Source organism: Neoarius graeffei, chromosome 9 (assembly GCF_027579695.1).
Source record: "Neoarius graeffei isolate fNeoGra1 chromosome 9, fNeoGra1.pri, whole genome shotgun sequence".
NCBI classification, from domain to species: domain Eukaryota; kingdom Metazoa; phylum Chordata; class Actinopteri; order Siluriformes; family Ariidae; genus Neoarius; species Neoarius graeffei.
In genome coordinates, this window is record NC_083577.1 from 16,769,019 (window position 1) to 16,886,763 (window position 117,745).

The 117,745-nt window shown below is 45.8% G+C and overlaps 2 protein-coding genes across 4 annotated transcripts; both read left to right on the forward strand.

Annotated features, from left to right (window-relative positions):
- The first annotated feature begins 6,343 nt into the window (after positions 1-6,343).
- LOC132891485 (ribonuclease inhibitor-like) lies at positions 6,344-52,705 on the forward strand. 3 transcript variants are annotated; one of them, XM_060929100.1, is made up of 12 exons: positions 6,344-6,428; positions 8,880-9,012; positions 9,325-9,387; positions 10,343-10,453; positions 10,671-10,793; positions 11,008-11,130; positions 11,348-11,470; positions 11,685-11,819; positions 41,577-41,750; positions 44,408-44,581; positions 44,723-44,899; positions 47,536-52,705. In XM_060929100.1, the coding sequence occupies exons 5-12, from the start codon at positions 10,687-10,689 to the stop codon at positions 47,546-47,548; spliced, it is 1,026 nt and encodes a 341-aa protein (XP_060785083.1). In that variant the 5' UTR covers positions 6,344-6,428; positions 8,880-9,012; positions 9,325-9,387; positions 10,343-10,453; positions 10,671-10,686; the 3' UTR covers positions 47,549-52,705. The 3 variants fall into 3 exon arrangements, with proteins under 3 accessions (XP_060785083.1, XP_060785085.1, XP_060785084.1); XM_060929102.1 differs by lacking the exon at positions 11,685-11,819; XM_060929101.1 differs by lacking the exon at positions 8,880-9,012 and having other exon boundaries at positions 6,356-6,428.
- A 21,227-nt stretch (positions 52,706-73,932) lies between these two features.
- On the forward strand, positions 73,933-90,008 carry LOC132892103 (zinc finger BED domain-containing protein 4-like). Its single transcript, XM_060930504.1, has 3 exons — positions 73,933-73,967; positions 79,457-81,120; positions 89,725-90,008. Exons 1-3 carry the CDS (start codon positions 73,933-73,935, stop codon positions 90,006-90,008), a joined length of 1,983 nt encoding a protein of 660 aa, XP_060786487.1.
- The last annotated feature ends 27,737 nt before the right edge of the window (positions 90,009-117,745 follow it).

Below are 117,745 nucleotides of genomic sequence, written 5' to 3' on the forward strand. Positions count from 1 at the left end.
AGAGACAGGAAATGAGTGGGAGAAAGAGACAGGGAGGGATCAGGAAATGACCTCAGGTCAGAATCAAACCTGGGTCCCCGGATTTATGGTATGGCGCCTTATCCACCTGAGTCACAAGTCTGGTTCCTCTCGAGGTTTCTTCCTCATGTCATCTGAGGGAGTTTTTCCTTGCCACTATCACCACAGGCTTGCTCACTGGGGATAGACTTGGAATAAAATTAGCTCATATTTAAAGTCACTAAAAGTCTGTAAAGCTGCTTTGCAAAAATGTCTATTGTTAAAAGCTCTATAAACTTGACTATACACTACAGCTATAACTGTACATGCAGTTGGTACTAAAAACTTGTAAATACAACTAGTTTTTACTAGTTTACTGTACAACTATAGTAAAATGGTTGGAGTGTATGGGCTGTCAAGGAGGGTTGGTGCCCTCTGTAGGGGGGCTTGCCATGACTTTTTCAAGACAGCTCATCCTGCATTGGTTCCCACTTGGCACTCAACTCCCACCTGTGGCTCCACAAAGCTGTAGCATTCGCAGCGGCCACACCCCAATAACCACTTTGGCAGGCAGGCTGAACCAGGTGAGGGGAGCCGGTCGGGTCTCAAACCCTCCAGTGAGTTTAACAGGGTATGCCTACCCAAGCATGTGAAGACTAGAGTTGGCGGAGTGAGCGGATGAGGTCACCTTTGTCCCAACGGTCATGAAGGCGTCGATAGCAAGCGCCATGGAGCACCAAGAGCACAGCAAGGTACTAGAGATTTCGTGTTCATCCACTGCAGCTGATGAAGTCCCTGGTCATGACGGTTTCTCCGTACCACCGGATCCTGGCTTCTGAGGCCAAGAGAGTGGGATCGCCCCTGTGCATCAACTTTCCCACTTTAAACTCCTCCTGCACAGGTGTTTCCTCTTAATTCCAACCCTCCCCCCCCCGCCATAAAGTCCTGCGGCAATGGGGAACGGGTGAAGCAACAGGTGGAGGTGACCACTGGCAGCTGTAGTTCGGACCCTGCACATAGGCGGCCTGGCGGCAAGGGTCGTTCTCCTTCTGACAACAGTGGAGTTTGGCGTTTCCCCAGGCAACTGAGCAGCCTCTTCAGGAAAGCTCTGCTCACCCTCATGTGAGGGAGGGGACTAGAAAAGGTGTCCCAACCAAATGCTTGTCCCATCCAACTGGCCAGCAAACCGTGGCTGGCAGTTCTACCCCTCAAGTGGTCGAAGCCAAAGAATGAAGAAACTGATTCTCGGTGCATGGAATGTACACACTCTCATGGATAGAAAGGTCTCTTCAAGGCTCAAGAGAAGAACAGCCCTCATTGAAAGGGAACTGGCCTGCTACCACATTGACATCGTGGCCCTCAGTGAAATCAGACTTGCCGAAGAAGGATCTGTTGCTGAACTAAAAGGTGGCTACACCTTCTTCTGGAAAGGCAAGGCCAAAGATGAAGAAAGAATTCATGGAGTAGAATTGGCCATCAAAACATCACTCCTCAAGCAATTACCTGACCTGCCAACATCAGTGAATGAATGTCTGATGAAACTTCATTTCCCCCTCAACCGTACCCGGCACGTTACCATCATCAGCGCATATACCCCCACTCTTACCAGCAGCAATGAAGTGAAGGAAGCCTTCTATGAAGACCTCAGTGCCCTTGTGAAGGACACCCCTTCCAGTGACAAACTCATTCTGTTAGGCGACTTCAATGCCAGAGTCGGAGCAGACTACAGAAATTGGAAAGGCATGCTCAGACCACATGGCACAGGAAAACTAAACTCCAACAGTCTGATGCTCCTTCGTCTTCATGCAGAGTACCACCTGACCATCACAAACACACTGTTCCGGCAAGCAGACAAACACAAGACAACATGGATGCACCCAACATCCAAGCAATGGCATCTGATAGACTTTGCCATCTGCTGCCAGAGAGACATCCGTGATGTCAGGATAACCAAGGCCATGTGCAGAGCTGAGTGCTGGATGGACCATCATCTAGTCAGGTCCATCCTGTCCCTACATATCGCCTCGACACACCGCAAGACGCCAAAAGTCATTAGGCCAGTGTTCAACGTCACCAAGCTCGAACAACCATGGCGACACAGCGAGTTTACGGATGACCTAGATGACCGACTGACTGCCCATGGACCTTTGACCGGCTGCCCAACACAAAAGTGGGAGCAGTTCAGATCACTGGTGACAGAGTCAGCAAAGACCACCATCGGCCCCAGGAAACGAGTGCACCAGGACTGGTTCGATAAGAACAATGAAGACATCAGAAAACTCTTAGCTGACAAGCAGAAGGCCTTCCTTGAGTGGCAGAACAACACCTCCTCCATCTCGAAGCATGATCGCTTCAAACACCTCCAGAAGCAGGCCCAAGCAGCACTGCGTAAAATGCAGGATGAGTGGTGGGAGAAGAAGGCAGATGAAGTCCAAAGCTACGCTGACATGCAGAACTCCAAATGTTCTTCAGCGCCATCAAGGAAGTCTACAGACCTGTACCACCCCACTCCTGTCGGCAGACAGCTCAACCTTGCTGAAGGAAAAGAGCAACATCAACTTGCGATGGAGAGAGCATTTCAGTAACCTGCTCAACAGGCCTTCCATTGTAGACCCCTCTGCCCTTGGCCTGATCCCACGAAAACCCACTGTCTATGACCTCCCCTCTACAATGGATGAAGTCTTGAAGGCAATCGGACAGACCAGCTCAGGGAAAGCACCCGGAATGGATGGAATCCCAGCAGAGATCTTCAAATTTGCTGGTCCCGTGGCCCTAGAAGCCTTCCACTCACTCCTCACCAGCATCTGGGAAGAAGAAGACCTGCCCAAAGACTTTAGGGATGCCACGGTCATCTCCCTGTTTAAGAATAAGGGCAGCAAGACTGATTGCGGCAACTACCAGGGAATCTCCCTCCTCTCCATTGCTGGGAAGGTCCTGGTTCAGGTCATCCTCAACCGCCTGATCACCAACATCTCAGAAAGAAACCTGCCTGAGACGCAGTGTGGATTCCGCCCAAACTGCAGCACCATAGACATGATATTCACCATCTGCCAGGTTCAGGAGAAATGCCTCAAGCAGAATATGGACCTGTATGCAGTCTTTATAGACCTGACAAAGGCCTTCGACACGGTGGTCAGGGAGGCTCTCTGGATCATTCTGTCCAACTCAGATGCCCGGATAAGTTTCTGAACTTCATACGCCAGTTCCATGATGACATGACCAAGCAGGTTCTCTCAGGCGGAGAGGTATCGGAGCTGTTCGACATTAGCAATGGTGTCAAGCAGGGGTGCGTGCTAGCCACAGTCCTCTTCAAGCGGTTTTTCACCTGCATACTCAGCCATGCCGTCAGGAACCTGGACCTCGGGGTGTACCTGCAATACAGGTTTGACAGATCCATGTTTGACCTCCACTGACTGAGCGTTAAGACCAAGACTGTAAAGAAGATTGTCCTGGAAGCTCTGTTTGCTGATGACTGTGCCCTCATGGCCCACAAGCAGTCTGACCTCCAGCTCATCGTAAACAAGTTCGCAGAAGCCTCCCGTCTCTTTGGTCTCACCATCAGCCTCGGCAAGATGGAGGTCCTGTTCCAACCAGTGCCTGCCTCCACCTCCCACCTCCCTTCCATCTCCATCGAAGGAACCCAACTGAAGACGGTGGATGAGTTCAAGTATCTCAGCAGCACCATCCTCAATGACGGCAGCCTGGATAAAGAGATCAGTGTCAGGATCTGCAAAGCCAGTCAAGCACTTGGTCGCCTCCATGCATGCATCCTGAACCAGCACAGCATCAAGCTCTCCACCAAGCTCAAGGTAGGGCCGTGGTCCTCACCAGCCTCCTCTACGGATGTGAGTCATGGACCCTGTACAGACGACACCTTAAGCAGCTAGAGCATTTCCACATGCACAGCCTCAGGTCCATTCTGAACATTCCCTGCCAGGACCGGATTACAAACCTTGACGTCCTTGACTGAGCCAAGTCCACCAGCATCAAAGCCATGATCTTGAAAAACCAACTCCGATGGGTAGGACATGTTGTTCAAATGGAAGATCATTGGCCACCCAAACAGCTGCTGTTCGGAGAACTGTGCTCAGGCAAGTGAAACCAAGGCAGGCCATGAAAATGCTACAAAGACTGTGTAAAGGCCAACCTTGCACATGCTGGAATCACCCCAAAACAGCTAGAACAACAAGCGCTAGACAGATCAAACTGGCACACACTAACATGGCAAGCCCAGCTCAACTTTGAAGAAAAAAGATGGGAAGACATCACCGACGCGAGAACAAGAAGAAAGATGGCCTTGATTGCGGAGCCAAACGACCCTGGACAGTTCCCCTGCCCTCACTATCCCCGCACCTGCCGCTTGAGGATTGGGCTGCTGAGCCACCTCCGAGCCCACAGCAGAAGTAGTCAACCATTAGAGGACAATGTCATCATCGAGACCGACGGACAACCAAGAAAAAGAAAGAAAGAAAGAAAGAAAGAAAGAAAGAAAGAAAGAAAGAAAGAAAGAAAGAAAGCACAACTTTATTCATCACACACTTGTGAAATTTACTCTCTGCATTTAACTCATCTGAAGCAGTGAACACACACGCGAGCAATGAGCACAAACACATACCCAGAGCAGTGGGCAGCCATGCTAACAGCACCTGGGGAGCAGTTGGGAGTTAGGTGCCTCACTCAAGGCCACCTCAGCCCAAGGCCATCCCATATTAACCTAACCGCATGTCTTTGAACTGTGGGGGAAACCGGAACACCAGGAGGAAACCCACACAGACACGGGGAGAACATGCAAACTCCACACAGAAAGGCCCCTGCCGGCCGCGAACCAAGAACCTTCTTGCTGTGAGGCGACTGTGCTAACCACTTACACCACCATGCCGCCCAGAAGAGATAGTAAAATGGTGTAAAGTATCAGATATGCACAAAAACAGGCTAAAATATCAAATATCCATGTTATTACTGATCATCATACACATGATATCTTAAGCATGTGTGGGGTGTTTTTTTTTTTCTCTTAACAATTGCTTTTCTACATGCCTCATGCCTCTGGGAAGGCAGCTAAAAGTTTGATGAGGAACAAAGTGTGAATTTACAAAAAAGGGTGAGTGCAAAACAAAAGAGGGAATTATTTTTTTTTTAAATGACAGTTGCTTGCAGCAGGCTATAATAGTTGCATGTACAATTAATGTAAATTATTTATTTAATATCCTATTTAATTATGCCACTAAAAATAACAGTAAATAACATTTTGGGGGAATTTGCACATTTTAAATAAAGCCATTAAGCTCTGCCCACTTTTTCCTTCCCCCTCCCCCACAATTTTTCTAAACTGTACATGCAATTGGATGGTTTCATAGTGAGCATAATCCACATAATTTGCAATCCCACCAACATAACGTTCATAATGTTTTGTTTGCCTAGCCTTGGGAGCTGCAATGCAACAACCTTTTGGAATACGAGATGCTTTATCTTTGTCCTAATTTACATAAAATCCTGTATTTGTAATATAGGGTTCCCTTTTTTCCCTTCAAAATCATAACCTGATTTTTAATGTTTTAAAGGCAAATCTTAACCCTAACAAATTCAAATAAAAAGAGACATTAAAAATTTAAATGCATTATGTTTACTACAAAAATATCTTCTGGGTAGTGCAACAGAAAAGCAATTGCCCTGTGGTTCGAAGATTAAGTTAAAATACAAGTTCAGATCTCTGGCTGAGGGCCAAGAGAGCAAAATTGTCTGTGCTTTTTAGGTGGGAGGGGCATTCCTCTCTCTCCCCCTGTCAATCACAGCAAACTTAGACAACTGGAGGCTTCAGTGAGCTCATGTATGTGGAGGATTGTAGATCGTATTTTGCACTTTTTGAAAAAAGTATTTTTCAAATTACTTTTTTCAAAAATCCAAAATAGCAAAAGGCACTAGTTCACATGTTGCTTGATATGTATACAAAGTTTCATGAAGATATCTTCAGTAGTTTTAAAGATGTGGCCTGGAAACAAAAATGTGACTGGGCGGATGGATGGAACCCATTTCTATATACCTGCCAAACTTTGTTTGGGCGGGGATAATATTTAAAAGTCAAAACAATGATGCCTTTTCTGTTATCAGTTAAAATTGTCATCTTATAAACATAATATTGTTGCACTTACACATGAATGAAATATTGAAGTGTTTTGAAACTAAATGACAAACGAGTCCAAGCCGCCAGTGTATTTCACTGTACAGAATTGGCTTATTAACAGGCAAAAAAAAATTTGAAAATAAGTGGCCAGAGTTTAGTGTGTGTGTGTGTGTGGGGGGGGGGGGGGGGGGGGGGTTTCACCAGTTAGTCCACATTTCTTTGTCAAGACGAGTCAAACTGGTCTGGTTTTGGTTTTTGTGTACCAAGTAAATGCAACGGCTTGTTTGTGAACAGATGAATGTAAATGACAGTGAGTATCTTAAAGCTTTAATATTGTGAATAATTTGAATCTAAAATCAGCATTATAACTATCATGTATGATTGTATGATTACTTAGTTACTGTACTGCAAGTCTGTGAATTAGTTGCATTTGACCTTTTACTCTCTACTTTTTGAAGGAATATTTTTTTCTTTTTAGACTCAGACAACTTCAATGAGTTGATCTAAATTCCTAACAAATCTAAACTATAGCAAATGTGACTGGGAATGATGCCTAATAATGATACCTTTCACTGTCATCTATTTTCTGCTATGTTCACTTTGCATTTATCAAGGCAGCTACTTACTAGCAGTTAATTATTTCTCATCATATAATCAAACGTTTGTGAGATGAGGAATAAAGCTGATGTTTGTTAGCTTTAGCGTGTGGTTTCTCACATTGCATGGTTCCTTGTTTATAGAGGCACAAATTTACCATCAGGAACTAAAATCAATGTGTGATTTATGGCAGACAACTTTTTCTTTTGTGGATCTTGTTTTGTACCTTAACTTTCATACTTGTAGTAGATTTAACAATTTATAATGTTTCTATATTCTACATTACCATTAGTGAAAAATTTGAAGCTATATTGTAAATTTTACCTGAGGAATTTTGGTACTTTTACAAACTCTGGTAATAATACATATTTAGACTTAACACATCATATGTACAACCCCGATTCCAAAAAAGTTGGGACAAAGTACAAATTGTAAATAAAAACGGAATGTAATGATGTGGAAGTTTCAAAATTCCATATTTTATTCAGAATAGAACATAGATGACATATCAAATGTTTAAACTGAGAAAATTTATCATTTAAAGAGAAAAATTAGGTGATTTTAAATTTCACGACAACAACACATCTCAAAAAAGTTGGGACAAGGCCATGTTTACCACTGTGAGACATCCCCTTTTCTCTTTACAACAGTCTGTAAACATCTGGGGACTGAGGAGACAAGTTGCTCAAGTTTAGGGATAGGAATGTTAACCCATTCTTGTCTAATGTAGGATTCTAGTTGCTCAACTGTCTTAGGTCTTTTTTGTCGTATCTTCCATTTTATGATGCACCAAATGTTTTCTATGGGTGAAAGATCTGGACTGCAGGCTGGCCAGTTCAGTACCGGGACCCTTCTTCTACGCAGCCATGATGCTGTAATTGATGCAGTATGTGGTTTGGCATTGTCATGTTGGAAAATGCAAGGTCTTCCCTGAAAGAGGCGTCGTCCGGATGGGAGCATATGTTGCTCTAGAACCTGGATATACCTTTCAGCATTGATGGTGTCTTTCCAGATGTGTAAGCTGCCCATGCCACACGCACTAATGCAACCCCATACCATCAGAGATGCAGGCTTCTGAACTGAGCACTGATAACTTGGGTCGTCCTTCTCCTCTTTAGTCTGAATGACACGGCGTCCCTGATTTCCATAAAGAACTTCAAATTTTGATTCGTCTGACCACAGAACAGTTTTCCATTTTGCCACAGTCCATTTTAAATGAGCTTTGGCCCAGAGAAGACGTCTGCGCTTCTGGATCATGTTTAGATACGGCTTCTTCTTTGAACTATACAGTTTTAGCTGGCAACGGCGGATGGCACGGTGAATTGTGTTCACAGATAATGTTCTCTGGAAATATTCCTGAGCCCATTTTGTGATTTCCAATACAGAAGCATGCCTGTATGTGATGCAGTGCCGTCTAAGGGCCCAAAGATCACGGGCACCCAGTATGGTTTTCCGGCCTTGACCCTTACGCACAGAGATTCTTCCAGATTCTCTGAATCTTTTGATGATATTATGCACTGTAGATGATGATATGTTCAAACTCTTTGCAATTTTACAGTGTCAAACTCCTTTCTGATATTGCTCCACTATTTGTTGGCACAGAATTAGGGGGATTGGTGATCCTCTTCCCATCTTTACTTCTGAGAGCCGCTGCCAGTTTAAGATGCTCTTTTTATACCCAGTCATGTTAATGACCTATTGCCAATTGACCTAATGAGTTGCAATTTGGTCCTCCAGCTGTTCCTTTTTTGTACCTTTAACTTTTCCAGCCTCTTATTGCCCCAGCCTTTTATTGCCCCAGCCTCTTATTGCCCCGTCCCAACTTTTTTGAGATGTGTTGCTGTCATGAAATTTCAAATGAGCCAATATTTGGCATGAAATTTCAAAATGTCTCACTTTCGACATTTGATATGTTGTCTATGTTCTATTATGAATACAATATCAGTTTTTGAGATTTGTAAATTATTGCATTCCATTTTTATTTACAATTTGTACTTTGTCCCAACTTTTTTGGAATCGGGGTTGTATATGCTGTTATGAATAGTGCGAGTATATGTGTATGTAAATGATTAGTATGTTATATATATTTGTGTAAGTCTGTGAAAATGTGTATGACACCATTATTTGTAACACTATTGAGCTTAGAATGCATTGCTCTTTTCAGACATTCAAAACATTTTTAGACATGAGTGCATCATATGGCTGCAGATCTGTCAGCTGCGCCTTCATACTGTGAATTTCCTGTTCTGCTACATGCCAAAGGTGCTCAGTTGAATTTAGAACCAGTGACTGGAAAGGTCAGTCCAAGAGACAAGTATCTGCACGATTTTATGCATTGTGCTACTGTCATGTGATTTTGCTGTCATGTGTCTTATTGCATAATTGCTTGGATGTACAGGTGTTCTTAATAAAGTGACCAGTGGGTATAACTATCCTTGTTAACAAAGGATTGTTGTGTGTTTATTTTCTGAATTAATGAGTAAGATTTTTTTTTTTCTAATTTTTCTTCTTCTTCTTCTCTCTCTCTCTCTCTCTCTCTCTCTGTGTGTGTGTGTGTGTGTGTGTGTGTGTGTGTGTGTGTGTGTGTGTGTGTACATGTGTGGCTATAGAGGAAAAGACATGGACTCCAAAATTAGTGTTTCTGGGGAACAGGACAAAGAGAGAGACAAAAGGTGAAAGAATAAGTTGGCTCTGTGAAGCATATTGTATGTACTCTCACATGAATCAACGCTAATTAGATTAGACTCATGTTAGCATACATGTATAGTTCAAGCACTTTGTCATTGTATAACACAACACATTTACTTTGTGACAACCCCAAAGGTGCATTTAAGAAATGAAAGTGACAATTTAAAAGCAAAGTTCAAATAGTTAATACAATAAATAATACAAATAAGAGCTAAAAACAGAATAATCATAAAAAATATACTCAAAATATTAGCAAATATGCCATATACAGTGTTAAGTGTTTAATAATCTGTCCTGGTTACTTATTGCACTGGTATACAGCAGCATAGATTATTGTTGCACATATTCATAAACAGTGTATTTCACATTATCAGCATAGCTTGTGCATGTTCAGTGAGAGATTATCTCAGACTAAGGAGATTCAGAGTTCAGCAGGTTTATGGCCGTTGGGGGGAAAAAAGCTATTTTTTTTAGTCTGTTTGTGTGAGTATGGATTGATCTGAAGTGCCTGCCTAATGGGAGGAGCTTAAAAAAAGTTATGTCCAGGATGAATGATCATTGACTTCTAAACGAAGTAGATCAGTGTCCTGAGAACTGGGTTTGGCTCAAGAGGTTTAATACTGGCTGATAAGTCATAAAACACTTGGGAGCATACTGTTAATTATTGATACTGGGGTGATGTGATATGGCATGAGGTGCAGCTATTGTTACCCAAAGTGGGTAATTATAACAACTTGTCCTGAAGGTTTTTTTTTATTCTTGTTATACTATAGTGATGTTAACTTTTACCATTTTAACTTGATTATAAAATTACACATTGTACTTTTTATTTTTTTAACAACCATTTCAATTGGAGAGTTTAGAGAAACGACTTGCTGAGAGGTGAAATTATAATATAATGGAAAATACTGACATTTGCAATGGTCATGTTTGCATTAGTCTGATCCAGGTTGAGAGATCAGACTCACCTGAACCTAGTCATGTGTCTATGAAGAGTAGCAGGTCAATGAACCCTCCATGAAACATCAGAGACAGTTCTACTGATCTGAGGTAAGGAAAGTGTGAAGGTGCTTTCAGAACAAGATCTTTATCCCACCCTTTTAATCTAACAATTTAGGTCTGTTTATAGTAAAATATATATTTTATATAAGTTAGAATTATGACACAACATACATTTATTTATTGAATATTTAAGATAGAATCTGCTTTTAATTAGGAAGCCCAATTTAAACTTCCCTCACTGTTTCCTAAATTTTGGCTCAAACAGTGCATTTCCTAGTCTGATGGAGGGTAAGAGATCAGACTCGCCTGAACCCAGCCATGTATCTATGAAGAGTAGCAGGTCAATGAACCCTCCATGGAACATCAGAGACAGTTCTACTGATCTGAGGTAAGGAAGGTGTGAAGGTGCTTTCAGAACAAGATGTTTATCCCACCCTTTTAATCTATAATTTAGGTCTGTTTATAGTAAAATATATTTTATATATGCTAGAATTATGACACAACATACATTTATTTATTGAATATTTAAGATAGAATCTGCTTTGAATTAGGAAGCCCAATTTAAACTTCCCTGACTGTTTCCTAAATTTTGGCTCGAACAGTGTGTTTCCTAGTCTGATGGAGGGTAAGAGATCAGACTCACCTGAACCTAGCCATGTATCTATGAAGAGTAGTGGGTCAATGAACCCTCCATGGAACATCGGAGACAGTTCTACTGATCTGAGGTAAGGAAGGTGTGAAGGTGCTTTCAGAACAAGATGTTTATCCCACCCTTTTAATCTAACAATTTAGGTCTGTTTATAGTAAAATATATATTTTATATATGTTAGAATTATGACACAACATACATTTATTTATTGAATATTTAAGATAGAATCTGCTTTTAATTAGGAAGCCCAATTTAAACTTCCCTCACTGTTTCCTAAATTTTGGCTCAAACAGTGCATTTCCTAGTCTGATGGAGGGTAAGAGATCAGACTCGCCTGAACCCAGCCATGTATCTATGAAGAGTAGCAGGTCAATGAACCCTCCATGGAACATCGGAGACAGTTCTACTGATCTGAGGTAAGGAAGGTGTGAAGGTGCTTTCAGAACAATATGTTTATCCCACCCTTTTAATCTATAATTTAGGTCTGTTTATAGTAAAATATATTTTATATATGCTAGAATTATGACACAACATACATTTATTTATTGAATATTTAAGATAGAATCTGCTTTGAATTAGGAAGCCCAATTTAAACTTCCCTGACTGTTTCCTAAATTTTGGCTCGAACAGTGTGTTTCCTAGTCTGATGGAGGGTAAGAGATCAGACTCACCTGAACCTAGCCATGTATCTATGAAGAGTAGTGGGTCAATGAACCCTCCATGGAACACCAGAGTTATAAACAGAGAAAGTTCTACTGAACTGAGGTAAGGATAATGTAGACAGTGTGCTCTCTAATCTCAGAACAATTAAAAAAATGTTTTACTCTGTCCCTTTCTTATTTCTAAATAAAGGTATTTTATGGTAAAAATAAATTCTCATTCATCTCATCTCATTATCTCTAGCCGCTTTATCCTTCTACAGGGTCGCAGGCAAGCTGGAGCCTATCCCAGCTGACTATGGGCGAAAGGCGGGGTACACCCTGGACAAGTCGCCAGGTCATCACAGGGCTGACACATAGACACAGACAACCATTCACACTCACATTCACACCTACGGTCAATTTAGATTCACCAGTTAACCTAACCTGCATGTCTTTGGACTGTTGGGGAAACCGGAGCACCCGGAGGAAACCCACGCAGACACGGGGAGAACATGCAAACTCTGCACAGAAAGGCCCTCGCCGGCCACGGGGCTCGAACCCGGACCTTCTTGCTGTGAGGCGACAGCGCTAACCACTACACCACCGTGCCGCCCTGTAAAAATAAATTTCACCAACTAAATCTTTCAGACAGAATTACCTTGCAGGTTTTCACAACTCCACTGATTGGTTTGCTCTCACAATGCATGTCTTATTTGAGCAGAGGGTAAGAGACCAGAGTCTGACAGAAATAACTATATCCATCATGAATGACTTCAGAATACACACATAGGCTCAACAGAAAGCTGTTAGAGGGAATTATTTTACTCTGTGTCACTATTTCTCTCTGCTCATCATTCAACATTCCTGCAGCAATCTGATGTGCTCATGTAGCGAGCAGTCATGTCACAGGGCACTAACACATGTAAGAGACCAGAGTATATGCCAGCCTGGTAATTTCACCCAGGGAAATAATTACCTCAACCCAATCTCAATAACTCAAAAGACATTCAGGTTCCTTATACCAAGAAGTAGGATTGTGGTTCCATTCATTAATAATCTCTTATTGACAACAATACCAAAGATATATGAAAAAGAATTAAAAAGAAAAAGAGCGTAGAAATGGCTAACTAAGAGAAGGGAGGTATACACACACATCCACACACAACAATAGAGGGTCAAGACCAGTCAGTACAGATGAAGATGGCACACAGGAAAGATGTTACGAACACCAGAAGGAATCAGCCCACCCACCCCCACCTCACTTTAGGCTCTCAGCCTAAAAAAAAAAACCAAGGAAAGAAATACAGAAAATTAGTGGGGCCACACACTCAACCAATAAACAAAGCACATTAACTACCATTGACTAATTGCTAAACATTGGTTATCAGTAGTGGTTCAAGGCACTGCAGCTGCTAGAAGAGGAGTGACACCCAGAGGAGATGTTTGTGACTCTGAAGGAGGTGATCATGACCACAGCAGAGGAGGTTCTCAGTAGAAAACCAAGGATGCCCAACCAGCAGTGGATCTCTGAGGAGACTTTGCAACTGATAGAGAGGAGGAGGAAGCTCAAGGATGGGCAGGCCACCAAAGACAGGGAGGAGAGGTACAGAGAGGCTGACAGAGCGGTGCAGAGAAAGGTCAGAAGGGACAAGGAGAGGTGGCTGGAGGAGCAGTGTGCTGCAGTGGAGGTAGGGCTTAAGCACCACAACATGAGGAAGGCCTATGACCTCATCAAGACCTTGAGGAAGGGCTTCCGGCCACGAAAGAGGAACATCAAAGACCCGGAGGGCCATGTCCTGACAGATCTCCAGGACATCCTGAGGAGATGAAAGGACTATGGCGAGAGTCTCTATCACAACAACGATAACCTTGACATGGATGACATCCAAGAACATGAACAAGGTCCTGTCATCTTGGAATCAGAAGTACAGGAGGCCATCAGGAGACTACCCAATAACAAAGCCATGGGTATCAACAACCTTCCAGCAGAGCTACTCAAGACCGATAACCCGGAGATGACCAAGGTGCTCTGCAAGCTGTGCAACAAGATTATGGAGATGGGTGAGTGGCTGACAGACTGGCTTAGATCAGTGTTCATCCTGATTCCGAAGACCACGGGGGCCACGGAGTGTGCAGACCACCGCACCATCACCCTGATCAGTCATGCCAGCAAGATCCTCCTGCGAGTCCTGCTCCAGAGGACCCAGAAGACCGCCAAGGAGCAGTTTGCAGAGGTGCAAATGGGCTTTCGGAAGAAGGTTGGCAATAGGGACCAGATCTTCAATATCAGGATCATTATGGAGAAGGCAAGGGAATTCAACACCCAGCTGTACATGGCCTTCATCAATTACAAAAAGGCATTCAACTCAGTGCATCACTCCAAACTGTGGGACGTGCTGAGGAAGATGGGAGTCAGCGGCACAGTAATTAAACTACTGAGGAACCTGTACAGCGGGCAGCAGGGGGTGGTCAGAGTGGAAGACAACTTCACAGAGTGTTTCACCATCGGGAAGGGAGTACAACAGGGCTGCCTTTTGTTGCCCATATGCTTCAACTTCTACTCTGAGGAGGTGATGCGGCAGACAGCAGATGAACTCAACTGAGTTGGAATCACCATCAGTGGCCAGGAGCTGAACAACCTACGCTTTGCCAATGACATGCTGATAGCGACATCACCAGCACGATTACAGGCTCTGCTAGATGAAGTTGACAGAGTCTCCAGGGAGTACCAGCTGGAGATCAACACCAAGAAAACAAAGGTGATGGCAGCCACCAGGGACCCAGAACAACTTAACATTCACTGCTGAGGTGTCACATTGGACCAGGTGGAGAAGTTCAAGTACCTGGGTTCCGTCATTGAGCAGACAGCAGATTGCAGCCACGAGATCAGGGCTCAGCTTGGAGCAGCAAGATCCGCCATCCAGTCGCTCACCACTCTGTGGAGGGACTGCACTATTCAGAAGAACACCAAGCTGAAATGCCTGAGGATGCTGGTATGGCCTGTGGCATTGTACGGCTGTGAGACATGGACCCTGAGAGCTGCAGACATTAAGAGACTGATGGCATTTGAGATGGACCGCTACAGGCAGGCACTGAGGATCAGCTGGATCAACCACAGAACCAACGAGTCAGTCCTGGAAGAGATGGGCACAGAGCAGCATTATGTGGCAACCATCAAAAGGTGGAAGCTACAGTACTTCGGCCACGTCATCAGGGCACAGAACCTCTGCACCCACATCCTCGAGGGCAGAATCGACGGGAAGCGGCCGAGGGGACACAAAGACGCCGCTGGACGGACAACATCAGAGACTGGATGGGGAGACCAGTGGGGGGATGTACGACCGTCACCAGAGAGAGGAGACGGCGGAGAGCGGTGGTGCATGCTGTGTCCATGGTCCCCAACCCTCAACAATGAGGATGGGACTAGACAGACAGACAGGTTATCAGTAGCTGTAAAAAAAAAAAAAGCGCCTCCTCCCAGTGGTGTAACACAAAAAGAGAAAGGGAAAAAAAAGAAAAACAAATGACAAATACAAGGAAAACATTACAGAATAGCAATTGTGTGTGATGGCCACACATGTAATTTGCAAATTAAGAACTAAATAAACAAACTAAACCTTCCTCATAACACATATTCACATACACGACTAACAATAGTTGAAAAAAAGAACCAACAACAGTTATGCTAGTGGTGGCCACTAACCACTACCAATGGCAGTTGTCACAGCCCAAAGGTTGCAGGTGCAGATTAGGACCCAATAAGCAGCTATGGAAATCACAGGGAAAAAGACAGAGATGTACCTTGTCGAAGTGAAGCAAAGACTCAGCAAGGAAGAGCACTGGCTGAAAATAATAAGGAAACAGTGAATATCCTCCAGGGTGCGAATCTAAGAATGACAGGCAAAAATAGAGTCCAATATCCAAAGTGAGTAATCCAAGGTATAATCCAAAAATTACAGGCTCATAATTTAAAAACAGAGTTCAAGAGTCAAAAAGCCAGAGAAGTGCAACAAAGAAAAAACATGAACTAGAATAGATGTGATAAGGATTATATTTCCACGATGTGTTATTTTCCACACCATGTTGGAAGATCCAGGCTGGATCATGACAGTATCCCCTTATGAACACCTCTGGTTGTCCCAAATAGGGCTTCTGAATTCTTACAGCGGAAGTAAGACAAAGAGGCACATAGAGACACTTGGGTGGACCGTTACCTGGTCACAGATCACTGGATAGAGCATTCTGGACAGCAGTTTCTATATCAAGCTGGTTAGCAGGCACTAGACAGTGAGCAGGGAGAATGGATTCAACAGTGCCTTGCTGAGAGTCCAGAGAATCCTACCTGGACATCTGGCTTGGCATTCTTGGAGCCTGGTCTAAAAGAGAGCACAAAGTTAAAGCAGGAGAAGAACAATGACCATCTGGCTTGGTGTGAGTTAAGCTGTTTAGTAGACTTAATGTACTCAAGATTCTGATCTGTCCATATGATAAACAAGTCTCAGTCCCTTCCAACTAATGCTTCCACTCTTCCAGAGCTAGCTTGATTGCTAACAGTTCTCAATGTCCTATGCCACAGTTGCGCTTTGCATGAGTCAAGTGACAAGAACACACAGGGGTGCACCTTACTGTCTTTCGCTGATCTCTGAGACCCCCATGGCCCCAATGCCAATGTCCGAAGCATTGACTTCAAGGACAAACTGAGTGGCTGGTTCAAGAATAATGAGATCGGGTGCAGTGATGAACCTATTCTTTCGTGAAGTGAAGGCACTCTTGACACCATTAGTTCAAGAGAAGGGGTGCTTGGAGGACAGGAGCTCAGTCAAAGCAGTGGCAGTGGCACTATAGTTTCTAATAAGCCTCTGATAGAAGTTAGCAAACCCAAAGAAGTACTGCAATTCCTTACAGGAAGAGAGAATGGAGGGACACTCAGAGACCTTGTCAGGATCCATTTGGACCACCTCTGGTGATATCATTAAGCCCAAAAAAGAAATGGTGCATTTATGGAATTCCCATTTCTCTGCCTTGGCAAAAAAAAAAAAATTGGTTCTTCAGGAGCCATTGCAGGACCTATCTGATGTGGAATCAGTGAGTCTTGAACGTGGGAGAAAAGATCAGGATGTCGTCGAGATATATGAAGGCAAACTGGTTAATGAAATCTTGTAGGACATCATTGATCAGAGTTTGGAAGACTGAAGGGGTGTTAGTAAGCCCAAACAGAAGAACTAAATATTCATAGTCACCTATTGGGATATTAAATATGGTCTTCAACTCATCCCCTTCCTTTATTCACACCAGATGGTAGGAATTGTGGTGGTCCAATTTGAAGAAAAACTGAACCCCCTGTGGCAATTCAAAGGTTGTGGATGTAAGTGGTAAAGGGTACCAGTTCTTGACCATGATTTTGTTTAATCCCTGATAGTCAATGCAGGGCCTGAGAGACTTGTCTTTCTTTTTCAAAAAAAAAACCTTGCTCCTGCTGGGGACAATAACAGACAGATAATGCCAGGCACTAATGACTGAGAGATGTATTTGTCCATAGCGCCTCTCTCTCATGAGGGGAAAAGGAACAGATACGTTGCTTGGGAGGTGTGGTCCTAGGTAACAGTTCTATAGCACAATTGTACATCCACTGGGGAGGAAGAGAGGTGGCATGAGCCTTACTGAACATCAAACAAAGGTCCAGACATTCGGGAGGAACATTAGAATAATCCATGGTTTCATCAGGACTGGCAACTAGAGAGGCCAGAGGAGTCTGAGCTATTGACAAGCAAGTAGCCAGGCAGTGAGTACTCCAGAAGAGCATGGTCCCATCACTCCAGTTGATGTGGGGGTTGTGTAAGCATAACCATGGGAGGCCAAGCACAATAGGCTGATGAGAATCATTCATGGCGAAGAAAGAAATGTATTTGATGTGGTTCCCTGAAATCTTCAAATTTACTGGGTCAGTGTCATGAGAGATGGGACTAAATTCAGCCCTGTAAGAGACCCTACGTGTGGGTGGAGCACAGAGGACGGCAGGACAGAGATCAGGTTTTATAAATTGGCTTTATTGCCACACTTTTCAGTCTAACAATAATTTGCACAGACACACACAACCAGCGTCTGGTTCAGGGTTGAGCTCCTTCTGCTCTCGCTCTCCCTCCTGATATAGGGCGCAGTCACTGGGAAGACACACAAACAGGTTAATTGCTCTCAGGTGACGTGATTCTGCCACTTACCTTCCCTGACTCCGCCCTCCTGTCACAGACCGGCGCTTGACCACGCCCCCGCTGCCACATACCCCCACCGCCCGACTCAGGCTGGGCGGCCGTCCGGCCTGCAGCCGACTCCTCCCCCCCTTGACGGGAGAGGAAGTCCGCCACGACCATCTGCGCCCCCGGCCTGTGGACCACCTTGAAATTAAAGGGTTGGAGCGCCAGATACCAACGGGTGATCCGCGCGTTGGCATCTTTCATGCGGTGGAGCCACTGGAGGGGCGCGTGGTCCGAACAGAGGGTGAAAGGGCACCCCAGCAGGTAGTACCGGAGGGTGAGAACCGCCCACTTGATGGCCAGACACTCTTTCTCTATGGTGCTGTAGCGCCCCTCACGCACTGACAGCTTCCTGCTGATATACAGGACAGGGCGGTCCTCCCCCTCCACCTCCTGGGACAAAACCGCCCCCAGCCCTCTGTCTGACGCATCGGTCTGCAACATAAAAGGGAGAGAAAAGTCAGGGGAGTGTAGAAGTGGCCCCCCACACAGTGCAGCCTTTACCTCTGAGAAAGCCCGCTGGCACTGCTCCGTCCACTGGACCGGATCTGGTGCCCCCTTTTTAGTGAGATCAGTCAGCGGGCTGGTGACGTCCGAATAATTAGGTATAAACCTGCGATAATAGCCAGCCAGCCCCAGGAACTGTCTCACCCCCTTTTTGGTCTTGGGCCTCGGGCAGGCCGCAATTGCCGCCGTCTTATTAATTTGGGGACGCACCTGCCCGTTGCCCAAGTGGAAGCCCAGATACCGTACTTCCACCCGCCCAATCGCACACTTCTTTGGGTTGGCTGTGAGCCCCGCTCGCCTCAGTGACCTAAGGACGGCCCTCAGATGTTCGAGGTGCCGCTGCCAGTCATTGCTATAGATGATTATGTCATCTAAATATGCTGCCGCATACGTGGCGTGAGGGCGGAGGACTCTGTCCATCAGCCGCTGAAACGTCACGGGCGCCCCAAACAGCCCAAACGGAAGGGTGACGAATTGGTGTAAACCAAACGGTGTGGAAAAGGCCGTTTTTTCTCGGGATAGTGGAGTCAAGGGGATCTGCCAATATCCCTTCGTCAAATCCAGTGTCGAATAAAAGCGAGCAGTGCCGAGTCGATCGAGCAACTCATCAATACGAGGCATTGGGTATGCGTCGAATTTAGACACCGCGTTGACTTTTCTATAGTCCACACAGAACCGGACCGACCCGTCGGCCTTGGGTACCAAGACCACCGGGCTGCTCCAGTCACTGTAGGACTCCTCGACGATGCCCATTTTGAGCATGGTCTGAAGTTCTTCCCGAACCACCTTTTTTTTGTGTTCGGGTAGCCTGTAAGGGCGGCTACGCACTACCACCCCCGGGGGCGTCTCTATGTGGTGCTCTATGAGGTTAGTGCGACTGGGCAGGGGCGAGAACACATCCGAAAACTCGGTCTGCAACTGGGCGACCTCCGTGAGTTGGGTCGGGGAGAGGTGGTCTCCACAGGGGACCAGAGAGGTACATGATGCCAATGTCCCTTTTTGAACCTCCGGCCCCAGCTCCGCCTTCTCTGGAACTACCAACACCAACGCCACAGGGACCTCCTCGTTCCAGAGTTTACGCAGGTTGAGGTGATAAATCTGTAGTGCCCCACCCCTGTCCGTTCGCCTCACCTCATAGTCGACGTCCCCGACTCGCCGTGTGATGTCAAAGGGTCCTTGCCACTTGGCGATCAATTTGGAGCTCGACGTGGGCAACAGTACGAGTACCTTATCTCCCGGAATGAACTCTCTAAGGCGCGTACCCTTGTTGTACAGGCGGGCTTGCCGTTCCTGGGCCTGCCGCAAATTCTCCTGAGTTAGGTGGGTGAGCGTGTGGAGTTTTGCACGCAGGTCCATAACGTACTGAATTTCGTTCTTACTTTGTGAAGGTCCCTCCTCCCAATTTTCCCGCAGCACGTCCAGGATGCCGCGCGGCTTACGCCCATATAATAATTCAAACGGGGAGAACCCCGTGGAGGCTTGGGGGACCTCTCGCACTGAGAACAGCAAGGGCTCGAGCCACTTATCCCAGTTACATGCGTCCTCACTTACGAATTTTTTAATAATATTTTTGAGGGTGCGGTTGAATCGTTCCACTAAACCGTCCGTTTGTGGGTGATACACGCTGGTGCGGATCGGCTTAATCCCCAGTAACCCATACAGTTCGTGCAGTGTTCGTGACATAAACGTAGTGCCTTGATCAGTCAGAATCTCTTTCGGGATTCCAACTCGGGAGATGACGCAGAAGAGTGCCTCGGCAATACTGCGTGCTGAGATATTGCGCAGAGGCACTGCTTCCGGGTATCGCGTTGCATAGTCCACCAGAACTAATATAAAGCGGTACCCTCGTGCTGACCGATCTAATGGCCCGACGAGATCCATCCCAATTCTCTCAAACGGGGTCTCGATTAACGGTAGAGGGCGCAAAGGCGCTTTTGGAATGGCCGCTGGGTTTACTAACTGGCATTCGCGGCATGCCGTACACCACCTAAGGACATCGCCGCGAATCCCCGGCCAATAGAAACGGGCCATTATTCGGGCTAGTGTTTTATCCTGCCCCAAGTGTCCGGCCATGGGATTAAAGTGAGCCGCCTGGAATACCAATTCCCGGCGGCTCTTCGGAATTAAAAGCTGCGTGACGCGCTCTTTAGTTTGAGTGTCCTGCGTCACTCGGTATAATCTATCCTTCATAATCACGAAGTAGGGGAAGGACGCAGTGGCGTTCGGCTGGAGCGTTTGACCATCGATTACTCTCACTTGGTCAAACGCATGCCGCAGAGTCTCGTCTCGCGACTGCTCTAATGGGAAATCCGCGAGGGATTCCCCAATAGAGAGAGGAGGACCCGGCGGCTCCTCACTCTGACGCGGAGATGACGTAGACGGCTCTGTGACAGCTGCTCCCGCCAAAGTGACACCGGGACCTCCCCCTGTCAAATGGCAGGACCCACTCTTGACTAGGCGTGTCATTAAACCCCGAAATCCCGGCCAATCAGTCCCCAAAATTAGAGAGTGGGTAAGGCGAGGATTAACCGCCGCCTTCACTATAAATTTTTCCCCTCTGAAAATAATGTGGACCGACACCAAAGGGTAGCTGTGAACATCCCCGTGCACACATAACACCTTCACCCCTTGTGCTCCCCCCAATGCCTCGTTTTGAACCAGGCTTTGGCGAATTGAGGTCTGATTACAACCAGAATCCACCAACGCCTGATATGTAGCCCCTTGGATACTCACCGGTATGCGATACGCTCCGGCCCGATCGAGGGCGGCCTCTGGCGCGTCGGGGATCCGAACCACCGCGCCCACTTCCATTGCCGTGCACTGCTGTTGAAGGTGGCCCGGCTCCCCGCAGCGCCAGCAAACCGGCCCGGGCTTTCCCTCTGCACCAGTGATCTGGGGCTCACTCACCTGAGGTGGGGGAGAGACAGACACAGAAGGGAGAAACGGGAGGGCACCGCGGGTGCGGCGGGCCGGCTGGGGGGGTGCCGGCCCCCGCCTCCGCGGAGGGGGAATGGGGCGAGGACAGGACACAGGAGGAGGGGGAGAGAGAGAGAGAGAAGAGGAGAGAAGAGAAGATGCCATCTGCTGTCCTGCCGCCGGGACAGCCGCCAGATGATCCTCCGCCAGCTCGACTGCCTGATCCAGCGACGCCGGGCGGTGGCACTGGACCCACTCCGCGGTTCCGGCTGGTAAGCGGGCGATGAACTGTTCCAGTACCACCTGGTCGACGATTCCCTCGGCGTCGCAATCGTTGGCCCTCAGCCACCGCCAGCAGGCGTCCCGGAGCTGCTGGCCGAACGTGAACGGCCAGCCGACTTCCTCCAGTCGCAGCGTGCGGAAGCGCTGGCGCTGTTGCTCCGGTGTGCACCCCACGCGCTGGAGGACGGCCCGGCGGAGGTCCGCGTAGGCCAGCCGGCGGTCGGCGGGGAGCTGTAGCGCGGCCAGCTGTGCCTCTCCCGTGAGCAGGGGGAGGAGGCGCGCCGCGCGCTGCTCCATCGGCCACCCCGAGGCTTCGGCGACCTGTTCAAACAACATGATGAACGCCTCGGGGTCGTCCTGAGGGCCCATCTTGGTGACAATGAGGGGAGACGGGCCCGCGGCCGGAGCGCTGGTGGACCCCGCCGACGCGAGGAGATGCCGGAACGCCTCGCGATCTTCCTGCTGGGCCAGCACCAGGGCTTCGAAGCGCTGCTCCTGCTCCTTTCGGAGCGTGACGAGTGCCTGGTGCTGGCTTTGCTGAGCCGTGGCGAGGGCGTGGACCAGATCGGCGAACGGGGAAGATTCCATGGGGCTGCTGGTTTGGTGCTCCACTGTCCCGGGTTTCGGCACCACTGTAAGAGACCCTACGTGTGGGTGGAGCACAGAGGACGGCAGGACAGAGATCAGGTTTTATAAATTGGCTTTATTGCCACACTTTTCAGTCTAACAATAATTTGCACAGACACACACAACCGGCATCTGGTTCAGGGTTGAGCTCCTTCTGCTCTCGCTCTCCCTCCTGATATAGGGCGCAGTCACTGGGAAGACACACAAACAGGTTAATTGCTCTCAGGTGACGTGATTCTGCCACTTACCTTCCCTGACTCCGCCCTCCTGTCACAGACCGGCGCTTGACCACGCCCCCACTGCCACAAGCCCCATTCAGGGCTCTGGTCACAAGGGGGCAATCTAATTCCAGCAAGGAGATGCCCAACTCCTCTGCCAGGGAAGCCTTAATAAAACTCTGGTCTGCCCTAGAGTCAATGAAGGCCTTGACAGATTGAATCTTATTCTGAAAAATGATATTGACAGGAAATGCTGATCTCTCAGCAGGGGAAGAACATGTAGAAACACCTACCTTTGTCCCTGCAGCTACTGATGGGCAGACCCTTTTAACAGGCAGTGGGAGATGAAATGCCCAGACTGTCCACAGTAAAAGCAGGAAATGGTCTCATGGTAGCACCTTCTTTCCTCTGGAGTTTCCTGTGTCCTGCCTAATTGCATGGGCTCTGGTTCAGCAGAGGTGGCACTATTCAGCGGAGGGGCGATGGGCCTAGGCTCAAACCTATGATGACTTCTCTGATTCTGCAGCTGTCAGCAAGCATCCACCCAACTGGCAAGGTCCACCAGGCCATCCAAAATTTCAGGAAGTTCATGAGGTACAATCTGGTCCAAAATAGCATGATTCAGTCCATGAAAGATGGTGTCGTATAAGGCACTGGCATTCCAATCCACTGCTGTGGCCAGAGTTCAAAACTCGATGGCATAGTTATGAACTGAGAAACCTCCTTGCTTTAGCCCCATTAGCTCTCTAGCCATTTCCCTGCCCTTGAGAGATCAGTCAAAAACCTTCTGCATTTCTTCTGAAAACTCCTTAAAACTCGAACAGCAGAGAGCCCTGGCATCCCAAACCGCTGTCTCCTACTCACTGGCCTTTCCCATTAAAAGTGTGACGATGTGTGTTACACAGGAGCTCTTTGAAGGGAAGGCAGATGCTTGAAGTTCCATAGCTAAGGAGCAATAAGAGATGAATGAATGACCGGTCCCGGGCACACCATCATATGGCTGTGGGACAGACAGACAAGGCTCTCAGAGAGGGGGCAATATAGTAGACACAGGTCAGCAAATAGGTGCTGACTCTGGTCGGCCAGCAATCAAAGCTTGAAGGCTCTCCATCTGGGAGGAGAGTGTGGCAGTTCGTAGGAGGATGAGGAGCACAGAAAGACGGCAGGCCAGAATAAAGTTCAATAATTTGTTTATTTTGCTCTTTTCAGATGCAAAATTCACTCTCTTCCATGTGCACGCACACACACAAGTCGTCTGGTTCAGGAGAGAGCTCTCTTCCTCTGCTCTCTCTCTATATATAGGGCGCGGTCACTGGGAAGACACACAAACACAGGTTAATTGACATCAGGTGTAGTGATTCTGCCACTTACCTTCCCTGACTCTGCCCTCCGGTCACAGACCGACGCTTGACCACGCCCCCGCTGCCACACACCCCCACCGCCCGACTCAGGCCGGGCAGCCGTCCGGCCTGCAGCCGACTCCCCCCCCCCCCCCCCCCCCCCCCTTGACGGGAGAGAAAGTCCGCCACAACCATCTGCGCCCCTGGCCTGTGGATCACCTTGAAGTCACGGGTGATTGCTCTAAGACAACGAGGGAGGAAAAGCCTCCTCTAAAAATGACGAACATCATGTAGGATGAATTGCGCTAGGCTTATGTTATAGCCGACCTTATAACATTGCTATTTCAGATCCAGAATCATAGAAATATATGTGCTCAACCCAACTACAGTGCGAAATCATTCCGTTATAACTTTCCCCAGTTCGCCTAATGTGTGCATGAGTTTTTCCCCCTCGTGACAGTGCGATGCAGCCCAGCCTCAGTGGACTTCAATGGCATTTGGGAGCTATGCGCTTTTCAATATCAAAATGCAAGACGGTTATTGGACAAATACTGCGAAAACGCCCGCCCCACGGACTCCCAGCCTCACAGTGGGAGGGACATGGCAAAGCTTTCCGCGAGGAGACTGGTGATTGGTGAAAGCGGCCGGATATTTGATTGACAGCTCGTTTCAAATATAGACAGGCAGCGGTGAATCTCAGTTCAGTTCCATGCAGATTCGCAAGTGCTGTGGTGTATTGCAGGGCTGCCAACTTTTCAAAATTCCTTGAAGTGAGATTTTTTTTTTTTTTTTTGGGGGGGGGGGGGTCGACGGCAAAATTTTTCCGCACACCATGCAGTAAGTGGGAATTTTGTATTCAGTTTGATATTCACTTGTCCCCCTGCATTCTGGTGTTTTGTTTGTGGGTTGTCCAGCTGGAGATGGGGGGGGGGGGGGGGGGGGGGTTGAGATTTTGGATTTAGTAGATGTTCCTGCATTCTGGTGGATTTTTGGAGTGGCCTGCTGTGCCATACCTACATTCTTACACACCCTGACTTGCCAGGCCTTCAGCTTGTGGCCAAAAGCACCAAGTTTTGGCTTAAAAGCCCCCACACTAGAAAACTACAGATGACTGCCAATGTTCCTGTAGCCCTATAGACCTGCTCTTCTGTCTGCCCTGTTTGTTGCTCTTCTGTCTGTTGTTCTGTCTGTCCTGTCTGCCTTTTCTGGCTTGGCTGGACTGTCAAAATAAAATATTCCACTTTTGTCCTGCCAGTGGTCTTACCCTTCGGGACATCTTACCTTTGAAAGAATTCAAATAGTCATGTTGGTTTAATAAATCTACGCAGTCACAACAACATGCCTTTTCCTGGAGGACAAGTTTCTTGTGTTTATTCTGAATCTTACCTGCTCTGAGTGGTAGGCAGGCCTACAGCAAAACGGTCAAGTTCTTTGATATTACAGGTGACCATGCTTTATTTACTTTAACTGAGCAATTACATACATCATAAATAATTAAAAATAAATACCCTGTAAATAAACAAGAGGTATGGTGGCTAATGGCTCTTCTTGCATTTGTAATATTATCTCTTACTTGCTTTATTTTACAACATTTCCAGTATGGCTTCAAATAAAGTCATAAAGTATGATAACATACAGTAAACAAACTAAAAATGCACCTTAATAAACGTGTGCTAAGGAGGTGCTCTCCCGTGCTGCTTGTTGGGGAAGATAGAGGCTGTGGCACGGCAGGAGGCCTATAATAATAATAATAATAATAATAATAATAATAATAAGTTAAATTTATATAGTGCCTTTCAAGAAACCCAAGGACGCTTTACAATTATAGACAAGGAAAAAAATTTTTAAAAAAAGTAAAAAAGTCCACCAGGTAGGGGTCAAGATGTCATTCCAGTGGTGTAGCAGCCACAGTCCCACCAAAAGGCGCACAAAAACAAGTCCCACATCTCCAGCACCGCCGCCGTGACGCTGTCAACAACATCGCTCGAACACCACGCCATGGACCACAAAGCGAGCACAGAAGCACCGCCACGCAGAGCGCTGGTGTGTCCCAAACCGCCTGCACAGCCGCCGCGACACCACCGAGCAACATCGCACGGAACATCACGTCAAACACTAAAGCGCAGAGTGCTGGACAATCACAATGTAAAATGAGCAACGAGCTCACTGCAGTCCACAGCTGGGAGCACAGGCATCACCCATGGCGAACCGAGGCCTGGAGGGAACAGGGGTGAGGCCCTTTCTGCGTGGAGTTTGCATGCTCTCCTCGTGTTTGCGTGGGTTTCCTCCGGGTGCTCCGGTTTCCCCCACAGTCCAAAGGCATGCAGGTTAGGCTAATTGGTGGCTCTAAATTGACCGTAGGTGTGAATGTGAGTGTGAATGGTTGTCTGTGTCTATGTTGTCTGTGTCTATGCCCTGCGATGACCTGGCGACTTGTCCAGGGTATAGAGTGCTTCGAGGTCAGCGCAAACCCAGCGGCGGCCATATTGGAAGTCAAAAGTCGCTGTGTCAGTGCATTGTTGTTGTTCAGCGAAGCAAAAAGGGGTGACAATGCCGAATACGTGTGTCATTGTTGGCTGTAGTAGCCGGGGGGGGAAGGGTGGCAAAAGCTTCCACAGACTCCCTAAAGTCGTGACTAACCAGGGAATTGCAGCACAGGAGAAAAGCGAGCGGAGGAGACGACAGTGACTGGCTGCCATCAACCGATCAAATTTAGGACAACTTGACTGTATCCGGATTTGTTCTGATCACTTTGTGACAGGTAGGTTAAATTGTCTTGAATTTCATAGTTACTAAAATAAATGTGATACAAACTATTATCTTTTCTATGTACTTTCAGCAATAATTAATGGATATATTTGTCACATTAGGTAGCTTATGTCTACTGCAGTGCATTGTTGCATCAAATGGCATTTAAGATCTAGGCCTAGTAATGTTTATGTACACATGCTTTAGTTCACAAAATGGACTTGGGTGAAACACTAGATAGTTCACAAGATCGATGTATGTCACATGCGGCAACAAGCTGGGGTCAGCTTTCCATTCCTTCTCACTAACAGTGTATGGATCTACATTCCCAATGAAATGTACCTTCTCAGCATAACGCTCCCGTGCCTGCTTATCCAAACTTTCACAGTAGTGCTCCATCACTTCAGATGTCTAAATTCTTAAAAAATCAAACTTCTAAGCCCTCTAACGTGGAAACGAATCAGTGAATGTGTACTCTATGATGTGTACTCTATGAGCGCTCTGGAGCGAGTGACTTCCAAGATGGCCATGCAGACCGCAGTGTTACTATTTTTAGCATCATCTCGGAGCACTCTATACCCCGCCTCTCGCCCAGGGCCGTCGTAAGGGGCGGGCGAAATGAGCAGTCGCCCATGGCCTCGCGCGAACGGGATGAAAATGAAAATTCTCCTAACGCAGAGCAAGCTTTTGTAACAGACTATTTTTTAGTTGTCATGGACCAGGCTCTCACTGCTCTAAGAACACGTTTTATGGAAATGCAGGGGTTTGGGGAAATGTTTGGGTTTCTTTTTGAAACCCACTTACCTTCCCTGACTCCGCCCTCCATTCACAGACCGATGTTTGACCATGCCCCTGCTGCCACACACCTTAAAAACAGCTCTCTGTAAAGGGACACCACAAGATCATAGGTTTTGGAATTTGGGGAATAAAATTTTATGGTTGCAGAGATACGATGATTTTAGTAATAATAATAATAATAATAGATAAATAAATAAATAAATAAACAACAGTAATTGCGCACTGACCCCCAACACACACACACACACACACCTCTACTTAACATTGTAGCACAAAACAGAAAGGGTCTACATGTTCCTAATAGGTTCTGTTTGAACCAGAAAAGGTTGTAGTTTTATGAGTGACATAGTTTTGGAAGTGAATGCTAACAAATTCCTGCCTGTTGTGCGCCACCTGCTCCTGCCCCTCCAGCACTGTAAAGTGAAAGTAATTTATTGCCATTATTTACTCTTGTGCCGAGCAAGTGAGCTTACAAAGATGACAATTACAAAGAGACACTGCTTTATCATAACTGTGAAAGTTGAACACCAAATCAGTTTAAAAAAAAAACAAACCAACGATGATTTGTACCATGTATTAATTTCCTGGGTTCCAGGAAGTGGCTGGAGCAGCTGCTGCTCTTCTTCATGCTCTATGCACTGACTGACTGGTCGAGAGGTCCGTAATGAAGCTTGCTCTAGATTCCATGAGATTGTATGTAATTTGCGGGCATCAGGGAGCCGCTATCAATATGCAGGAGACTCCTGGAACTCCCGGGAGGCTTGGGATGTCTGGAAATGGAAAATTGTGAGATAAATAGGAGGCATGCCTGAGACCATGACATACTGTATGAAAAAGTATGTACAGTAACGGGGTTATGTGACACAAATGGCAGAGTAGCAGCTTTTTGCATAACTTTATTTATACGCCCGTATACTATGTTTATTGAATCAAATCTGTATAAAATATGGACATTCCGTATAGGTTGACATGTATGTTCATAAATGGCCCCAATTCTGTCTGGCTCAGTTGTGAATCAGCTTCTTTAGGTGGGATCCCCTTGCAGATTTTTTTATATTTCTCCCGGCAGGGTTGCAACACTAGTAAAAGACAATGTGCTTTTAAAGAATATGTTGAACATTTGGCGCAAAGTCAGGAAATTGGAAGGGTATAGTGATTTGCTTCTCTTTGTGAACTCAAATTCATGAAAACCCTGACTTTCAACATGGTCTTCAGGCCAGTCTCGCTGACTGGAGGCACAAGGGTATCAAAGTTGTTGGAGACATGATTCAGGGAGGCTCAATCCTTACATTCCAACAAACAAAAAGCAAATATGGTGTCACCAATAATTATTTCATTAAATTCCTACAAGTTCAAAACTTTATTCTGTGTAATTTGAAAGATTTCACTAGAGGACTGGCTATTTCTCCTATAGAATCCTTATTGGTAAATAATACGCAACTTAAATTTTTCACCAACAAGCTTTATAAGATCCTCTGTAGTCTTATGTTAGATAATTCGGACAAAGTAAAAGGCAGATGGGAATCTGATCTCGGTACTATAAAGCCTGAGGACTGGAATACCCTACGCAGCTGGCCCTCCAATGCTCTGGTGTCTAAGGGCCTCTGCATGCTCTTGCGACAAGGCTTTCGCAGATAGCTTTTCACAGACAGTTGTAATTTATCATTGAGCGGGGAGTAATAGGCGTGCACGATGTTATTCACCACCACAACGCAAGGGGGCACGAAGTCGCGAAATCGCTAGGAGTAGTTGGTGGGTGTGGTTAGTGGAGTGTTTATCCTCCGGTTACTTATAATGACTAGAACTGGAGTCGTATAGATGTACGTACTTCCTCACTTCCTCGATCAACCGCTTCTACATCCGTGTACAGCGGATGTAGAGTGGACCAATCAGAGCCCTCTTGTCTGCGATGCTGTCTGCGAAGCTTCTGCGGTGGTCACAATTTTTGGGAGGTGCGCGCAGAGCATCTGCGAAGGGGGGGGCTACGCAGACGCCATCTGCGACGCCATCTGCAAGGACTGCGTTGTCAGCATAAATTGGCCTTAACACTGCCTGGGAGAGGTGATTTGAGGGCCCGTTTACACGAGGACGCTGTCGGGTAAAAACGACTAAATATTTTATCAGAAGTGCCTTTCGTTTACACGAGGACGGCGTTTCCGAGGATGAAAAACGGATAAAATTGAAAACGCCTTCCAAAGTGGATAAGTTTAAAAACGGCCCCCATTGCGTATCCGTCTAAACTACCCAATACGCGAAACTCTGCTCGGATCTGCTCACGTCGGGTACGCGTTTACGTCATACATGTGTCATATACTGTACATGCCAGCCCGGGAAGTAAGAAAGTAAGTGGGGGTGTCGTGGCTCAGATGGCTAAGGCATCATACCATAAAATCCGGGGACCCAGGTTCGGTTCCGACCCGAGGTCATTTCCCGATCCCTCCCCGTCTCTTTCTCCCACTCATTTCCTGTCTCTCTACGCTGTCCTATCCAAAAAAGTAAGTGCATGTCTGATTACATCGATCCAACAGACCTTCAAGCTGCTCTGTGTTTTAATGCAGTAGATGTGTTTTCCTGCTCACCCGTCCAGCTGGAGCTCCTCAGTTTGGTGTCGCCAAGTTACACACACACGTGCACGCGCGCGCCGCCTATTCAAGCCGCTCGTGAAACCATAAACCCGAGACTGAAAACAAAACTAGCAGCCGAACGGGTTTATTTTGCTGAGATGGACACTGCCTTTTCTCTTCTTCACCGAAACAAGAGTGAGTGTTACTTAATAAAGGCAGATTAAAAGAGTTTCGGTTTGCTCCTGCTCCTCCCTCAAGCACTACAGTACCTCAGCCGGACCGGTGTTCTGTAAAGTTATCCTAGCAAGTTCTCATACAGACCGTTTTATTATTCAAAATAAGTCATTACAAATTATTTGACTCAGCCAAAGACTCGACCAATACGCACAAAACATAAAAATCGGCAAATGCGTGAAATTCTCACCGATTTTCTATCAGCCCAGCTGATCGGTGGGACAAAACTACTGTTAAATTTTCCTACCCTCCTGGATTTCGCGCATGCGTAGTAGGCTTGGTAGGATAACTTGACAGAACAGCGGTGCAGATCAGACAAGACAGAAGACGTTGCGCATGCGTGCAGACATAGCGGAGACATTTATGCGTCACTGTATAGACGCAGATTTCCTCCTTGAAAACGGTCGTGTAGACGCGGAAAAAAGTGAGAACAAAAACGGACTTTTGCGTTTTTGTTTTATACCGTCCCCGTGTAAAGTGGGCCTGAGATTTTACATTGGCTCTATATCACTCCTGAAGCCAAACATAGAATGAATCCAACTCTGTCAGAGCTTTGCACTAAATGTCAATCTGCTGTTGGATCATTTATACATCATTTGTGGAGCTGTCCTTATGTCTGAATTACAGTTGTTCAACGGTTCAATGTAATTTTCACGTGCCATCTATATCTGGATGCAAGGACTTGCCTGTTGGGACTAAATGATGAGTTACCTGCTGATTTTCAAAACGGAGACTTTTTGCATATTCTGCTGCACTGTGCCCGGAAATGTATTCTGGCTTTATGGATTACTGATAAAGTTCCCACTCTCAGTCAGTGGCAGCAAACTGTGACGAATTATTCCATTTGAAGCATTTTCTACAGCATTAAAGGATAAACACTTTCTATCCTACTGGACCTGGGGTCCATTTCTTGAATACCTGGGTACCACTGCATCTCATAGGATAAGGTCAGGGCTTATAGGTTTGGCCTGGAATAAGGATGTAGAGCCATAGTTTGATATAATACCAAACTGCAGTATGTATTGTGCTGTCTTCCTTGGACTCCCTGATCTCCCAATTTATTATTATTATTATTATTATTATTATTATTATTATCATCTTGTCTTTATTTTATTTATTTTTACCTCTGTCAGGTTTAGTTGCCTGTATTTTGTGCACTGTTATTAGTGCTAGGTTTTGTGCTGTCCTTGAACTTTATCAGAAAAGTTTAATAAAAATGTTTGAAAAAAAGTATGTAACAAATATTAACTGTATAAAGAGGAAAATTTTGATTTACAAGAAGGATTTACAATGCTGTTGTGTTACTATCCTCTGTTATCATTATCTTGATGATCCACAACCTTCACTGGTAACTTCATTATGCTCAGGCTGGAATAAAAATGGATAGCACTAGCTTCATCACAAAAAGTATATGCATAATTTCTTACACAGTTATCCAGATTCATTAAAGGTAAAATTGATGTGTATGCGTAAGCCATCATTTTTACTCATACCCAGATAGAGGTGTTGTTAGTAAACCTGCTGAGAATGCTGTGATTACAAACATGGACTCCCTGAACTACAGTTCCCAAGACTCACAGCACTCTGTCTCCCGATTACTAATTACAGTTGTCACTCATCTTCCTAATTACCTCTCCCCCTATTTAAGCCACTCACTCGCTCTACTCCAGTGCAAAGTATCGTTCTGCTCCCTCAGTTCATACCAAGCCTTGTATCTCTCTGACTGCCTTTCATATTTCTGACTTTTGCTTATCCTCTCACGTTTTTGCTCTTTATCTTCCCTTTATGACATTGTTCGCCGATCGGCCGACCCACGCTAGTTTACTGACCATGATTCCTGTCTCTCATCTTGGCTTTGTTTACTGTTTGCATCCCGTTCTCTTCTGCATATACATCCATAAGTGCCTGCACTCTGACAGGATACTTTGCTAACATGGACGTAGTGGAAGAGGTGAAGCAGACAGCTCTTAATGCCCAGGGACAACTGCTGGAAGAACATCCGCAGATGCTAGCAGACCTGAACACTTGTATGGTGCAGCTAGCTATGGTGATGTCGCAGGCCCTCCTAACTTGTCCTGAGTCTTCCACAAGCCCCGCGCTGCAACTTCCTGTTCCTGAGAGGTTCGCTGGAGATGCGCTCATTTGTAAAGGTTTCTTACTTCAATGTTCCATGTATTTTGCTACAATGCCTCAACTATCTGAGGAGCACAAGATCGCTAGGTTCCTTTCTCTCCTCACTGGTAAAGCACTCCAATGGGCCAGTGCAGTTTGGAACCAGGGTGGTGAACAGACTAAATCTTATGAACTCTTCCTCTCTCAGTTCAAGAGAGTATTCGATCATGAACCAGAAGGAATTGAAGTAGGTGAAAGCTTATTTACCATTTCACAAGGCTCAAGAAGCGTGGCTGAGCATGCCCTAGATTTCAGAACACTAGCGGCAGCCAATGGGTGGAATGATACGGCTCTTAAGGCAGTTTTTTGCCAAGGTCTGTACCCTGAGATTCTAAGCGAGCTCTCCTGCAGAGATGAACAATGCACTCTGGACTCTCTTATCGATCTAGCCATCTGTCTAGATCATCTGTTGGATCACCAACCCTCCATTCAGGATAGTGGCAAACCGGTCCTCACCCCTGATGACAGTGCATCCATGGAAGTGTCACGTACCTGGCTAACACGCACTGAGCGTTTAAGGAGGAAGAAGGAGGGGTTGTGTTTCTACTGTGGAAGTTCCGAACATCAGCTCAACCATTGTCCCATTCATCTGTCCATCCCGTGCAGCTCCTGCTGAAGTTCCAGCACACAATGTGAGTCCAGTAAGAAAAATCAGTTCCAAATCATTCAAGGTTCCAATGTTGTTAAAGTTGGCAGATGCCACACACATCCTTTCTGCTTTTATCGATTCAGGGGCAGAAGGCAACTTCATCAGTAACTCTGTCACTCAGAGGTTCAACCTTCCAACAATCCCTCTTCAAAGTGCACTCAGCACTTGAACCATTGACAGAGGGCCCATAGGAGAGGGTTATGTTACCGTGCGTACAACTCCCATTCACATTCAAGTGGGTGCACTGCACTCAGAGTTCATCTCCCTCTACGTCACCGCTACTGTAAGTTACGACATCATTCTTGGCTATCCTTGGCTCCAACTTCATGACCTCTTGATTTCATGGCAGAACAAGGAGATTCTCCAGTGGTCCCCTGCATGCTTTCAGAGTTGCATCTCTTGTCCTCAAGTCAACATCTTGTCCACCTCTGTGGAGAGCTCACAGCCAGACTCTCTAGACAATGTTCCGGAGTGTTATTTGGACCTCAAGGGGGCATTCAGCAAGGGAAAGGCTTGTGGGCTACCACCTCATCAACCCTATGACTGCGCAATTGATTTGCTGCCGGGCACATCACCACCAAGAAGTCGTGCATATACCCACTCTCCCAGAAGGAGCACACGGCTATGGAAGATTACGTTCAGGAAGCCCTCAAGCAGGGTTATATTTGTCCTAAATCTCTAGCCACAGCAGGCTGCTTCTTCACGGAGAAACGAGGTGGGGGTCTCAAACCATGTATTGACTATAGGGGACTTAATCAGGTGTCAGTCAAGTACCCATATCCGCTTCCTCTTGTTACTGTGGCCCTGGAGCAACTCAGATCAGCTAAAATCTTTTTGAAACTCGACTTATGCAGTGCCTACAACTTAATCAGGATTAAGAAGAGCGATGAGTGGAAGACCGCCTTCAGCACTACTGCCGGCCATTTTGAGTACCGGGTAATGCCATAAGGCCTTTCTTCGGCACCTAGTGTGTTCCAATGCCTGATTAATGACACACTACGGGACATGCTAGGCAAGTATGCCATCATCTACATAGATGACATTTTCATCTACTCCCCAGATGAAGGAAGTCACAAGGATCATGTAAGAGCGGTTCTCCAATGCCTGCTTCAGAACCACCTCTACGTCAAAGCAGAGGAATGTGAGTTCCATCAAAGACACATCTCCTCCTCCTTAGGGTATATTATCAGTGCTGAAGGCATCAGCATGGATTCATCCAAGGTAACTGCAGTCACCTCTTGGCTTACACTCATGTCTATAAAGGGTCTTCAACATTTCTTGGGCTTTGCTAACTTCTATCACCATTTTATTAGGGGTTACAGCATGATTGCTGCTCCCTTAACAGCCCGACTAAAGAAGGGATCCAAGCGCCTGAAGTGGAACCCTGTGGCAGAAGAAGTGTTTAACCATCTTAAACAAGCATTTCCGTCCACTCCAGTTTTACAGCACCCTGATCCATCCAAACCTTTCACCCTAGAGGTTGATGCCTCTGATACAGGAGTAGGGGCAGTACTGTCACAACGTTTTGGGGAGAAACAGAAACTTAATCCTGTAGCATTCTTTTCTAGAAAACTCTCATCTGCAGAGAGGAACTACAGTGGTGCTTGAAAGTTTGTGAACCCTTTAGAATTTTCTATATTTCTGCTTAAATATGACCTAAAACATCATCAGATTTTCACACAAGTCCTAAAAGTAGATAAAGAGAACCCAGTTAAACAAATGAAACAAAAATATTGTACTTAGTGATTTATTTATTGAGGAAAATGATCCAATATTACATATCTGTGAGTGGCAAAAGTAGTATGTGAACCTTTGCTTCCAGTATCTGGTGTGACCCCCTTGTGCAGCAATAACTGCAACCAAATGTTTCTGGTAACTGTTGATCAGTCCTGCACAAATCAAATCAAGTTTATTTGTATAGCGCTTTTAACAATAAACATTGTCGCAAAGCAGCTTTACAGAATTTGAACGACTTAAAACATGAGCTAATTTTATCCCTAATCTATCCCCAATGAGCAAGCCTGTGGCGACGGTGGCAAGGAAAAACTCCCTCAGATGACATGAGGAAGAAACCTCGAGAGGAACCAGACTCAAAAGGGAACCCATCCTCATTTGGGCAACAACAGACAGCCTGACTATAATATTAACAGTTTTAACAGGTATAACCCTCAACTGTCCTCATGGGGCTGTCCTTCACAGGAGCGGTGCGATAAAACTCCGACCAGACACAGGGCACCAGGATGGATCAAGCAGGTCTGAGGGGCAGAAGAGGCCAGCATCTCAATCCCAGGATCAACATGTAACTCAGAGGGACAGATTGGGGGGGGGGGGGGGAGAGAGAGAGAGAGAGAAAGAAAACACGTTGTTAGGTATGCCCTAAAAATGTCAAGTATTAAATCTGTGTGGTAGGCTCGCAGAGACAAGAGTCTTTACATCAGGCATAACACACAACAATGGCATGTTAATATGGTAAAATATATCATGACCTGCTCTGGCTGGATGCTTGATTGGGTGATGGGAGCACACTCCTCAGCAATGATGAGATGCAGATGGGACCCTTAGGGCTGGCCAAGACAATTCAGTTACATTTCACCGGGTCTGGGACATGCGACAGAATGTCTGACAGCCGATTCTCTGCAGGCTACGATAGCCAGTCGAGGTCTCCACCCTCTCCACCAAAAGATTTCCTGTTGACTCCATGTAACTCAGAGGGACAGATTTGGGGTGGGGGGAGGGAAAGAAAACACAGTTGGTTAGGTATGCCCAATGTCACCTGAATAAGTAGGAACAGTATACATATTGCACCGAGTACAAGCAGGGACTCCGGCAACTATGACAGCATAACTAAAAGGAGAGAGCCAGAAGGTAACACAGGCATGAGGGAGCCCCGGGACATAAAGCAGCCAGCCACTACACCATCAACAAACTCGAGTGAGCAAGCAAGTGGGGACTGACAGCATCCATACATCCCAGTTTACCAAAACACTCTATGTCTGAGGACCCTCCAGATCTACTCCTTTACCTCATAAACACCATTAACAAAAGGCTTGACTAAACAGATATGTTTTCAGCCTAGACTTAAATGCTGAGACTGTGTCTGATTCCCGAACATTACTTGGAAGGCTGTTCCATAACAGTGTGGCTTTGTAAGAAAAGGCTCTGCCCCCTGATGTAGCCTTCACTATACGAGGTACCAGCAGATAGCCTGCACCTGTTGATCTAAGTAGGTGTGGCGGGTCATAGAGGAGCAGAAGTTCACTCAGGTACTGTGGTGCGAGACCATTTAGTGCTTTAAAGGTCAATAGTAGTATTTTATAATCAATACGAAATTTGATTGGGAGCCAATGCAGTGTGGATAAGACAGGCGTGATGTGGTCATATTTTCTAGTTCTAGTAAGGACTCTTGCTGCTGCATTTTGAACTAACTGGAGCTTGTTTATGCACTTATTGGAACATCCAGACAGTAAGGCGTTACAATAATCCAACCTGGAGGTAACTAAAGCATGGACTAGTTTTTCTGCATCATGCAATGACATTAAATTTCTTATCTTTGCAATATTTCTGAGATGAAAGAAAGCTATCTGGGTGATGTTATCAGTGTGAGTTTCGAATGAAAGACTGGGGTCAATAATCACTCCGAGGTCTTTTACTGCTGCACGTGAAGAAACAGAAAGGCCATCCAGAGTTACTGTGTAATCAGAAAACTTACTTCTAGCTGTATGTGGTCCTAGTACAAGTACTTCAGTCTTGTCAGAGTTAAGCAGAAGGAAATTAATAAGCATCCAGTGTCTAATGTCCTTAACACATTCCTCAATTCTATTAAGCTGGTGTCTCTCATCAGGTTTTGCAGAGACATACAACTGTGTGTCATCAGCATAACAGTGGAAACTAATACAATGTTTATGAATAATATCGCCCAGAGGTAACACATATAGAGAAAAAAGCAGTGGACCCAAGACAGAACCTTGTGGAACACCAAACTTTACCTCAGTACGTCTAGAAATATCACCATTTATATCAACATACTGATAACAATCAGTTAGATAAGACCTGAGCCAGGAGAGGGCCATTCCCTTAACTCCAACAACATTTTCTAGTCTATCCAGAAGAATGGAATGATCAATGGTATCAAATGCTGCACTAAGGTCAAGCAACACAAGTAGCGAGACACAGCCCTGATCAGATGCCAACAGTAGGTTGTTTACTACTTTAACCAGTGCTGTCTCTGTGCTATGATGAGGTCTAAATCCTGACTGACACATTTCATGGATGTTATTCCTATGTAAATATGAGCATAACTGCTGTGCCACAGCTTTTTCAAGGATCTTGGAGATAAAGGGGAGGTTTGATATTGGCCGATAATTGGACAGCTGACAGGGATCAAGGTCAGGTTTTTTAATCAGGGGTTTGATAACTGCTAGTTTAAAGGATTTGGGTACATAGCCAATCATAAGAGAATTTATTATTTTTAGAAGCGGTTCAATTACTCCAGGCATTATCTGTTTGAATAGATGTGTCGGTAAGGGATCTAGTACACAAGTTGAGGCTTTTGATGTAGAGATTAATGAAAGTAATTCAGTTTCTTTTAGGGGAGTAAAACATTCTAACTGATGATCTGATACAGTTATATTGTTAACTACAAGGTCACTTTCATTGTCTAACCTTAAATTAGTAGTTTGAATTTTTTGTCAGATATTCTCAATTTTGTCATTAAAAAAATTCATGAAGTCGTTGCTACTACATACTGCAGGTGTGCATGTGTTGATAGTGGACTTATTCCTGGTTAATTTTGCTACAGTATTAAATAGGAATCTAGGATTATTTTTGTTATCTGCACACTGGCTTGGAGGAATTTTATCCCATTCCTCTCTACAGAACAGCTTCAGCTCTGGGATGTTGGTGGGTTTCCTCACATGAACTGCTTGCTTCAGGTCCTTCCACAACATTTTGATTGGATTAAGGTCAGGACTTTGACTTGGCCATTCCAAAACATTAACTTTATTCTTCTTTAACCATTCTTTGGTATGATTACTTGTGTGCTTAGGGTCATTCTCATGCTGCATGACCCCCCTTCTCTTGAGATTCAGTTGATGGACAGATGTCCTGACATTTTCCTTTAGAATTCGCTGGTATAATTCAGAATTCATTGTTCCATCAATGATGGCAAGCCATCCTGGCCCAGATGCAGCAAAACAGGCTCAAACCATGATACTACCAGCACCATGTTTCACAGATGGGATAAGGTTATGTTGGAATGCAATGTTTTCCTTTCTCCAAACATAACGCTTCTCATTTAAACCAAAAAGTTCTATTTTGGTCTCCTCTGTCCACAAAACATTTTTTCCAATAGCCTTCTGGCTTGTCCACAAGATCTTTAGGAAACTGCAAACGAGCAGCAATGTTCTTTTTGTAGAGCAGTGGCTTTCTCCTTGCAACCCTGCCATGCACACCATTGTTGTTCAGTGTTCCTCTGATGGGGGACTCATGAACATTAACATTAGCCAATGTGAGAGAGGCCTTCAGTTTCTTCGAAGTTATCCTGGGGTCCTTTGTGACCTCGCCGACTATTACACGCCTTGCTCTTGGAGTGATCTTTGTTGGTTGACCACTCCTGGGGAGGGTAACAATGGTCTTGAATTTCCTCCATTTGTACACAGTCTGTCTGACTGTGGATTGGTGGAGTCCAAACTCTTTAGAGATGGTTTTGTAATCTTGTCCAGCCTGATGAGCATCAACAACGGTTTTTCTGAGGTCCTCAGAAATCTCTTTTGTTCATGCCACGATACACTTCCACAAACATGTGTTGTGACGATCAGACTTTGATAGAGGCCTGTTCTTTAAATAAAACAGGGTGCCCACTCACACCTGATTGCCATCCCATTGATTGAAAACACCTGACTCTAATTTCACTTTCAAATTAACTGCAAATCCTAGAGGTTCACATATTTTTGCCACTCACAGGTATGTCATATTGGATCATTTTCCTCAATAAATCAATGACCAAGTATAATTTTTTTCTCATTTGTTTAACTGGGTTCTCTTTATCTACTTTTAGGACTTGTGTGAAAATTTGATGATGTTTTAGGTCATATTTATGCAGAAATATAGAAAATTCTCAAGGGTTCACAAACTTTCAAATGCTTTAGAGGCAGACTCATCACTTGGGCTTGTGCTTCCCCTGCCACAGGACACCCTGGTAGTCAATGTAGTCATCTTATATTGAGAAACATGTACTCTCTGCACCCAAGCTAAGATTCCTAGTATCCCCCCAGCTGGCAAACTTTGCCCTCTCCCTGTGGCTCAAAGACCCTGGTCCCACATAGCCATCAATTTCATCACTGACCTCCCTCCCTCACAAGGCAATACCACCATAATGGTAACCATTGACCGCTTCTCTAAGGCTCTTAAACTCCTTCCATTACCTGGTATCCCCACAGCCTCCCAAACAGCTGAACTATTATTCCAGCAGGTGTTCAGATACTATGGCCTCCCGGAGGACATAGTGAGCGACTGGGGCTCTCAGTTTGTTTCACACTTCTGGACATGCTTCATGAAAAGACTGGGAGTATCCGTGAGCCTCAGGTCTGGATATCATCCCCAGTCGAACAGCCAAGTAGAGAGGGCTAATCAAGAAATAGGCTGTTTCTTCAAAAACTTCTGCATGCGTAACCAGGGGGACTGGGCACGTTTCTTTCCATGGGCCGAGTATGCACAAAACTCTGACACTTTGCAGCTCAAGCTACCTTAGTGCAGAGCTTCCTTGAAGAGATGTCTGTGGAGTCTTCTTTAATGAAGACTCAAATTAAATGAACTCAGACTAACAAGTTTGCCTTTTATCGAATCATTCTTTCTGGATTTTGGTTTAATAAAAGTATAAAGATGGTAGAGTATATTGAGTACAAATTAATTTGAAAATAAAAAGAAGCTGTAGCTACATAAGCAAAATATTAAAGTAAACCTATTCTTTATATTGCTTAATAGTAAGCAAGATATATGTAAGAGCAAATAAATGTTTAACAGGTTAACTGTCTGCAGTGTGGCTTCTATCTCTTAATAAGCAATCCTAGCTGAAAATCAGAGATCTATCAAAGTTCTAACAGGATATGGGTTTACTGGATCATTTATAGTTAAAAGCAAGCATCCCAAGTGTACGATAATAGACCGGAACTGGTCCACCAGAGACTAGTTTCTCCAAATTTCATATACTCAGGTTATTTCTAGCATTTTGATGACACAGCTGTTCTCTGCGAGTCCACTAAGGCATGGAGCTTGTAGAGTGGGAAATCCCCACCTCTGAACTGCTGGTTTCAGAACGACTCTCAAGCGTACCTGCACATACTCACGTCATCAGACCGTCGATCTCTTTAGAAAGTGTCAGAAGACAAGATTGATATTTCATAACATCCAGTCTGTTAGGGTTTTACTGGGATTCGAACCTGGTTCGTTGGTGTGATGATCCAGCAAACCCCCACTAGGCCACCAGGGGAATGACTCAAATGCAGAGGCGTGAGGCGGAAGTAGAAAAAGTAACAAAAGGTTTATTTATACTATGTACACTATATACAATCCAGGGCAAAACAAAAAAAAAACAAAAACAAAGAGTATAATTCAAAAAGAAAAAGGCAAAAATGCAAAAGCTCAGAAGATCCACAAAACACAGTACAAAGGAAACTGGAGATAAACATAACAGCACAAAGACTCCGTGACAAGAGGACTGAACTCAGGGGTATAAATACACAAACTAATTAAGGACACAGGTGAAGATAATTAGGACTAACAGGCAATTAACAAAAAAAAACACAAAACACAGGAACAGTGGCGGCCTCTAGAGGCCAAAATAAATATGACACGAAAAGGAAATAACAGCGGCCTCTAGAGGCCAAAACAGTCCAAGTCCTAACACAGTCTTTCCCTTATTTCCTTTAGCTTTTCCTGCTTATCCTTAAATAGCTTCTTGAACACCTTCTTCCAAAGATTCCTGGTATGCCAGTTTCTCTTGCTCCTTTTTGCCTCGGCCCTTTTCACCTGGTCCTGGATTTCTCTCTGCGTTAAGTGCTAAAGGCAGATTGATCATAACAGTTTGTATTTAATTTTATACATGTTAGCAATGGGTGTGACTGAAACACCATTAGGAGGGGTGTCCACATACTTTTGGACATATTTAACCAGCATCTAAAAAGTATTGCCTCAGCATCCAGGTACAACTACTCGTTAAACAAAGTGTGTGTAAAGCTCTTGTGTCCAAGTTTCACTCTATAAATTATTCTGCAACATCAATATATCAAATCATGATGGATATGTCAGGCAGACCTACAGAGAGGTAAAAAGGGCCACAAGGATTTCTTGATTCTTTTAAGTGACTGAGCCATTTAGAATTCCAAGTATGAACAATAGTTGAGTGATTCAGAGATGACTGCGAGAGATCAGTTCCTTGTTTTGAATCCTGTCATGACTGTAAGTCTTTAAATAAATAAATATGATGTAAAATACTATCACAGAATATTTGTGAACATACAGCTAGATAATTAAAAATTACTGAACAAAATGTTTGTGCAATTTTTTTTTTCTCTCCCAGGCTGTGTAAATGTAATCTCACCAAGGAAAGCTGTGGAATTTTGTCCTCGGTTCTCAGCTCTAACTCCTCCACTCTGAAAGATCTGAACTTAAGTGGCAATGAACTGCATGATTCAGGAGTGGAGATGCTGTCTGTGAGACTGAAGGATCCACGCTGTAAACTGGAGATACTCTGGTGAGACAGTGACCCTCTAGATAACTTACATATGATTTGATTCCATATGAATGTGTGTGTATCTCTGTATGATTTTCAATCACAAAGAAAGATCATAAACATCAAGTATATACAGCTAGACATATTAAGCATTAACTGGTACCCTAATGCCGCTTTTCCACTACAAACGCGGCTGAGTCGGGCTGAGCCGTGCGGTGCTGAGTTGGGCTGAGTCGAGCTGAGCGGGGCTATTGAAGTTGCATTTCGACTACAACCGCGCTGAACCGTGCTGGCTGGAAGTGGGTGGACACATTGGGTGGAGTTAGCGAAAGTGAGTGGACGTCACGTGATTTCGTTAAGCAGCGCAAACAGTGACATCAGTGAGCTTTTAAGCGGTAGTCTCACGACCCGAATAGTAAACAATAAACATGGAGTCGTTAGTGTTGCTGGTCTTGGTGCTGTGGCTTGTTGTCACCGACAACGCCAACAGATACTGGCAAGAGCGTATAGATGAGGCGAGGCGCATAAGGCTTCAGAAATTCTCGTAATTCGTAATTATTCTTCTTCCGGGTTTACGGTGTTTACAGATCCCAGCGTGCTCGCGGGGTGTGTGTGGGCATGTGAGGACACTCCTTCTCACCAATCAGTGCACAGGGGAGTGTCTGCTCACGCCCCCAGCCTCACTCGGCTCGCTTTGGCTCGCTTCAGCCCCACTCCAAAACGGTGCGAGTTTTAGGGGCTAAGCAGGGCTGAAGCGAGCCGAGTCGTGCTGTTCTCTGGTAGTCGAAACGCGAGCCGTGTCGGGCTGAAGTGAGCTGAAGCGAGCTGAAGTGAGCTGAAAAAGGGTAGTGGAAAAGGGCCATAAGTGAGTCTATTCAGTGATGGACACTGCTGAACGAGACTGTTTGGGGGGGAGGGGCATCTCAAAGGTCCAAGTACAGCACATAGGAAACCTTTCGTTTGGAAACTAACATCTGAATGTTCTTCCTGAATATTCATGATTTACTGCATTACTTTAGTGTTTTGGGTCCTTACATGTGCCAAAATCATATTTGCCAGACTTGCCACTACCTAAAGTAGAAAAACCCTGTTCAGTTCACCCAAGTGGAGGCTGACACTGCCCCAGTGGCAGCCTCTACTTGGGTGAACTGAACAGGGTTTTTCTACTTTAGATAGTGGCAAGACTCAACTTGGAAAGTGACCCATAATCCTCTGCATACCTGGTGCACTAGGGAGCTGTGCCCACCCTTGATGAAAATGTGGTTTTTAAATGGGTTAATAGGAATGGACAAACTATTGGCTCATGACAGTGTGAAATTTGTATGCCAAGTTAGTGTGTGTGGTAACCTTACATATGTTATGGTGACAGGACAGTGCCATGGATATACAGACTTTGTTTAAAGCACTTAAAGCACGCCTTCATTTGGAAGATGCAAGTAAAAAGTGGACACTGGCTGGAGCCTAAGAATATCAGCAGCACCATAACAAGTCCTTAATGCTTGTGCCAAGTAGTACTGCACCCAGTGAACATATTTGGCTTCCAATAGCAGAAGGAAAAACTCAAGCACCAGATGAGCTAGGTGTTGATGAACTCAACAAAATTATATTTTAAAAAATGTCCATCTCACTTGTTCTCAGGCAATAAATGAATAATTGACAAGTCCTTGGCATTTGAGCAAACCTGGCTAGAATATTCAGTTTAATCAGATGCTGCATTCGGTTATCCTGGTCAGAAATTTTGCCTTCCTTCCACACGTACAGGTATACTGTAGCTTGCACTGTGGTAGGACTTGAACACCCTACCTAGTGCCCATATGTATAGAAATTTTGCCTTCCTTCCACACCTACAGGTATACTGTAGCTTGCACTGTGGTAGGACTTGAACACCCTACCTAGTGCCCATATGTATAGACATATAGAAAGACATTTCAGATTCAGCACCAGATGTACTGCTTTTTGTGCTTGGGGTTTGTTTTTAATGTCATCTCGTAAAGTTTGCACTTTTAACAGTTCATGTTTTACAATGAATATTAAATTATTTGCACACTTGTCTGTGTGAAATGAGACATGTTAAATGTTCTTCCTTGCCCCATGAAAAGCAGCTTCAGGAATTTTATGGTGTCCTGTATATTCCCGTTAATAACTATCTTAACTATTAGCGCCCAAGCCCCTGTCCTAGTCAGTGCTGTGTGTGGAAAAATTAGGGCTGTCATGTAGGCTCAGGAAGTAAAGATAGATTAGTGATCCACTTATGGACCTGAGTTCAGTCAGAAGTAGCTTGGACCTGCATAATGGCCTTCTTCCAATATATTTGTAATTGTGCAATGCTACATGAATTTTATCGATGAATTCAGGATTGGGAACAACTCTAATTATACAGTAGGTACAACACTAACTGTAAGGTTAGAAAAAACATCAGCATAGGATTGTGTGTATGTGATAAACATGCTCACAGGGCAGCAAGATCCACAGAGTTAGTTCCTCTCACTTCCAAGGCTCAAGTTTGGTTGTCTCTTGGAGGTATCTTTTCGGATTAAGATGGCCAACTAAATTAGTGTACCTGTAGCTTCTGCTTGTTAGGATAGATGCAACAAAAACAGAAGTAGTAGGTAAGAGAGGCAGTTTGTGAGAGACAGCTGGGATGCCAGTGTTCTGATTTATCATTACATCTCTGTCAGGCTGCGTGCATGTAATCTTGAAAAGGAGAGCTGTGCAGCTCTGTCCACAGTTCTCAGTTTGAATTCTTCCAGTCTGAGAGAATTGTATCTGAGGGGCAATAACCTGCAAGATTCAGGAGTGAAGTTGCTTGCTGTGGGACTGCAGAATCCACATTGTAAACTGGAAATACTGGGGTGAGATCTCCCTCACACACACACACACACACACCAGAAGTGAGTATGTGTGTGGAAATAAAGACAGACTTGTAACTTTTCTTTGTGATGTTCTGATTAATTTGTGGGAGAGAGGCAGACAGTAATAATGTGTCTCTGCAGATTGGCAGCATGCAGTGTCAAAGAGGAAGGCATTGGAACTCTGGTTTCAGCTCTGAGCTCGAACACCTCATCACAGCTGAAGGAGCTGGAGCTGTACGGAAATAAACCAGGAGACTCTGGAGTGAATACATTGAAGAATCTACTGCGGGACCAAAATTCTAAACTGAAAACTTTAGAGTGAGTTCCTGAACTTTTGTCACTTTACAGAAATATTCTATTTTAGAGCAGGTGCAAATCAACTTTCTACTATCCCGTCAATCAATGCCATCAAAGACCACCACAGGAATACCACTGAGCAGATATTCTTTGAGTTTGTAGATTGCATCATTCTCAGCCTAGCAGTGACACTGACATAGTAGTAGTGGTATACAATATGTGGCCACCTAACCATGATGCCCATATGTGGTTGTTGGAAAAAAGCCCAATGGTGATAGGATAAGGATGACGGGAGCAGGTTTCTGGTGAGAACTGGAAGCTTCTCGTCTGGACCTACATGCTTGTTGGAATTCCTATTCCAAACACTTTGCATTAATATGGAGTTGATCCTGGCTTTGTAGTTGTAATAAGCGCCACTCTTCTGTGAAGGCTTTCCACTAGATTTTGGGGCATGGCTGAAGGGATTTGTGTTCATTCAGCTACAAGAGCATTAGTGAGATCAGTCTCTGATGTTGCATGAGGAGGTCTGGGGTGCAGTCGGTGTTCCAGTTCATGCCAAAGGCATTCAGTGGGTTTGAGGTCAGGGATTTGTGCAGGACAATAGAGTTCTTTCACTACATATCTTTATGGAGCTCTCTTTGCTGCAACAGGTTTGGATACCTTAGTCCCACTGACAAGAAACTGTATAGCTACAGCAAACAAAGATATTCTAGACAATCATGTACCTCGAATTCTGTGGTAAAAGTCTGGAGAAGGCCCACAAATAGGGATCACTGTCAGTTCTACGTACTATTCGCCATATAATGTACTGTATCTGAGTACCGCTTCAAATATTCACATCTGTACTTTTTTTTTGTATGTGCCAAAGATATTTTCTAATGAATACGTTCTGATGTATCTGTTTCCCAATATATAGAACTATTTTCTGTTTATTTTAGTTTGAACAGTTGTCTAATTTAAACAACAGTGCTCCTGATCAGGCATTTACTAAGGTTGAATTAGTGAATGCAGTATATTCATAATTTATGTTCACTTTAATGAACTATGAACATCATATCTGACCACCTGCATGAAAGTAAATTGTTCCTGCTTCTATGACATTTTTGTTGCACACAGCTCGATTCAACCAGATGTCCCATAGAAATCTTTCTGGTGAGCTTTCTTTAAAAAAAAGGGGGGGGGAACCTAATAGTTCACCTAAGTATCTATATTTGAGTTTTGTACAGACCATAATTATATTTGGTTACTTACCAACATAGTGTTGGTGGGTGTGAATGATCAGAATTCCTTTGGGAGAGAATGGGAATGGTAAAAACAGTATCTAATCAAACACAACTCTATCCCAGGAACATGTCAGGGTGCATACGTTAAATGGCCAGTGAATATGGACACAAGGAATGTGTTGCTAAAACCATGGCTAATACATTCCAGATATTGATAAGCGAGATGATGTACAAAATGTCAGTTTTTGTGGCTGAAACATGCTGTCATGCTCCGCCCCGGACTTCCACTCTGGAGATTTATTATCTCCCAGCTCAACGCTAATCCGGATCTGGGATGGGACTTTCATCTTGCCGGCATTCACTTCCTGGTTTGCTCTGCTGTGTATAAAAAGGCCGTTCTCAGAAGGGGACCTTGCCAGAACGTCTCATTGGTTTTTCACGTCGTCTCTGCGCCATTATTGCTTCTTGGATTTTTTGCTCTCTGTTTTGCCTGTCCTTGTCACAGTTTTTTGCTCTATGTTTTTGTCTTTTTTCATGTTTGTTGTGTTATGTTTTTGTCTCTAGTTTTTTGTTTGGACTATTTTTTATGTTAGCATTTTTGCCCTTGCCTGCCTTGTTTTTTGTCTCTAGTTTTTTCTGGATTATTTTGGGGGGTTTACTCCGATTAAATCTTTTTTATTATTGGATTTACTGGTGTGTGTTCTGCTCTTGGATCCTACTCACCACCCATAACACATGCGCTAGCAATGCCTCTGAATATAATGTTCGGTTTACTAGGGCTATAAATTACTATGCAAACTACACCTGGGACTGTCTATGAATTGTGCCCTGCTCCAAGTGCAGAGCATAAAAGCTGCTTGGATATGCTGGGAATTGTCAAGCATACTGTCAAGTAAATTTGTAAATAAATGAAATTTATTTAAAAAATGTATATATATTTTAAAACCGTGCAGTTCAACTCCAGTCAAATGACAAAGTAGCGAAGTGAAATTATGCACTTAAATTGAACAGAACTAAAGCAGAAACATTCATGATCTGAGGCAAGCAGGAGGTAACCAACCACTTTATCATGTGCTGATTCTGTACCATGATGCTTTTTGAAAACTACACTGCAATGCAGCTTCGCTTGTTGTTTCTAATAAAACATCTGAACATTGCCTAGCTTAAATAACATGGAAAGTATAGTGTTCCCCAATCACTGAAAATGATTATCTCAGATGGTATTAAGTCTAGTAGCAGCTGTTCTGAGAATAGCATTGATATCTAGTTTGCTTTACCCAATATGACAAAACAAACAAACATTCTTGTATTATGATTTTTCCTGAATGTTTATTAAATAGAGTCGGAAATCTCTGGTATTTTCACAGATTTTGCTTGTGAGGAATATTAAGTCTGACTGTGCTAATTTTTTTTTTTTTTTTGTTCCTTTTACAGCATCCAGATTTAACCATCCTGATGTGGAATAGATCTCTTGAACAGGATTAAGAAGACTTACAGTACAAAGATGTTGTGATTTTTTTATATATATGCCATAATGTAAATGAATAAGCAGATTTGGCCCCAAAACAGACTCAAAAAACAGTTCTGAAAATAGGATAGTTTTAATGTGTCTTTACATATCTTCATACAAAATATAAATTCTCAATGATAACAGGGAAATGGTGCAGTGGTTATCACTGTTGCCTCACAGCAAAGAGGTTCTGGGTTCAAGCCCAGCGGCCTACGAGGGCCTTCCTGTGTGGAAACTGCATGTCTGCATGGGTTTCCTCCGGGTGCTCCAGTTTCCCCCACAATCCAAAGACATGCAGTTAGGTTAACTGGCTATTCTAAATTGCCCATAGGTATGAATGTGTGTATGTGATGGTTTTTTGGTCCAGTAGAAGGCAACAGGGAAGCCACTCCTGTAATTGCCCCTAGAAACTCAGATGGAACTCAGAGCATAGAGAGAGAACAGGGAAAAGGGTTATTGCACACTCAGAGCAGAGGTTGAGCACTTGATGTGATGTGCATCATGGGGAAGCCACAGCCTAAAGGTTACAAAAGCAGCTTTGGGACAAAAAGTTCAATTTCCTGGACCAGCAGGAATGACTGGAGTGCCCCTGAGTAAGATACCTAGCCCCCAGCTGTTCCCCAGGCAGGGTACTGTTGTATATTGTTCTGGATAAGAGCATCTGCTAAATGCCTGTAATGTAATGGCTCAGACGAACGGTCCAAGGCAGAACAAAATGACCCACAGGTCAAAAACAGAACCCAGAGCAAAGTTCCAGTCAAGCAAAAGTCTAGGATCCCACAACACACAAGGGCAAAAACTCACACAGAACCTTGAGTCCAGGAAAAATACTGAAGAAAAAAAAAGACAAAGACTGAAGCCGACTGACCCTGTGTCCGAAATTGCTCCCTACTCACTATATAGGGCACTATATAGTGGGGATGCCATTTTGTAGTGCTGTCCAAAACCTCAGTGAGGATTATTTACACCCTATATAGAGTACTCCAAGTATCCCACAATGCATCATGAAAAGGAGTGTACAATAATGGTCACTAACCAAAGCAATATATCCCATCATGCGTTGCAGTCATGCTGAAAGAAATCAAATTAAAAGTCTCAAATTTGATTTAATAAAAGGCAGCAGCAAAGAAGTAAGTATACAACCTTGATTTAAAAAAAACTGAAAGATGCAGGTACTTTGTATTGATTAATGTGGGAAATACACTCAGTATAATATGTATTTATCACAAAAATACATGCATGTATTTATTATTTTGAAAACCCACCACCTGACTGATTTGGCAGGTTTTAATTGTGTGACAGTAATGACATAAATACCAGCGTGACAGACTAGTGTTCAAAAGCTTTTTTGGGTTTTTTTTTTTTCATTTTACCAATGAGCTCACTATATAGTCCTCTATATAGTAATTCCCTATATAGGGAGTAGTGAACGAGTGAGCGATTTCAGACACAGGGTGAGTTAAAGTACTGTTGTTGATTAACTAATCAGCAGCAGGTGGGACTGGCCACAGAGTAAGAGCAGGCAGAGGTCTTGGGTAAAACACAGAGTGGCGTAACTTGCAGCACACCAGTCACCAGGAGCAAAATTCAGGACCTGGAAGCCCTGGGCTGAACTGTGACAGAATGTGATTTGGTTCTTATTAGTCAAGTATGTAAATAAATGTATAGTGCGGGATTGTGTGCCCTTAACAACCACACAATTTTACCCTTTATATTTATCCTTTCTAGTTCAAGAGATGATGTTTAGCAAGTCACTATTCTCTAACGATGTAATCTATTGATGTAAACCTACATATACTGTAGGTAAACCTACATATACTGTAAGTAAACCTGTGCTCTAACATGGTAAAATGATTTTTTTTTAAATTAATGTAACAGTTACTATGTAATGTACCTTTTGTTGACACCTTGTACAATTTTATCTGGATTTAACACAACCTATGTTTTATATAAACATACTGATTAATGTTAATGTGTAATAAAATAAATTTATGGCATACAGATTAAAATATATAAATAGAGCCCACCTGTCAGGGAGTGGTAGTAGATGGATGCAAGTGCAGAACTGTTTATTAAGAACAGTGTGACAATCAGGCAAACAATCCAAATGGACAGACAAGCTCATAAATGTAAAACTAGCGAAAGGTCAGGCAAGGCACAAACAGACTAAATCAGGCAAAAACAAAAGCAGAAATGAGGATCAGAAAACCAGGAAATCTACACAGGGAATAAGGCTCAGTAATACTCAGTAACATAATGTAATACTTTACACTGAATGTGCATAGACACAGTCCTTATATAGGAGAGTAGATTATGCCTTAATCATGTGCAGGTGAGCATAGTTAACAGCGTGTGTGTGTGTGAGAGTCTGCTTGGCACACCCACAGTCCGGAGCATGCCCAAGAATCCCACTGGTGTGTGCACCAAAGTGTGCAGGACTGACAGACATCCCTCCCCAAAAAAAGAGCTCCCTCTGGGATCAAAAATCCATCCTACTAGGCCCTGGGGATAAGGTCCTGATGCTGGGTGCCATGTCATCGGCATGTCACTCTGAGCCAACGTGGCATCCGGACACTTGGCTCAGGTGGGGGCTTGGGCTCCAGCTCTGGACATGATTCGGACTCTGGATCAGACTCAGGCTTGAGCTCTGAGCATGGCTTGGACTCTGGATCGGACTCTGGTTTGAGCTCTGAACATGGCTTGGACTATGGACTGGACTCAGGCGTGGGCTTGAGCTCTGTCTGTGCATTGCTTCGGTCCTGGTCAGGATCCAGTGGTGGGACGACAATGTCTTCAGAGCCGGGCAGCAGTGGGACGATGATGTCTTCATAGCCGGGTGGCGGCAGGACTGCCCCGTTGTCCTCTGGCACTGGCTCCGACGTTAGAGCTGACACTGGCAACATCTCTGTCGCTGGCCCTGGTTCTAAGCTGCAGTTGACACTAGTACTGGCTCTGACTCAGGCACTGGCTCTGGCACTGACTCTGGCATTGGCTCTGGCTCTGACTCTGGCACTAGCTCTGATAGTGGCTCTGACTCTGGCACTGGCTCTAGGGCTGGCACTGGCTTAGGTGTTGTCTCTGGCACCGAAGCTGGCTCTGGCGCTGGCTCTGAAGTTGACCCTGGCTCTGAAGCTGGCTCTGGCTCTGAAGTTGACCCTGGCTCTGAAGCTGGCTCTGGTTCCGACTCTGGCGCTGGCTCTGGCACTGGAGCTGACACTGGCACTGAAGCTGGCTCTAGCATTGGTTCAGGATTTGGTTCGGGCACTGGGTCTTGCTCTGGCTGTGGTTCAGATGCTGGCTCTGATGCAGGCTCCAGCTCTTGCACTGGTTCTAGCTCTGGCTCCGGTTCAGGCACTTGTTCAGGTGCTGGGTCTTGCTCAGGCTGTGGGACTGGTTCTTGAACAATGGCCTCTAGGAGAGGCTCTGGAGCAATGGCCACTGCATCGGCCGCTGCATTGGCCTCAGGTGTGATACCCCCATGAAATTTTTTGGGAGGGGGCACCTCCTTTTCTAATGATTTGTAGATGAAAATGAGCATGTCTAGAAGTCTGTGAGCTCTGAAGACAAGAGTGCTCTACTCGGATGAGGTGCTCCACCCATTGGCGAGCTTTTCCAGCCATCAGAGTGATCATAACACTTGCCCAGATTGGTTCTGGTGGCTTAGGCTCCTTGAGGTCCGCATAGGAAATGCTACACTGCAGGCTGAATCCCCTAGGATGATATATTCCATAGTATGGAGCCAGAAGGTCCATTGCAATATGCTGCCAGAAATAATAGGCAAGGGGGTAAGATAAGGAAACCCGGTAGATGCGTGGAATGGCAAACTGGATATCCTCTGCTGCATCTATTGTGGCAGCGGGGGCGTGGTCAAGCGTCGGTCTGTGAATGGAGACCGGAGTCAGGGAAGGTAAGTGGTAGTATCACTGCACCTGATGTGAATTAACCCACGTTTGTGTGTCTCCAACAGTGACCGCGCCCCATAAAAGGAGAGAGAGAGCAGAGAAGGGGAGCTCTCTCCTGACCTGAATGCGTGTGTGTGTGTGTGTGTGTGTGTGTATGAGAGAGTAAGCCGAAAAGCTATATGTACATACAAAATAAAAAGTTCGTGAGAACTCAGTTCTGGCGTGCCGTGCTTCTGTGCTCCACCCACCTGCTCTGATTTTACATCCATTTTTTGCTGAAGTATTCTGTCAGGCAGTGGTAGTAGATGGATGCAAGTGCAGAAGTGTTTATTAAGAACAGTGTGACAATCAGGCAAACAATCCAAATCGACAGACAAGCTCATAAACGTGAAACTAGCAAAAGTTCAGGCGAGCCACAAACAGACTAAATCAAGCAGAGACAAAAGCGGAAATGAGGAACAGAAACAAGGATCAGAAAACCAGGAAATCTACACATGGAATAAGGCTTGGTAATGCACGCTAACGTAACATCATACTTTGCACTGAATGTGCGTAGACACTGTCCTAATATAGGAGTATAACTATGCTCACCTGCGCACCTTAATCATGCGCAGGTGAGCATAGTTAACAGCGCGCGTGTGAGAGTCTGCTCAGCGTGCGCAGTCCTGAGCATGGCCGAGAATCCCACTGGACTAACATCACCAATTGATCTCTAACATTTTCTGAAAGCTAACTAGGGTAAATTAAAAATGTATACTCAGTATTATCTTTCCATCAAACTACACTTGTAATTTAACTACGTAACCTCCTGAGTTATTGTTAAGTTTAAATCAGATAATGCAGTAAAGACTATAAATTAGATTAGAATAGATTAGATAAAACTTTATTGATCCCTTTGGGCAGGTTCCCTCAGGGAAATTAAGATTCCAGCAGCATCATTACAGATAAACAGAGAAAAGAAATAGAGAAAACTTCTAGATAAATCTTAATAAAACTTATTCAAAGTTCAGTTAAACTAATGAGAAAGGCATGCAGTTATGAGAGTGAGGAATGTATGTCTTGACCTACCAAAAACTCCTGGGATTTCAAGGGGTGTTTCAAGGGAAACAAATGAGTGCAATATTTTAATTAGACTATTTTTAAATATGAATGCATATAGAGATAAATGAAATAAAATTGCACTGAAACTGTGTGTGGTACGATATGTGATTTTGTATGTTAGTGGTATAATTCAATGCCACTGTATCTGAATAGTGATCTTTATTCAACTTCTGCAGTTCCTTGGCCTCTGCTACTTCACTCTAGTTTATAATCTGTTACCACATATTTCCTCCTTACGTCGAGCACCACATGCTGTGGCTCTCAATGGGTACAACAACTTGCAGCATTATGGCACCTATATACAGTGTCTAGTGTTTATTTATGTTGCTATGTGCACTTTTTTTGTTCATGTCTTTTCTCTGCCATATCTTGTCATTGCTTGTTCCCTACTGTGTTATGATTACTTCCCCTCTTTTTACCCCCCACCCCGATTAATCTTTGTGTTTAGGTCCTTGTGTTTACTTGTTCTTGAACTGTATGCTAAATATACAGCACAAGTCTATACCAAGCCATTGATTGTCTATACCAAGTTCATTGTCATTCTGGTTTTGACATCATTTCTGTTTTTCTCATCTTGCTCTTGCCTGCCCTAGTTTCTGTTGTTTCACCTTGACTTTGATTTTCTCTCATCTCATCTCATTATCTCTAGCTGAAAGGCGGGGTACACCCTGGACAAGTCGCCAGGTCATCACAGGGCTGACACATAGACACAGACAACCATTCACACTCACACCTACGGTCAATTTAGAGTCACCGGTTAACCTAACCTGCATGTCTTTGGACTGTGGGGGAAACCGGAGCACCCGGAGGAAACCCACGCGGACACGGGGAGAACATGCAAACTCCACACAGAAAGGCCCTCGCCGGCCCCGGGGCTCGAACCCAGGACCTTCTTGCTGTGAGGCGACAGCGCTAACCACTACACCATCGTGCCGCCACTTTGATTTTATATTATGTCTATCTTGTTTACCAAGTTCAATAAAGCTCTGGATACCTTTCTTGGGGTTCTTGTGTCTGCCACAAATTCTCCTGGGTTAGGTGCGTGAGGGTGTGGAGTTTTGCACGCAGGTCAAGAATGTACTGGATTTCATTTTTGCGAGGCGAAGGTCCCTCTTCCCAATTTTCTCGTAGCATGTCCAAAATGCCATGTGGCTGACGTCCATATAATGATTCAAATGGAGAAAACCTCATGGAGGCTTGGGGGACCTCTCATACTGCAAATAACAGGGGCTTGAGCCACTTATCCCAATTACGTGCATCTTCACTTACGAATTTCCAGATTAGGTTGTTGAGTGTTTGGTTAAATCGCTCCACTAAGCAAGCCATTTGTGGGTGATAGACACTGGTGCGGATAGACTTAATCCCTATTAACCCATACAGCTTGTGCAGTGTGCGTGACAAACAAAGTATATTGGTCTGTCAGGATTTCTTTCGGAATCCCGACCCGGGAGATAAAGTGGAAGAGCGCTTCTGCAATACCGCATGCTGAGATATTGTGGAGAGGCACTGCTTCTGGATATCGCATTGCATAGTCCACCAGAACTAAAATAAAGCAATACCCTCGTGCTGACCGATCTAATGGTCCGACGAGATCTATCCCAATTTGCTCAAACGGGGTCTCGATTAGAGGGAGAGGGCACAAAGGCACTTTTGGAGTGGCCACGGGATTTAGTAATTGGCATTCATGGCATGCTGCACACCACCAATGGACATCCCCATGAATCCCTGGCCAATAGAACCGGGCCATTATTCGGGCTAGTGTTTTTATCTTACCCGAAGTGTCCAGCCATGGGATTAAAGTGAGCTGCATGGAATACGAGTTTCCTGCGGCTCTTTGGGATTAACAATTGGGTTATTTTTTCACTAGTTTGATTGTCCTGCGTCACTCAGTACAATCTATCTTTAATAATAGCAAAATAAGGGAAGGCCAGTGCCGCGCTTGGCTGAAGAGTTTGACCATCGATTACTCTCACTTGGTCAAATGCATGCCACAGAGTCTCATCTCGTGAATGCTCTAATGGGAAATTCTCAAGGGAATCCCTGAGAGAGGGAGGAGACGCGGGCTGCTCCTCACTCTGACGTGGTGCTGACGTAGACGGCTCTGTGACAGCTTCTCCAGTCAATGCCACACCGGGATCTTCCTGTGACCTACTAGTGCAGGACCCACTATGTGTCAAATATTCCATCAGCTTTTTAAACCCTGGCCAATCAGTACCCAAAATCAACGAGTGGGTGAGACAAGGATTAACCGCCGCCTTTACTCTATGCATTTGGCCCCGGAATAGAATACGGCCGGACACTAAGGGATAATTGTGAACATCCCTGTGCGCACACACAACACTTTCACTGCTTGTGCTCACCCCAATGCCTCACCTTGCACCAGGCGTTGGTGAATTGAGGTCTGATTACAATTGGAATCCACCAAAGTGTGATATGTATCCCCTTGAACACTTACCGGTATGCAACACGTTCCGGCCCAATTGGGGGCGGTCTCTGGCATGTCGGGGATGTGGATCATGGCTTTCAGCTCCCTTGCAGAACCCTGATTCTGGAGATGCTCCGGCTCCCTGCCACACCAGCATACTGGCCCAGGCTTTCCCTCTGCACCAGTGCCAAGGGCGTCAGTCACCTGAGGGGGGTGAGACACAGACATGGAAGAGGGAGATAGGAGGACACCACGGGTGCAACGGGCCAGCTGGGGAGGAGTCGGCCCCCACCTCTGCAGTGGGGGAATGGGGTGAGAGGGAGATAGAAAGAGAGAGGAGACAGAGAGGGGGAGAGAAGAGAAACAAGGAGAGGTGCCTTCGCCTCATCTGCCTGTCATCGGAACCGCCGCCAGATGGTCCTCCGCCAACTCAAGGGCTTGCTGGAGCGACGCCAGGCGGCGACACTGGACCCATTCCGCTGTTCCGGAAGCTGAGGGATGAACTGTTCCAGTGCCACCAGGTCGATGATCCTGTCGGCATCGCCGTCTTCTGCCCTCAGCCACCGCTGGCAGGCATCCCAGAGTTGTTGGCCAAATGCAAATGGTTGGCCGACCTCCTCCAGGGTCAGCTTCTGGAACCACTGGCGATGTTCCGGGGAGCGGCCAACCCGCTGCAAAATGGCCCTCCTGAGGTCGGAGTAGTTGAGCCAGTTGTCAGCAGGGAGCTGCTGTGCTGTGAGCTGTGACTTGCCTGTCAGGAGCGGGAGGAGGTGAGCTGCGCACTGCTCGATTGGCTACCCCCATGCTTGGGCTGCTTGCTCAAAGAGAGCGATGAAGATCTCTGGCTTGTCATGCGGGTCATCTTCGTGAGGGTGACGTGAGGAGAGTCCAGGGTGGTAATGTTGGATGCCCCTGCCGACGCCAGCAGGTGCCAGAACGCCTGGCGATCTTCCCACTGGGCCAGCATCAGGGCTTCAAAGCATTGTTCTTGGTCCTTCTGGAAGGCAGTCAGCACTTGATGCTGGTTCTGCTGGGCAGCAGCAAGGGCATGGACAAGCTCTATAATTGATGAGGACTCCATGGGGTGGTTCCCTTCCATACTTGGATCCCGGGTTTCGGCACCACTGTAGTATATCCCTGATGTGGGTGGAGTACAGAAGCATGGCAGGCAGGAACTGAAGTTCTTGCCAACTTTTATTTTACAGATATGGATAGGTTTTTAGCTTACACACATGCATTCTGGTCAGGAGTCAGCTCTCCTCTGCTTTCCCCCTCCTTTTATGCTCCATCCCTGCAACAAACACACACACATACACACATTAATTGACACCAGGTGTAATGACTTAGCCACTTACCTTCCCTGACCCCGCCCTCCATTCACAAACTGCTGCATTGCCACAATGAGAAACACCCAACCCAAAAATACAGATGAGCTGAAGGCTGCTATCAAAGCAACCTGGGCTTCAATAACACCTCCACAGTGCCACAGGCTGATCAACTCCATGCGATGTTCGTTGATGCAGTAATTTGTGGTAAAGGAGCCCCAAGCAAGTATTAAGTGTACAACCCCAATTCCAAAAAAAGTTGGGACACTGTGTAAAACATGCATAAAAACAGAATGCAATTATTTGCAAATCATGGAAACACTATATTTCATTGAAAATAGTACAAAGACAACATATTAAATGTTGAAACAGAGAAATTTAATTGTTTTTTTGAAAAGTATATGCTCATTTTGAATTTGATGTCAGCAACACATTTCAAAAAAGGTGTGTAATGCGGAAAAAGTACTCCTAATTTCTTCAATTAGCTACAGTTCAGTAACATGTTTGGGTATAAAAAGAGCATCCCAGAGAGACAGAGTCTCTCAGAAGTAAAGATGGAGAGGGGTTCATCACACTGCAAAAATAGTGCAACAATTCAAGAATAACATTCCTCAATATAAAATTGCAAAGAAATTGGGGATCACATGATCTATGGTACATAATATCATTTAAAGATTCAGAAAATCAGGAGAAATCTCTGTACACAAGGGACAAGGACGAAAAGCAACACTGGATGACCATGATCTTTGGGCCCGCAGGAGACACTGCATTAAAAACAGATATGATTCTGTCATGGAAATCACTGCCTGGGCTTAGGAACACTTCTGAAAACCATCCTCTGTGAACACAGTTCATCACTGCATCTACAAATGCAAGTTAAAACCAAATATAAACAATAACTTTGTAGAGGTGTTTAAATTAGTGAAGGCCTAGGGTCCAAGGCAAGCACAGGTTCTCAAAGATAGTTATCCATGCAGGAGCTAATGATATACGCCTTCATTAGTCTGAAGTTACTAAGAGTAACTTTGTAGAGGTGTTTAAATTAGCGAAGGCAATGTCCGATGCTGTAGTATGCTCTGGCCCCATCCCAATGACGTATGGCGATGTAGCTTACAGCAGGTTATGGTCGCTGAACTGCTGGTTGTCCAGGTGGTGGTCTGAAAATAGTGTGGGCTTGATAGATAATTGGGCTAATTTTGAGGGCACTGCTGGCCTGTTAGGGTGGGATGGTGTCCATCCCACTTGGGAAGGTGCTGGTCTCATTTCCTGCAGCATAGGTCATAGTCTCAGAACAGGCCTAGTTAATTTCTGACAATCCAGAGCCAAGGTCAGGGAGCAGACGAACAGGCTAAACCGACTGTCTGCTAGCTGCAGAGTCGTCACTAAGGGTCCTCTACATCGAGACTGTGTCTGTTCCCCAAACTCAACAAAAAAGTAGAAATATTCAGAGAGTTTGTTCCAGTAACCTAATCCAGTGTTTCCCAAACTTTCTTGAGCCACGGCACATATTTTACATTAGAAAAATCCCACGGCACACCACCAAACAAAAATGTCACAAAAAGTATATATAATGAAATATAATGATTATCTAGTCTCAATTTACTCACAATTTACTTACTCATTGTGAAACCTGGGCCTGTTTAGTTGAACACAAAGCTGATATACTCACAGGAATTGAAGAAAGACATACACGAAGATCTTCCTCAACAGTTCTGAGTCTCTTTTTTTTTAGTTTTTATAGCAGTCATGCTTGAAAAGCCCAGCTCGCATAGATAGGTCGTGGAAAATGGGAGCAGAGCTGAAAGAGCTCTGCTTGCCAGAATGGGGAACTCCTTGGCAGCAGTCAGCCAAAAACTGTCCAAAGGTAGATCAGCAAAGCTCAGCTTAAAACCATGATTTTGTCTCAGTACAGTTATTTTCTCCTGCACTGTTGGACAGCTTTTCCCCCACACACCAAGCATAATGGAGTCAGCTCGGTTGGTTCCCCAGTAAAAGTAAATCCAAAGGAAAGATAACTTTAATTGTATTGTCTTGAGCTCACCGTGTTTTGCTTTCTTCTGACCACTACTCATACTAGGGCCTTCATTTGGGTCAGAATTTTCCCCAGGACCCAGTTAGTATTGTGCACTTTTTCTTTTCAAATATTTATCCATTGCCATCACTGCTGTCATACCCGAAGCATTATTAATTCTATTGTTTGAATGGCAACAGGTAGATACACAGGTTAATTAGCTACCTGCTGCCATCTAGTGGAAGAGTATTTAATTGTTTTGCCTGTCACTATAGGTCGCTGACATAGACAAAGATAAATTATTTGCAGTAAATAAATAATAATTTTTGGACCAGTTAAGTGAAATTGGATAATTTCCCATGATACACCTGCTGATCTCTCACTGCACACTAATGTGCCGTGGCACATTATCACTGACCTAATCAATATAAAATTAGATCATACTGACTGTACAGCCGCTGCCAGCACCTTTGATCTAAAGGTGGGGCTATTAAATATTAGATCTCTTACATCTAAAGCTCTAATGGTTAATGAACTCATTACTGATCAGGAGTTTAATGTACTTTGTTTAACTGAAACATGGATTAAGCCAAATGAATATATAGCATTAAATGAAGCTAGTCCTCCTGGATACAGTTATATACACCAGCCTCATCTAACTGGTAGAGGAGGAGGCGTCATGGTTATTTATAATGATTATCTAGATGTAACACAAAAACCTGGTTATAAATTTAATACATTTAAAGTTCTTCATACTCGTATAATGTATGTAGCCTCAAAAAATAGGTCTACCCAGTTAATTCCATGACTTATTATTTACAGGCCCCCGGGGCCATATTCTGAGTTTCTTTCTGAATTTGAGATTTCATCTCAGATCTGGTTATTTACTTAGTCAAAGCTTTAGTTGTTGGAGATTTTAATATTCACTTCGATAACCCAGAAAACCTTTAAAAACAGCGTTTGTGTCCATTTTAGATTCAGTAGGGATGAATCAGAATGTCATAGGACCGACCCATAATGGTGGTCACACCCTCGATCTAATTTGGGTTAAACGTAGAAAATATAGTCATACTTCCACAGTCTGAAGTTCTCAGATCATTATCTCATCTCATTCAAAATATGTCTGAGTAATAATATATGCACCTCACCACACTACTGTATTAAACGTACATTCACGTCAACTACTGCACAGAGCTTTATAAATGATCTCCCAGAGTTATCAACTTTGATTGGGTCACTGTCAGTCCCTGCAGAACTTGATCAGGCAACTGAATGCTTAGAGTCAATGTTCCGCCATACTTTAGATAATGTAGCTCCTCTTAAATGGAAAATAGTCAGAGACAAAAAATTAGCACCCTGGTATAATGATGACACTCGCAATTTAAAACAGACCACTCGAAATTTGGAACGTAAATGGCATCAAACAAAATTGGTAGTGTTCAAATTAGCGTGGAAGGAGAGCTTCCTGAAGTATAGAAAAGCTCTTAGTGCTGCTAGATCAACATATCTCTCCTCCCTAATAGAAGATCTCATTATTTCTAGCCGCTTCATCCTGTTCTACAGGGTCACAGGCAAGCTGGAGCCTCTCCCAGCTGACTACGGGCAAAAGGCGGGGTACACCCTGGACAAGTCGCCAGCTCATCACAGGGCTGACACATAGATACAGACAACCATTCACACTCACATTCACACCTACGCTCAATTTAGAGTCACCAGTTAACCTAACCTGCATGTCTTTGGACTGTGGGGGAAACCGGAGCACCCGGAGGAAACCCAGGTGGACACTGGGAAAACATACAAACTCCGCACAGAAAGGCCCTTGCCAGCCACGGGGCTCAAACCTGGACCTTCTTGCTGTGAGGCGACAGCGCTAACCACTACACCACCGTGCCGCCATCATTGTATTAGTTTCCACTGTTATGCTGATGACACACAGTTGTATATGTTTCTGCAAAACCTGATGAGAGACTCCAGCTTAATAGAATTGAGGAATGTGTAAAGGACATTAGACACTGGATGCTTATTAATTTCCTTCTGCTTAACTCTGACAAGACTGAAGTACTTGTACTAGGACCACATACAGCTAGAAGTAAGTTTTCTGATTACACAGTAACTCTGGATGGCCTTTCTGTTTCTTCACGTGCAGCAGTAAAAGACCTCGGAGTGATTATTAACCCCAGTCTTTCATTCAAAACCCACATTGATAACATTACCCAGATAGCTTTCTTTCATCTCAGAAATATTGCTAAGATAAGAAATTTAATGTCACTACATGACGCAGAAAAACTAGTTCATGCTTTCATTACCTCCAGGTTGGATTATTGTAATGCCTTACTGTCTGGATGTTCCAATAAGTGCATAAACAAGCTCCAGTTAGTTCAAAATGCAGCAGCAAGAGTCCTTACTAGAACTAGAAAATATGACCACATCACCCCGTCTTATCCACACTGCATTGGCTTCCAATGGAATTTCGTATTGATTATAAAATACTACTATTGACCTTTAAAGCACTGAATGGTCTCACACCACAGTAACTGAGTGAACTTCTGCTCCTCTATGACCCGCCACGCCTACTTAGATCAAAAGGTGCAGGCTATCTGCTGGTACCTCATATAGTGAAGGCTACATCAGAGGGCAGAGCCTTTCTTACAAAGCCCCACAGTTATGGAACAGCCTTCCAAGTAATGTTCGGGAATCAGATACAGTCTCAGCGTTTAAGTCTAGGCTGAAAACATATCTGTTTAGTCAAGCCTTTGGTGTTTATGAGGTAAAGGTGTAGATATAGAGGGTCCTCAGACATAGTGTGTTTTGGTAAACTGGGATATATGGATGCTGTCAGTCCCCCACTCGCTTGCTCACTCGAGTTTATTGACGGTGTAGTGACTGGCTGCTTTATGTCCCAGGGCTCCCTCATGTCTGTGTTACCTTCTGGCTCTCTCCTTTTACAGTAGTTATGCTGTCATAGTTAGTTTTGCCGGAGTCCCTGCTTGTACTCAGTGCAATATGTATACTGTTCCTACTTATTCAGGTGACATGGGGCATACCTAACAACCTGTGTTTTCTCTCCCTCTCTCTCTTCCCCCATCCCCCAAATCTGTCCCTCTGAGTTACATGTTGGTCCTGGGATTGAGATGCTGACCTCTTCTGCTCCTCGGACCTGCCTGATCCATCCTGGTGCCCTGTGTCTGGTTGGAGCCTCATCACATCGCTCCTGTGGAGGCCGGCCCCATGTGGACAGTTGGGGGTCACACCTGGAGGACACTCTGGACTCTTGCAGTGGTGCTTTTATGGCTTAGGACTACAGTTGACTTGCTAACTTTAGGACTGCAGTTGTCATGAACAGTTTTGCACTCAAGTTTCCATCAATGAAAAGCTTAGCAAAGGGGAGTCCCATATATGATTCGTACATTGGGGGAGTGCCTGTTAGAGAGCGCACTTGTCCTGGGCCATCGGCATAGTGAGGTAGGGTGGCCAGTTCCTTTCCTCGCCGCCTTTAACTTCCCCAGTGTTTCCACCAGGTCCCCATTCACTGCTGGGTGGACAGGGAGCGAGCCCCAGATCCCTGTCGAGCCAAGGCTCGAACCAGGGACCGTTTGATTAGCGGTCAAGCGCTCTAACCACTTGGCCACCTGCGCGCCAATGAAAAGCTTATAACATCATCGAAACTGACTTTATGTTAAAACTGTTAATGTTATAGTCATGCTGTCTGTTGTTGCCCAAATGAGGATGGGTTCCTTTTGAGTCTGGTTCCTCTCGAGATTTCTTTCTCATGTCATCTGAGGGAGTTTTTCCTTGCCACCATCGCCACAGGCTTGTTCATTGGGGATAGATTAGGGATAAAACTAGCTCATGTTTTAAGTCATTCAAATTCTGTAAAGATGATTTGCGACAATGTTTATTGTTAAAAGCACTATACAAATAAACTTGACTTGACTTGATAATATCCAGAAACTCCGCTCATTTACGATGGACTGGGGCGAAGTAGAAAATTGTCCCAAGGTCTGATTAATCAAAAATATAAATTCTTTTTAGAAATCATGGACACCACGTCCTCTGGTTAAAGAGGAGAGGGACCATCCAGCTTATCAGTGCAGTTCTAAAGCCATCATCTATGATGGTATGAGTGTGCCAGATTCTGTTTTCAAATCTGTCATTAACATGAGTGTGGTGGCAGAGGTGTGGTTTAGTGCTGTTTGTGACGAGATAGTGGAGTCCAGGAGTCACTCACTCACTCATGCCCATTACGCTGGGTGGCGTGTAGTGCAGTAACGTGATCCCTCCACTTCTGCCAGTCTTTCACCATGACTGAAATGCTGCTTCAGGTCTTTCCCATCTGCTGCATTTCTTTCTCCACCGTCTGCCGCCATGTGATCTTCGGACAACCCCTACTTCGCTTTCCCTCTGGTGTCCAGTGCAAGGCAGTCTTGACGATTAAGGCTACTTGGCAGATGACATGGCCAATCCACCTCATTACGATGGTAGTCAAGGATTCGGCTTCACACCTTTCAAGCAGGTCCTTGTTTGAAATGGTTTTGGGCCAGAAGGTACGTAGAATTCGGCAGAGGCTCTTGGTGTGAAACGTGGAAAGCTTTGTTAAATCGTTCCCAGTCAGCCTCCAGCATTCCAAACCATATAGGAGAGTTGTGAGGACACAGCTGTGGTAGAGTTTCAGCTTGGTGTAATTGTTGTAGGTGGAGGAGTGCCATACCTTGTTCATAATGTTAAGAGAGTTTCTGGCCTTGTTGAGACAGCTCTGGATGTCCAAGTCGCCCCCCCCCAATATTGATGATGCTGCCAAGATAGGTGAACCTGTCTGTATATGGGAGGTCTCCATTCTCAACCTGGACTGGGCTTCTGTTGGTGATGTTCAGTGCCATAATTTCAGTCTTCTTACTGCTAATGTTGAGACTGACTTGCTTTGCAAAGATGTTAAGTCACTGGGTCTTCTCTTGAATGTGAGAATGGGTATGTGATACTAGCGCTAAATCGTCAGCATAGTCTAGATCTTCCAAGTAGGAGAAGGGGGTCCATCTGATGCCCCTGTTCCTATCCTCTGTAGTGCACCACATGATCTAGTCTACAACAAGACTGAAAAGCACTGTGGACATAACACACCCCTGCCTGACACCAGTCTTGACTTTGAACAGGATATCACTGTTACCAACAGAACAGGTAAAGTTACAGTAGAAACTTCTAATGATCTCAATGAGATGAGAGGGGATTCCATACGCTTGTAGAATCCGCCAAAGGCTGTCCCAGTGAACACCGTTGAAGGCCTTGGTGAAATCTACAAAGTTCACCTACAGAAATTGCTGCCACTCAGTACATTGTTCAATAATGTTTCTAAGCGTGAAAATGTGGTCAATACAGCCTCTTCCTCTCCTGAAACCTGCCTGTTCTTCTCGCAGTTTAAGGTCCACAGCCAGTGACAGGCACTTCATGATGACTTTCGCTAGGATCTTGCTGGGGACAGATAACAATGTAATGCCACGCCAGTTACTGCATTCTGACAGAGCCCCTTTCTTTGGTATCCTGATGATGATGCCTTGACTCCAGTCATCAGGAATGTTCTTTCTGTCCCATATGATGTTAAATAGTGGTTGCAGGATGCAGGGATCCCAGCAGTAATTGAAAAAAATAGAGGAATGTAAGAAACTATCAGCAGGGGTCAAGGGCGCTGCAAGCCCCCTGAAGCTGTTGAGATTTTAACATTTAAAGATGCTACAGAACACATTTTTTACATAGATTTAACATAGAAAAGCAACAGAATTTAACAATAATGTGTATCTATTTGATGCCATATTTTGTAATCAATGACATAAGTGGCAAAAAAAATTGTTATTTATAAAAATTAGATGAAAATGTAGCTTTGAAGAATATATTTCTTCTAACCCGGACACTGTTCCGCTATCTCTTTTATGGACGATATCTTTTTTTCCACAACAAATTCAGGGCTGTGAAATTGTAAATAAGAAATCTGAGGAAAAGGGGGGGTCTGGGGGGCACAGTCCCCCAGCATAAGCCGGGGGTCACCAAGCCATTTTAGGTGTTATATGGTGTATTTTGAGCATTTCCTGCAAGTAAAAAATTGATCTCAACAAGTAAATATTTGACTAGTCTTGGTCTTCATTTTGCCATATAAAATACCTATCAACAGTTTTCTCTTTTAAAATGAAAGATCCATGTAAAATACCTTGAAATATCTAATAAGTGCCTATGTATTTTATCTCTTAATCAAAATAAAAGTAAAAAAAATGTGTAAATAACAATTTAAAGAAATGTTAATAAAAGAAAACTTTGATAGGCCTTTCAAAATGACTTTGTGAAAAATCATGCTCAATATTTAAGTGATTAATATTAATATTTACATTTAATTCTTGTATTATGTCCTGGCTTTTTCCAAGAATCTGTCACAATGTCTCTTGTCTACAGAGCAAAAGTTTAAAAAAAAAAAAAAACTAATGTTTCTTATCTAATATATTATTTACATCTTTTCTTTTACTTCTGGCTCCTTCTATTCCTCTTTGCATCACTCCCAGCTATTTCTTTCAATTCATCTTTCAGTAAGGCTATTAGTTATTAGTTCTATAGTATTTGCATTCCTCTATTAAAGCTATTTACAAAATGTTCATAGTCTGTCAAACAGTATCTAATGAAAGTCTTTTAATTTTCTTTTCTTTAACACCATCTCTTTCAGTTTTGCAAACTTGTTCTTTTTCATCTTTTCCTTCAGTCTGTCTGTGTGTTCTTTTCTAGCTCTCTTTGCATCTCTCTCAAACACCTCCTTAGCTTTCCTTTTTGATGGCATCTTAACTATGTCTGATCTTACACCCTGTAAGTACAAAATTCACGTATGCGGTGCCAGGTCACGCAATAGCTATTTTTAGCTCTGTCATGCAGTCAAGATGTGTTCCACGCTCAGCTGGCATAAAACTCCGCGAGTCCGACTGTCTCGTGCAAGGCGATTAAAACCGACTAGACCCCCCCCCCCCCCCCCCAATGATTTTTAATGCAAAAATAGACGTTTTGTGAAGATATTTTTCACGACAGAATCCGCGGAAATTTCACAGCCCTGCATATTGAATTAAGTTCAACGCATTCGAAACAAAAGCACGAACAGAGTTAAAACACATTTTCTAGCAAATGAGCGCAGCCATATTGTTTTCTCGTTCTATCGCGTACAGTCTCGCGGTATTTACATCAATTTAACTTCCGAGTGTTCCCGAATGTCAACGAGAACAAACGAAGCTGACAAAAACAAACATCGCTAAACAAGCAAACCAAATCAGAACGTATTCTGCTGGTCATTTTACTTACACAAACATATTTTTAACGGATATACAAGAGATTTAAAAAAAAAAAAAACACCACCACCACTTTGGCTAGAAAAATAGCGGAATTCCGCTAAATAGCGGACGTCTGGGATCCCTGAGGATGCTTACAGTGGTCGCAGCATCAGCCTTAAGCAGTTTGGCACTGAGGCCGTCTTTGTCGGGTGCCTTGTGGTTCTTCAAGGACTTTATGGCAGCAATGATCTCTTCTTGCCTCGGTGGTCCAGTTTCAACGCTCAGGTCCTCTTCAGCTTCTGATATCTCGGGCTCCTCTTCTGATGCTCGTCTGTTAAGGACTTCCTTGAAATGTTCGACCCATCTTGCTTCTTGGTCTTTCTCAGAAGTGAGAAGCTGCCCCTGCTTATCTCATATGGGGACATTCCTGCTGCCGTTGTATTTCCCACAGACCAGTCTGGTGATTTTATAGACATTCCCCTGCTCTCCCTTTCGTGCTGCTTCCTCAGCTTGCTTTGCCAGTTCTTCGACATAAGCCCTCTTATCAGTTCAGATCTTCCTCTTGATGCGCCTGTTGGTCTCAACGTACTCCGCCCTATACCTCTCTTGTAGCCTGGCTGATCTACTATCGTTTATCTTCTTCTTCAGTCGGCGCCTTTCCTCAATATCTTTCCATGTATCTGATGTTATCCATTCTTTCCTCTTCCTTGTCTTCTGCATCCCCAGGCAGTTCTTACTCACTTCATTGAAGATACTCCTCACTTGCTTCCACTGTCGAGTCACAAGATCCTCTTCCTCTGCTTCTGGCTCATCCATGAGGCTCAAGGCTTGAAACCTGTTCCTCAGTTATAGTACAAAGGCACCCTTAATCCTGGGATCTTGCAGTCCACTGATGTCATATCTAGGGTTGAACTGCTTCTTGGGCCCTGCTGCCCTTAGCTTCAGTCTCATGCGTACAGTCACCAAATGATGGTCGCTGCCCACGTCAGCTCCTCTTCTCACTTTGATGTCAAGCAGAGAGTGATGCCACATGCTGTTCACCATGAGGTGGTCAATCTGGTTCTGATCCTGTCCATTCGGAGAAGTCCAAGTGAGTTTGTGGATGTTGCGGTGCTGGAATATCGTTCCAATGATCATGTTGTTGAACGCACACCACTCTGTCAGCCTCTCCCCATTGTCATTCTGTACTCTGCACCCTTCCTTTCCCATCACTCTCTCATTGTTTACATTTTCAGAGCCAACCTTAGCATTCAGATCGCCCATCACTAGCAGTGATGGGCGCCCTCAAAGGTCGCTTGAAGCTGCTCATAGAAGGCTTCTTTGTCCATGTTATCACTGTCATTGGTAGGTGTGTAGCACTGTATGATGGTCATATTAGTCTGCCTGCCCTTCAAACGTGCTAGAATGGTCCTGCTGTCTACTGGTTTCCACTCCATCAAGTACTTCTCCATCCCCTTCTTCAAGATGATCATGACCCCCTCATGATGCATATCATCGTCTCTCCTGTACTAGTCTTCATTCTCCCAGATCTTGTCCATCTACTCTCGCTTACACCCAAGATGTCCAGCTTGTAATGCTTCATTTCAGCGATAACTTGCGCCATCTTGCCTTGCTCATACATTGTTCGTACATTCCAAAAGCCAATCAGTGTAGTACTTTTGATGCTGATGGCTCCCATAATCATGGCAGTGGCTTCCTCCTGGCTTTGAGCACTGCCAGTCATGCAAATCCTCCTGTTGGCAGAGTTTCTGGTGGCTTCACAGTCAGCATTCATTCTTGTCCTTAGCAAGGATTCTGAAAGCTCATCCTGCACAGATGTCGAGTTTCTCTTTTTTAATTTTTTTTTCCCATTTCTGTTTCCGGTTGAGAGTCCGTCGTGCGCATTCTGGCTGCCACTTCTCACCGGAGCTTTTTTATTTTATCTCCTTTTTTTATTTTTACTTTTTTTCTGTGTTTGTGTAGTTTAATGTTTATTTGAGTGTTTTGTCTGCTGGTTGTGGTGTAGCTCCAGACCCAGTTTTGGGTGTCGGTTCCCTCCAGGCCTTGGCTTGCTGTGGGTGATGCCTGTGCTCCCAGCTATGGACTGCAGTGAGCTCATTGCTCATTTTAACATCGTGGTTGTCCAGCACTCTGTGCTTTAATGCTTGGTGTGATGTTCCAAGCGATGTTGCTCGGTGGCATCGCGGCGGCTGTGCAGGCAGTTTGGGACACATCAGCGCTCTGCGTGGCGGTGCTTCTGTGCTCGCTTTGTGGATCCATGGCGTGGTGTTCGAACGATGTTGCTGACGGCATCACGGCGGCTGTGCTGGCAGTGTGGGACTTGTTTTCGTGCACCTTTTGGTGGGACTGTGGCTGCTACACCACTGGAATGATATCCTGACCCCTATTTGGTGGACTTTTTTTTTTTCTTCTGTCTATAATTGTAAAGCGACCTTGGGTTTTTAGAAAGGCGCTATAGAAATTGAATATATAAATATATTATTATTATTTCTCTTTACTGTTTCCATAACATATAGGTTTTTACATGACAGGGTTGTTGGCCCTGTGCAAATCCCTCAACCTGGAGGACCGGTAGATTGCTCTTGGTTTGGCCCCTAACCTTCAACCTGTCTGGCATGGGTGTCCCTACCAGGACCTCAAAAGGTCCAGCCAGCATAGCTCTTAGGCTCCTTGGGGCACACAAGCCTCCCCACCACAACAAGGTAGTAATTTAATCGAGGAGGGGAGTCCAGGAGTAGTTGTGAGTAATTCTTTGAAAGAGCATACACCTGTGTGTCATTAACATGACTCTATTTGCACTTGTGTGTTTTGCAGTGAAGAGAGAGCAGTCACGCTTACCTCTTTTCAACCAACAGGGAACAAGTTTTGAAATTGTTCTGTTCAGGATTCTTTGAACCTTGGTGCAAGCTAATGAATCAGCCCATGTTTTCACCAGGATCACATGGCGGAACATCCAGGGGCAGGCAGCACCTCCGTTTCTCTCCCCCCCATTCACTTGATTTCTACTCTTTTTCTATCCCTGCTCCTTGGAAGCTGGGAATGTTTCCTTTCCCCATCTCTCTTTGATTTGGTCCCCAATCCTCCCTCTTGACCCCTTTAATACCTCCCTCGACTGATACTCCTGTGTATCTTCCCACACAGATCAGATTTTCAGTGTTGATGAGTGTAAGGCCTTTGTAGGTGTGCTGGCATTGTGCCACAGGTACCCCTTTTCCACCAAATCAGTTCCAGACCTGGTTCGGGGCCAGTGCTGGTGCTGGTTCACAACTCGTTCAACTTGCGAACCAGCTGAGAACCAGTTTGCTTTTCCATAGCTCGGGGTGCTAAGGGGAGCCACGTCATTACGTCACTGTTTACGTCAGTTATGTCACTGCGTTTGCATAAACCTTGGCACGAACATCGAAGCAACAACAATGGAGAAGAAAAAGAATAAGCAGCAACAACAACAATAATGGATGACTGTTGCTTTACTGCATCCATGATATCTCGTCGCTTATTTAAAAATGGCACCCTCTCATGGTCTTGCTATTGTTGTTGGTCTTAACAACTCTGCCCCCCCACCCCCCCCCCACCCCCCCGCTGACATAAGCAGTTTTTTTGTCCAGCCCAGCAAAGAGCTGGTGCTACCCTGGAACCGGTTTTTCTGGCCCAAATCCAGTTGTTTGTCAGTGGAAACAGAAAACCCGGTTCCAAACTGGCCCCGAACCAGCCCTGGAACTGATTTGGTGGAAAAGGGGTAAGGGTGATCTTCCATTTGAGTGGGGATAGTCAGTCATCAAGTGAGATAGCCAGGCTAGGTAGTCAATCAGTACGTTTACATGCACGTCCAAATCGAGCTGCTGTCGGTAATCGAGCAAAGGGTCCCAACAGGGGTGCCAGAGAAATCCAATCCTACATGCACAAGTGAAATCAGGCTATTGTGCAAGGTGCATTGTGCACCCGAGCCACACGTGGCGCTACACGCCCCATCGTGTTGGTACACTTCCGGTTGTCGTCATGAAGAAGAGCTATAGTGTTGCCAGATACTGCTGACGTATTCCAGCCCAAAACATGTTCAAATCCACTAAAATGCACTTAAAACCCCCAATCTGGCAACACTGGCAGTTCCGTGTTCAAGCTGTTAGGCTTGCTCTAACAGACTTTATGGCTACAAACTGTCCTGCGCAGACCACTGTTTTGTAAGACAACTTATTTTGCACAATAATATTTTTCTAAAGTCCATTTTTTGCTTACAAAAATTATTATTTTTTGCTTACAATTTAACTTATGTCTTAATAAAAACACAAAAAGTTCAATTGTTTTGCTTTTATTGACATTCTTCAGATGTTGGACATATATATACACACACACAAATACAATGACTTGTTTATGTACACAATTCACAGCTATGCAACAGCTGTACAGATGTATTTGGTGATACAGTAAGTGAGCTAAATTTTAACAGTGCAAACAATGCCACAAAAAGAAAAGATTCATGCCGTTGTCATGATTCGTTGTCATGCCGACCAAGGCTGTTGTGTTTCCCTTGTGGTCTCGTCACTCGTCACTTCCGGAAGGGGCAGTGCTGAAGTAAGTAGCTCGAATACGTAGCTCAATAGGGTATACATGCACTAAGTAGCTTGGCAGAAATCGCATAATCTAGGTCGTGTAGCTCGATTCCGAGAAATCAAGTTCGGTTCAATTTCAGCCGAATTAAGGTGTATACATGGCATTTTGAACTTCAATTTCAGTCGAGCAACGGCAGAAATTCGATTCTCTCTATGTGCATGTAAACGCACTGAGTGTCTTGAATTTCATAGTTACTAAAATAAATGTGATACAAACTATTATCTTTTTTATGTACTTTCAGCAATGATTAATGGATATATTTGTCACATAAGGTAGCTTATGTCTACTGCAGTGCATTGTTGCATCAAATGGCATTTAAGATCTAGGCCTAGTAATGTTTATGTACACATGCTGTTAGTACAAGTTACATACTAGGCCTACATTTTATTCACTGACTAAAATAATTGATAATTATAATAGTTTTTCAAACATTATTTAGATTTTGGCTTCCATATTCTTGTAGTTCTGGAAATCCTTTAGTTCACAAAATGGACTTGGGTGAAACACTAGATAGTTCACAAGATTGATGTATGTCACATGCGGCAACAAGCTGGGGTCAGCTTTCCATTCCTTCTCACTAACAGTGTATGGATCTACATTCCCAATGAAACGTACCTTCTCAGCATAACGCTCCCGTGCCTGCTTATCCAAACTTTCACAGTAGTGCTCCATCACTTCAGATGTCTAAATTCTTAAAAAATCCAAGCTTCTAAGCCCTCTAACGCGGAAACAAATCGGTGAATGTGTACTCTATGATGTGTACTCTATGAGTGCTCTGGAGCGAGTGACTTCCAAGATGGCCACGCGGACCGCAGTGTTACTATTTTTAGCATCATCTCGGAGCACTCTATAATCGGTATGTGGTATTAAGTTAACAAAACATAGTTTTTATTTAAAATTTGTTTTACCTAGACATATTTATTACAAAATATATCTTATAGAAATATATCGGGCGGCACGGTGTAGTGGTTAACGCTGTCGCCTCACAGTGTCTGCGTGGGTTTCCTCCGGGTGCTCCGGTTTCCCCCACAGTCCAAAGACACGCAGGTTAGGTTAGGTTAACTGGTGACTCTAAATTGACCGAAGGTGTGAATGTGAGTGTGAATGGTTGTCTGTGTCAGCCCTGTGATGACCTGGCGACTTGTCCAGGGTGTACCCCACCTTTCGCCCATAGTCAGCTGGAATAGGCTCCAGCTTGCCTGCAACCCTGTAGAGCAGGATAAAGCGGCTACAGATAATGAGATGAGATATCGGGGCGGCACAGTGGTGTAGTGGTTAGCGCTGTCACCTCACAGCAAGAAGATCTGGGTTCGAGCCCCGTGGCCAACGAGGGCCTTTCTGTGTGGAGTTTGCATGTTCTCCCCGTGTCCGCGTGGCTTTCCTCCGGGTGCTCCGGTTTCCCCCACAGTCCAAAGACATGCAGGTTAGGTTAACTGGTGACTCTAAATTGACCGTAGGTGTGAATGTGAGTGTGAATGGTTGTCTGTGTCAGCCCTGTGATGACCTGGCGACTTGTCCAGGGTGTACCCCACCTTTCGCCCATAGTCAGCTGGGATAGGCTCCAGCTTGCCTGCAACCCTGTAGAGCAGGATAAAGCGGCTACAGATAATGAGATGAGATGAGATATCGGGGCGGCACAGTGGTGTAGTGGTTAGTGCTGTCACCTCACAGCAAGAAGATCTGGGTTCGAGCCCCGTGGCCGACGAGGGCCTTTCTGTGTGGAGTTTGCATGTTCTCCCCGTGTCCGCGTGGCTTTCCTCCGGGTGCTCCGGTTTCCCCCACAGTCCAAAGACATGCAGGTTAGGTTAACTGGTGACTAAATTGACCGTAGGCGTGAGTGTGAATGGTTGTCTATGTGTCAGCCCTGTGATGACCTGGCGACTTGTCCAGGGTGTACCCCGCCTTTCGCCCGTAGTCAGCTGGGATAGGCTTCAGCTTGCCTGCGACCCTGTAGAACAGGATAAAGCGGCTGCAGATAATGAGATGAGATATCGGGGCGGCACGGTGGTGTAGTGGTTAGCGCTGTCGCCTCACAGCAAGAAGATCCAGGTTCGAGCCCCATGGCTGACGAGGGCCTTTCTGTGTGGAGTTTGCATGTTCTCCCCGTTAGGGGTCGACCGATAATCGGCCTGGCCAATATATCGGGCCGATATTCTGCATTTTTAGGGTTATCGGTATCGGCCATAATTTCCACCGATATGCCGATAACATGCCTTTTTGCAGCCATTTCGTTCCTAACGCGACTGTCACTGCACGTCCTTTCCTGCACTCGCCGCTCTGAGTTCAAGAACACGGTCCCGCCCACCACAACATCTGATTTATTTGGCACAAGAGATATAGCCAATCAACACGCGGAGCTAAACTCTGTGGACTGTTTCAGGGTGCCCGTACGGGCACTCGGGCAGAAGCGGCGCAAGGGATACAGCCAATCAACACGCGGAGCTAAACTCTGTGGACTGTTTCAAGGCGCCCGTACGGGCACTCGGCGATCACAGTAAGAAGCAGCAGATCCCACTTCAAGGTAAGGACGCGCTGCTTTTGCTGCAATAAGTCACAAACACACAAGTTGCAAAAGCACAACATCATTATATGTTTACATTCTTCATCTACTACTCGTTAAAATTGTCCATTTGCATCTGTGTAGCCAGGCAAACTTAGCTTATGGAAGGAAGCACTTAAATTAGCCTACAACCAACTAGTCTCGCTGAAACTACATGCAGTCATTTTTAAATCCCCGTCTGGAAACGTTGTGAATGTGTCAGTAGTTCTACTCGAACAGTAGAATGACAGCCATACAGAGAGGTGGTCAAGGGAAGACGAAATAAAACGTAGTGTTTGTGTTCTGTAGGCTAGCACAAGCCTACTGGCTATTTGTTATGGCGATGAGTAAACTTCATGACGTGACTCGTGCTCAAAAAGCGCATTGCACTTGTATATGTTGGGTAACTTTAGAAAGCGCTATTTGAACATTTAAACAAGCCAGGTGTGATATGGTGCTAGTAGGCTGTGTAATACTGTAGGGAGTTTGTCAGGATGCTTGTTGTGGGCTCAGTAATTAATTGTGTCGTGGATGCACACTTGCTTGGATAAATGGTAATGAACGAAATACATCAATTAAACTCTTGTTCTCATGCTACTTCACATTGCGCTGTAATGTACTCATTTATAATTCTTGCGCAAGTGATTCTCCTCGCTAGCGCTTCTGATTCGGAAAGCAAATTTGGGGAAAAAGGAGGAAAGGCTTAAGATTGCCACTCTCCTTGAAAATAAGGGGCTTAAAGCAAAGGACACTGTGAAAACCCTTGGTGTTGTCATTGACAATGAACTAAATTTCAACAGTCACATCAAAGCGATCACTAAGTCTGCATTTTATCACCTAAAAAATATTTCTAAACTTAAAGGTCTTATGTCAAAACAAGATCTAGAAAAATAATACATGCCTTCATTTCCAGTAGGGTTGATTACTGCAATATTCTTTTCACAGGCCTTCCCAAAAAGACCATCAAACAGCTTCAACTAATCCAAAATGCAGCAGCAAGGGTTTTAACAAGAACAAAAAGGACAGACCATATTACTCCAATTTTAAGATCCCTGCACTGGCTCCCAGTAAGCTTTAGAATTGACCTCAAGGCATTACTTCTTGTGTTTAAAACGCTGAACGGGATGGGGCCCACCTACCTACTGGACATGTTTCAGTTGTATACACCAACCAGGTCTTTAAGATCACATGAGAAAATTTTGCTGGTAATATCAACTGTCAAAACAAAGAGTGGGGAAGCAGCTTTTAACTGCTATGCTGCGAAGCTTTGGAACCAACTTCCTGATGATGTAAAAAGTGCTCCTACTGTTGACAGTTTTAAATGCAGACTTAAGACAAAGCTTTTCTCAGATGCCTTCTTTTAGATAAGTTATATTTGTATTCTGTTTTAAACTATCCTAATTACTTAATGTTATCTTGTTTATTCTTTGTACTTGTCTTATTTCATTTGTCTTACGCTTTTATTTTTGTGAAGCACATTGAACTGCCTTTGTGTATGAAATGCGCTATACAAATAAACTTGCCTTGCCTTTGCTACCCTGTGACCCAATTTAACTATTGTCACATTATTTTCCCTCAATGCAGATGGATAGAGGAAAGACACGACCCAAAAGTGCAGTGTGGGACTACTTCACTCAATCATCAACAGAGAAGGCAGTTTGCAATGCATGTAAAAACACTGTCAGCACTGGAGGCACAGTGGCAAAAAGTGCTGTAGCGGTCAGAGCAGGTGGGTGGAGCACAGAAGTACGGCAGGACAGAACTGAGTTCCAAAAACTATTTATTGTTTCACTTTTCAGTCAAACACACTCTCAGTCACCCAGACACACACACACAAGTCGTCTGGTGCGGGAGAGAGCTCACTTCCTCTGCTATCTCTCTCCTTATATAGGGCGTGGTTGCTGGGAAGACACACAAACACAGGTTAATTGCTCTCAGGTGAAGTGATTCTGCCACTTACCTTCCCTGACTCCGCCCTCCTGTCACAGACCGGCGCTTGACCACGCCCCCGCTGCCACATACCCCCACCGCCCGACTCAGGCCGGGCGCCCGTCCGTCCTGCAGCCGACTCCCCCCCCCCCCCCCCCCTTGACAGGAGAGGAAGTCCGCCACGACCATCTGCGCCCCCGGCCTGTGGACCACCTTGAAGTTGAAGGGTTGGAGTGCCAGATACCAACGGGTGATCCGCGCGTTGGCATCCTTCATGCGGTGGAGCCACTGGAGGGGCGCGTGGTCCGAACAGAGGGTGAAAGGGCGCCCCAGCAGGTATTAACGGAGGGCGAGGACCGCCCACTTGATCGCCAGGCACTCCTTCTCAATCGTGCTGTAGTGCCCCTCACGCACTGACAGCTTCCGACTAATGTACAGGACCGGGCGGTCCTCCCCCTCCACCTGCTGGGACAAAACGGCCCCCAGCCCTCTGTCCGACGCATCCGTCTGTAACGTAAAAGGGAGAGAGAAGTCAGGGGAGTGTAAAAGTGGCCCCCCACACAGTGCAGCCTTTACCTCAGAGAAAGCCCGCTGACACTGCTCCGTCCACTGGACCGGGTCTGGCGCCCCCTTTTTAGTGAGGTCAGTCAGCGGGCTGGTGACGTCTGAATAATTAGGTATAAACCTACGATAGTAGCCAGCCAGCCCCAGGAACTGTCTCACCCCCTTTTTGGTCTTGGGCCTCGGGCAGGCCGCAATCGCTGCTGTCTTATTAATTTGGGGACGCACCTGCCCGTTGCCCAAGTGGAAGCCCAGATACCGTACTTCCACCCGCCCAATTGCACACTTCTTTGGGTTGGCAGTGAGTCCCGCCCGCCTCAGCGACCTAAGGACGGCCCTCAGGTGTTGCAGGTGCCGCTGCCAGTCATTACTATAAATGATAATATCATCTAAATATGCGGCCGCATAGGTGGCGTGGGGCCGGAGGACCCTGTCCATCAGCCGCTGAAACGTAGCGGGCGCCCCAAACAGCCCAAACGGAAGTGTGACGAATTGGTGTAAGCCAAACGGTGTGGAAAAGGCCGTTTTCTCCCAGGATAATGGAGTCAAGGGGATCTGCCAATATCCCTTCGTCAAATCCAGTGTCGAGTAAAAGCGAGCCGTGCCTAGTCGATCGAGCAGCTCATCAATACGAGGCATTGGGTACGCGTCGAATTTAGACACCGCGTTGACTTTTCTATAGTCCACACAGAACCGGACCGAGCCGTCGGCCTTGGGAACCAAGACCACCGGGCTGCACCAGTCACTGTGGGACTCCTCGACGATGCCCATTTCGAGCATGGCCTGAAGTTCTTCCCGAACCACCTTTTTTTTGTGTTCGGGTAGCCTGTAAGGGCGGCTACGCACTACCACCCCCGGGGGCGTCTCTATGTGGTGTTCTATGAGGTTAGTGCGACCGGGCAGGGGCGAGAACACATCCGAAAACTCGGCCTGCAACTGGGCGACCTCCGTGAGTTGGGTCGGGGAGAGGTGGTCTCCACAGGGGACCGGAGAGGTACGTGATGCCAATGTCCCTTTTTGAACCTCCGGCCCCAGCTCCACCTTCTCCGGAACTACCGACACCAACGCCACGGGGACCTCCTCATTCCAGAGTTTCAGCAGATTGAGGTGGAAGATCTGTAGCGCCCCACCCCTGTCTGTTCGCCTCACCTCATAGTCGACATCCCCGACTCACCATGTGACCTCAAAGGGCCCTTGCCACTTGGCGATCAATTTGGAGCTCGACGTGGGCAACAGTACGAGTACTTTATCTCCCGGTGTGAACTCTCTAAGGCGCGTACCCTTGTTGTACAGGCGGGTTTGCCGTTCCTGGGCCTGCCGCAAATTCTCCTGAGTTAGGTGGGTGAGCGTGTGGAGTTTTGCGCGCAGGTCCATAACGTACTGAATTTCGTTTTTACTTTGTGAAGGTCCCTCCTCCCAATTTTCCCGCAGCACGTCCAGGATGCCGCGCGGCTTACGCCCATATAATAATTCAAACGGGGAGAACCCCGTGGAGGCTTGGGGGACCTCTCACACTGAGAACAGCAAGGGTTCGAGCCACTTATCCCAATTACGTGCGTCCTCACTTACGAATTTCTTAATAATATTTTTGAGGGTGCGGTTGAACCGTTCCACTAAACCGTCCGTTTGTGGGTGATATACGCTGGTGCGGATCGGCTTAATCCCCAATAACCCATACAGTTCACGCAGTGTTCGTGACATAAACGTAGTGCCTTGGTCAGTCAGAATCTCTTTCGGGATTCCAACTCGGGAGATGACACGGAAGAGTGCCTCTACAATACTGCGTGCTGAGATATTGCGCAGAGGCACTGCTTCCGGGTATCGCGTTGCATAGTCCACCAGAACTAATATAAAGCGGTACCCTCGTGCTGACCGATCTAATGGCCCGACGAGATCCATCCCAATTCTCTCAAACGGGGTCTCGATTAATGGTAGAGGGCGCAAAGGCGCTTTTGGAATGGCCGCTGGATTTACTAACTGGCATTCGCGGCATGCCGTACACCACCTACGAACATCGCCGCGAATCCCCGGCCAATAGAATCAGGCCATTATTTGGGCTAGTGTTTTATCCTGCCCTAAGTGTCCAGCCATGGGATTAAAGTGAGCCGCCTGGAATACCAATTCCCGGCAGCTCTTTGGAATCAAAAGCTGCGTGACTCGCTCTTTAGTTTGAGTGTCCTGCGTCACTCGATATAATCTATCCTTCATAATCGCGAAGTAGGGGAAGGACGGGGTGGCGTTCGGCGGGAGCGTTTGACCATCGATTACTCTCACTTGGTCAAACGCATGCCGCAGAGTCTCGTCTCGCGACTGCTCTAATGGGAAATCCGCGAGGGATTCCCCAATAGAGAGAGGAGGGGCCAGCGGCTCCTCACTCTGACGCGGAGATGACGTAGACGGCTCTGTGACAGCTGCTCCCACCAAAGCGACACCGGGACCTCCCCCTGTCAAATGGCAGGACCCACTCTCTACTAGGCGTGTCATTAAACCCCGAAATCCCGGCCAATCAGTCCCCAAAATTAAAGAGTGGGTAAGGCGAGGATTAACCGCCGCCTTCACTATAAATTTTTCCCCTCTGAAAATAATGTGGACCGGCACCAAAGGGTAGCGGTGAACATCCCCGTGCGCACACAACACCCTCACCCCTTGTGCTCCCCCCAATGCCTCGTTTTGAACCAGGCTTTGGCGAATTGAGGTCTGATTACAACCAGAATCCACCAACGCCTGATATGTAGCCCCTTGGATACTCACCGGTATGCGATACACTCCGGCTCGATCGAGGGCGGCCTCTGGCGCGTCAGGGATCTGAACCACTGCACCCACTTCCATTGTCGCGCCCTGCTGTTGAAGGTGGCCTGGCTCCCCGCAGCGCCAGCCAACCGGCCCGGGCTTTCCCTCTGCACCGGTGATCTGGGGTTCACTCACCTGAGGTGGGGGAGAGACAGACACAGAAGGGAGAAACGGGAGGGCACCGCGGGTGCGGCGGGCTGGCTGGGGTGGGGACGGCCCCCGCCTCCGCGGTGGGGGAATGGGGTGAGGACGGGACACAGGAGGAGAGGGAGAGAGAGAGAGAGAGAGAGAAGAGGAGAGAAGAGAAGATGTCCTCTGCCGTCCTGCCGCTGGGACAGCCACCAAATGGTCCTCCGCCAGCTCGACTGCCTGATCCAGCGACGCCGGGCGGACCCACTCCGCAGTTCCTGCTGGCAAGTGAGCGATGAACTGTTCCAGTGCCACCTGGTCGAGGATTCCTTCGGCGTCGCGGTTGTTGGCCCTCAGCCACCGCCAGCAGGCGTCCCGGAGCTGCTGGCCAAACGCGAACGGCTGGCCGACTTCCTCCAAGCGCAGCGCGCGGAAGCGCTGGCGCGGCTGTTCTGGAGTGCGCCCCATGCGCTGGAGGACAGCCCGGCGGAGGTCCGCGTAGGCCAGCCGGCGGTCGGCGGGGAGCTGTAGCGCGGCCAGCTGTGCTTCTCCCGTGAGCAGGGGGAGGAGGCGCGCCGCGCGCTGCTCCATCGGCCACCCCGAGGCTTCGGCGACTTGCTCAAAGAGCGTGATGAACGCCTCGGGGTCATCCTGCGGGCCCATCTTGGTGACAGTGAGGGGAGACGGGCCCACAGTAGGAGCGCTGGTGGACCCCGCCGACGCAAGGAGGTGCCGGAACGCCTGTCGATCTTCTTGTTGGGCCAACACCAGGGCCTCGAACCGCTCTTCTTGCTCCTTTCGGAGGGTGAGTAGCGCCTGGTGCTGGCTTTGCTGGGCCGTGGCAAGGGCGTGGACTAGTTCAGCAAACGGGGAGGACTCCATGGGGCTGTGAGGCTGCTGTGCTCCAGTTCCTGGGTTTCGGCACCACTGTAGCGGTCAGAGCAGGTGGGTGGAGCACAGAAGTACGGCAGGACAGAACTGAGTTCCAAAAACTATTTATTGTTTCACTTTTCAGTCAAACATACTCTCAGTCACCCAGACACACACACACACAAGTCGTCTGGTGCGGGAGAGAGCTCACTTCCTCTGCTCTCTCTCTCTCCTTATATAGGGCGTGGTTGCTGGGAAGACACAAACACAGGTTAATTGCTCTCAGGTGAAGTGATTCTGCCACTTACCTTCCCTGACTCCGCCCTCCTGTCACAGACCGGCGCTTGACCACGCCCCCGCTGCCACAAGTGCCAATACTTCAAACCTATGGGCCCATCTTAGGAGTCACCACAAAGAACTTTATGAATCTGCGAAGAAGCAGCAGTCAGAAACTCAGCTGGAATCATCAACTTTAGTGCAACCTACAGTAGTGAACATGTTTCAAATACAAAGAAAGTGGGCCAATTCAGATGACAAATCAAAGCAGATAGATAAACTTATCACAGAAATGATAATTACTGACAACCAGCCATTTACAGTGGTCTCTGATGTTGGCTTTCAGCACGTTGTGCCTGGTCTTAATCCAAGATATGCACTGAAAAGTGAAAAGTTTTACCGCACTGAGAAGGTACCTGAAATCCATACAAAAGTTGTGCACAAGATTAAAGCCCTTATTCAACCAAAGAATGCTGGCTTCCCATTATCATTTACCACTGATTGCTGGTCAGGACCCACTGAATCCCTCATGAGCCTGACATGCCACTTCATCGATAAGGACTGGGTGAGAAAGCAAGTTCTTTTAAACACAACAGTCATGGAGGGATCTCACACTGGGGATTACATCAAGGAGAAATTCCTTGGCATGCTGGAGCAATGGAACATTGCCAGAGACCGCGTAGGTCTTGTCCTACATGACAACGGAGCTAACATGGTGAAGGGAATGAGGCTTGCCGAAGTGCCAGACCTCAGTTGCACAGCTCATCAGTTGCAGCTCGTCATACATGATGGCTTGGCATGTCAAAGAGCTGTGATCGACACAATTGCCATGGTGAAGACTTGTGTCACACATTTTCAGCACTCTGTCCTGGCCAAGGACCACCTACAAAAAATTCAGAAAGAACTTGGTCTTCCAGAGCACCAGTTGATCCAGGCAGTCCCAACCAGGTGGAACTCAACACTCCACATGCTGCAAAGAGCATTGGAGCAGAAGAGAGCGTTGACCGTTTACTCTGGGGAGTATGGGGGTTTTTCTGCCCCAAGTGCTCACCAGTGGGAACTTGCATCCAATCTGGTTGAAACACTTATTCCCATGGAGGAGGCCACTCTGGATGTGAGCAGCAGTAGTTTCTCTGCATCATCCATCATTCCATGCGTGAATGTGTTGAAGATGCTCCTCCAAGATGAAGGACCCACAACAGTGGGCATCAAAACTCTTCGGCAAGGTATGAGTGAAAGCCTCATCAAGAGGTTTGCAAAGCTGGAAGAAACAAAGCATGTTGTTCTCGCCTGTCTGCTAGATCCACGTTACAAGAATTATGCCTTTTCCTCTGATCACACATTAGTCAAGGCAAAGCAATGGCTCAAGGATGATGTTGAGGGTGCCTTGACGGAGGCATGCAATGATGAAGGAACTTCAGCACAGGAAGTTGATGTGGAGCAGGTGGCTGAAGCAGAGGAGGAAATTCCAGAACATCAGGCCCAAAAAAAACAGAGGAGACATGATGCACCATCTGGCAGCCGAATAGATGCCATGTTCAGCTCACTGCTGGGACCACACACTGGAGAGGCATCAGCCAGTCATACTCTTGATGAAGAGTTGCGTGTGTATCTCATGGAGCCCATAATTGGCAGACGAATGGGGGATCCACTCCAGTGGTGGAAACAGCACGAGAATCGCTTCAAGCTTCTTTCAAAACAAGCAAGAAAGTTTCTTTGTGCACCGCCCTCATCTGTACCCAGCGAGCGGGTCTTCAGTGAGATCTCTGCAATTTATACAAAAAACAGAAACCGCCTCAGTGGACAACATGCAGAGCAACTGTGCTTCCTTCACTATAATATAATCCTCCTAAATTGGGAATATTAGCCTTGGGCATTAAAAGCATTAGAACGTAGATGGTTACTTTGTTGTTACATAATAGGGAGTGATAGCCTACTTTGTTTGATTTTACTTTTTAAAAAATGCTGCAGGCAGCTCCCTACACTTGATTTATTTAAAAACTACTTGAAGTTGGTAAGTCTTACTTAGTTCTTAGAGTGATTTTTTTTTTTATTGGTGAATATTTATTTTATTATTATCTTATTTCTCATTTTATTCTAATGTTTGACTTTATTGTACAAATGCTGCTGGCATCTCCCTGCACAAAATTTCATGTTAAATTTTACAATTAAACACACATTTCATGGATATGAAGGTCTGTGTCAGTGTGTGCTATGTTTAATTTCATGTGAATTATAATGTTTACATTTATCGGTTGCACATATCGGTTATCGGCATCCCAATTCCATAATAATCGGTATCGGTATCGGCCCTGAAAAAAACATATCGGTCGATCCCTACTCCCTGTGTCCGCGTGGCTTTCATCCGGGTGCTCCGGTTTCCCCCACAGTCCAAAGACATGCAGGTTAGGTTAACTGGTGACTAAATTGACCGTAGGTGTGAGTGTGAATGGTTGTCTATGTGTCAGCCCTGTGATGACCTGGCGACTTGTCCAGGGTGTACCCCGCCTTTCGCCCGTAGTCAGCTGGGATAGGCTCCAGCTTGCCTGCGACCCTGTAGAACAGGATAAAGCGGCTACAGATAATGAGATGAGAAATATATCGATGTCGTTGCTTGTGATGTGATTTAATTGTAGTAGTTCCACTTAAGTGAGGTCGCTACAGACCATGAGCAGTATTATGTGGCGCAGAAGCCTCTGGAAAAAGTGAGTTGTCAGGAGTATGTTGTTGGTAAGCTAGTCTAGCAAGAGGTGCTACACTGTTTGAGTTTCACCATGAAAGTTAATAAATAGTAAAGAAAAAGGGCATGTGTATGAACTTCATGACATGGTGTCAGAAATGACCCCTTTGTCCGGCTGACTGAGTGAGAAAACAAGTTTGGAGCAACGAAATGGCAAAGTTTCACACACCTGAATCGTTTGACTTCACCCAGCCATCCACATGGCTGGCCTGGAAACAACGTTTTTCTCGCACCCGGGTAGTAACGAAGTTTGACCAGGAAGACAGCGAAGTTCTGGCAGGAGCGGAGCCAAGGGGTGGCCAGTGGTGGCCACCCTAAATTAATCTCTGGCCACCCCTCCGGCCACCCTCAACACCGCTTTGTCTGCAACTTTTTTGCAGGACTATGTCTGTATGCAGTTGTTCTCACACGGACGCAATTCAACAGCACACTCTCAAACCAGTAGTTCTCCACCCAAGCAGTAGGTGGCAGTAATACACTCAAGTTAAATATCAACCACCAACAACACAATTACAGAAGAACAAGTAGCAGTCTATAGACCCTTTTCACTCACGTGACCTTCGTAAACGCGACCGCCATTTTGGACATGAAGAAATAACGGTTTATGGCACAGACCCTTTTGGTTCTCGCTCATCTAGCTGCTACAATGACTGCTTAGACTGCAACAATAATACCTAACACACATTTAAGTATCCGTCGTAAAGACGTGAAACTCATCGAGTGACGAGTGTGTTCATTGATAAGCTAACACAATCTAAAAGTAGACATATCATCACACTGCCCTGGCGCTGTGTACAGTTTACCTTCTATGGTTTGTGCACTCACTATTTGCCATTACTTTCTCCAACCCAGTGTTCGAACTATGCCGATATTTTCGGGGGGTCCCTTTTTTTCCCTTGGGGGGGTGCTTGCGCTTGTCTCAGAGCGCGGATCTCCAAACACATGAGAAGCCTATCTTACGCACATATTACGCAGACTCCACACCTCCACACACGCATCACGTCTGAAGTCATAACTCATCAGGGGAAATCGTGTCCGCATTGGCATGTTCAAAAAACAACCTCGCATCAACAATGATACCACACGCAAGAAAAAAAAACCAGTCAGGCTACTCAACACATCTGATCCACAGCAGCACCAAAGCATCACTGGAAATCATGTCAACAACCAATCTTCCATTTCAACACACGTCAACAAACAAATGGCACCACAAACATGAACGAATCGGTCAGGCTACCGATTCCAAACCCACAGCAGACGAATAATTAAATGCATCTTTCCTTAAAGCAGAATCGACCACAAAGGAAGTCTGTTGGCACACTTCCTTTCTACTAGTTTGTGTCCCCAACCTGGCAGCAGCAGTCATTGTCATATCGGTTTATTTTATCTTTGATGTAAACACAACACTTCGGATATGCAAATGCTTCCCGTTACACACGATTGCTATGTCAATAAACATCATTTTGCCAATATTTTAGAGACCATCCATCTTCTCCGTCGGTCAGCATCTGTCGGGATCCGATAAAATGATAAATCTTACCTTGTGTGTTGATGGTTACTACATCCAGGTGCACAACAATATAATGGCATGATGGAAGTCTTGCTGAAAGTAAAAACTTTCTTTAATGGCTATATTCCTTTCGATGCTTCGCCGTCGTTCCTCGTTGTTGGCTGTGGTAGACTACTGGTAGTACATGTCCAAAATGGCGGCCGCGCTTGTCGTGACGTCATGTGAAAAGGGTCCATAGATGACTTGCAACCATGTGATCAGAATGTGCTACTATCCTCGTAATTGGTTTATGGGAAGATTTTGTTTGGTTATCCTCGTAATTGGTTTACGGGAAGATTTTTTGTTTGGTTATCCTCGTAATTGGTTTACGGGAAGATTTTTGTTTGGTTATCCTCGTAATTGGTTTACGGGAAGATTTTTGTTTGGTTATCCTCGTAATTGGTTTACGGGAAGATTTTGTTTGGTTATCATCGTAATTGGTTTACGGGAAGATTTTTTGTTTGGTTATCCTCGTAATTGGTTTACGGGAAGATTTTTGTTTGGTTATCCTCGTAATTGGTTTACGGGAAGATTTTTGTTTGGTTATCCTCGTAATTGGTTTATGGGAAGATTTTGTTTGGTTATCATCGTAATTGGTTTACGGGAAGATTTTTGTTTGGTCATCCTCTACACAAATTCTAGACAATTTGGCCGGAGTTTCTCTAAGCTCCGGTGAGGTGGGACGAGGGCTGATAGGGCATGCCCGCCCTCTGAGCACCAATACACGTCAAGAAGAGCAAGGATTAACTCAAGCATACATCTCTTAATACATCTCTTGTTAATATTCTACTCCATTCTATTTTACTATTTCAGCGAGAAGGCTAGAATTCTTCTGTGACCTTGTGTCTCACTGTGTACTGTACTGTTATGATGACACATTGCTCGAGACATAATATTGATATCTTTTTGAACATTCTATCAGGACGTGACCTGCTCAAGGTCTGACTACAGGCTCAGTTTTGATTTATTCTCATGCAGGCATTTGCAACGATTAATATCCCTTGAGATCACACCTCAGCCCGGTAGATGGCGGTAATACACATCGATTGTTAACCGCCAATAAATCGACAGAAGAAGAAGAAGAATGTGCTATGTCATGAGCATCCGCCATGATGGTGGATATACAAAGCAGCTAGGATGGCAGCAGTTGAAAGCATGTCTGTAAACAATGCTGAATTTTCTCAGTATTACCACAATTTGAACAATCGAGCAAAGATAGATGTGGTTTTGACCCATATTATTTTTAAAAAGTCAGGCTTTTCTGAAGATAAGATGCTTCTACCAACCATCGAGTACGAATACAGGTCATTTTGTCCAAAGCCTTTTTCATACGCGCTATCAGTTATATTTCAGGTATTTGTTTGTTCAAAAAAAAGGAGAAATTCTCAATGGAATTTGACCAAAGCAAAACACGATTGTAGAGCAAATGAGTGCCATAGTATGGATCATGTTAAATCTTTAGGCACCGAGCAGCACTCTCACAGGAGTTTTGTCCGCGAATCCCGGGCGGAGGCACGGCCCTACCGACCCAAGACCATGCTCTTTCCAAGGGGGAGGTTTAGAGGGAGGTGCCTGTAAAATTTGGCTTTGCTGTGCGCTCCATTGGCCGAGTTATTAATTTTTAAAGCCGGCTGGATCATGTTAAATCTTTAGGCGCCGAGCAGCGCTCTCGTGGGGGCTTTGTTCGGGAATCCTGGGCCAAGGCGCGGTCCTACCGACCTGAGACCATGCTTTTTCCAAGGGGGAGGCTTAGAAGGAGGTGCCTGTAAAATTCAGCTTCGCTGTCAGTTCCGTTGGCCGAGTTATTAAAGCTGGCTGAATCATGTTAAATCCTTAGGCGCAGAGCAGCGCTCTTGTGGGGCTTTCATTTGCGAACACAGGAATACCTGAAATATAAAATAATTGATAGTGTGTATGAAAAAGGCTTTGGACGAAATGTCTTAACTATTGGACGAAATGGTCATTGGACGAAGTGTCCTGATCCCCTCGTCTCCTCTCTGTACTAAGCCTTAGAGTTTCCTCTTTCTGAATCATGGACGGAATTCTAAAAAATCGGAACGTGCCACAGTCACGAGTATAAGTACCTTCTCTTTATATATATATATATATATATATATATATATATATATATATATATATATATATATATATATATATATAGAGAGAGAGAGAGAGAGAGAGAGAGAGAGAGAGTGATTCCACGCTTATGGGTACTGAAATGGGGACATGAACTTATTTTTAAAAATTCACCTAAAACCATTTCTTTTTTTTACCATCAGGTCACAAAACATGTAATCTTTAATGAATGATATGTTAAAAGATAACTTTAATTTTCTGAGATGTAATAAAAACATATTCATATGCCAAAGTCAGAACGTAACAGAAGTGAGTGAACTTCTGCTCCTCTATGACCCGCCACGCCTACTTAGATCAAAAGGTGCAGGCTATCTGCTGGTACCTCCTATAGTGAAGGCTACATCAGGGGGCAGAGCCTTTTCTTACAAAGCCCCACAGTTATGGAACAGCCTTCCAAGTAATGTTCGGGAATCAGACACAGTCTCAGCATTTAAGTCTAGGCTGAAAACATATCTGTTTAGTCAAGCCTTTTGTTAATGGTGTTTGAGGTAAAGGAGTAGATCTGGAGGGTCCTCAGACATAGAGTGTTTTGGTAAACTGGGATGTATGGATGCTGTCAGTCCCCACTCGCTTGCTCACTCGAGTTTGTTGACGGTGTAGTGGCTGGCTGCTTTATGTCCCGGGGCTCCCTCATGCCTGTGTTACCTTCTGGCTCTCTCCTTTTAGTTATGCTGTCATAGTTAGTTGCCGGAGTCCCTGCTTGTACTCGGTGCAATATGTATACTGTTCCTACTTATTCAGGTGACATTGGGCATACCTAACCACCTGTGTTTTCTTTCTCTCCCCCCCACCCCAAATCTGTCCCTCTGAGTTACATGGAGTCAACAGGAAATCTTTTGGTGGAGAGGGTGGGGACCTCGACTGGCTATCGTAGCCTGCAGGGAATCGGCCGTCAGACATTCTGTCGCATGTCCCAGACCCGGTGAAATGTAACTGAATTGTCTTGGCCAGGCCTAAGGGTCCCATCTGCATCTCATCATTGCTGAGGAGTGTGCTCCCATCACCCAATCAAGCATCCAGCCAGAGCAGGTCATGATATATTTTTTACCATATTAACATGCTATTGTGTGTTATGCCTGATGTAAAGACTCTCGTCTCTGCGAGCAACATGCCATTGTGTGTTATGCCTGATGTAAAGACTCTCGTCTCTGCGAGCCTACCACACAGATTTAATACTTGTCATTTTTAGGGCATACCTAACAACGTGTTTTCTTTCTCTCTCTCTCTTCCCCCCCCCCATCTGTCCCTCTGAGTTACATGTTGATCCTGGGATTGAGATGCTGGCCTCTTCTGCCCCTCGGACCTGCTTGATCCATCCTGGTGCCCTGTGTCTGGTCGGAGTTTTATCGCCCCACTCCTGTGAAGGACGGCCCCATGAGGACAGTTGAGGGTTATACCTGTTAAAACTGTTAATATTATAGTCAGGCTGTCTGTTGTTGCCCAAATGAGGATGGGTTCCCTTTTGAGTCTGGTTCCTCTCGAGGTTTCTTCCTCATGTCGTCTGAGGGAGTTTTTCCTTGCCACCGTCGCCACAGGCTTGCTCATTGGGGATAGATTAGGGATAAAATTAGCTCATGTTTTAAGTCGTTCAAATTCTGTAAAGCTGCTTTGCGACAATGTTTATTGTTAAAAGCGCTGTACAAATAAACTTGATTTGATTTGATATATATTCTCAATTTTAACAATGTAGAATTACTTTTTGAAACATAGGGAGGTGATGTTTTAGCAAATATAATTAATAAACATGTGTAGTAGAATAAACATACACATTCTTTCAATAAGATTAACATGGTATATAGCTAGATTGTAATTAATTTGTAACAGACGCGAGATGGACAATCGTAACAGAAGTAATGTAACAGACATCATTTTGGAACTCATAGGCTTGGCTTTGGCATATAAATATGTTTTTATTACATCTCAGAAAATTAAAGTTATCTTTTAACATATCATTCATTAAAGATTACATGTTTTGTGACCTGATGGTAAAAAAAGAAATGGTTTTAGGTGAATAAGTTCACGTCCCCATTTCAGTACCCATAAGCGTGGAATCACTCATATGTGTGTGTGTGTGTGTGTGTGTGTGTGTGTGTGTGTGTGTGTGTGTGTGTGTGTGTGAATTTAATTATGTGAGCTTTATCACCATTTAAAAAGGCACAGTTTTCACAACTGTAAGGTTTTTTTAAATCAGCTTAGTAATACATAAAAACATTTATTATGCAGGTCTTCATGATGTAATTCTACATGGCAGTCACTGCCTGCCCAAATTAATGAGTGAGTGACCAAGAAACACCACTAGACCTACAGCGACCTGCCACACTGAAAAATAACAACAAGAAGATATCAGTTTATGTGCCACCCCTGTGTGAACAATGATCTCAGTCTGGCCACTCCTAGAAAAATTGTCTGGCTCCGCCACCAAGTTTAGGTCAACACACTGTTATATGCTATGGGCAAGGAGGCAGAGCCTATATTCAGCACATTCACATTTCCAGAGGGTGTTGAGGACTATTATGGAGGAGAAGTTATGAAACAGTTTGATGAACATTTTGTGCCCAAGTAGAATAACCATACACGAGCGTGCTTGTTTTCACAGACCCTCGCAGCGGCAAGGGGAGAGTGTGGAGGTGTTTGTGAGACATTTGTATGAACTGGCAGAATATTGTGACTTTGGGGCAAAAAAGAATGAACAGATATGAGATCGCATCGTCATTGGAATTGCGGACAACAATGTATCTCAGAAACTACAACTAGAACCGGATTTAACCTTGGAAAAGGCCATCAGCATCACTCGCCAGTCAGAGCTCATTAAAGCACAAAATGCCAGCACCAGATCTATTGAGAGTGAAGTAAATGCAGTTACACGCAAGTTTAAACAGTCCAAGCCGTTTGAGAAGAGGCATGCTAAAGCTAAAAATGGTCAACATTCTAAAGGAGCATCGAAAACAACACAGGAAAAGAGTTGTTCGAGGTGTGGGAGGATGCATGAGTTTGGACCATGTCCAGCAATGGGAAAACACTGTAAGTGCAATAAAACTGGCCATTTTGAAATCTCATCTCATCTCATCTCATTATCTCAAGCCGCTTTATCCTTCTACAGGGTCGCAGGCAAGCTGGAGCCTATCCCAGCTGACTACGGGCGAAAGGCAGGGTACACCCTGGACAAGTCGCCAGCTCATCACAGGGCTGACACATAGACACAGACAACCATTCACACTCACATTCACACCTACGGTCAATTTAGAGTCACCAGTTAACCTAACCTGCATGTCTTTGGACTGTGGGGGAAACCGGAGCACCCGGAGGAAACCCACGCGGACACAGGGAGAACATGCAAACTCCACACAGAAAGGCCCTCGCCGGCCCCGAGGCTCGAACCCAGGACCTTCTTGCTGTGAGGCGACAGCGCTAACCACTACACCACCGTGCCGCCCCATTTTGAAATAATGTACAAAACTAAAGTTGTAAGGGCAGTGAAAACTACTGATAGTGATAGTAACGAGGGCAGTGCATGGTTCCTAGGAGCTGTTTCTGAGGATAGAGACCTGGATGAGGACAAATTTACAGATCTGCAAATTACTGGTACTACTGTGCAATTTAGAATTGACACAGGTGCAGACATTACAGTAATATCAGAACAGAGATATCTCAGCTTGGCCCAGCACCTTCCTTTGAGAAACACTAAAGCAGCTTTCACAAGTCCTGGTGGACAGCTTGACTGCAAAGGCAAATTCTTGACAGACTGTGAGAGGCATGGAGAGAAATGCATATTCTGGATATATGTGACGAAAGGCCCATTTACTACCAACTTGCTTGGATGGAAAACAGCAATCAAAATGGGGCTATTACGCAAAGTGTATGGACTTGAATCATTTGAGGATGTTTTTGGAGACACCAAAAATCCCTATTGCTTCTTCTACAACATATGTCAACCAGTACAACCTTTGCCTGCATTACAGCCAGGCCAGCACATCAACATAAAACTGAATGGGGGAAAAAGGATGGAAGACTCCTGCAAAGTTATTGCCAAGGCACCTGAGCTCAGGTCCTACTACGTGCAAACAGAACAAGGAATGGTTACCCGCAGGAACCGGAGACATATCCAGGAAGTGCCAGAGTCATCAGGACAAGCTACAACACCAGAAACTAGCGACCTAAGTCATGATTCCCCTGATAACACAGGCTCCCCTCCCCTTTCTCCTGGTGCCCCATCACTGTAGTTCCCACAGTACTCCCAAGCCCATGGTCTATTCCACAGAGGACGTCAGCGGGGAGAGTCATTAATCCTCCGATTAGGTTGAAGGACTACATTCGTACTGTAAGTAGAACTGTGAATCTCCCATGCCATACACTAGTGGCAAGTTGAGGATGTTTGAAAGTAAAAAACACATTGTAGAGAACAGGCAAAATGCGATTGGGTTGTGCATGCGCATTCTGTGCTACACACTTCCTGGTTCCTGAGTTGTTTGCGACGAGTCTTTTTTTCTGCAAGTGTTGGCATTAATTATGAATCTTTTTAAATTTTTTTTCTACAAATAATTTTCCAGTATCCTCTTCATTTTTATTGTACTGTCACTTTCCTTTGTGCACTTTCCAAGTACTTTGAAGTACTTGTGCTAGGACCACATACAGCTAGAAGTAAGTTTTCTGATTACACAGTGACTCTGGATGGCCTTTCTGTTTCTTCACATGCAGCAGTAAAAGACCTCGGAGTGATTATTGACCCCAGTCTTTCATTCAAAACTCACATTGATAACATCACCCGGATAGCTTTCTTTCATCTCAGAAATATTGCAAAGATAAGAAATTTAATGTCATTGCATGACGGAGAAAAACTAGTCCATGCCTTCGTTACCTCCAGGTTGGATTATTGTAATGCCTTACTGTCTGGCTGTTCCAATAAGTGCATAAATAAGCTCCAGTTAGTTCAAAATGCAGCAGCAAGAGTCCTTACTAGAACTAGAAAATATGACCACATCACGCCTGTCTTATCCACACTGCATTGGCTCCCAATCAAATTTCGTATTGATTATAAAATACTACTATTGACCTTTAAAGCACTAAATGGTCTTGCACCACAGTACCTGAGTGAACTTCTGCTCCTCTATGACCCGCCACGCCTACTTAGATCAAAAGGTGCAGGCTATCTGCTGGTACCTCATATAGTGAAGGCTACATCAGGGGGCAGAGCCTTTTCTTACAAAGCCCCACAGTTATGGAACAGCCTTCCAAGTAATGTTCGGGAATCAGATACAGTCTCAGCATTTAAGTCTAGGCTGAAAACATATCTGTTTAGTCAAGCCTTTTGTTAATGGTGTTTGAGGTAAAGGAGTAGATCTGGAGGGTCCTCAGACATAGAGTGTTTTGGTAAACTGGGATGTATGGATGCTGTCAGTCCCCACTCGCTTACTCACTCGAGTTTGTTGACGGTGTAGTGGCTGGCTGCTTTATGTCCCGGGGCTCCCTCATGCCTGTGTTACCTTCTGGCTCTCTCCTTTTAGTTATGCTGTCATAGTTAGTTGCCGGAGTCCCTGCTTGTACTCGGTGCAATATGTATACTGCTCCTACTTATTCAGGTGACATTGGGCATACCTAACAACCTGCGTTTTCTTTCCCTCCCCCCCCACCCCAAATCTGTCCCTCTGAGTTACATGGAGTCAACAGGAAATCTTTTGGTGGAGAGGGTGGAGACCTCGACTGGCTATCGTAGCCTGCAGGGAATCGGCCGTCAGACATTCTGTCGCATGTCCCAGACCCGGTGAAATGTAACTGAATTGTCTTGGCCAGCCCTAAGGGTCCCATCTGCATCTCATCATTGCTGAGGAGTGTGCTCCCATCACCCAATCAAGCATCCAGCCAGAGCAGGTCATGATATTTTTTAACCATATTAACATGCCATTGTTGTGTGTTATGCCTGATGTCAAGACTCTCGTCTCTGCGAGCCTACCACACAGATTTAATACTTGTCATTTTTAGGGCATACCTAACAACATGTTTTCTTTCTCTCTCTCTTCCCCCCCCCCCCCAATCTGTCCCTCTGAGTTACATGTTGGTCCTGGGATTGAGATGCTCGCCTCTTCTGCCCCTCGGACCTGCTTGATCCATCCTGGTGCCCTGTGTCTGGTCGGAGTTTTATCGCATCGCTTCTGTGAAGGACGGCTCCATGAGGACAGTTGAGGGTTATACCTGGAGGATGCTCTGGACTCTTACAGTAATGCTTTTATGGCTGAGGACTACAGTTGACTTGCTAACTTTAGGACTGCAGTTATCATGAACAGTTTTGTACTCAAGTTTCCATCAATGAAGAGTTGTAACATCAACGAAACTGTCCTCATGTTAAAACTGTTAATGTTACAGTTATGCTGTCTGTTGTTGCCCAAATGAGGATGGGTTCCCTTTTGAGTCTGGTTCCTCTCGAGGTTTCTTCCTCATGTCGTCTGAGGGAGTTTTTCCTTGCCACCGTCGCCACAGGCTTGCTCATTGGGGATAGATTAGGGATAAAATTAGCTCATGTTTTAAGTCGTTTAAATTCTGTAAAGCTGCTTTGCGACAATGTTTATTGTTAAAAGCGCTATACAAATAAACTTGACTTGACACTTACGCTTTCCTTCTTCTGTTTTTTTCTCTCTTTTTTTGGAAGAACGCAGAGACCAGAAGCTTTCTTTTTTTTTCTCCTCCTGTGTAAAGACCATAAGCGGAAGCCATCCACATCGGATCTACTTTAATATCAACAGATCTTCGATTAAGGTATGTGAATCCTTTCATCATGGCACACCTTCAGCCTGTTCAGTGTGCTGAGTGCAGGATGTTTAGTCATTCTTCCTCCGTCGCTAGCGATAGCTTTATTTGCGATAAGTGCAGATTAGTTAGCTCTCTGACAGAGAGGATTATAGTGCTAGAAGCACGTATCCAGGCTTTAGAGAAGGCCAGTGAGAATGAGAACAGTGTAGTTTCTGTAGGGGAAAGTCTGGATGCCCTAGGTGGAGTTAGCAATCCCCCAACTCCAGCATGAGAGCCCTGACAGTGGGGCAAATGGGTGACGACTCAGCGGCATAAGTGTAGAGCCAAAGTTACCGCTGAGGCTCGCCCACGGGAGCACCACTCCTCTCCGCATCACGTGTCGAACAGGTTTGCTCTCCTTGGTGATGCACCCCCTGAGAAACCTGAAAGAGCTCTGGTTATAGGGGACTATCATACGGTACATGAAATTAGCTCAGCCTTTAGGGGCACCAGCAGCTTTAGTCAGGTGTATACCGGGAGCCAGGGCACCGGACGTAGCAGGTAATCTTAGGGTCCTAGGCAAGCATAGGTTCTCAAAGATAGTTATCCATGCAGGAGCTAATGATATACGCCTTCGTCAGTCTGAGGTTACTAAGAGTAACTTTGTAGAGGTGTTTAAATTAGCGAAGGTGATGTCCGATGCTGTAGTATGCTCTGGCCCCATGCCAATGCGGCATGGTGATGTAGCTTACAACAGGTTATGGTTGTCCAGCTACTGGTTGTCCAGGTGGTGCTCTGAAAACAGTGTGGGCTTTATAGATAATTGGGCTAATTTTGAGGGCACTGCTGGCCTGTTAGGGCAGGACGGTATCCATCCCACTCGGGAAGGTGCTGCTCTCATTTCTTGCAGCATAGGTCATAGTCTCAGAACAGGCCTAGTTAATTTCTGACAATCCAGAGCAAAGGCCAGGGAGCAGACAAACAGGCTAAACCGACTGTCTGCTAGCTGCACAGAGTTGTCACTCAGGGTCCACTACATCGAGACTGTCTGTCTGTTCCCTGAGCTAAACAAAAAGCTAGAAATATTCAGAGAGTTTGTTCCAGTAACCTAATCAATATAAAATTAGATCATACTGACTGTACAGCCACTGCCAGCACCTTTGATCTAAAGGTGGGGCTATTAAATGTTAGATCTCTTACATCTAAAGCGTGAATGGTTAATGAACTCATTACTGATCAGGAGTTTAATGTACTTTGTTGAACTGAAACATAAGCCAAATGAATATATAGCATTAAATGAAGCGAGTCCTCCTGGATACAGTTATATACACCAGCCTCGTCTAACTGGCAGAGGAGGAGGCAACCCGGTTATTTATAATGATTATCTATGTGTAAACCGGCTAGTGGCCTAGTGGTTAGCGTGTCCGCCTCTTGATCGGGAGATCGTGAGTTCTATTCATGGTCGGGTCATACCAAAGACCATCATAAAAATGGTACCTACTACGATCTGGCAAGGCACGCTGCGATACAGATACGAGTGGGGAGTTAAACTCTCGTGGTTACGAGAGGACTAGCCCCCCACTGTAACCCTAGCTATGTAATAGGCGAGAGGCCGAGGGCTACGGAAACGGAGATCGGCGCCGCCCAATGCTCCACATGGTGCGGGAAGGACTTTGACTTTGATCTAGGTGTAACTGTTAGGACTAGGACTGTTTTGGCCTCTAGAGGCCGCTGTTATTTCCTTTTCATGTCGTGTTTATTTTGGCCTCTAGAGGCCGCCACTGTTCCTGTGTTTTGTGTTTGTGTTAATTGCCTAATTATCTTCACCTGTGTCCTTAATTAGTTTGTCTATTTATACCCCTGAGTTCAGTCCTCTTGTCACGGAGTCTTTGTGCTGTTATGTTTATCTCCAGTTTCCTTTGTACTGTGTTTTTTGATCTTCTTAGCTTTTGAATTTTTGCACTTTGCTTTTCTTTTGGATTATACTCTTTGGTTTTTTTTTTTTGTCTTTTGTTTTGCCCTGTATATAGTGTATATAGTTTAAATAAACCTTTTGATTCTTTTTCTACTTCCGCCTCACGCCTCTGCATTTGAGTCATCCCCCTGGTGGCCTAGTGGGGGTTTGCTGGATTATCACACCAACGAACCAGGTTCGAATCCCAGCAAAACCCTAACAGAAAGACTCCGTCATGACCGACTCAGCAGAGGCTGCTTCAACTGTCTACCCGGCCAACCTTCAGGGAATTATGGCAGCTTTGACACGCTTCGGAGCGACCATGGACGCTCATGGACGTACACTCACCAGCCAACGTGAGGCCCTCGCTCGCCACGAGGAACTGCTTCAGCAAATTGGGAAAACCCTGGCACAGCTGACATCTCTGCCTGCATCTCCTGCTCCTGATCCAGTTCCTGCTCCTGATCCAATTCCTGCTCCTGATCCAGCTCCCACTCCTGCTCCAGTGCCTCCTGCAATGCTGCCTTCTTCACCTCGCGAACCCAGCCTTCCTGCACCACAGAGGTATGACGGCAAGCACAGTGAGTGCCGAGAGTTCCTTACCCAGTGTCAACTCACCTTTGAGCTTCAGCCTACCACCTACACTACGGATCGCCGCAAGATTGCCTTTGTGATAACCTTATTAGCTGGTAAGGCGCGAGCCTGGGCTACTGCTATCTGGCAAAGACAGGGACCTGAGTGCTTTGATTTCCAGCTGTTTTCTGAAGAGATGCTTCGGGTCTTCGATCAGGCAGACATCAGTACCGACGCAGCCCGAAAGCTCATGTCCATCCGGCAAGGAGGAAGCGTCGCAGATTACGCCATCTCGTTCCGAACACTCGCAGCAGTAAGTGGATGGAACGAGACTGCCCTGGTGTCAGCCTTCCACCATGGTCTGTCTGACCCCATCAAGGACGGTCTGGCCTCTATTGGATGCCCAAGTGACCTCGAAACCCTCATCTCACATGCTATTCGTCTGGACAACAGGATGAGAGAATGCCACCAAGCCTTGAGCCCCCCCAGCCTCCCTACCTCTACCTGGAGACCGTCTACCTCCTTCAGTGACTGTCCAGAACCCATGCAAGTGGGTCGTACTCGCCTCTCCGCATCTGAGAGGGAGCGCAGAAGGAGGGACAAGTGCTGCATCTACTGTGGCAAGCCTGGTCACTTCCGAGCATCATGTCCCAAACTCTTGGGAAAAGGACCGCCCCGTCCAGCCGAGGGAGGGTTGTGACGGGGCCTACCCTCTCTCCTGGACTCCCTGGCCAAGGTATCTACATCCCGGTCTCCATCTCCTGGGGTGAGTCTGTCCACTCTTGTCAAGCTTTGATAGACTCAGGGGCGGCTGGGAACTTTATGGATATTCACTTCGCCCAAAGCATCAATATTCCGACTGCACCTCTTGAAGTCCCACTGTCTGTGTCTGCCCTCGATGGCCAAGCGTTAGGTGATGGAAGAGTCACCCAAGTTACTTCTCCAGTTTTCCTCCAGTCTCAAGGTCACAAGGAAGAAATATCCCTGCACCTGATTCCTTCACCTGAGTTCCCAGTTATTCTAGGCCTTCCTTGGCTTACTCGCCACAACCCTCGCATAGACTGGGTAACAAGCCAGGTTGTGGAATGGGGCCCTGCATGCCATGCCTCTTGTCTGCTCTCTAGCTCTCCTGTGTCTCCTGCCGAGCCCCCTGATCTCACCGAGTTATCTCAAGTTCCCACAGAGTACTGGGATCTCAAGGAGGTATTCAGCAAGAGCAGGGCCGCCGTTCTTCCTCCGCACCGGGCCTACGACTGTGCCATCGACTTGCTCCCTGGGACTACCCCTCCTCGTGGCAGACTGTTTTCCCTCTCTCAGCCAGAACGCAAGGCTATGGAGGAATACCTCAAAGACGCCCTGGTCTCTGGGTTCATTCGACCCTCCACCTCACCTGCTGGTGCCGGCTTCTTCTTTGTCGGCAAGAAGGATGGGGGGCTTCGACCATGTATTGACTACAGGGGCCTGAACAAGATTACTGTGCGCAACCGATATCCCCTTCCGCTGATGTCCACTGCTTTCGACCTGCTCCAAGGCGCCACCGTCTTCACCAAGTTGGACCTACGGAACGCATACCACCTCATCCGTATCCGACAGGGAGACGAGTGGAAGACTGCCTTTAACACCCCGTCTGGGCACTACGAATACCAGGTGATGCCCTTCGGACTCACCAACGCACCAGCTGTTTTTCAGGCCCTAATCAACGACGTCTTAAGGGACATGATTAACCTATACATTTTTGTCTACCTCGACGACATCCTTATCTTTTCCAAGACCGTGCAGGAGCACCGCCACCATGTCCGCCAGGTTCTCCAGAGGCTGCTACAGAACAATCTGTTCGCCAAGGCCCAGAAATGCGAATTTCATGTTCCCGAGGTCTCCTTTCTGGGATTTATTGTACGGACAGGCCAACTCCAAATGGACCCTGCCAAGACCCTGGCCGTCCGGGATTGGCCTACTCCCAAGTCCGTTAAGGAGGTTCAGCGGTTCTTAGGATTCGCTAACTTCTACCGCAAGTTCATCAGGAACTTCAGTTCTGTGGCAGCACCCATGTCAGACCTCACCAAAGGGACAGGTGGATCTTATGGCTGGTCTCCTCAGGCAGAAAAGGCGTTCAAAGACCTCAAGGACCGCTTCTGCACGGCACCCATTCTGGTTCTCCCGGACACCTCCCAACCATTCATCGTGGAGGTGGACGCCTCGGACAGTGGTGTCGGCGCGGTGCTCTCTCAACGTTCGGAAGGAAAGCTGCACCCCTGCGCTTACTTCTCCCACCGCCTGAGTCCTGCTGAGTCCCGGTACGATGTGGGGGATCGAGAACTGCTAGCGGTCAAACTGGCCCTTGAGGAGTGGAGGCACTGGCTGGAGGGAGCACAACATCCATTCCTGGTTTGGACTGACCACAAGAACCTGGAGTACCTCCAGCAAGCCAAGAGACTGAACCCTCGACAGGCTAGGTGGGCCCTGTTTTTCAGTCGGTTTGACTTCACCCTCTCATACCGCCCCGGCTCCAAGAACACCAAACCTGACGCACTGTCCAGACTGTTCTCTGCCACTAACAGGGAGAATGAAGTCGGGCCTATTATCCCTGTGTCCCGGATTGTGGCCCCTGTCCGCTGGGGTATTGAGGAGGCTGTCCGACGAGCCCAACGCCAGGACCCCGGTCCTGGGACGGGGCCACCAGGCCTCTTGTACGTCCCACATCAAGCCCGGGCCAAGGTTCTCCAGTGGGGTCACTCTTCCCCTCTCACCGCCCACCCGGGAGCTCGGAGGACCCTGGACTTCCTGAAAAGACGCTTCTGGTGGCCTAACATGGAGAAGGAAGTAAGGTCATTTGTCCTGTCCTGTGAGGTTTGCACCAGAACCAAGAACCCACGACAGCGTCCCCAGGGTCTCCTGCATCCTCTGACCATTCCCCGGCGTCCCTGGTCCCACGTGGCAGTCGACTTTATCACGGGTCTCCCTGAGTCACAAGGTAACACGGTCATTTTGGTCTTAGTTGACAGATTCTCCAAGGCCTGCCGCTTCATACCACTGTGCAAACTCCCCTCTGCTCTTGAAACTGCGAAACTTTTGTTTAATCATGTCTTCCGAGTCTTTGGTCTTCCACAGGACATCGTCTCAGACCGAGGGCCCCAGTTCTCCTCCCGAGTGTGGCACGGGTTCTGCAAGGTCATCGGAGCCACTGCCAGCCTCTCCTCTGGGTTTCACCCACAGTCCAATGGTCAGACGGAGAGGCTCAACCAGGACCTGGAAACCACCCTGGGAGGCCTGGCTATGGATAACCCGACATCGTGGAGCACCTGGCTGCCATGGGCGGAGTACGCCCACAACACCCTGCAGTCATCGGCCACCAAGCTGTCGCCATTCCAGTGCCAATTCGGGTTCCAGCCACCTCTGTTCCCGGACCAGGAGGAGGACGCGGGGGTGCCCTCGGTCAACCAATATGTGAGACGGTGTCGCAAGACCTGGAGCAAGGTCAGGAAGACCCTCATACAGACCTCCAGAACCAACCAGACTCAGGCCAACCGCCATAGAAGACCTGCACACGCTTTCCGCCCTGGGCAGCGTGTTTGGCTGTCCACTAAGGACCTTCCACTGCGGGTGGAGAACCGCAAGCTTGCTCCTCGCTACATTGGCCCCTTCAAGGTGGTGCGCAGGGTGAACCCTGTCTCCTACCGGCTCCAGTTGCCCCGGACTCTGAGGATCAACCCCACTTTCCATGTTTCCCTGTTACGGCCCGTACTGACGTCTACGTATGCCCCTGCCCCTAGGAACCCCCCACCCCCCCGCATCTTCCAGGGGCAGACTGTGTTCACTGTGAATCGCCTGCTTGACTCCCGCCGGGTCCGCGGCGGGTTGCAATATCTGGTGGACTGGGAGGGCTATGGTCCTGAGGAGCGCTGCTGGGTTCCTGCTCGGGATGTCCTTGATAAAGAACTATGTCGGGACTTCCATTCGGCCCATCCGGATCGCCCTGGGAACGTCAGGAGACGCTCCTAGAGGGGGGGGTCCTGTTAGGACTAGGACTGTTTTGGCCTCTAGAGGCCGCTGTTATTTCCTTTTCATGTCGTGTTTATTTTGGCCTCTAGAGGCCGCCACTGTTCCTGTGTTTTGTGTTTGTGTTAATTGCCTAATTATCTTCACCTGTGTCCTTAATTAGTTTGTCTATTTATACCCCTGAGTTCAGTCCTCTTGTCACGGAGTCTTTGTGCTGTTATGTTTATCTCCAGTTTCCTTTGTACTGTGTTTTTTGATCTTCTTAGCTTTTGAATTTTTGCACTTTGCTTTTCTTTTGGATTATACTCTTTGGTTTTTTTTTTGTCTTTTGTTTTGCCCTGTATATAGTGTATATAGTTTAAATAAACCTTTTGATTCTTTTTCTACTTCTGCCTCACGCCTCTGCATTTGAGTCATCCCCCTGGTGGCCTAGTGGGGGTTTGCTGGATTATCACACCAACGAACCAGGTTCGAATCCCAGCAAAACCCTAACAGTAACACAAAAACCTGGTTATAAATTTAATACATTTGAAGTTCTTCATACTAATATAATGAATGTAGCCTCGAAAAATAGGTCTACCCAGTTAATTCCGTTACTTATTATTTACAGGCCCCCGGGGCCATATTCTGAGTTTCTTTCTGAATTTGCAGATTTTATCTCACATCTGGTTATTTCCTTAGACAAAACTTTAGTTGTTGGAGATTTTAATATTCACTTCGAAAACCCAGAAGACCCTTTGAAAACAGTGTTTGTGTCCATTTTAGATTCAGTAGGGATGAATCAGAATGTCATAGGACTGACCCATAATGATGGTCACACCCTCGATCTAATACTAACATTCGGGTTAAACGTAGAAAATTTAGTCATACTTCCACAGTCTGAAGTTATCTCAGATCATTATCTCATCTCATTCAAAATATGTCTGAGTAATAATATATGCACCTCACCACACCACTGTATTAAACGTACATTCACGTCAACTACTGCACAGAGCTTTATAAATGATCTCCCAGAGTTATCAACTTTGATTGGGTCACTGTCAGCCACTGCAGAACTTGATCAGGCAACCAAATGCTGAGAGTCAATGTTCCGCCATACTTTAGATAATGTAGCTCCTCTTAAAAGGAAAATGGTCAGAGACAAAAAAAATTAGCACCCTGGTATAATGATGATACTCGCACATTAAAACAGATCACTCAAAATTTGGAACATAAATGGCGTCAAACAAAATTGGTAGTGTTCAAATTAGCGTGGAAGGAGAGCTTCCTGAAGTATAGAAAAGCTCTGAGTGCTGCTAGATCAACATATCTCTCCTCCCTAATAGAGGATAACAAAAATAATCCTAGATTCCTATTTAATACTGTAGCAAAATTAACCAGGAATAAGTCCACTATAGACACATGCACACTTGTCGTATGTAGTAGCAATGATTTCATGATTTTTTTAATGACAAAATTGAGAGTATCCGACAAAAAATTCAAACTACTAATTTAAGGTCAGACAATGTAAGTGACCCTGTAGTTAACAATATAACTGTATCAGATCAGCAATTAGAATGTTTTACTATCCTAAGAGAAACTGAATTACTTTCATTAATCTCGGCATCAAAAGCCTCACCTTGTATACTAGGTCCCTTACCTACACGTCTATTCAAACAGATAACACCTGAAGTAATTGAACTGCTTCTAAAAATAATAAATTCTTCTCTTACGATTGGCTATGTACCCAAATCCTTTAAACTAGCAGTTATCAAACCCCTGATTAAAAAAACCTGACCTTGATCCCTGTCAGCTGTCCAATTATCGGCCAATATCAAACCTCCCCTTTATCTCCAAGATCCTTGAAAAAGCTGGGGCACAGCAGTTATGCTTATATTTACATAGGAATAACATCCATGAAATGTATCAGTCAGGATTTAGACCTCATCATAGCACAGAGACAGCTCTGGTTAAAGTCGTAAACGACCTACTGTTGGTGTCTGATCAGGGCTGTGTCTCGCTGCTTGTGTTGCTTGACCTTAGTGCAGCATTTGATACCATTGACCATTCCATTCTTCTGGATAGACTAGAAAATATTGTGGGAGTTAAGGGAACGGCCCTCTCCTGGCTCAGGTATTATTTAACTGATCGCTATCAGTATGTTGATATAAATGGTGATTTTTCTAGACATACTGAGGTAAAGTTTGGTGTTCCACAAGGTTCTGTCTTGGGTCCACTGCTTTTTTTCTTTAGAAATGTTACCACTGGTGATATTATTCATAAACATTATTAGTTTCCACTGTTATGCTGATGACACACAGTTGTATATGTTTCTGCAAAACCTGATGAGAGACTCCAGCTTAATAGAATTGAGGAATGTGTAAAGGACATTAGACACTGGATGCTTATTAATTTCCTTCTGCTTAACTCTGACAAGACTGAAGTACTTGTACTAGGACCACATGCAGCTAGAAGTAAGTTTTCTGATTACACAGTAACTCTGGATGGCCTTTCTGTTTCTTCACGTGCAGCAGTAAAAGACCTCGGAGTGATTATTGACCCCAGTCTTTCATTCAAAACTCACATTGATAACATCAGGATAGCTTTCTTTCATCTCAGAAATATTGCTAAGATAAGAAATTTAATGTCGCTACATGACACAGAAAAACTAGTTCATGCTTTCGTTACCTCCAGGTTGGATTATTGTAATGCCTTACTGTCTGGATGTTCCAATAAGTGCATAAATAAGCTCCAGTTAGTTCAAAATGCAGCAGCAAGAGTCCTTACTAGAGCTAGAAAATATGACCACATCACCCCTGTCTTATCCACACTGCATTGGCTCCCAATCAAATTTCGTACTGATTATAAAATACTACTATTGACCTTTAAAGCACTGAATGGTTTCACACCACAGTACTTGAGTGAACTTCTGGTCCTCTATGACCTGCCACGCCTACTTACGGTAGATCAAAAGGTGCAGGCTATCTGCTGGTACCTCCTATAGTGAAGGCTACATCAGGGGGCAGAGCCTTTTCTTACAAAGCCCCACAGTTATGGAACAGCCTTCCAAGTAGTGTTTCGGAATCAGACACAGTCTCAGCATTTAAATCTAGGCTGAAAACATATCTGTTTAGTCAAGCCTTTTGTTAATGGTGTTTATGAGGTAAAGGTGTAGATCTAGAGGGTCCTCAGACATGGTGTTTTGGTAAACTGGGATGTATGGATGCTGTCAGTCCCCCACTCGCTTGCTCACTCGAGTTTGTTGATGGTGTAGTGCCTGGCTGCTTTATGTCCCCAGGCTCCCTCATGCCTGTGTTACCATCTGGCTCTCCCCTTTTAGTTATACTGTCATAGTTAGTTGCCGGAGTCCCTGCTTGTACTCAGTGCAATATGTATACTGTTCCTATTTATTCAGGTGACATGGGGCATACCTAACAACCTGTGTTTTGTTTTTTCTTCGCTCTCCCCCCCCCCCCCCCCCCCCAAATCTGTCCCTATGAGTTGCATGTCGGTCCTGGGATCGAAATGCTGACCTCTTCTGCTCCTTGGACCTGCCTGATCCATCCTGGTTCCCTGTGTCTGGTTGGAGTCTCATCGCATCGCTCCTGTGGAGGGCGGCCCCATGTGGACAGTTGGGGGTCGCGCCTGGAGGATGTTCTGAACTCTTGCAGTGGTGCTTTTGTGGCTGGGGACTGCAGTTGACTTGCTGACTTTAGGGCTGCAGTTGACTTTCTGACTTTAGGGCTGCTGTTGACTTGCTGACTTTGGGACTGCGGTTGTCATGAATGGTTTTGCGTTTGGGTTTCTGTCGGTGGGGGGTGTATAGCATGAATGAAGCTGACTTTATGTTAGGACTGTTAATGTTATAGTCATGTTGTCTGTTGTTGCCCATATGAGGATGGGTTCCCTTTTGAGTCTGGTTCCTCTCGAGGTTTCTTCCTCATGTTATCTGAAGGAGTTTTTCCTTGCCACCGTCGCCACAGGCTTGCTCATTGGGGATAGATTAAGGATAAAATTAGCTCATGTTTTAAGTCGTTCAAATTCTGTAAAGCTGATTTGCGACAATGTTTATTGTTAAAAGTGCTCTACAAATAAACTTGACTTGACTTTTGTTTGAAAAACAGTACCTGAGTTGTGGTTGTACCAAAGAATTACAAAAAGCAGCTATTTGCATTTTGTTATGCATGTTATGCATTTTTAGGCCGCTGTGAAGATTTTGGTTGTTATTAATGATTAATCTTCTTGTTTAATGCTTAAAGGTCATAGGCAATGGTCAGAGGTGAAACGTAGAATATCAACTTTATTGTCTAGAAGAATGACCCAAAAAGCGAATTCAGTCTCCCTAGTGTCTAATTTGCACCCTAAAATTGAATAAAACAGTTAATATATACTGTTTTGCCCAATTTCTGAAGGTTTGTTTACATCTCACTTATGCGCACTATCACTGCCAGGGGACAGTCGTCGTGACGTCATTCAAGGCAAACAGACTGGGAGCAGTTCTGTGTTTACCTGTGAACTGAGCACACGTGTACAGACTTTGGTCGTGAGAGGTTGTGTAAAATGTCTGAAAATGATAGTGATTTTGAAGTAGGAACTCTCTAAATTGAATATCGAGAGGTGAAACCATGTATGTATGAACCTATGGCCATTGCGAAGCAATAGGTGAATGTGGCTCACTGGTTTGACCGTGCGGCCTTGGAATCGGACGGCGACTCAGCCGACTCTGATTGCGGTGACCCTGGACCTCAACAAGACTTGCACCCAAGCGATTTATCCTGGTAGTTATGATAAATTCCTACTTTCGTCGTAATACGAAATAAGAGCCCTTTTGAAGAATAATTAAACTGTCCTCCCTAGTGGATATAGGTAACTATTACTTGACAGTGCGCCAGTAGGCCACATTAGCCTGCCATCCGCGGCATTATACTATTTATAGCCTACTCTAAGCGAGGAAATATCCCTTTGTCTCATTTCCACAATGATTGTACAGGATCCCTCAGGATTCTTGACTTGTCAATTGCAAGCAAAAGTAAAAATGTTTACTTCCAATCTTTTCCTTTTTGCTTGAGCATTTCTGGTCTGTTTCTTTGACTGCTTGATTATGTTTCACGCGCACAATCCACTCTCTCTGCCTTGTCTCCTCTTCCAGGAAAAAAAACAACCCTTTGGCTTCACACACACAATCCACTCTCTCCACCTTGTCTCCTCTTTCAGAAAAAGCCAACCCACTCGCTCCACCTCTTCTCCTCTTTAGGAAAAAGCCAACCCACTCACTCTGCCTCTTCTCCTTTTTCAGAAAAAGCCAATCCTCTCGCTCCGCCTCTTCTCCTCTTCCAGAAAAAGCCAATCCACTCTCTCTGCCTCTTCTCCTCTCTCGGAAAAAGGTAAAAACTTCTTCCAGAACCGGTCCCATTGTTACAGTTCACTGCACAACAATAAGGCAAGGTTTTTCTTTGGAAATTCCTGAACGCATGTCTGCACTCAAGCTGAACGGCAATGCAAGTAAACGGAAGTGGACTCAACTCAAGCGGTTTGTTTGTCTTGAATGACATTACATGCAGAGTGGTCTCAAATCGCCGAACAGAAATTTGCCGTGATCCGCACGAACTTATTTTAATTATTACTTATTAACAATACTTCTTGGGACCAGAAGAAAATTACAGAGGGTTTTTTAACATATAAAGTTTCAAATGTGCATAAATTGAAAACCGTTGCCTATGACTTTTAAACAAAAGGGGGAGATGTGATGTGATTTAATTGTAGTAGTTCCACTTAAGTTACAAGAGGTCACTATAGACCATGAGCAGTATTATGTGGAGTGAAAGCCTCTGGAAAAAGTGAGTTGTTGGGAGTGTGTTGTTGGTAAGCTAGCCTAGCAAGAGGTGCTACTCTATTTGAGTTTCACTATGAAAGTTAATAAATCGTAAAGAAAAAGGGCATGTGTCTGTGAACTTCATGACAGTGCTTACAGAAATGAGGAAGTAATTCTGTTTGTAAACAAATGAACTGATAATATTCAACCTGTCAGAAAATCTTTTTGTTCCACTTTCTAAGTATTTTTGGAGATCACTTTTTGTTAATCATCCATTGTTGTTTGTATTAACTTCTTGTCTTGTAGTTTACCAATAAATGTCAACAGACAATTGACATTGTAACCACATGAAAATCCAGGTCAAAGGTCACGTCATTCCTTGAACCAAAATGCTTATTGATATTGTAATATGTGGTAGATATTTGCAACAAACTAAAAAAAAATTCTGAATGGAATAGAAAAATCTGAATATTTCAAGCATGTAATTTTTTATATGCTAGGAAATTAATTCTGGTCTAATTCTATTTATTGCAATAGGATTCCAAATACTCTATAAGCATTCCATTCTGTTATGAATCAGAAAAAAATATTATAAATCACAGCACTTTTATTTTTTTAAAGTATGTCACTGTAGTATTATACCAGGTGGGTGTAGCACAGAAGCACAGCAGGCCAGAACTGAGTTCTCAATAACTCTTTTATTTTCAGCGTTTGCTCACACACACACACACACACACACACACACACACACACACACACACACACACACACACGTGTTCTGGTCAGGAGAGCTCCCTTCCTCTGCTCTCCCTCTCCTCTTATAGGGCACAGTTACTGAGGAAGACACAAACACAGGTTAATTCCCATCAGGTGCAGTGATTCTGCCACATACCTTCCCTGACTCCGCCCTCCCTTCACAGACCGACGCTTGACCACGCCCCCGCTGCCACATACCCCCACCGCCTGACTCAGGCTGGGGAGCCGTCCGGCCTGCAGCCGACTCCACCCCCCCTTGACGGGAGAGGAAATCCACCATGACCATCTGCGCCCCCAGCCTGTGGACCACCTCGAAAGTAAACGGCTGGAGTGCCAGATACCAACGGGTGATCCGCACGTTGGCATCCTTCATGCGGTGGAGCCACTGAGGGGCGCGTGGTCCGACCAGAGGGTGAAAGGGCGCCCCGGCAGGTAGTAGCGGAGGGTGAGGACCGCCCACTTGATGGCAAGGCATTCCTTTTCTATGGTGCTGTACCTGCCCTCGCGCACCGACAGCTTTCGGCTGATGTACAGCACTGGACGGTCCTCCACCTCCTGGGACAGAACACCCCCCAGCCCTCTGTCCGATGCGTCTGTCTGCAAAACAAAGGGGAAAGAAAAGTCAGGGGAGTGTAATAGTGGCCCCCCACACAGTGCAGCCTTTTACGTTAGAGAAAGCCCGCTGGCATTGCTCCGTCCACTGGACCGGATCTGGTGCCCCCTTTTTAGTGAGATCAGTCAGCGCGCTCGTGACGTCCGAATAATTAGGTATAAACCTACAATAGTAGCCAGCCAGCCCCAGGAACTGTCTCACCCCCTTTTTGGTCTTGGGCTTCGGGCAGGCCGCAATCGCTGCTGTCTTATTGATTTGGGGACGCACCTGCTCATTGCCCATGTGGAAGCCCAGTGTGGCAGTGGGGGCGTGGTCAAGCGTCGGTCTGTGACCGGAGGGTGGAGTCAGGGAAGGTAAGTGGCAGAATCACTGCACCTGAGGTCTATTAACGTGTGTTTGTGTGTCTTCCCCAGTGACCGTGCCCTATTTAACCCTTTGGTGACTGACCCCTTGAAAATCGTTCCTCCAGGAACGATGACGTTTCAGTTGTCAAGACAACGGAAAAACTAAAATACAAAACAGAAAGATTTTATTGTAACTTGTTTTGTTGATAAACGTTGTAACTTTAGTTTTAGTTTTTCTGTTGTCTTGACAACTGAAACGTCATCGTTCCTGGAGGAACGATTTTCAAGGGGTCAGTCACCAAAGGGTTAAAGAGAGAGCGAGAGCAGAGGGAGAGCTCTCTCCCCAATCAGAAGACTTGTGTGTGTGCGTGCGTGCGTGTGTGGCTGGGAGAGTGTTCAAGCTGAAAAGCTGAAAATAAAGAGTTTTTGAACTTAATTCTGGCCTGCCATCTTTCTGTGCTCCTCCCACTCATATGAACTGCCACAGTGGTGCTGAAACCCGGGAACGGAGCACAGGAAAAGAACAGCCCCATGGAGTCCTCCCCCTTCGCAGACCTGGTCCATGCCCTCACCACGGCCCAGCAGAGCCAGCACCAGGCGCTAGTCGCCCTCTGGAAGGAGCAAGAGCACCGGTTCGAGGCCCTGGTGTTGGCACAGCAGGAAGACAGGCGTTCCGGCACCTCCTCGCGTCGGCGGGGTCCACCACCTCCACCGCTGTGGGCCCTTCTCCCCTCACCCTAAGATGGGCCCGCATGACGACCCCGAGGCCTTCCTCATGCTCTTCGAGCAGGAGGCAGAGGCCTCAGGCTGGCCAGTGGAACAGCGCGTGGCGTGCCTCCTCCCCCTGCTAATGGGCGAGGCACAGTTGGCTGCGCTACAGCTCCCCGCTGACCGCCGGCTGGTCTACGCAGACCTTCGCCGGGCCGTCCTCCAGCGGGTGGGGCGCACCCCTGAACAGCAGCAACAGCGCTTCCATGCTCTGCGCCTGGAGGAAGTCAGCCGGACGTTCGAATTTGGCCAGCAGCTCCGGGACGCCTGCTGGCGGTGGTTGAGGGCCGACAACCGAGACGCCGAGGGAATCATCAATCAGGTGGTACTGGAGCAGTTCATCGCCTGCCTACCAGAGGGGACCGCGGAGTGGGTCCAGTGCCACCGCCTGGCGTCGCTGGATCAGGCCATCGAGCTGGCAGAGAACCATTTGGCGGCTATTCCGACGGCAGGACAGCGGACATCCTCTTCTTCCCTCTCCTCTCTCTCTCTCCTCCTGGGTCTCATCCTCGCCCCGTTCACACACCGCAGAGACGGGGGCTGGCCCCACCCCAGCCGGCCCGTCGCACCCGCGGTGCCCTCCCATTTTTCCCTTCTGTGTCTGTCTCTTCCCCCCCTCAGGTGAGTGAGCCCCAGAGCGCCGTTGCAGAGAGGAAGCCCAGGCCGGTTTGCTGGCGCTGTGGGGAGCCGGGCCACCTCCAACAGCAGTGCTCGGCAATGGAAGTGGGCATGGTGGTTCGGATCCCCAACATGCCAGGAGCCGCCCTCAATTGGGCCGGAGCGTATCACGTACCGGTGAGTATCCAAGGGGATACATATCAGGCGTTGGTGGACTCTGGCTGTAATCAGACCTCAATTCACCAAAGCCTGGTGCAAGACGAGGCATTGGGGGGAGCACAGGGGGTGAAGGTGTTGTATGTGCACAAGGATGTTCACAGCTACCCTTTAGTGTTGGTCCACATTCTTTTCCGAGGGAAAAAATTTAGAGTAAAGGCAGCGGTTAAGCCTCCTCTCACCCACTCGATAATTTTGGAGACTGATTGGCCGGGATTCGGGGAGTTAATGAGCCATTTAATTGAAGAGTGGGTCCTGCCGTAGTTCAGCAGGGGGAGGTCCCGGTGTCGCATTGGCGGGAGTAGCTGTCACAGAGCCGTCTATGTCATCTTTGCGTCAGAGTGAGGAGCAGCAGGCTCCTCCTCCCTCTCTCGGGGAATCCCTCGCGGATTTCCCATTAGAGCAGTCACGAGACGAGACTCTGCGGCATGCGTTTGACCAAGTGAGAGTAATCGATGGTCAAATGCTCCAGCCAAATGCCACTCCATCCTTCCCCTATTTTTCTATTATGAAGGATAGATTATACCGAGTGACGCAGGACACTCAGACTAAAGAGCAAGTCACGTAGCTTTTGATTCCAAAGATCCGCTGGGAATTGGTATTCCAGGCGGCTCACTTTAATCCCATGGCTGGACACTTAGGGCAGGATAAGACACTAGCCCAAATAATGGCCCGGTTCTACTGGCCAGGGATTCGCGGCAATGTCCATAGGTGGTGTACGGCATGCCGTGAATGCCAGTTAGTTAATCCAGCGGCCATTACAAAAGCGCTTTTGCACCCTCTCCCATTAATCGAGACGCCGTTCGAAAGAATTGGGATGGATCTCGTTGGGCCATTAGATCGGTCAACACAAGGGTACCGCTTTATTTTAGTTCTGGTGGACTATGCAACGCGATACCCAGAAGCAGTGCCTCTTCGCAATATCTCAGCACGCAGTATTGCGGAAGTGCTCTTCCACATCATCTCCCGAGTTGGAATCCCGAAAGAGATTCTGACTGACCAAGGCACCTCGTTTATGTCATGTACACTGAACGAACTGTATGGGTTATTAGGAATTAAGCCGATCCGCACCAGCGTTTATCACCCACAAATGGACGGCTTAGTTGAATGGTTCAGTTGCACCCTGAAAAATATAATTAAAAAATTCGTAAGCGAGGACACACATAATTGGGATAAATGGCTCAAACCCTTGTTATTTGCAGTGCGAGAGGTCCCCCAAGCCTCCACGGGGTTCTCCCCGTTCGAATTGTTATATGGGCATAAGCCGCGCGGCATTCTAGATGTGCTGCGTGAAAATTGGGAGGAGGGACCTTCACCAGGTAAAAAGGAAATTCAATACGTTATTGATCTGTGCGCAAAACTCCACACACTCACACACCTAACCCAGGAGAATTTGCGGCAGGCCCAAGAACGGCAAACCCGCCTGTACGACAGAGGTACGCACCTTAGGGAGTTCGCACCAGGAGATAAAGTACTCATACTGTTGCACATCGAGCTCCAAATTGATTGCCAAGTGGCAAGGACCCTTTGAGGTCACACGGCGAGTCGGGGACGTCGACTACGAGGTGAGGCGAACGGACAGGGGTCGGGTGCTACAGATTTACCACCTCAATCTGCTCAAACTCTGGAATGAGGAGGTCCCCGTGGCGTTGGTGTCGGTGGTTCTGGAGAAGGTGGAGCTGGGGCTGGAGGTTCAAAAGGGAGCATTGGCATTGCGCACCTCTCCGGTCCCCTGTGGAGACCACCTCTCCCTGACCCAACTTGCGGAGGTTGCCCAGTTGCAGACTGAGTTTTCAGACGTGTTCTCGCCTCTGCCCAGCCGCACCGACCTCATAGAGCACCACATTGAGACGCCCCCGAGGGTGGTAGTGCGCAGCCGCCCTTACAGGCTACCTGAACACAAGAAAAAAGTGGTTCGGGAAGAACTCGAGGCCATGCTCGAAATGGGCATCGTCGAGGAGTCCCACAGTGACTGGACCAGCCCGGTGGTCTTGGTACCCAAGGCCGACAGGTCGGTCCGGTTCTGTGTAGACTATAGAAATGTCAACGTGATGTCTAAATTCGACACGTACCCAATGCCTCGTATTGATGAGTTGCTCGATCGACTAGGCACGGCTCACTTTTACTTGACACTGTATTTGACAAAGGGTTATTGGCAGATCCCCTTGATTCCATTATCCCAAGAAAAAACGGCCTTTTCCACACCGTTTGGCTTACACCAGTTTGTCACACTTCCTTTTGGGCTGTTTGGGGTGCCCGCTACATTCCAGCGGCTGATGGATAGGGTCCTCCGCCCCCACGCCACCTATGCGGCCGCGTACCTTGATGATATCATTATCTATAGTAATGACTGGCCGCGGCACCTACAACACCTGAGGGCTGTCCTTAGGTCGCTGAGGCGAGCGGGTTTCACAGCCAACCCGAAGAAGTGTGTGATTGGGCGGGTGGATGTATGGTATCTGGGCTTTCACTTGGGCAACGGGCAGGTGCGTCCCCAAATTAACAAAGCAATTGCAGCCTGCCCGAGGCCCAAGACCAAAAAGGAGGTGAGACAGTTCCTGGGGCTGGCTGGCTACTATCGTAGGTTTATACCTAATTATTCAGACGTCACCAGCCCGCTGACTGATCTCACTAAAAAGGGGGCACCAGATCTGGTCCAGTGGATGGAGCAATGCCAGCGGGCTTTCTCTGAGGTGAAGGCTGCACTGTGTGGGGGGCCACTGTTACACCCCCCTGACTTTTCTCTCTCCTTTATGTTACAGACAGATGTGTCAGACAGGGGCCTGTTTTGTCCCAGGAGGTGGAGGGGGAGGACCGTCCAGTGCTGTACATCAGCAGGAAGCTGTCGGTATGTGAGGGGCGCTACAACACCATCGAAAAAGAGTGCCTCGTGATCAAGTGGGCAGTCCTCGCCCTCCGCTACTACCTGCTGGGATGCCCTTTCACCCTCTCTTCGGACCACGCACCCCTCCAGTGGCTCCACCGCATGAAGGATGCCAACGCGCGGATCACCCGTTGGTATCTGGCACTTCAACCCTTTAACTTCAAGGTGATCCACAGGTCGGGGGCGCAGATGGTCATGGCGGACTTCCTCTCCCGTCAAGGGGGGCGAGTCGGCTGAAGGCCAGACGGCCACCCGGCCTGAGTCGGGCGGTGGGGGTATGTGGCAGTGGGGGGCGTGGTCAAGCGTTGGTCTGTGACCGGAGGGTGGAGTCAGGGAAGGTAAGTGGCAGAATCACTGCACCTGAGGTCTATTAACGTGTGTTTGTGTGTCTTCTGCAGTGACCATGCCCTATTTAAAGAGAGAGCGAGAGCAGAGGGAGAGCTCTCTCCCCAACCAGAAGACTTGTGTGTGTGCGTGCATGTGGCTGGGAGAGTGTTCAAGCTGAAAAGCTGAAAATAAAAAGAGTTTTTGAACTTAATTCTGGCCTGCCATCTTTCTGTGCTCTTTCCACTCATACGAACTGCCACCCCCAGATACCGTACTTCCACCCGCTCAATTGCACACTTCATTGGGTTGGCTGTGAGCCCCGCTCACCTCAGCGACCCAAGGATGGCCCTTAGGTGTTCTAGGTGCCACGGCCAGTCATTACTATAAATAATAATGTCATCCAGGTATGCAGCTGCATAGGTGGCGTGGGGGCGGAGGACCCTGTCCATTAGGGTGCATCAGTTGCCCTCACTTTCATAAAATCTGATGCATTTTTGTTTGGGTGTTCCTCTTCACCAATAAAGAGATCCTGTAAAAATTTTTGACCATATTCAAAAGTCTAATGGTGGCACCATGAGGTTCATTTTTTGCCAAAAAACGTTTATTTTATGTTTTCGCATAAGGTTTGAACCACAATGTTGGACTCCATTTATTGATTTCTTGTGACCCAGAGACACAGGCGATTGCTCTAAGACAACGAGGGAGGCTCAGCCTCCTCTAAAAATGATGAAAATCGTGTAGGATGAATTGCGTTAGGCTTATGTTATAGCCAACCTTATAACATTGCTATTTCAGATCCAGAATCATAGAAATATATGTGCTCAACCCAACTACAGTGCGAAATCATTCCCTTATAACTTTAATGTGTGCGTGAGTTTTTCCCCCTCGTGACAGCGTGATGCAGCGCAGCCTCAGTGCACTTCAATGGCATTTGGGAGCTCTGCGCTTTTCAATCTCAAAATGCAAGACGATTATTGGACAAATACTGCGAAAACGCCTGCCCACGGAGTCTCACGGACTCCCAGCCTCAGTGGACTTCAATGGCATTTGGGAGCTATGCGCTTTTCAATATCAAAATGCAAGACGGTTATTGGACAAATACTGCGAAAACGCCCGCCTACGGACTCCGAGCCTCACATGGGAGGGACATGGCAGTTTCCGCGAGGAGACTGGTGATTGGTGAAAGCGGCCGGATATTTTCTTTGATTGACAGCTCGTTTCAACTATAGACAGGAGGCAGCGGTGAATTTCAGTTCAGTCCCATGCGGATTCGCAAGTGGTGTGGTGTATTGTAAGAGATCAGCTTACATTTCGATTTCATTCATTACATACGGTTTCTACCAGCTTTTTTAGTTTGTATATATTTTCATTGTAAATAAAGTGTAAATATAGTGTTGTCAAGTTTGCTATCTTAGTTCCAGAAATTTCGTTTATTTGAGTGACTGAACTTGAACTTGAGGGGGCTAGTCAGCTAGCAAGAAAGCTGCGCACGGATGCCAAGCATTGCTGATTTAATTTTGGCGAAGCCATTTGCCAGTCTTCCTTTTGAGGAAAAAATTAAAATTAAAGAGCAGGGTAGACCAACACCTCAAATTGACTTGGTGAAAAAGGTGGGGAATAATACTCGTTCCTTTCAGCTCTCCTGGTATGAGAAAGTGAATTGGCTAACAGCAAGTGACCCACATCAACAACAGTAAATGGGCTACTTTAGTAATATGTCATGGATGGACCAAAAATATAGAATCTATTTAAAATGTTTATGCTGAGTATATTATATTGGAATATATATTTTTCTGGATATGAATTAAACACAGCTACAATTTGGAAAACATTTTTAAACAAAAACACAGCCGAGAACATTTCACACTACAGACCTGGATTAAAAGTGAAGGGTTATCAAAATTGTCAGTAAAACATTTCTCAGTCAAAATAAGTAAAATATAGGGAAAGTGTCATTGAATGAAATGTGTGGCACCCAGCTCTACTGCTGAGGTTCCTGACAAAGAGCTGCTTTCAATAATGATCAATTTTTAAACAACATGCCACAATTTTAAAATATAAAATGTTAAAATATACCCCTCCCCCCAACACCACCATCATGTATATTGGACAGTAGGCTAATGGGCCAAAAGAACCTGTTATTTCACAGTTTGTGATGCTGCCAACAATCAGCCAGATCAGAGGCAAGAGTATGGGCAAAATTGATGTTTTTTCTTTTAAAATCTGGAAATATCGTAACCAACCAGCCTCCCCTGTTTGAAAGACTACCAGCCGCCACTGCCCAGAGATCATGTTAAGAACCTTTGCAAGGGATTGAGAAGCATTAATGTGATTCATAATACATTTGTATTGTTTAAAAGTAGTTGAACAATGATTCAATGAACAGCTAAAACTCAAACTGTGCTTGATAATATATTTAGAATATGTACTAAAATGTGTATCTAAGATATTTGGTATACTCTATAAGGTGCCATAATGTTTCATGAAAAGTGATCGAAATTTTGTCATAAAAGTCATAAAATAGCAGCTTTTTCCATAACTTTGAGCTCCTGGTGCCACCATTAAACTTTTGAATTTTGTCAAAATATTTCACCCAGTGTGTTTTCTTACCAAAAGGAACATAAAAACAAAAATGCATCATGATCGGAGGGACTTTTCATTTTTAGGGGGCAACTGATGTGCCCAACTGTCCATAAGCTGCTGGAATGTAGCGGGCGCCCCAAACAGCCCAAAAGGAAGTGTGACAAACTGGTGTAAGCCAAACGGTGTGGAAAAGGCCATTTTCTCTCGGGATAGCGGAGTCAAAGGGATCTGCCAATATCCCTTTGTCAAATTCAGTGTCGAATAAAAGCGAGCCGTGCCTAGTCGATCGAGCAACTCGTCAATACAAGGCATTGGTTACGCGCCAAACTTAGACACCGTGTTGACTTTTCTATAGTCCACACAGAACCGGACCGACCCGTCAGCCTTGGGAACCAAGACCACCGGGCTGCTCCAGTCATTGTGGGACTCCTTGATGATGCCCATTTTGAGCATGGCTTCGAGTTCTTCCCGAACCGCCTTTTTCTTGTGTTTGGGCAGTCTGTAAGGGTGGCTGCGTGCTACTACCCCCGGCGACGTCTCAATGTGGTGTTCTATGAGGTGGTTGTGGCCGGGCAGGGGCGAGAACACATCAGAAAATTCTGTTTGCAACTGGGCTACCTCCGTGAGCTAGGTCGGGGAGAGGTGGTCTCCACAGGGGACCAGAGTGGTGGGTGATGTCAATTTTCCCTTTTGAACCTCCGGCCCCAGCTCCGCCTTCTCTGGAACCACCGACACCAACGCCACGGGGACCTCCTCGTTCCAAAGTTTTAACAGATTGAGGTGGTAAATCTGTATCGCCCCACCCCTGTCCGTTCGCCTCACCTCGTAGTCGACATCCCCGACTCGCCGTGTGACCTCAAAGGGTCCTTGCCACCTGGCGATTAATTTGGAGCTCGATGTGGGCAACAACATGAGTACTTTATCTCCCAGTGTGAACTCCCTAAGGCGCGTGCCCCGTTATACAGACGGACTTGACGTTCTTGGGCCTGCCGCAAATTCTCCTGGGTTAAGTGTGTGAGGGTGTGGAGTTTTGCGCGCAGGTCGATAACGTACTGAATTTCATTTTTACTTGTTGAAGGTCCCTCCTCCCAATTTTCACGCAGCACATCTAGAATGCCACGCGTCTTACGCCCATATAATTCGAATGGGGAGAACCCCATGGAGTCTTGTGGGACCTCATGCACTGTGAATAACAGGGGCTCGAGCCATTTATCCCAGTTGTGTGCGTCCTCGCTTACAAATTTTTTAATTATGTTTTTGAGGATGCGGTTGAACCGTTCGACTAAGCCATCCATTTGTGGGTGATAAACGCTGGTGCGGATAGGCTTAATTCCCAGTAACCCATACAGTTCGCTCAGTGTGTGTGACATAAACGTAGTGCCTTGATCAGTCAGAATCTCTTTGGGGATTCCAACTTGGGAGATGATGCGGAAGAGTGCTTCCGCAATACTGCGTGCTGAGATATTGCGAAGAGGCACTGCTTCCGATCACACAAACACAGGTCAATTCCCGTCAGGTGCAGTGATTCTGCCACTTACCTTCCCTGACTCCGCCCTCCCTTCACAGACTGACGCTTGACCACGCCCCCGCTGCCACAGTCATCTACTTCAACAATGTTACACAAAGATTGATACATAACAGTTGTAAATGTCACTTAATTCCACAGGGTGTTTATAATGGTGGACACCGATGAAAGTGATCACTATTATCGACACCTCATGTGACTTCTCAAACGTGCGTTTAGATACAAAATGCCGACTTTCAAATTAAAGAGTAAGAAACAAAGGTTTCAACAAGGATATCATGAAATATCAGTGAATTTGATAAGTAAAAATATGTCCATGATCTTTCCCCCATGCTTACCTGTGACGATAATGTCTGGGTTTTCCTCAATTTGCTGATTGTGTTAAAAAAAATTCCATCTCAGGTTACAAGCTGCGTCATCAGATGACAAGATCAAAGGCCGGGGGGGGGGGTCTTCTGGTTGGTTAATTAACCAATAATAACTGTTGTAATTGAAACTCACCTTTGTAAAATCGTTTTTTATTGGTAAATCTGAAAAGGTGTTGATAATTATGGATTGTTAATAATTGTAGCCACTGCTCTGTTTGTTTTCTTAACTAAGGTCCAAAACTCAAAGATCCAGCCACTTCTGCAGAGAGTCACATTACCTTTTGAGAACATAGTAATAATAATAGTAATAATAAATAACATAGTAGTAATGGGCAGTGGCACAGTGGTGCAGTGGTTAGCGCTGTCACCACACAGTAAGAAGGTTCTGGGTTTGAATCTCATAGTCAACGGGGGCCTTTCTGTGTGTTGTTTGTATGTTCTCCCCTGTCTGCATAGGTTTCCTCCGGGTGCTCGGATTTCCTCCTACAGTTCAAAGACATGCAGATTAGGTAAAATACCCAGCTACTGGGGTTGCACAAACCAGTGCATACTTAGTACTGGTCCCAAGCCCAGATAGACTGGGGAAGGTTGCATCAGGAAGGGTATTCAGTGTAAAACCTGTCAAATCAAATTTGCAGATCCAGATGATCCACTGTGACGACCACTAACAGGAGCAGCCAAAAGAAGAAGAAGAAGTAACATAGTAATAATAAATAACATAGTAATAGTAGTAATTCACATTCACACTAGATTGCAATCTAATTTGCTTTTAACTGGTGCAACTAACTAATAGAGTTTCTGTCAGGCTTGAGCAGTCACACTGCATTATACAAATTTTTTCACTATCTTGGCGGTATTGGTTAATACTTTGTTTACAAATATTACAGATTTTTATGAATGTTTTGTATCATGAACAACTTCAGAGGGATGCCAAGCCATTGTAAATGAGTTAGGCTTGACAAAGTGGATCCATACTTCCAAACAGAATGAAGTGATACAACAGGCGCTCAACCCAGTGCATGCAATGTAGTGCAGCAATTTTATTTATTGTTTGTCTTACTGTGTTGTTGTAAGGAATAAAACACTGCAGGCCATGCTATTATTGTAAGATAATCAATGACAGTATGCCACGATATGGCCGGAGCTCATTTCCGAATAATAGTGAATCCCAAAATGTTTTATAGCTATTATACCATCACAATTTGCCAATGATTAGATTTTTAATTACACTGTCATATTTTTTATCCATTTATAGTGACATTTAATGTTGTGAAACATCCAGAAAATACATTAATTCACTTTAGTAATTAAATCATTTTAGAGTGGCTATAAGCAGTCAAGAAACCTCAGTGCAGTTTAGCTGTCCACTATCATGACTCAAACATTCAGAACACTCACTTTGTATGAACAAACTGTTGGCTGTAGTAGCCGGGGGGAAAAGGGTGGCAAAAGCTTCCACAGACTCCCTAAAGTCGTGACTAACCAGGGAATTGCAGCACAGGAGAAAAGCGAGCGGAGGAGACGACAGTGGCTGGCTGCCATTAACCGATCAAATTTAGGACAACTTGACTGTATCCGGATTTGTTCTGATCACTTTGTGACAGGTAGGTTAAAGTGACACACGTATTCGGTATTGTCACCCCTTTTTGCTTCGTTGAACAACAACAATGCACTGACACAGCGACCTTTGACTTCCAATATGGCCGCCGCTGGGTTCGCGCTGACTTCGAAGCACTCTGTTTAAACAAAATCATCTGGATGTCAATAACTGTGGACAAAGGTGTCCATAATTATGGAATGGTGCCACGTGATGACCTGCTATGGTGTGATTTTAAATGATAAAATAATATTAAAAACAAGCAAAATAAACAAACACCATAAACTCATAAGTTATAAAATAAACAAACAAAAAAACAATGAT

Excerpts from the sequence above, each read along its gene's own strand:
- LOC132891485 (XM_060929100.1), top strand. The coding sequence starts at position 10,687 with ATGGAGGGTAAGAGATCAGACTCGCCTGAACCCAGCCATGTATCTATG. Across the intron at positions 11,471-11,684 it reads GACAGTTCTACTGATCTGAG|TGTGTTTCCTAGTCTGATGG; the intron begins GTAAGGAAGGTG and ends TGGCTCGAACAG. Across the intron at positions 44,582-44,722 it reads TGTAAACTGGAAATACTGGG|ATTGGCAGCATGCAGTGTCA; the intron begins GTGAGATCTCCC and ends GTGTCTCTGCAG.
- LOC132892103 (XM_060930504.1), top strand. The coding sequence starts at position 73,933 with ATGGGGCCCACCTACCTACTGGACATGTTTCAGTT. Across the intron at positions 73,968-79,456 it reads CTACTGGACATGTTTCAGTT|TGCCAATACTTCAAACCTAT; the intron begins GTATACACCAAC and ends CGCTGCCACAAG. Across the intron at positions 81,121-89,724 it reads ACCCAGCGAGCGGGTCTTCA|TACAACCTTTGCCTGCATTA; the intron begins GTGAGATCTCTG and ends TATGTCAACCAG.